The sequence below is a fragment of the Macaca fascicularis genome, chromosome 5 (assembly GCF_037993035.2).
Source record: "Macaca fascicularis isolate 582-1 chromosome 5, T2T-MFA8v1.1".
Classification (NCBI taxonomy): domain Eukaryota; kingdom Metazoa; phylum Chordata; class Mammalia; order Primates; family Cercopithecidae; genus Macaca; species Macaca fascicularis.
Window position 1 is genome coordinate 142,558,904 of NC_088379.1, and position 144,179 is coordinate 142,703,082.

Consider the following 144,179-nt stretch of genomic DNA (forward strand, 5'->3'; position numbering starts at 1 on the left):
TTCATGGTTTTGGTTTTTGTTTTATTTTGTTTGTTTTTTGATTATTTGTTTAATATCTCTCTCATAACCTAGAGCAAAATATCCAGGAATGCATGAAGTGTTACCACTGTATCTTCAGTGCAGAAAACAATTGTTCTCTGAATGTCTTAGAACGCATTAAGAAAACTGTATAATGTTTACTTAATATAATAATTAATTACCTGTAATTAATAAATAGAGGAGGACGAAGTGAAAAGTATTTTAAGATTTATGACTTGGCACTGAGCACATGGTTGAATGTTTATTATGTAGCAAACACAACAGCCTAGGGAAATATGAGGGATATGATTACTTTTGATTTTTGACATGGTATTTTTTACATGCAAGATGAATTAGAATGTTAGTCTGGAGGTTAGAAGAAAAAGTCTGAATTAGCAATAGGTATTTTGAATCTCTCATTGTAGTTAGCGAGATAACCCAAGCAGAATATATCTAATTAAATAGGAAGTTTAAGAATGGCACCCTGAGAAATAACCGTGTAATGGAAAGGCAGTTTAGTAAGCAAGGTCTATGAAATAATTTTTTTTTTTTTTTTTTTTTTTTTTGGCAGAGTCTCATTTTGTCACCCAGGCTGGAGTGCAGTGGTATAATCTTGGTTCACTACAGCCTCCACCTCCCAGGTACAAGAGACTGTCCTGCCTCAGCCTTCCAAGTAGCTGGGACTACAGGCACATGCCACCATGCCTGGCTGGTTTTTGTATTTTTAGTAAAGATGGGGTTTCACCATGTTGGCCAGGCTGGTCTTGAACTCCTGACCTCAAGTGATCCACCTGCCTTGGCCTCCCAAAGTGCTGGGATTACAGGCGTGAGCTACCACACCCAGCCTATAAAACAGACTTGATGGCACAGAGTAGTGGGAAAAAAATCAATAAATAGTTTTAAAAACCAGTAAGGGAACAAGTTTTGAAAAGGAGGAAACTTTACTGATGGACACTGGAGTGCTTCAAATCTAACCAAACTCACCAATGAGTTACATATTTCAAAGAGCATATAGATGGAGAAAAACAAGGTTGCATTCATGAGTAGTACATATTTCTTCCATGTCTTTAAGACTCTAGAACTTTTCCTCCTGGGAAAGTTATTTCAGTGTAGGAATGGGAGTGTCATATAGATTTGAGAGTTGGCTAGGACACAATGAATTTGGACTAGGAAGATCCAAGCTTTATACCTTCTACCTGTGTGACTCAGACTATTTCTACTTCTTCTGGTTCTTCAACTGAATATTGGAGATAATAGTACATATTTTCCAGAGCTACTTGGTTTAAGGAAAATATAAATAAAGAGCTTTCATTTTTTCTCCATATTATATTTTTGTAGAAACAGTCTATTTTAATGCTAGTTTGAAGATTATGAAAGGTAAAAATTCTGGCCTAACTTTTTCCTTACAATAACATCCCAAAAACTATTCAAAGTACTTTTTTACAGAAAATGCAATAGTAATGCATTCCACAAAAATTGCAGAATCTTAGCAAAATCTATGTGACAAGGTAAGAGAACTCAGAAAATTGTTTTATAAATCTCTCCACCTGCAACAATGTAAACAAATATTATAAACAGAATCCATGTTCAAATTAAATTCTGGATATATAATTACCCATAGACATCCTAAAATGGGTGAACAATTTTCATCATGTAGCCCTATGTAAATAACTGTTAATATTGTTCATAAATAGGTTGGCAATATAAAGTAAAATAAAACTCAAATTCAAGGGTGGATGAGAATTCTATTAGCATTAAAGTATTTCTATGGTAAAGTGTTTTATACACTTCAGAATCATCCAAAACACAACGTGCTCTTAATGAATAAATAATTTCTAAAAAGTTTAAAAGTCTCTCTTTTGCTGAGGCCCCTGGCACTGGCAGGATGGGCAAGTGCCATGCACTTCGTACTGCTAAGAAGCTCTGTAGTCACCGAAGAGACCAGAAGTGGCATGATAAACACCAAGAAAGTCCATTTAAGCACAGCCCTGAAGGCCAACTCTTTTGGAGGTGCTTCTCCCGCAGAAGGAATTGTGCTGGAAAAAGTGGGAGTTGAAGCCAAACAGCCAAATTCTGCCATTAGGAAGTGTATCAGGGTCCAGCACATCAAGAATGGCAAGAAAGTCAGAGCCTTTGTACCCAATGATGGTTGCTTGAACTTCATTGAGGAAAACGGTGAAGTTCTGGTTGCTGGATTTGGTATAAAAAGTCATGCTCTTGGTGATATTGCTGGAGTCTGCTTTAAGGTTGTCAAAGTAGCCAATATTCTCTTTTGGCCCTACACAAAGGGAAGAAGGAAAGACCAAGATCATAAATTTTAATGGTGAAAACACCATAGTAATAAGTTTTCATATGCAAAAAAAAAAAGTAAAAATAACAATAAAAATGGTTCTGCTCCAAATAAGTTTTTTTTTTTTGTCAACACAGCATTTAGGGAGTCAGTTCTTACTTAATTTGTATGATGTGCTATCCAAGGACTAATTTAAAGAACTTAATCAAATGATCATTGTCGCTATGCTATGGATTATGAGATAAATATGTTGTCAGAAGATCTATCTTGTCTTTTCTTTAAAACTAAATTTTCCATTAGAATGCTATATGCTCCCATATTTTATTTTATTCTAGTATTTACTTATTTGATTGCATACATAACATTATCTGAAATCCTTTCTTAATATATGGTATATAATAATTATTTACAAACACATGTTAAACTGGTTAAGGTAAGGTATAAAAATATGTCAAAAGCTTGAAATTGTTCTTTTCACACTGTATTTCTATCACAATAAGTGAAATGATAAAGGTTTTTTAAATAAAATATTAAATTGTCTAGAAAAATGGTGTATCAAAAAATATTTAAACTGTCTTAAATTTTAGTTCCAAGCTTTGATAAAACTCAAGTAGTTCCTAAATACCTTTTTGCTATTATAATTCAAGGCCCAATGTTATACCTACTAATAAAAATATAAATTTGAGTTTATAGTAATTTTAATAGGTATTTATATATCAAATAAAGATACAAGTTTTATTTTACTCGAGATATATTTTTATTCAAATTATATCTTTAATCTCTGTAAATTCTATAGGAGAAAATATTCTTCACCAATATCAGAAATAGTCTATAAAAGAGAATTTACTTTTTGAAGGTAGCAAACCTGGGGTGTCTTCTCATGAAATAATAGAGTGACAATTTCTCTATGTAATCTGATTAATATTATTAGTCAAAATAGATGAGTCAGAACTTTATCCTATTGTCACTGTTTTATTGTTCAGACTAACTAGAATATTAATTTCTACCTTATCAGTAGATCATTTGCAAAAAAGTGAAAGTACCTTAAAGAGATCTGTATAATTTAATATATTCACTTTATATCTTTTACCTATTAAACATGTGAAAAAGGAAATATACTAAGACCATAAAATTAAGCAAAGATAAGAATGGAATTATTAAAAATGCATATAGTCATTTTGATTTGAGAGCATGTGGCTAAAATAATCTAAATTTCAGGGTTTTCAGAAATCATACATTGATTGAGCTTTTGGAAGATTTACCTTAGGGGAGTTTAATGGAAAGACATAATGGGGAAATAGTCATGTTTAAAATCAAACATTCCTTTGATTAGAGGGTGAATATTGCCAAAAGTAATGAAAGCTGACCAGTTTTTATGTATGAAGCACTTTTCACCCACACAGAAACCAAAAAGAAGAGGCAAGTACATGTGTGAGATACTCAAAATTACTTTATTCGGATTTCAAATTAAGGTCATTTTAGTGTTCCATGCTACAAGTGCTAAATAACTGCAGAGCAACAGAATAGTCTTTGGAATTTTTCATTATTTCCAATACAGACATTAGCAAAATATCAGATGTCATCACCTTTAAACAAGACATGAAATAAACAAGTTAAGGACCTTCAACATGGTGGCTAATAGCTATATGTGAGATCTATACCGAACAAACAGATTCCTAAGGATCCTAAAGAGACTTATGTCACAGTCTGACAAATTATTCTTATATTGAAAAAGATTAAGAACACATTCTCTCCAAAATAAAATTTCCATTTAGGCACCATCAGCAGGGCTTAATTAGAAAACATGAATAATTGAACATGATGCTGATCTCTTTGAGCAACAAACCTAAGAGTCACGCAGAAGCAAATTCTTGTTAGACAAAAGGGCATGAGGTACTGAATCATTCTCCAGTGTTTTCCTGTCTCTGCTGGCAACATTTTCAGTGATAATTCAAATGAATACCCTCTGAACAAATACTATAAATGTAAGTCTTCAGTTAAAATAGGAAAAATATCAAATAAATAAAACAAACAAAAACTCTTGCAATCTCTACATAAAGCCACGTTTCTGAAAATGTAATAGAGAAAGAGGGAGAGAGAAAAGATATAGATTAGAAATACCTTAGTGTATTGCAGTCTTCATAGAATTAATCATTCTGGCAATGGTATTAAAAGCCAAGTTTACAAATACTCTCTACTGAAAAATGGTTTGAATGTATGTGCCTGTTTCTCATTTTATGTAAGTCCCTCCCTAGTCGTGTGCTAAGAGAGCATATGCTAAATGCTTACCTAAAATCCTCAGTGGCTATTCTAGGTTCAATGTGTTAACTTGAGGTTATTAAAAATATATCTGTTGGTAAGCAGTGTTTAAATTAACTAAAACAGTTTAGGCACATATGTACAAAATCCAAATAGCTAAAACCAAATTAAAACACAGAAGCAAAAGTGTTGAAATAAAAAAGACAACTCTGTAAAATATTTAAAAAGGTGTATTCTGAGCCAAATATTAGTACTCATGGCCTGGGGTACAGTCTCAAGAAGTCCTGAGAACATGTGCCCAAGGTGGCCAGGCTAAAACTTTTAGGGAGACAGAAGCTGTAGGTAAAGGCATAAAACATATAAGGTATTCATTGGTTTGACTTGGAAAGGTGGGACATCTTGAAGAAGAGAGGTGGTAGAGGGAGTACTTACAGGTGTTAGGTGGATTCAAAGATGTTCTGATTGTCTTGAAAGAGTTAAGTTTTGCCTAAATTTGAAGACACCAGAAAGAAATGCTTGAGTTAAGGGGAGTTGTGGAAGCCAAGGTTCTTGTTATGTAGATGAAGCCTCTAAGTAGCAGGCTTCAGAGAGAGTAGACGGGAAATGTCTCTTTTCAAACCTTAAAAGGTGTCAGATTTTTAAGGTCTGAATCCAGAAAAGACTTAAAAAGGGAAGGAGATTCTCCACAGAATGCAGATTTCCCCAACAAGAGACATCCTGTCAGGCCCATTTTAAAATATCTCAATTAAATACATTTTGGGGTAAAATGCCTTGATTTCCTTTAGAGTCATGTGATAACATACCAGAGTCAGGTTGGAATTTGGTATTTTATTGCTATAGAGTCTGTTTTGTCAGTTTTATGTTCTCTATTTTAATGTTAATCCTCAGTTGTGCCAAAACCCCAAAGGGAGGGGGTTTAATGAGGCTTGTCCAACTCCCATTTCCTGCTACAGCCTGAACTAGTTTTTCAGTTTTTGGGGGGATCCCCTTTGGCAAGAGAAAGGAGTCCCTTCAGTCTGTTGGGGGATTATAATTTTATTTTTGGCTTACAGTGTTTATCTAGTTTACTGATTCTCCTGGAGCCATGCCCAACACTACTATTTCTATGTCTTCGTTTTTGTTATCTTTCTCTATTATGGGCCATGTATCATTTTCTTGGATTCCCTGTTTGTTCAGGATAACTAACCAAAGGGGTCCCCCCTCTTTCTGTTTTATTATTTTATCTACCATAAAGAGGAATTGGAACATTGTCTGTAAAAGCTACAGCTCCTGCTCCTGCTCTTGCTGACTTTGCAAAGTCTTCTTTGCCCTCTACATAACCTTCCATTATATTGCTCTCTGCTTTTCTCAATTTGCTTCTCTGTCCATATATTGTGCTATGCCTCAGGACTTCCAGACCTGAAGAAGACATCAGAGTATACCTTAAAAACCCTGAACTTAGTGAGACTGTGACCACCCAATGGGTTCACCTTGCCCACTGCCTAGACAAAGCTGATTTATGAAGGCAGGGGAATTGCAATAGAGAAAGAGTAAATCACTCAGAGCCAGCTGTGCAGGAGACTAGAGTTTTATTATTACTCAAATCAGTCTCCCTGAGCATTAGGTGATCAGAGTTTTTAGGGACAACTTGGTGGGTAGGGGGATGCCAGTGAGCCAACAGTGCTGTTTGGTTAGGTAGGAGATGAAATCACGGGAAGTTGAAGCTGTCCTCTTGTGTTGAGTCAGTTCCTGAGTGGGGCTGCAAGATCAGATGAGCTAGTTTATCCATCTGGGTAGTGTCAGCTGATCCATCAAGTGCAGGGTCTGCAAAATATCTCAAGTACTGATCTTAGGAGCAGTTTAGAGAGGGCCAGATTCTTGTAGCCTCCAGGTGCATGACTCCTAAACCATCATTTCTAACCTTGTGGCTAATTTGTTAGTCCTACAAAGGCAGTCTGCCCTCCAGGCAAGAAGGAAGTGTGTTTTGGGAAAGGGCTGTTATCAGCTTTGTTTTAAACTATAAACTAAGTTCCTCCCAAAGTTAGTTTAGCCTATGCTCAGGAAGGAACAAGGACAGCTTAAAGGTTAGAAAGAAGATGGAGTCAGTAAGGTTAGATCTCTTTCACTGTCTCAGTCTTAATTTTGCAAAGGCAGTTTCAAGATCACTGAGCAGTTTTTTTCTGCTCAGTGCAATAGTTCAAAATTCAGATTCTGTGACCAGACTGCCCGAGATTCCAGTCTTAAGGCCACTGCCTCCCTACCAAAAAGACCTTCAGTGTTTCATTTTATCTCTCTGTGCCTCCATTTTTTCACCTGTAAATGGGACAATATTTATCTTGAGCTTTTCAGAAATAATAAATGTGCTAATTATGTAAAGTGCTCAGAAAAATGTTGCCTTTAAAACTGCCTTTGCGAATATTGTAACTGAGGCAATTATGACAGTGAAAGAGATCTGACCTAACTGACTCCATCTTGTTTCTAACCTCCAAGCTGCTCTTGTTCATTCCTGGGAGTAGGCTGTAGTAATTTTGGGAGGAACTTAGTTTGTGGTTTAACTTTTAAAACAAAGATGTGAACACCCCTTTCCCAAAACAAACCCCATTCCTGCCTAGGGTCTAGATTGCCTTTGCAGGACTAACAAATTAGTCACAAGATTAGAAATTATGGTTTAGGAGTCATGCAGCTGGAAGCTGCAAGATTCTATACCTTCTCAAATTGCTCCTGGGGATACCATCACTGTTTTAAAACCTAAGATGAGTTCCTGAGATATTTTGCAGACCCTGCCCTTGATGCATAAGCTGGTACCACCCAGACTGTTAAACTGGCTCATCTGACTTTGTGGACCCCACCAAGTTTTTAGTGCAAGAGGACCACTTTGACTCCCTGTAATTTCATCTCTGACCTGACCAATCAAAACTCCCAATTCACTGGCCTTCCCCCTATCAACCAAATTATCCTTAAAAACTCTGATCCTCAAATGCTCGGAGATACTGATTTGAGTAGTAATAAAACTCCAGTCTCCCACACAGCCTGTTCTGCATGAATGATTCCTTCTTAATTGCAATTCCCCCATCTTGATAAATCAGTAATAAGCATCATATCAATTGTTAACTATCAATGTTGTTGTTATTATTATTATTACTATTATTACTAGTATTGTAACTAAACATAGGCTCAACTGCTTGCTGCTTGCAAAGCCAATAACAGGGATGCGATTTAGTGAAAGGAAATTGACTTTATTCCAGAGCTAGCAGTGAGGAAACGGTCAAGGCTAGTACCTTAAAGAAACCATTTCAAACTTTAGACTGGGACCAGGGGCTTACAAAGGGAACTTGGAATGGGAGGCATGTGGAAATAGTCCTGAATACAAGGTCTGTGTTTTCTGTTCTGGTGGCTTTCTTGAGTTGTGCTCCACCTGGAGTGCAGGCTGGCATTATCTCAACCATGGCCAGGTTGTAGGTTGTAGACTAACCACTTTGAGGTAATCTCTGGAATTTTGCAGCTGGGTCTCCCCGCCTGGTCTGTCTCACAATTAGCCCCTGGAACTTCTAAGTAAGCACATAGTTAAGTGTGCATGGTGTAAGTTTAACAAGCATACAGTTACATAAATGTGCATGGTGTAAGGGGGTAGTATGATGGAAAAAGGAGGAAATAAAGGGTTTTCGGGTACTTTTCAAGGCTACGTTCTCAGATTAAGAGGGGAAAAAAAGCTCTAAAATGCATTTCTAGGTGGTATACCCAGTTACGGTATTAGTGAGAGAAAGACAGATGTTAATCTTTTATTTTCTACTAATTCAATGAACAATTTTACAAAATTGGAAACTTTTTGTAGTTTTTTTTTTTTACTTTTAAGGAAAGAATTGCCAGTTAATATACAAGACCTTTCCTAACACTAAAAATAAGAATTTCAAACTGAAGCAAAGCTGTCCTTAAAATATTTAAAATGAAGAGTATTTAAGGCTGCTTTATTTTTACATTACATATTATTATAAGACAACCTCTTAGATGCCATAAAATAATATATTAAAATTTTTATTACCTGTATATTTTATAATGTGATTTCATTTTAAAATGAAACTCATTTACGTTAATGGGTTTTTCCCACATAAATTTTTTTCTGACATTATTATTGATATATGCATTTTTTTTTTACCTTGAATCACTATTTACAATCATTTCTAGGAAGAAAAAACTGTCAAAATGTGTTGTGTCTTTATAATGAATTCTGTGTGAATAGATGCATCTGAGATTTTTTTCTCATTTCAATTCATTCCTCATGTAATATTACATAGCCTGGAGTATAAACAAAAGCTAAAAATAAAAACACATATTTCTTAGCTTGTAACAGCTATGATATGCTTCCTGTAAAGAAGAAATAACTTAACCAAAATAGCAGTTTCAGAAAACACCTCTTCAAAGAGAAATCGTTTAGAAAAAGTATGATCTTAAATTTGGAGAAGAGCTGAGATGTCAAATAGTTAAGTTTTTACCTAAAGAATCAAATGCCTATGAAACATCAATTTTTCGAATCATCATTAATCTTTGACTAACAAGTACCTGGGGTGGAAGCTTGTTACTTAACAAGGCATCCCATTCCTCTGCATTTCTGAAACACTCAAATTGAGTCACAAGTAGCCTCCATGTCATTTCCCTTCAGAAGTCCTGCCTCTACCCTCTATTTTGTAAGAAATAAGTGCACTATCTTGAGATATTCCTTATGACGTAATTCGTAGCTTCTAACTGTCCTAATTGTTCTTCCCTAGTCATTCTTCTTTGCCAGTTTTCCTCTGAAAATCTCAGGCAATTTCACAGTCTTTTCTTGTTTCCTTTCTAACATAAAATACACAAATGTAAATTTAATTAAGCACATAGTTGAAAATCAGAGGACTGCATTTTTCTTTCCTTTTATATAATAACTTTTATTCTGCTTCTTCAAAAAATATCTTAGAACATAGTAGCAACAAAAACATACATTTAGTCCAAAAATGAGAATGACCTGATTCAGGTCAATTAAATTCAAATGCCTGCCATCAATCCCTTTGCTTTCCATTTTATCATCAAGCATTATGTTACTGATTTTAATGTCCGGTTAGCTACTTATCTATTTTTATTTGTTGCCAAAATTAATTTTTTGGGTTTCTATTATGGGGTAAATCTATTCTATAAAGAGCTGAGAAAGTGTTTGCCTTAATTGTAAAATTAGGAGATAAAAAATCAACCTGTTTAAACATATTCCAAACTCACCAATGAGTATAAAACATGAAATAAAGTTCTCTCTTCCAATTTGTGAGAAATCACACATATATTCTCAAAGATAATTAGAAACAAAGCTAGTCTCCACAGTTTACCTCTGAATGAATAGGCACATACCTGGTGCTTTTATTCATTCCTAGAGAAATCCCACCTGTAGATTGTATAACTACAGGAATCGATATTTGGAAGAAGTTGTCACAAAGAATGCCTCACTCAGGATTGCAGGTGACTCCTTTACAGCTGGGGGAGCATGGTAGAAATTTCATCTATATGTGGGGGTTGGAGGTAGAAGTTGAAGAATGATGATAAATAAGAATAAAAGAGAAATGGAAACATACTTTCGTGGAATTTAAAATAACTCATGCTCTAGTCAAGTTTGTTTTTACAAATATTGAATGAAATTCCAAAAATCTATAATGAAATTGCTGTTAGCAATAGAGCCGGTAGGGAGGTGGGGAAACAGGGCATGCTCTGTTTGAATAAAGTTAATATAAGTGAATAATAAATTATGGGAAGAGAAATAGGCACTCTAGTAATTTTGCATCTTGAAGAACATGTTTTATACATTTATGAAAATTCTCCCATAAATTAAGTAATGTATTAAAGAATGCAAGGAAAGGCAAACATTTTATTCAAACCAGTTGTGTTTTATTTCCCAGTTTTATTATATACCATGGAAAATTGATTTAAAATTGCTAACTAAACCCTGACTTGCATCAGAAAATAATCTTCAATTCCACTTTTAAATTTACTTTTAAAGAGGAAAATGTGTATTTTACTGAAATCTTGCATTAATAAGATAACTTTGCTTTTTATATAACACTATGGCCAGAAATCCTGAGTTTTATTCTATGTACTTGCTTACATTTATGTGATGCACCTTAGCAATAAATCTGCGACAATTTAGGCAATGCTGGTAAAGAAGATCTTTAGTTAAACCAAACCAAAGACCTGCGAAGGATTGTAACATCAGGTGCTGGCAGTTCCAAGTGAATTAGGCAAACTCTAATTTTACTAACTCGAAGATTATCAGGTATGTACTTGAGATAACTGTCACGTGCAACTTAAAGATAATCCCAAGATTTAGTCTGGGGCTTTTGTTACTGGAAAGGTGTCCCCATCCAGACCCTAAAAGAAGGTTCTTGGATCTTTCCCAAGAAAGAATTCAAGGCAGGTCCATAGAATAAAGTGAAGGCAAGTTTATTAGAAACGTAAAGCAATAAAAGAATGGCAGGCCGGGCGCGGTGGCTCAAGCCTGTAATCCCAGCACTTTGGGAGGCCAGAGACAGGTGGATCACGAGGTCAGGAGATCGAGACCATCCTGGCTAACACGGTGAAACCCCGTCTCTACTAAAAAATACATAAAACTAGCCGGGCGAGGTGGCGGGTGCCTGTAGTCCCAGCTGCTTGGGAGGCTGAGGCAGGAGAATGGTGTGAACCCAGGAGGTGGAGCTTGCAGTGAGCTGAGATCCGGTCACTGCACTCCAGCCTTGGTGACAGAGCGAGACTCCGTCTCAAAAAAAAAAAAGAATGGCTACTCCATCAACAGAGCAGCCCCATGGGCTTCTGGTTGCCCATTTTTATGGTTATTTCTTGATTACACACTAAACAAGGGGTGGATTATTCATGCCTCCATTGTAGATCATATAGGGTAACTTCCTAACATTGCCATGGCATTTGTAAACTGTCATGGTGCTGGTGAGAGTGTAGCAGTGAGGATGACCAGAGGTCATTCTCGTCACCATCTTTGTTTTGATGGGTTTTGGCCAGCTTCTTCTTCTGCAACCTGTTTTATCAGCAAGGTCTTTATGACCTGTACCTCGTGCTGACCTCCTATCTCATCCTGTAACTTAGAATGTATTAACCTCCTGGGAATGCAGCCCACCAGGTCTCAGCCTCATTTTACCCAGCCCCTACTCAAGATGGAGTTGCTCTGGTTCAAACAGATCTGACACTTTCATGAGACCTGGGAGAGAAATTGATTCTAGTTAATGTCTGAGCACTTAGAAAGGGATACATAATTTAATTGCACAGCTTAGAATTAGAGTCTAAAGCTCTTATTCTTACTCTAGGAAGGCACAAATGACTCGACAAATAAATGAGTATTTTAAAACTTACACTGAATTTGGTATTGAACTGATAATCTTTACTAGTTATTGGCCATATAGTATCAATCTAGCTGACTGAGTTAGATGACACTGAATTTGGTAATTTCAAAAGGAGTGCAATATGACTTTTGCTATTGTTATTTATTTATTTTTTGAGACAGGGTTTCGCTCTTGCCGCCCAGGCTGGAGTGTAGTGGTACCATCTCGGCTCCCTGCAACCTCCGCCTCCTGAGTTCAAGCGATTCTCCTGCCTCAGCCTCCTGAGAAGCTGGGATTACAGGCATGTGCCACTATGCCTGGATAAATGATGTATACAAAAGAAGTTAAGATACATGAATGATGACACTCTACTCAAAACTGAGTCAGAAGTGCTTGGGTAAGGTAATATTGACTGCTATTATTGAGCCTGCATCTGTCCTTCACCGTGCCTTATATTTGTTATTCACTTAATTGCCACAATTATGTTATGTGATTGCTATTATTATGAACTCTATATTATCGATGAGGAAACAGATTTGTAAAGAAATTGACTTGCCTGCATTGCAGAGCAAGTAAATGTCCTAACCGTATTAAAGCCAGTTCTGTTTAGCCCCAGACCCTTTGACTTTAGCCACTATACAGTAGTGGTTATAGCATGAGCTTTGATTTCAGGTTCAAGTTCATCTTGGTGAGCATAGGCATGCTTTTTCATTTCTGCCAGCTTCAGATTTCTCTTGGTAAAACGATATAATTGGAATATCTTTTTCCAAACAAGTGTTCTAAGGCTTACTAATATAAAACTTGTCATTTCATCCATTCATTCAGTCAATATTCATCAAACAGCAACTTTGTACCAAGCCTTCAACTGTAGCTAGGAGATACTATGATGACTCAAAGAAGAGATACTTAATCAAAATACTTATGCAAATTAGTACATAATTGCCATGTGTGTGAAGTATTATGAAAGCAAAATAAGTGGGGGGGGATGTCTTGAATACTTCAGGGGTTGGGTAAGTCTTCCCTGAGGAAGTGCAACATCATCTGAGATCTGAAAGATAAGTAGAACATTCTTTTTTTTATTTTTTTGTTTTTATTTTTTTGAGACAGAGTTTTGCTCTTATTGCCCAGACAGGAGTGCAACGGCGTGATCTTGGCTTACTGCAACCTCTGCCTCCTGGGTTCAAGCGATTCTCCTGCGTCAGCCTCCCAAGTAGCTGAAATTACAGGTGTGTGCCACCATGCCCAACTAATTTTTGTATTTTTAGTAGAGACGGGGTTTCACCATATTGGTCAGGCTGGTCTCGAACTCCCGACCTCAGGTGATCTGCCCGCCTCAGCCTCCCAAAGCTGGAATTAGAGGCATGAGACACTGTGACTGGCAGATAAGTAGAATTTTTTTTTTTTTTTTTTTTTGAGACGGAGTTTTACTTTATCACCCAGACTGGAATGCAGTGGTGCAATCTCAGCCCACTGCAACCCCCGCCTCCTGGGTTCAAGTGATTCTCCTGCCTCAGCCACCAGAGTAGCTGGGATTGGAGGTGCTCGCCACCATCCCCGACTAATTTTTGCATTTTTTCAAATACAGGCGGTTTTACCATGTTGGCCAGGCTGGTCTCAAACTGCTGACCTTGTGATCCTCCTGCCTCAGCCTCCCAAAGTGCTAGGAGTACAGGTGTGAGCCACCACTCCCAGCTGAAAATTCTTAGCATGGGAGCTTCTCTGGCACAGCGAGGCATGCGTAAAGACCCTGAAGCAGGAGGATGTGTGTTTGTCACATCAAAATAAGGCAAGTAAATTACCTTTTGTTCCTAAAGCAAAAGAATGGCATAAAATGATGCTAGAGAGTGGAGCATGGACCACATAATGAAGAGCCCTTTCAACCATTTAAATGATGTTGATTTTTTTTTTTTTCCCCTAAGAGGAATGTAAGTCATTTAAGGTTTTTGACTAAAGCAAGAACCTAATCAGATTTGAGTTTAAAAAGAATGGAGAAACAGTGGGGGATGATAGAAGTGGGGAGATAAATTAGCAAATGCCGTGTCAGGGTGGGGCGGTGGATACAGGTAGACTAGACTAAAGCCAGACTCTGAGGATTTCCAATATTTAATCATTGAAGCCAGCTGAGCAACTTGACAATGAAACCACCTTTGCGAAAGTTGTATCTGCGAGAAAATTTTAACAATCAGCTAACCTAACACAACCCCCATCTTGCCTTTCCCTAAATTATTCCTGGGCTATTGGACCAAGCTAACTTTAAAAGACATTTAGGCTACAGTTTAAATGATAAGAGCCTTTCCCAAATCTCAGCAGCTTTTGTAAAGCTAACAGGAGGCCTCCAGGCTGAGGGGAGAAGAGTGTGAGTCCTGCTAAGATTTGGACATTATTTCAGAGGTTGTAAGACATGCAACTTCCCCAATTCCTCCTACAAAATAACACCAATATTGGAGACTGGCCTCTTAAGATAGCTTTTCAGGTTTCTTTGCATGTCTGACATACATGGCTCCACCTGGACCTGATGACTCCACCTGAACCGACAACCCCACTCCTGTGGCCCCACCCAGAAGCAATTCGGCCAGCAAGAGGATAGTTTCAACCCCCCTGTGATTTCATCTCCGCCCCAAACAATCAGCAGCAGGCACCTGTTAACTGGCCACCCCTACCCCTTCCACAAAACTGTCTTTGAAAAGCCCCTAACCTAAGAGCTTTGAAGGAGATGATTTGAGTACGAACTTCATCTCCCACATGGCATGGCTGGCCTCCTATCTATTAAACTCTTTCTCTACTACAATGCCATGGTCTTTCTTTATGCAGTGGGCAGGAAGGACCTCTTGGGCAATTACAACAAAGAGCAGCTAGAGAGACAAGGGAAAACCAAGGCTGGACAGTGTAAGAGAAACCAAGGGCTTCAGTGAAGGTATAATGAATTATATTGGAAAATAACTTTGTTTTTATTTTTCCCAGGGATTTACGTTCTGGTTCTGCTTCTGATCTGATTTTGTCTGTTCCACTTTTATGTTTTCCTTTTCAAATAACATTATCACCATTAAACTTTGTAGTAATTTCCAAGGACATATTTTTTATAATTTTAATTAATTAATTTTTTTTTTTTTTTTGAGACAGGATCTCACTTGATCAACCAGGCTGGAGTGCAGTGGAGCAATCATAGCTCACTGGAGCCTTGAATTCCTGGGATCAAGTGATCCTTCTGCCTTAGCCTCTCAAATAGCTGGGACTGCAGGGATGTGCCACCACACTTGGTTAATTATTTTATTTTTAGTGAAGATGAGGTATTGCTATGTTGCCCAGGCTTGTCTTGAACTCCTGGCCTCAAACAATCCTCTTCCCTCAACCCCCCAAAGCACTGGGATTACAGGCATGAGCCACCACATCTGGCTTCCTTTTTTATAATGTACAACCCTTACTAGAAATGATGAAAACAGAAGACATTTAGTATAAAAATGGAAAACAAAATCAAACCCATTTCTACTGAGTTTAGATTTTTCCTGTGTTTTGACAGTTAGAAAAACTCTAAGGTTATTATTTTAAAGGATGACCAGATGTTTACTTCTTTTAAATGTGACTTTAAAACTCAGTATGTAAAATTTAAAAATTGACAGGTAACTCTGGAGTTTTAGGTGAAGTTTAGTAAACTGAACAAAGTTGAATTAGCTCACTCATTTTTTAAATTGCCTCCCAGATAATTGTATAGCTTATGAATTAAAAAGTGTAGTCCTATTTTCAGATGCACTCAAACCAGAGCGACTTCATCTTGACTGAGGGCTAGGAAAAATGTGTCAGAGACTTGCTGGGCTGGATTCTCAGAAAGATAGGTATTCCTAGTGAGAGAGGAGAGAAGAAGGAACCAGTTAGGCAGATAGTTAGGACAAGGTCCCTGGTAGAAGTCTTTCTAACAAAAGAGCAGCCTGGAAGCAATCAAGCTACAAGCGCAGATAAGGAAGCAAGGTCCAATGCCTTTGCCTCTTGTGGAACCAGTGAAATCCATCTATACGTGGTGGGCTTCAGTGAGCATGTTCCGTTCCTTTTTGGGCATACTCGGATAAGCGAACTTGTACAGAGGGGCTTGCCTAAGACGGATCTGCAACCATATAGATAAGAAAAATTACACAGAACCAAACACACCTGCAGTGGAAAATTCCATCTCCTGACACATACACAGTAAGGGAAATAAAACAACATGGAATAACTCAGGCTAAGGACCCACATGCGCACTAGAGGGATGGAATGGAGCTAACAATAATTCATCCTTATGCAAATAAGACATTCAGCCCTAACTGGCTTTTTGTGCCTCATCTAAATGAAACCCTCTGCCCTTATAGCTTGTTTATAAAAGCCTTTGCCTTCAACTGTGAAATGGCAACTCTTTCAGGCCCCTTCTCCACTGTGGAGAGCTTTCCTCTTTAGCTTATTGAACTTGGCTCCAACCTCACTCTTGGTGTCTATGCTCCTTAATTTTCTTAGTTGTGAGACAAAGAACTCCAGGTAATACCTCAAACAACGAAACTCCTCCAGTGACCTTAGACTGCTTTACTGTCCTCTAGATGTTTACAATTAAGGGAACAGATGGATAACATTTACTAAATATACTCAGACTTAGGAGTGTCCTGATATCCCTATATCTTCAGAACAAAAGCATTCCTAATTTTGCTTTAAAGATAATAATATTGAGGCTGGGCACGGTGGCTCATGCCTGTAATCCCAGAACTTTGGGAGGACGAGATGGGTGAATCACAAGGTCAGGAGATGGAGACCATCCTCGCTAACACAGTGAAACCCCGTCTCTACTAAGAAATACAAAAAATTAGCCAGCCATAGTGGTAGGCACCTGTAGTCCCAGTTACTTGGGAGGCTAAGGCAGGAGAATGGTGTGAACCCAGGAGGCAGAGCTTGCATTGAGCCGAGATCGTGCCACTGCACTCCAGCCTGGGTGACAAAGCAAGACTCCATCTCAAAAAAAAATAATTAAATAAAAAAGTAAAAATAAATAAAAAATAAAGATAATATTGATCCCTGCAAAATACAGTAATTAAGAAAATTAATCCTTTACCACAAACCCTTATAGCAGAGCATATTTCCCCATGATCTTTTTTTTAATTTTTATCCTATATGTAAACAAGCATTGTACTTAGGGTAGACATGTTCCTGCTCTTACTTTTGGGAATGACCTACTCTGTCTATGGAATAGCTGTTCTTTCACCACTTTACTGTCTTAATAAATTTGCTTTTGCTTTGCACTGTCAACTTGCCCTGAATTCTTTCTTGCATGAGTTCCAAGAACCCACTCTTGCAGTCTGGATCAGGACTCCTTTCCTGTAACATCTTTCTGGTGACCACAAAAGGATGATACTAGAAAAAAAAAAGACTGAATACATTGGCAGACTTTGGGTAAATATTGAGATACCCAAATAAAAGTTGGATTGGGTTAGAGGCCCAATTTAGGGGACTTAGAGTCTCCCCTAAGACAGAGAAGGTTAAATACCTCTCTTAATAAAAGGCAAGGATGTTTAACCAAACTTGAGTTCAAACTTTGACCCAACTTAGGAAGGTTAGAGTACTTCCTAAGATTTAGGGGGTTAGGGGCCCCTCTCAGTAAAGTCCTTCTTGTCTAAGAATGGATTTGGCACTATGGGATGCTAACTGCTATTCTCTTTGGGTTATTCTGCCTTGCAGTCTTTGCTGATGGGTGTAGGTGACAGAATTAGGCATGTACAGGATTGTGAGACATGGGGAGCGCTTTCCTTCCCAAAAATGAAAATTCAAGAGCTAATGGAACTGCTGCAAAAGTTCCCTTTGCTACTGACAAGTAGCCGCCTGAATTTTTTAGTTTTGCTGCAATAGGTGGGTCTTTCTCTGGCCTCCCTGAGCACTTTGCCCTCCTGACCCTGCCACACGCAATGTTTTTTTCTCTCTCTCTTTCTCTTTTCTATCTTTTCTGTTACTGAGGGTGACCATCTTGCCCAGAGACCGCATGCTGAAACTCATGGTCAGAGGTTGCATTAACAATGATTGGGTCCAACTGGGGGCAAGATTGAGCCTTGCCTATTTGATATTGGGTGCTAAACAGAGTGGTTAATGTCTATGTTTTGTCACATGTAGTTTGCTCTGGACAGAATGGAAACAGATAATTTTCCTTTGTGTTGTGGCTTGGCCGCAACACAAAGGAGCCTTGGCACCAGGGCTCTGGTGCAGTGAGCCAGGTCACTAGGGCTGCTCAGGGAAAGGGAATCCAGAAGCTTGTCATGCTGGCAAAAGGGTAAGAATTTCTTACCAGTCAAACTTCTGGCCTCTCTCTCTCTCTCTCTCTCTGAATGAATGCTAAAAATCATTGTTTATAACTGTGAAGTTTTGATTTATGGGAAAAAGGATTCATGAAGCTAATCTTAACCTGTGGTGAATCTGGTGCACTTTGTCTTTCTGTATTTTTCTGTCATAATGAAGGGTACCTTAGGATAGAATTCAGGCCTACGACTCCTATAAGCCTGCTGTTCAAGATGGCCTAGCAAACTGGTCAGTCATGTCCTTGGGAGCTTGACCTTGTAACCATGTGGCCATGCTTTTTCTTTTCACAATGGTGGCCTGGGGTCAGAGTTCAATTCCTGGCTTAGGAAATGGTCCTTTATCGTCTACCTGTCTTTCAATTTATATGTATTATGTGTGTGATGTTTATATATGAAAGAGCTTTAATTAATTACTTTTAAAATAATAAGAGCTTAAATCAAATATTTTAAAAGAAAAATAAAAATTGCAATGTCTTTTAGTTCACATAAGTTTAATAATCTTTGGAAAATAAAAACAGCTTTAAAGATTATTGAAAATAAAGACATTTGATCTAAATTAGGCAGGTCAGATGTTAAGATTATTAAATACCTTAAGGTCATAAAATGTTTTTTGATTAAAAAAGAAGTTGTTCAACTTATTTTGGAGCATTAGATTCTAGATAAGGCCTGGGGACATGTGGTGTTAGCTATACCCCCTAGGTATGCTGTAAAATGTCAAACCTTATCTGGTGTACTAAGCTCCACACCTAGTACATAATTAAAATTGATTACTTACCAAGGTTTTCACCAAACATAAAAGTCACTAAGCGTTAATAGTGTAACTGTATTTGAGACTACTGAAGAAACAGTTTTACATGCAAGGTGTGTAAGGAAAGTGAAATGTGTTTGTGATAAAAGATTATAAAACATTGTGAGAATGTAGATTTCTTGCCTAAATTAAAGGGTTAACAGATTGTGTTGAGTTAGATAGAATAAAGCTGAAGATTTGAAAAAATTGTGGAAGGTTTGTGAAAAATTAATCTCGTAAAAGAAATTCTGTGTGTGAACATATTGGCTAATGTTAAAGAGGTATTCAGTTTTTCCATAAATTAAGCATTGGAATAAAAGCACAACAGGTTTTTCTTAGAGTACTGATTTGCTCTTTAACAAAAATTTGTAAAGAGTTATAAAAGGTTTATTATACTATTACCTTATGGTCATACTGATTAAAGCTGAATAGATTTATCTATGAGGTTGTATTAAGAATTGGGTTTAACATCAACAGTACACTAATGTAAAGGTGAAATTTGGCTTATTTAGTATAAAAGTAATACAGGAAACATTGTCAAATATAAAATTGGCTTTCTTTGGGCTGTGTTTGTATAAATATGTTATTGGTATTTGTTTCAAAATTATAAAGACTTTTGTAATTCTAATATGGCTTAGCATATGTTATTAATAATTATAAGTGTTAGGTAAAAATTTTGTATGACACGAAGTAGCCAAATTTCTTTATCAATTGTGGCTTTAATTGTGGCTGTCTTACAACTTTTTGCCATCCACAGATAATTATCTTATGTTGGTCCTCTTCGAAAGGTGGTTTACAATAAGCTACAGGGCTTTGACAGATGTTCATAAATGCAAATTTCTGGTAACTTTGGAGATTGTGACATTAGAATACAGAAAAAAATCTTTCAGGACTCTCACAAAGACCTGAAATGTTCATGACTATCAAGGAGAACAGGAGTTAATTACGTGGACTGAACTAATAGAAGACTGAAGTAATCTTGTTGACTTTTTTCTTAAAACACTGCTGATCCTTTGTTTTGTTTTTCTGAATTAAGGAAACTTTTTAGTTATTTACAGCTTGTAACAATTGAGTAAAGTATACTCCTGTGAACAAAATTTGGAGCATATTTGTTTCTCTCTACCTGATTTCTCCAGAATTTGGCAACTATTTGTGAGTATTCTCAATTTATGGCATAGTTACTTGCATAAGAGCAATAAAAAATCTGTTTTCTTTTGCACAAGACACAGTTGGAGAAATTGCTTATTTTGCCAAAGCTTTGAGGGGAATGGTATGCTTTCTTTTAAGGAATCAAACTTAACAAAGCCAATTAAAACCTCTTGGGAAAACTAGCCTCATACCTTGTCTACCCAGTCCCTGTACAGAATTCCTGTACAGGGTTCCTGACCTGTGGTAAATAAAGAATGTCACTTTATGACAGGTCCAGGAGCACCAAGTTATCTTGGGACCTCAAGAGGAGATGAGTTTACTCAACTCATATGTATTTGAAGGTACAAACTTATGGCAGGGCTTGGCTTTAAAAAAGTCTTATTTGAGATTCCTTCTATGGAACAGAGTTTCATCAAAGCCAATTTTTAAAAAAGCTTATGTGAAAAATTATTATTGCTGCACTCACTGGTTGGTTCACCAGAATAAGCAATTTAATAACCTTGTTTGTTCCAGTGAACCAACCAGTGATCTCTGACTGCAGCTCAGAAGAAACAAGATAAATGAGTAATGTAAAAATCTAGATCAGTATTCTAATTCTGAACACATATTGGAATCAGCTAGCAACCCTGTGTCAGCTTGTTTCCAACAACTGCCCAGTTCTTAGAAAGCCTTCCTGTTTAGTTTACTTGGAATGATTTTACTCACTTTACTTTCACTGTGATTGTACTCTTTGTATAGGAATTCAAGATAAGCTTACTCAATGCTTTCTTAAATTGGACACTCATTAATCTTCCAGATATCACCTTTTGTTGGAACTAGAAGTTATGAACAACCCTCACCATACCGACATTTTCTGACTGTAATCCTCTCTACCTTGAACGTAAGAGACCCAATTGTTAGGAATATCATTGCCCCCATTCAGCCTTAAGAAGCTATAGAAGACAGATCTTCATCCCTCTGCAATGCTTAGGATTAACGGCCCTCTTGTATAGGGAGGGGAGAAATACGTCAGAGGTGTTTGAACCAGATAAACTCCATTCTTGAGTGAGGGCTAGGAAAATGAGACTGGGACTTGCTGGGTTGCATTCCCAGAAAGTTAGGTATTCCTAGCCTGTAGATGTTTATGGTTAAGGAAACAGATTGATAATGTTTGCTAAACAGACCCAACTTAGGAGTGTTCTAATATCCCAACATCTTGAGAACAGAATATTCCTAATTTTGCTTTAAAGATAATAATATTGATCCTTGCAAAATAGAGTAATTATAAAAATTAATACCTTACTACAAGCCCTGTGGCAGAACATATCACCCCATGATCTTTTTTTATCCTATGTATAAACAAGTATTGGACCTAGGGTGGATGCCTTCCTTCTCTTACTTTCAGTAATGTCCTACTCCGTCTATGGAGTAGCTGTTCTTTCCCTACTTTACTTTCTTAATAAACTTGCTTTTGCTTTGCACTGAGGACTCATCCTGAATTTTTTCTTGTGTGAGATTCAAGAACCTGCTCTTGGGGTCTGGATCAGGACCCCTTTCTGCTAACACTATGATGAAATGGATAAAGTTGAAATAAAACTGATATTTATGTTTTTTTCTTTTCTGAGAAATTCTATCCATAAAAGGTTTTATGTCACTTTCACTTTGTTCTATTGTTTGGTTTCTGAATGTCTTACTTTCTGAAAAGAAATCCCTAATCTCTTATCAATAGTGAATATAACTCATTCTTTTACCTTATGGGTTAATATTTAATTAAATTTAAAATTCTTTATGAGTTTGAATATTAATTTCCTTGTTGGTAGAATTTCTTCACAAAATCAGTATTCTCCTGTTTTAATGCTCCAAAGGAAATTATCCTACAAATCATAAGTGAATTCAACCATTCTTTCAAAAATATCTTAATATCTGCACTCTATTTCTTCCATTTTGAATATATTCTCATAGCTAGTAGTCTTGCTGTGGACAAGGAATAGGTTTTAGAATTTGTGAGCAAATAAAGATATGCAAAACCATGGGCTCCTACTTTAAACTATCTTGAGCTTGTAGAATCTGTATATCTCGTGTGATAAAGAATAAACTGTTAACATAGAAAGGAAACAAGAAAAACCGAGGGAATTAACCTAATCAGTTAGACATTTTAGTGCCTTGAGGAACTAAACTGTTCCATTCTTCATGAACCAGATGATATCTGTAAAAGTGTTGTTCTTTCTTTGTTCCCTTTTGGTCTTACGATATTTCTCCTCATTGGCTTTTCAAGTCTTGCCAAAATTGGTGCTGTTGTTGTTGTTCCAAAATAGTTGCTGGCACATGCTATGTGGCAGACATTAAACTCCAACTAACACATCCTTACTGATTAGTTTCTAGTTTATGGTTGCTGAGGACTGAGCAGAGCTCTTCCAAAGCTTAATTTATAAAGCACTGAAAAGTATAAGCAAGCACATACTAAAATCTGTTCATATAAATGTAAGCTAATATTTGTGCCACATATTACAGGTATAGAACCTGTATGATTAGAAATAGAACATCCAAACATCAATTGAATTATCCATTATTAATAAATAGTAAAATTGTGAGTAGAATATTAAAAATTCATATGTGTACAAATAGGAAAGCAACAAAGAACAAAGCATTCTACTTTATTATTTAGAAAAAGATAATGAAAGGAGATCAATACCTGTATCAGTAGTTAAAATAATATTTAAGATAAACGTCTCAATTTTCTCTTTCTCCTCCTTCTTTTCCCCACATCTTTTAATTATGAATTTCTTAATTAAGAATTTGTTTTAGGAGGTAAGAGTTGTTATTTCATTTATTCATTTTTTTCAACAACTATTGCCTGAACACGTTCAATTTGTCAGATCCTCTACTAGGCTCTGGGAATGCAACAGTGAACAAAAACAAACATCCCTTATATGTTCATGGTACTTTCAGTAAGGTTGTAAAGAAATAACCAAATCAAGTTATCTCTGAAATAAAGTCCACATTGTCCTTTTGCAAACGCTGTAGGGGAAAGGTACATGTGGAGTGATAATGTTACCAAAGGGGTCAGGAAATGCTAACTAAACCACACTAAGGTGACTGACTATAGGAAAGAATGGACTCTACTGAGAGGGGAGTTGAAAGCATATCCAGCAGATGGAGTCGGGTCTGCAAAGAAGTGGGGTGGGCACAGGAAATCTAGATAATTTTACTCTGTATAGAGTAAAGGAGAAAATGGGGACCAAAATCAAGCTATAGAGGTTGTTAAACACAGACCATGGAGAGCTTCTCAGGCTAGGTTAAGAGTATTGTTTTCATGCCAAGAGTCATTGCAGGGCATTGAAATATTACGAGCACTTGATAGATGAGGTTTTTTTTGTTTGTTTGTTTTTGTTTTTTGAGACAGAGTCTCATTCTGTGGCCCAGGCTGGAGTGCAGTGCTGCAATCTCAGCTTCCTGTAACCTCTGCCTCAGGGGTTCAAGCGATTCTCCTGCATCAGCCTCCAGAGTGGCTGAGTTTATAGGCACACACCACCACACCTGGCTAATTATTTGTATTTTTAGTAGAGACTGAGTTTCACCCTGTCTTGAATGGGGTCAAGCTGGTCTTGAACTCCTGACCTCAAATGATTCACCTCCCAAACTGCTGGGATTACAGGCGTGATCCACTATGCCAGCCAACTGATAGAGTTTTGAAAAGAACACTGTGACTGTACACTGCAGAGTGGATGGTAAAGAGGACAATTTAGTTATGAATAAGCCAATTGGAGGTTAGTTTCACATGTTTTGCAGGTGAAATTTAATATTAACCAGAGTAATTGGAAAGCTCTTCAAAAGATGTATTAGAAAGTGTTCATATATTCCATACAAAAGCTTTTGAGAAATATCAGTGATTTTAGGGTTGGACAATATTTTTTGTCTCTAAGTCAGTATGACAAATAAGGCAGGAGTTCTTGAGGCTACACGTGAATACCTTACTTGGATTTTGTACATGTTAAGTTTATTTACCATCAGAGAAAAATATTTATATTCTGAAGAGTGGGGTCAGAAAGCTACAGCCAAATCCATCTTCCCCGCTGAGTAATTTTGTAAATATAGTTTATTGAATCACAGTCACACCCATTCATTAGTGCATCATCTTTTAATGTTTTTGCACAGTGGTGGAGTTGAATAGTTCCAACAGAGATTATATGGCCTGCAAAGCAGATAACATATATTATCTGCTCCTTTACATAAAAAGTTTATTGACTCCTGTCCTAGAAAATGGAGATAATTTTATTTTTATTTTCTTTGTTACTCTCTTCATTGATGTTTGTCACCAAAAAGGTAATCACCAAAAAGGTAATCACTCCTAAGTAGCCACATTACTTAATGTATGTGTTCAAAAAATAAATTATTACATTTATACAACTTGTAGGCATGGGTAATATTTAGGATGATACTTCAAGGTGACTCACATGTGTGAACAATTGAATCCAGTCAGTATGAAAGTGCTATGTGATATAGCCAATCCCCTTGCAAACCATCTTTAAAGAATATTCCCCAAACACAAAACAAATAAACACACAGAGTCCATGTTTATAGCTTATACTATTTTAGAAAATTACTGAAACATAACATAATTTTATTTCTTTGCATTAGTAGCTTTCATGTTTCCACAATATCTCTCTACCTTATAAAATAAACTCAGGCATAACTGCCCAATGTCACAGATTGACAGAGCCAGAATTCTAACCCATCTTGTAATTAAGACACTGGGTCCCCCTGAACCCAATAATTGATTTAATGTACACCAATTTGTGAATGATATTGTTCACTAATGAAAGACTGTTCTACTAGGATTTACTACTAGAATAAAGGTTTAACTGTGTATGTAGCCTTGTGAGCTCATTGCCTCATTTAGTTCAACCAATAATAATTAGAAAAATTATTTAAATATCTAATGCATATAATAGAGCAATAGATATTTCCCCCCCCCCAAAAAAAAAGATATTTTGAAGGCATAAACCATTAAAACTGTTTTTGTGTCCTCCATAGCAAAGACTGCTCTTCTAATAGAAGGAATCTAAATGATTATGGAATGAAAAGAAGTGCTGTCATTCAATATGAAAACTACTCCAGTAAGCCTCCTAAATAGTCAAAAGGGTGAACCAAATTACTACTTATGTAGTTCCTTTCAGTTAAATCTTTATGAGCACCATGCTGCTTCCTTGAAGTGTAAACATTTATCAAACACAAGGGAAAACATATGTGTGAATAATATTGTTTGGAATAATGTCAGCATCACCCTCCTTGTATAAATAAAATACCTAATTGAACATGATCACATAAAGAAACAATCACTTATTTCTAGAAATAAGTAGAAGGAAATACACCAAAATATTAATTTATTTTATTTTGTGGAATTAGTGCATTTTTGTTCTCATTTAATCTCTGTTTTCCAAATATACTTTAATACAAATGTATTGCCTTGTTAATAGAAATATATTTTATGGAAAAAAGTAAAATATTAATAGATTTTTAAAAAGATTTGTGCACATTAAATTTAATCTCTAATGAATATCCAAGATAAATTGATATTGTTGATTTATGAACTATGCTGAAAAAATACTTTCAAGGCTAGTAGGTGCAAAGAATGCACCAAAGGATGCAAAGAAATAACTGTTAACAAAACCCAAATCTTTTGCGTTTCAATGCATTAAAAGGCATCCAGTGATAATAGCTCCTCTGTATAAAATAGCATAGTTGTCTTAGCCCATTTTTGTGCTGCTATAAAAGAATATCTGAGTCTGGGTAGCTTAAAATGGAAGAAAATTATTGGCTTAGAATTCTGGAGGCTGGACGTCCAAAACTGAGGGGCCGGCATTGGGAAGGGGCTTCTTGTTCATCAGTCCGTATTGAAGGGCAAAGAGAGGGTAAGAGAGAGCAGCAGTGGGCTAAACTCACCCTTTGATAAGGAACCAACTCCTGCGGTAATGAATCCACTCCTGCAATAACTACATTAATCCACTCGTAAGGGCAGTGCCGCCATGACTCAAACACTTCTACTTAGGTCCCACCTCCCAACACTGCCATATTGGGAATCAGTCTTCCAAAACGTGTGCTTTGGGGGACACATTCAAACTATAGCAATAGCACTGAATACTTAATTTAATTTAATTTAATTTTAAATAAGTGATGATTAAGTTTTGCTCACCAGCCTGTTGGTGACAAATGGTATTGTGAAGTATATTCGTGACTATAGAAACGTGTTCATGAAAAAGCAGTAAGCCTACCCTCATTTATGTCTTAACTGAGGTATTAAGGGATCTTAGAAAGAGCAGAGGTTTAGAGTCAGCTAAATCTTTTTAAATTTCTCTCTTGTTTTTCCCAAAGTTGGAGTCTTAGCTTTTTCATCCTTAAGAATGGGGTTAACATCTCTTCTACTATCCTCTAAGCATTAGTTCTTATTTGTAACAGTAATAGGTAACCTTTGCTGAGCGTTTCGTATGTAAGAGGAACTTTGCATCTATGAAATCTATGAAAGTTATCTAATTAAAATGGTCCTATTAGAATCCTTGTGTGCAGAATATAACATTCAGGATTAGAATGCTTTAATAACTGGGTTAAGGTCTTACAAATAGTAGGGTAATAACTGGAATCACATCCAGACAGTCTGGTATTTGAGTTCAAGCTCGTAATAACTATGCATTCAGCCTCCTGTTCTCATAGAAACTTGATTTAGTTTTTTCATCTCAACTGATATGCTAATACTAATACTTTGATTACATGAGCGCCACCAGACTTCGAGTAACTCCAGTTTCTTTCCTGTCAAAAAATTTCTTTAGGCTTTCAGATGTAAAGAGACTCATAAATTCAGCAAATCTTCACTTTTAGTTACAAGTGTTTCTCCTTCACTTAGATACAAAGAAACCCCACAAATGATTTTATAGCAGACCTCTGTTATTTGTCTGCTGATAATTCATTAAACAAAGCCAAAAAAGGAAGAAAAGCTTTTCTGTTTTTTATTTTTTTGACTTGTTAATCCTTGCAAAGTTCATCCTGCTAGGAAGCTGCAGGGTACTTTAAACCAGGTCATTTTAACTAAACATAAATACAGCACAAATTGGATGTCCCCTCAGGCCTTTGAACTGACTTAAAGCTAAGACTTTACGCAGGCCTTTGGTTTTATCTATGCATGTCCTTGGAGGAGAGCCAAATTCTCAGCAGAAACACACATTTGCAGGAATAGGACCAGCTGCAGAAGGTTTTGAAGCTATAAGCACTAGCACTTTCTAAAAGCTGAAAAATATAAACGATCTCTGAACTTTAATTACTTGCCTTCTCCAAAGGCACATGTAGAAACCCCATGTCTATGCCTAAACTATTCACTGCTGTAGGGTATGATGGAAAGACAATTAGCTTTGGAGCTTGCCCAGTTTTGCAATACTGGCCTGCTATTCAGTTTTATAATAATTTAATGTTTTGGGGTTTTTTTTTTGTATGTTCCTGGAATATAGCAGAATATCAACAAATAGTTTTATATTGAAGCTGACCACTTTGCATTACCAGTATTCAGAAGTATGTCATTCAAGATATTCAATTTTTTAGTAAAGATTTCAAATATTCATCTTGTTCTAAAGCTATCTTGCCTTTTAGTGAATTCCCTTTTCCTTTTCCTTTCACAGCCTTCCACTGCAACTGTCTTTCTAATGACTGTATCATTTTGCACCATCATTATACAGAAGGCTCATCCTTTAGAGCAAGTAAAACACTAATTTATAGAGCATTCATGAAATACTCCTTCAAACTTATTTAAGCTGAAATGATACAGTCTCAAGTACCAAATTTCTAAAAAAGGCTTGAAAGCCTTTGGAATTAAATGGGAGAAAATATTTTTCCACGTCTCGTTAAAAGGAATGTATTTAAAGAGTTCAATTAGGAAAGACAAAATAAATTTGTTCTTTTAAGTATAACAATGGAAAGAGGCATCTTACCAAGTAATGTCTTCTGAACTCAGGCATATTGGTTTAATTTTCAAGATTAACTAATCTTACAATTACATATATTATAATCTGCAGTTATATCCTGCAATATAATATGAGTATTCTACCCAAGTTTAATGGCATTGTAGATCCATTTCCTTTCCTAAGAGATAAAGAGACTAAAGGAGATTGTCAATCCCCTGTGTCCAGAAATAGAAAGAGTACTGTGTTCTGCTTCAATGACATGAACACCACTCTCAAGCTTGCCTGTTTATAACACACAAAAAATAAGACAAGTGTCAACTTTAGAAGACTACAAAGAGAATAAATTTGAAGTAAACTACGGGATGCCCATTTTCTTTTTCTGGATTCTTGGAGTTAAATGAAGCCCTGAGAAATGCCTATCTATATATTCTGGAGTCCTTTCAAATGACGCCAATAATTTACAGTCCCTTAATAACTGAAGATACCTGAATCAATATTGATTCAAAACTCTGGCTTCCAGCTTTACTGAGTGTTCTGGGAGTTAATAGAGGTCTCCAGCATATGCAAAAGACACCCAAAAGAAACCCTGGGAAACAGAAAAGAAGACTTTCAAAGTCTCATGAATTATATGCCACCTCAAGGCCCTTGTAGCAGCAGGCTAGCTGATACTTACAGGGATAAATCAAAGCATTAATCGGTCTTGTCGGGAAAGCAGGTGTTTTGACTGCCTTTATGGTTCATTTTCATGCAAAAGTGTGGGACACAGGAATCACAAGGGATTGCAAATAAATGGCACTGACAGGATTGATCCCACCAGGTGAGGGGGCTAAAATCAGCCTGTCTTTTCATATTATGAAATACACCTAATAGCAGAGCCTCTTTAAGCTCTAGCTCCACAATAGCCTATTTGTGAGCTCAGGATTTTTCTTCTTTTTTGTTTCTTGTCTTTTCGTTTTATGATAAACTATTCCAGCAACCATAGCAGGTTTAGAATGTTAAAGAACCATGGCGCACAAGATTTGACCAAAGGACTTTTGTTTTAGAAGGACTTTAAGGACAGGATATACAAACTCTAATCTGGTTCCAAGATGGAAGGGGAGGAAGAGGACGAGGAGAAGCATATCCTTCATTTCACAGTCATCTCGAGATTCAGGGACAGCCAAAATATAATCGAAAATTTCCAGGAACATAAACAACTACCAAGTGTTGGTTTATGTGAGGCTTTCTACTTTAAAAGGTGACTAAATTTGGAGAAAAAAAATGAAACTTAAAAAAAAATCTCAAATAAATTTATGGTCAATTTGACCTTTTATAGAATGGCACTTTTGACTTATTATGTCATGATCTGCTAGGTTTCTTTATTTTACTTTTTAATTTAATTTAATTTTATTTTTATTATACTTTAAGTTCTAGGATACATGTGCACAATGTGCAGGTTGGTTACATATGTATACATGTGTCATGTTGGTGTGCTGCACCTGTTAACTCGTCATTTACATTAGGTATATCTCCTAATGCTATCCCTCCCCCCTCCCTCCTACTCCCACCCCATGACAGGCCCCAGTGTGTGATGTTCCCCACCCTGTGTCCATGTGTTCTCATTGTTCAATTCCCACCTATGACTGAGAACGTGCAGTGTTTGATTTTCCATCCTTGTGAAAGTTTGCTCAGAATGGTGGTTTCCAGCTTCATCCATGTCCCTACAAAGGACATGAACTCATCCTTTTTTATGGGTGCATAGTATTCCATGGTGAATATGTGCCACATTTTCTTAATCCAGTGTATTATTGATGGACATTTGGGTTGGTTCCAAGTCTTTGCTATTATGAATAGTGCCACAATAAACATACATGTGTGCATATGTCTTTATAGCAACATGATTTATAATCCTTTGGGTATATGTCCAGTAATGGGATGGCTGGGTCAAATGGTATTTCTAGTTTTAGATCTTTGAGAAATCGCCACACTGTCTTCCACAATGGTTGAACTAGGTTACGGTCCCACCAACAGTGTCAAAGCGTTCCTATTTCTCCACATCCTCTCCAGCACCTGTTGTTTCCTGACTTTTTAATGATCCCAATCTAACTGGTGTGAGATGGTATCTCATTGTGGTTTTGATTTGCATTTCTCTGATGGCCAGGGATGATGAGCATTTTTTCATGTGTCTGTTGGCTGCATAAATGTCTTCTTTGAGAAGTGTCTGTTCATATCCTTTGCCCATTTTTTGATGGGGTTGTTATATTTTTTCTTGTAAATTTGTTTAAGTTCTTTGTAGATATTAGCCCTTTGTCAGATGGGTAGATTGTAAAAATGTTCTCTCATTCTGTAGGTTGTCTGTTCACTTTGATGGTAGTGTCTTTTGCTGTGCAGAAGCTCTTTAGTTTAATCAGATCCATTTGTCCATTTTGACTTTTGTTGCCATTGCTTTTGGTGTTTTAGTCCTGAAGTCCTTGCCCATGCCTATGGCCTGAATGGTATTGCCTAGGTTTTCTTCTAGGGTTTTTATGGTTTTAGGTCTAACATTTAAGTCTTTAATCCATCTTGAATTAATTTTAGTGTAAGGTGTAAGGAAGGGATCCAGTTTCATCTTTCTGCATATGGCTAGCCCGTTTTCCCAGCACCTTTTATTAAATAGGGAATCCTTTCCCCATTTCTTGTTTTTGTCAGATTTGTCAAAGATCAGATGGTTGTAGATGTGTGGTATGATTTCTGAGGGCTCTATTCTGTTCCATTGGTCTATATCTCTGTTTTGGTACCAGTACCATGCTGATTTGGTTACTGTAGCCTTGTAGTATAGTTTGAAGTCAGGTAGCATGATGACTCCAGCTTTGTTCTTTTGGCTTAGGATTGTCTTGGCAATGCGGACTCTGTTTTGGTTCCATATGAACTTTAAAGTAGTTTTTTCCAGTTCTGTGAAGAAAGTCATTGGTAGCTTGATGGGGATGGCGTTGAATTTGTAAATTACCTTGAGCAGTATGACCATTTTCACGATATTGATTCTTTCTATCCATGAGTATGGAAAGTTCTTCCATTTCTTTGTGTCCTCTTTTATTTTGTTGAGCAGTGGTTTGTAGTTCTCCTTGAAGAGGTCCTTCACATTCCTTGTAAGTAGGATTTCTAGGTATTTTATTCTCTTTGTAGCAATTATGAATAGGAGTTCATTCATGACTTGGCTCTCTGTTTGTCTGTTATTGGTATATAGGAATGCTTGTGATTTTTGCACATTGATTTTGTATCCTGAGACTTTGCTGAAGTTGTTTATCAGCTTAAGGAGATTTTGGGCTGAGACGATGGAGTTTTCTGAATATACAATTACGTCATCTGCAAACAGGGACAATTTGACATCCTCTTTTCCTAATTGAATACCCTTTATTTATTTCTCTTTCCTGATTGCCCTGGCCAGAATTTCCAACACTATGTTGAATAGGAGTGGTGAGAGAAGGCATCCCTGTCTTGTGCCAGTTTTGAAAGGGAATGCTTCTAGTTTTTGCCCATTCAGTACGATATTGGCTGTAGGTTTGTCATAAATAGCTTTTATTATTTTGAGATACATCCCATCAATACCTAGTTTATTGAGAGTTTTTAGCATGAAGGGCAGTAGAATTTTGTCGAAGGCCTTTTCTCCATCGATTGAGATAATCATGTGGTCTTTGTTTTTGGTTCTGTTTATATGATGGACTACATTTATTGATTTGCATATGTTGAACCAGCCTTGTATCCCAGGGATGAACCCCACTTGATCATGGTGGATAAGCTTTTTAATGTGCTGCTGGATTCAGTTTGCCAGTATTTAATTGAGGATTTTTGCATTGATATTCATCAGGGATATTGGTCTAAAATTCTCTTTTTTTGTTGTGTCTCTGCCAGGCTTTGGTATCAGGATGATGTTGGCATCATAAAATGAATTAGGAAGGATTCCCTCTTTTTCTATTGATTGGAATAATTTCAGAAGAAATGGTACCATCTCCTCTTTGTACCTTTGGTAGAATTCGGCTGTGAATCTGTCTGGTCCTGGACTTTTTTTGGTTGGTAGGCTCTTAATTATTGCCTCAATTTCAGAGACTGTTATTGGTCTATTCAGGGATTCAACTTCTTCCTGGTTTAGTCTTGGGAGGGTGTATGTGTCCAGAAATTTATCCATTTCTTCTAGATTTTCTAGTTTATTTGTGTAGAGGTGTTTATAGTATTCTCTGATGGTAGTTTGTGTTTCTGTGGGATTGGTGGTGATATCCCCCTTTATCATTTTTATTGCATCTATTTGATTCTTCTCTCTTTTCTTCTTTATTAGTCTTGCTAGCAGTCTATCAATTTTGTTGATCTTTTCAAAAAACCAGCTACTGGATTCATTGATTTTTTGAACTTTTTTTTTGTGTCTCTATCTCTTTCAGTTCTGCTCTGATCTTTGTTATTTCTTGCCTTCTGCTAGCTTTTGAATGTGTTTGCTTTTGCTTCTCTAGTTCTTTTAATTGTGATGTTAGAGTGTCAATTTTAGATCTTTCCTGCTTTCTCTTGTGGGCATTTAGTGCTATAAATTTCCCTGTACACACTGCTTTAAATGTGTCCCAGAGATTCTGATATATTGTGTCTTTGTTCTGATTGGTTTCAAAGAACATCTTTATTTCTGCCTTTATTTCGTTACGTACCCAGTAGTCATTCAGGAGCAGGTTGTTCAGTTTCCGTGTAGTTGAGCAGTTTTGAGTGAGTTCCGTAATCCTGAATTTTGTTTGATTGCACTGTGGTGTGAGAGACAGTTTGCTATAATTTCTGTTCTTTACATTTACTGAGGAATACTTTACTTCCAACCATGTGGTCAGTTTTGGAATATGTGTGATGTCATGCTGAGAAGAATGTATATTCTGTTGATTTGGGGTGGAGAGTTCTGTAGATATCTATTAGGTCCACTTGGTGCAGAGCTAAGTTCAATTCCTGGGTATCCTTGTTAACTTTCTGTCTCGTTGATCTGTCTAATGTCGACAATGGGGTGTTAAAGTCTTCCATTATTTTTGTGTGGGAATCTAAGTCTCTTTGTATGTCTTTAAGGTCTTGCTTTATGAACCTGGGTGCTCCTGTATTGGGTGCATATATATTTAGGATAGTTAGCTCTTCTTGTTGAATTGATTGCTTTACCATTATGTAATGGCCCTCTTTGTCTCTTTTGATTTTTGTTGGTTTAAAGTCTGTTTTATCAGAGACTAGGATTGCAACCTCTGCTTTTTTCTGTTTTCCATTTGTTTGGTAGGTCTTCCTCCATCCATTTATTTTGAGTCTATGTGTGTCTCTGCACATGAGATGGGTCTCCTGAATACAACACATTGGTAAGTCTTGACTCTTTATCCAATTTGCCAGTCTGTATCTTTTAATTGGAGCATTTAGCCCATTTACATTTAAGGTTAATATTGTTATGTGTGAATTTGATCCTGTCATTATGATGTTAGCTGGTTATTTTTCTCATTAGTTGATGCAGTGTCTTCCTAGCATTGATAGTCTTTACAATTTGGCATGTTTTTTCAGTAGCTGATACCAGTTGTTCCTTTCTATGTTTAGTACTTCCTTCAGGAGCTCTTGTAAGGCAGGCCTGGTTGTGACAAAATCTCTCAGCATTTGTTTGTCTATTAAGGATTTTATTTCTCCTTAGCTTATGAAGCTTAGTTTGGCTGGATATGAAATTCTGGGTTGAAAATTCTTTTCTTTAAGAATGTTGAATATCGGCCCCCACTCTCCTCTGGCTTGTAGAGTTTCTGCCGAGAGATCTGCTGTTAGTCTTTTGGGTTTCCCTTTGTGAGTAACCTAACCTTTCTCTCTGGCTGCCATTAACATTTTTTCCTTAATTTCAACTTTGGTGAATCTGACAATGATGTGTCTTGGGGTTGCTCTTCTCACGGAGTATCTTTGTGGCATTCTCTGTGTTTCCTGAATTTGAATGTTGGCCTGCCTCACTAGGTTGGGGAAGTTCTTCTGGATAATATCCTGCAGAGTGTTTTCCAACTTGGTTCCATTCTCCTCGTCACTTTCAGGTACACCTATCAGACGTAAATTTGCTCTTTTCACATAGTTCCATATTTCTTAGAGGCTTTGTTTGTTTCTTTTTAGTCTTTTTTCTCTAAACTTCTCTTCTTGCTTCATTTCATTCATTTGATCTTCAATCACCGATACCCTTTCTTCCACTTGATCAAATCGGCTACTGAATCTTGTGCATGCGTCACGTAGTTCTCGTGCCATGGTTCTCAGCTCCATCAGCTCACTTAAGGACTTCGCTACACTGTTTATTCTAGTTAGCCATTCATCTAATCTTTTTTCAAGGTTCTTAGCTTCTTTGCGATGTGTTCAAACATCCTCCTTTAGCTCGGAGAAGTTTGTTATTACCGATCTTCTGAAGCCTTCTTCTCTCAACTTGTCAAAGTCATTCCCTGTCCAGCTTTGTTTTGTTGCTGGCAAGGAGCTGTGTTCCTTTGGCGGAGAAGAGGTGCTCCGATTTTTAGAATTTTCAGCTTTTGTGCTCTGGTTTCTCTGATGGTGACATACAGATGGGATTTTGGTGTGAATGTCCTTTCTGTTTGTTAGTTTTACTTCTAACAGTCAGGGCCCTCAGTTGCAGGTGTGTTGGAGTTTGCTGGAGGTCCACTCCAGACCCTGTTTGCCTGGGTATCACCAGCGGAGGCTACAGAACAGCAAATATTGCAGAACGGAAAATGTTGTTACCTGATCCTTCCTCTAGAAGCCTTGTCTCACAGGGGCCCCCTACTGTATGAGGTGTCAGTAGGCCCCTACTGGGAGGTATCTCCCAGTTAGGCTACTCTTGGATCCAGGACCCACTTGAGGAGGCAGTCTCTCTGTTCTTAATTCTCAAACTCTGTGCTGGAAGAACTACTACTCTCTTCAAAGCTATCAGACAGGGATGTTTAAGTCTGCAGAGGTTTCTGCTGCCTTTTGTTCAGCTATGCCCTGTTCCTAGAGGTGGAGTCTATGGCAGCAGGCAGGCCTCCTTGAGCTGCGGTGGGCTCCACCCAGTTCGAGCTTCCCGACCACTTTGTTTACCTACTCAAGCCTCAGCAATGGTGTTCGCCCCTCCCCCAGCCTCACTGCCGCCTTACAGTTTAATCTCAGACTGCTGTGCTAGCAGTGAGCGAGGCTCTGTGGGCATGGAACCCTCTGAGTCAGGCACAGGCTATAACCTCCTGGTGTGCCATTTGCTAAGGCCATTGGAAAAGCACAGTAATAGGGTGGGAGTGACCTGATTTTCCAGGTACCATCTGTCACAGCTTCCCTTTGCTAGGAAAGGGAATTCCCCAACCCCTTACACTTCCTGGGTGAGACAATGCCATGCCCTGCTCTGTGGGCTGTACCCGCTGTCTGAAAAGCCCCAGTGAGATGAACCTGGTACCTCAGATGGAAATGCAGAAATCACCCGACTTCTGTGTCACTCACACTGGGAGCTGCAGACTGGAGCTGTTCCTTCAGCCATCTTGGTACCTCCTTCTGATCTGCTAGGTGTCTTCAGTGAACGGTCATTGATGTAGTAGAATAAAACTTGAAAAAATAACTAAAATGACCATTGTAAATTCTCTAGATTTTGTGATTATTCTTCCGTATAGTAGTACACATTTAGATAAATTCCAAAATTACATTCCAACTAGTTAATAGCTAATTATTGAGCATTTACTATATTCTAAAAATTATTCTAAGAACTTTATATGTGTAGTACTCATAACTTCATGTGGCAAATAATATCATTTCCCTATAAGGAAACATAAGCACAGAGAGGATAAGTAATTTGCTCTATGTTATATAACAATTAGGCTGAAATTCAAGCACAGACTAACTTCAGAGTTCTTATGCTCAGCCCTAACATTCTTCTGCCTCTTCAGAACAACTTATTAGCTTCTTTGTTCTCAATATTAATGTTAATAGGCCAGGCACAGTGGCTCATGCCTGTAATCCCAGCACTTTGGGAGGCCAAGTCGAGCAGATCATCTGAGGTCAGGAGTTTGTGATCAGCCTGGCAACCATGGTGAAACCCTGTCTCTATTAAAAATACAAAAATTAGCCAGGTGTGGTGGTGGGCGCCTGTAATCCCAGGTACTTGGGAGGCCGAGGCAAGAGAATAAATTGATCCTGCGAGGCAGTGGTTGCCATGAGGTGAGATCATACCCCTGCACTCCAGCCTGGGTGACACAGAGAAACTGTCTTAAAAAAAAAAAAAAAATTAATGTCAATAGTTTGAATTGTTACACTAAATATATATTTAATACATATTTTTACAATACAGATCTTTTTCTTTTTTTTAAAGAAAGCAAGCTAAGTAAGAAGTACATTTCTTAAGTCAAATTAGGTTTAACCTCCCAGTTCCTAATACATAAGAAGATCTTGCTGGAGAGTTTGTCTTATCTTTTCTAATATCTATTTTATGAAAACCGAATAATTTCCTTATTTACCTGAATGTCTAGAAGCTATGGCTCAGAAGCAAGAAGTGGCCGTGGATGACAAAAAAGCTTAAAGGTGGTTTGAAGAAAACATTAACTCAACTTGCAACCTCATCTCTGTTTTAAGGAACTGGCAAGAATTGTCAGGATAAGATTTATATGTGGACATTTAGAACTATAAACTTCCAAGGGAATAAAATTGGCCATATCATCTGGCTAGTACATTAGTGCCACACAGACAATCTGTGTGAGGAATTTTCTCTAAGTCCAAAATTTGCTTGTTGAATATAGATCCCCAAGCAAAAGTAAATGTATTAATTGCTTACGTTAATGCAGTTTTGTAGCATCAGATTAGGAATACCCCATATATCCATCACCACAAGACATAGTGGAGTTCTTGAGTTAGAGAAATTTCTCTTGGTGTTGTTGTTTTTCTAGATGATTCAACTTTCTTTACAATCTAACATTGATTAACCCCCTTTAACTGACATAATAGTGTTTAGGGTTGTAAATACAGCCTATGCAATCATATAGTCATCATGCTTTACTGGCCTAGACATATTTTGTCTATTTTGGAAAGCCTTCTTAACTCAAACATTCATGGATAAATATTAAAGACCCTCTATTGAAATTGTATACTAATTGAAATTGAATGCTGAATTTGAATATTAAGAGTTTATGAACATGTGCATTTTTTTGAGAACGTGATCCATAAATTACATCGTTTTCAGAAAGTATATGTTTCAAAAATTAAAAAAAAAAAGCTAATTGAAGTAATTTTGTAAGACTCTGCTCTTAATTCACTCATTGTGTGTTAATACATTGTAACACACATGAGGACAGTCTAATAGTGGTACAGTGAGAAGAGACCACATCTATTATTAATAGTGATAAAGCAGACAGGGACATAATCTTTTTTAACTATGATAATATATACATAACGATTACTATTTTAACCATTTTTAAGTGTACAATTTGTTGGCATTAAGTACACTCACATTGTTCTACAACTGTCCCCACCATCCATCTCCAAAATTTTTCATTATCCCAAGAGGTTATGCTCTCTTAAAAAACACTTTATAGTATTTGCAAGTTTAACACATTTAACATATGAACATTACTTTGGTTAGGATTATGAATTCTTAGCTGATTTTAGTGTCCATGTTCTCCAAATAATTATATCTCCAAGAATCATCTATTCTTATGTATGAATTATTTCTGAGATTGTGTTACAAAAATACAAAATTACCCAATATGAAGTTCTACCATTTTAAGTTTTGTTTTGTTTTGTTTTTGTTTTCTGAGACAGAATCTCATTCTGTTGCCCAGGCATGAGTGCAGTGGCACAATCTCGGCTCACTGCTACCTCCGCCTCCCAGGTTCAAGCAATTCTCCTGCCTCAGCCTCCCCACTAGCTGGGATTACAGGTGCCCACCACCACACCCAGCAAATTTTTGTACTTTTAGTAGAGATGGGGTTTCACCATGTTAGTCAGACTCATCTTGAACTCCTGACCTCAGATGATCCACCCACCTCGGCCTCTCAAAGTGCTGGGATTACAGGCGTAAGCCACCGTGCCTGGCCTCACTTTAAAACTTTTAACCTAAGCTCTGTTTAAAAAAAATCTAATGCTAAAAAAATGAATATTCTTTTTCTTTTTTTCCATTTATTTATTTATTTATTTATTTATTTATTTATTTATTTATCATCTTTTTAAGAGACAGGGTCTTCCTCTGTCACGCAGGCTGGAGTGCAGTGGCATGATCATAGCTCACTGCAGTCCCTAATTTCTGGTTGCAAGCAACCCTTCCACCTTAGCCTCCCAAAGTACTGGGATTACAGGGATGAGCAATCACACCCAGGTCCTAAAAATAGATATTTTTCTAATAATGTTCCTAAGTCAGAACTATGACTATGGTTTTAAAGAAAATTAATCCTTTGATTAAAGACAAAATGAGAGTATATTAATTTGAAAAGCCTAAGAGATTAACATAAATCTTCAGTTATTATTATTGAAAAAAGGTTTATTCTACATTTTTCTTTATTTTTTAGTTTTACATTGTTTTAATATCCAATCCAACTGAATTGCAGAATTAATCCCTATTAAAAATTCATTAATAAAAGTAATTATAGAACATGTAAAATATGGACACAAATGGAAAGACTGAAAAAAACTGCAAAAACCTATCCATACCATCTAAAAAAGTACTTACTTTTAGGTGACATTGTTACAATTTTAAAACATAACATTCTGTATAAAAAAAAAAATGTATCTTAACATTCCTGGTTAACTCTTACTATAAACCAAAAATTAAAATTCTTATTCATATATTTATGTTCAATTAGTTTGAAGTTCCCTATGGATATAACTATGTGAATTATTTTTTCTCATTTATTTAACAAATATTTATTGAACACATAAAATGTTTTTTACTGTAATTATTACAGAAAACATTTCTACTCTCTCTTTTGTTTATTAGCACACAAAATAAAAAGTGAAGAGGTCAAGCATTAGTTCACAATTTATAATAATAAATTTAAGAAACTCTAAGGAATTTAAGACAGCACATTTACTTTTAAATATGATTTAGAATGATTTTAATGGTTTACGTATAGACACTTTCATAATTAAGGTTGGTAAGAAATTAGATTTGAAAATTTGCTCTTCCAGAGCCTCTTCCAGAGAGTTGTTTTAAGATCTAATGAAGGTAACATAAGGAAACTACTGTCATGTTTCAGCATTCATTTTTGCAGACAGGCTTTCTGCAGTCAGTTTGGCTTTCTAACTGGATTTTTATGTAAAGGTAAATTGATCAGAAATGTAGGAAACAAAGTCCCTAATTCTACAAATAACCTCTGTAAATAATGCATCCAGGTAAATTCAACTACAAGTTGTGTGTGTATGGAAGAGATATACATCAATGTTTTCTTCTATATTTGAACACTCAGATAGTAATATTCATGTATTAAAAATATCAATATAAATGATGAGTTAAAAAAATCTCATCTATAGCATCCATTCAACTCAGTTTCTGCAGCACAGTTTCTAGTAATATTAATAACTAATTTCAAATTAAAATGTCATATTACCTTTCAGGAAGGAAAGAATGATCAAGAACAGTTTAGAGACATATTCACAAATGTTTGATTCTCTTAAGGGCAAATAAAAATATTTTAACAAAAGCAGCATTTCTTTTAGGGATATTAAAATGCCTTAGGTAGATCATATTCAAAGCAACCTGCACCCTCACTGCCATATGCCATGTCACTACCCATTATTGTTGAATTACTGAACCAAGAACAATTTAGAACCTGTGTTGTAGGCAAAACAAATATCCCAAGTTCTAGTTTTTAAATTGGGTCCAAAGATAGCCACACATAGCAGTTTAATCAAAAACGCTTTGCAGATTCAGCTACCAGTCTATGAAATTGAATGCTAGCTGTCGCCTGTCATCAGTTTTACTGACGGCAAGAAAACAGAGGACAAAGTGACATATGCCCGTGTGTACTGAAGGGTAGAATTACCCGATCTTCCACTGTATTAGCTGCTTAGGGCTGCTGTAACAATTGCTACAAACTTGGTGTCTTAAACCAACAGAAATTTATTCTATTACCCTTTTTAAGACCAGAAGTGCAGAATCACGGTGTCAGCAAAGCTGTGCTCTCTACAAAGCCTATGGGGAGAATCTTTTCCTTGCCTCTTCCGGGTTCTGGTAGCTCTAGGCATTCTTTAGTTTGTAGCTGCCTAACTCCAGTCTCTGCCTTTGTTTTCACATGACCTTCTCATCTTTTTTTCTCTCCCTCTTCTCTTTGTCTTGTCTTCCATCTCCTACAAAGATACTTCTCATCAGATTTAGAACCCACACAAATCCTCCAGGGTGATCTCATGCCAAAATCCTTACTGCATTAAATCTGCAAAATGAGGTCACATTCACAGGTTCTAGGGGTTAGGACATGGGTATATGTTTTGGGGAAAACAGCCAAAATCAACCCAATTCAACTATTATCACTACTTAGACTCTTATACTGTGCTATTTATTAATTTAATGGGCATGCTACATTTTCCTTTTTAATGGCCACCTGCCTATCTCTTCTAATACAGTGGTGTACACTCAAGTGAAATATTTAAAAACAATACTTATGATAGCTAATATATATTAAATTTCATTATATGTGCCAGTCACGCTTTTTTAACTCATTTGCTTCTCACAGAAACTCCACAAATTCAGTATTATTGTGCCAGTATTATAGATGAGAAAACAAAGACACAGAAATGCAACATTTCCAATATAAACAGATAATAAATGAAGGAGCAGGGGTTTCAATGCAGGCAAGGTGACTTCAGAACCCTACTGATAAATTACCATCTATATTTTGTAGCCTTCCTTGTGATTTAACCCAGATTATATAAGAAAAATATCTTTTTCCTCTTTAAGAAAATGTTTTACTCACATTTACAAAATCCATAGAAAGTATGAGACTACAATATCTTTATTAAATTTTATACTGAAAATTGGCTGCTACATTTCAACTAAAGATAATATTGAAATATATTAGGAACCAGAGCTAGAGGGATCATTTCATCTTACATAGAGAAAGAAACTTTTATAAAAACAAAGCTCTGAATTAATAGAATTTACAGAGTAAATTAGGAATACTAAAGAAGAAAGCCAATCTCTTGCCTAATTTCCCAGCCAGTAATCTTTCTCCCTGCATTTACTAAATAAATAAATAAATAATTTACTTTTTATTGTTAGAGACAATGTGGCAGATTTTTCTTCCCAAAATGGCTGTACCAATATGTATCTTATTTCATACCCTTAAAAGTACAATGTGACATGAACATGTCCCATCAAGGGATGACATCTCTGTTACCTCCCCTAAGCCTGGGTGGACCTTGTAGCTGTCTCAATCAATATGGCAGAAGTGAAGCCGTATAAGTTTTGAGGACAAATTCCAAAAGCCTATATGGCTTCTACCTGCAGTCTCTCTGTGTGTGTGTGTTTCTGTTTCTCTGTTTCTTGACATGTTTGTACTTGGGATGCAGGTACCATATTTTGATGAAGTCCTAACTACATATAGAGTCCATGTGTGATGGTTTCAGTTGACAGGCCACATAAGCTCTCTAACAAGTGATTGGGCCTTTAGACAATTCCAGCTCCCATCTTTGAGTTTTCTCTCTGAAGTTCCAGACTGGCAAGCGATCCCTACTGTGTCCTGTCTAAGTTCCTTTGCTACAGAGTCATAAGAAGCAATAACAATCATTGTTTTTTAATCTACTAAATTTTGGGGTAATTTCTATTAAATAATTAACATATGCACATATATCACCATACATTAGATAATTAACATAAGAACATATTTCAGCATTCCCTTTTTTCATATCAAATATTACTTTGTCTTTTAATCATATCAGTTCACTTTTTTGACTAGTAAAGTTTTCATTAGGCATAGACTTTCATTCAAAAAGTATTCATTTAGCATCTCCTATGAATCAGGTCTTGTTGTAGCCTCCTATAATATAGTGACAAAGGACCCGCTTTTTTGGAATGTACATTCTAATTTGGTAGAAATACAGTTTCTTTCTTTCTATTTTTAATCTTACAACTGTACAAACATAAATCTAGAGACATGGGACAAGCTCTTTCAAAGTACAGTGTTGTAGTCATGATTTGTGTCTTAGGTCAAGATTTCCAGACGCACAGCCTGAGAGAGGTATCTACATGCAAGTAATATATTGAAGAAATAGTCCCAGGAAAAACCACAAAGGGAGAGTAAGAAGCAGAAATGGAAGCAGCCGAAGCCTAGCAGTGATACAAGGCAAAGTTTTAGGCAAAGTCTCACTCTCAGCTTGATACTGGTAGGTTGTTCCATGAATACATTGCATCTCAAATTTATCATTGTGAGAAGCAACAGAGCTGGGGGTTTGTACTACTGTTATCAGTCAATCCTCTTCACCAGTGCAACCTCACAGGCCCTTCTTGTTCTCTCTAAATTTGAGCAACACAATTCCAACAATGGAAGGAAAGTAAAACCAGGAAACAGACACACAGAAATGGTACAAGTAATCTTAAGGGACCTGGTGTGAGCATAAATATGGTCCCCTCAGTCGAGCCTTAATAATTTTGGGAACAAAAAAATAAAATATTCAAAGCATCAAACTTTTAGGAAAAAAATCAAGAACCAAAGTTTAAATATTGAATGAGACTTCCAGAAAACAAAGTATTTTGCACCACCAGAACAGACACATAGTTTGTGACCAGATAGATAGATAGATACATAGATAGATAGACAGATAGATCTGTTCTTTTATTCTTTATTCAAAATTATTTAATTAGCAATAATTATGCCTTAGATAAACCCTCATTGGCTATGACACTGCCACTGCACAAAGCTAAAGTTATGTAGTTATGTGATGTATCTTTAATTTCAAGTAGTGGTAAGAATAATATAGATAGATGAATGGGTAAGGAAAAGAAGAAACTCATGTTTCTGTAAACTAGATGCAAACAACATTGTTTATTCTTCTTCCAGTTTGAACTATGTATATATAGTTTCACTGACTATCATTACTTCAACTTTTGCTTTTTTTTTTTCTTTTCTTTGAGACAGAGTCTTGCTCTATTGCCCAGGCTGGAGTGCAATGGCACGATCTCGGCTCACTGCAACCTGCACCTCCTGGGTTCAAGCAATTCTCCTGCTTCAGTCTCCAAAACAGCTAGGATTATAGGCATCCCCACATGTGCTTTATGCACTTACTTATTTTAATGGGGATAATATTTTTAAGTGCTAAGGCAAGTTCAAATTGAGAGAGTGATTAATTATAGAATATTAAGAAGGAAGACATAGTTATCTTCATTATTTCTGATTGTTCCTATAGAATAATAGGAAGAACTAGGCTCAGTACTAATACTGGAAATTTCATGGTTGATATTCCAACAAAGGGCTGTTCTTTGCTCTTTGCTAGGTTTAAATGAATGGAACACTCTCCATGCAGGACCTTGTTAAATAACAAATATTCTCATTGGACTACTGATTTGCATCCAATAAGTTAAAAAGTTGGTATGAATATAATGCAGTCAATTTATCAAACAAAACACAATTAGTGGAGCTAAGTATGACTAAATATGTACAGATGCATTAGTTATCTATTGCTGCATAATAAAGTATTCCATTATTTGTGGGTCTGGGATCCAGGCTTAGTTTGCCTGGGTCCTCTGCTTCAGCTTCTCTCACAAAGCTGAAATCAGTGCCAACAAAGCTGTGGGCCTCAGTTGAGGCTCAAATGAGGAAGGGCCCATTTCCAGGCTTAAATGGTTTTGGTGGGATTCAGTAAGTGTGTCTTATCCAACTGAGGATATCAGCTCCTTTCTGGCTGCCACCTGTAGGTTCCCTCAATTCCTCATCACTTATGTTTTTCTATATGGTGGCTTACTTCATCAAAGACAGAAAAAGTCAATATTAAGTGTCTACTAGCAAGACAGAAGTTGCAATCTTTGGTAACATAATCACAAAAGTAACAAGCCCCATCATCTTTATCCTACTCTGTGAGTCAGGAACTGATGTGGTTTGGCTGTGTCCCCAACCAAATCTCATCCTGAATTGTAGCTCCTTTATTCCTCACGTCATGGGAGGTACCTGGTGGAAGGTAATTGCATCACGGAGGTGGGTTTTTCCCATGCCGTTTCCATGATAGTGAATAAATCTCATGAAATCTGACAGCTTCATAAAAGGGCAGTTCCCCTGCACACGCTCTCTTGCCTGCTGTCATGTAAGATGTGCTTTTGCACCTCCTTTGCCTTCCACCATGATTGTGAGGCCTCCTCAGCCATGTGAAACTGTGATTCCATTAACTCTCTTTTTCTTTATAAATTACCCAGTCTCGGGTATGTCTTTATTAGTAGTGTGAGAAGAGACTAATACAGGAATAAATCCCAGATCTCATCCACACTCAAGGAAAAGCATGATTACATAAAAGCATGAACAGAAAGCAGGGATAATCGAGAGCCACCTTGGAGTCTATCACAATAATTTTTGTAGTGGCATAATGTGAAAATAAATAAATAACTTTGTTCAATGAATAAGGCTTTTTTGTTGTTGTTGTTCTAGGAGTTTAAAATCTAGTAATGAAAAGATGACGGTAACCAGTAACTGCTTCAACATCTTAACATGTTAACATGTTCTCATTTCATTTACGAGACATGCATCATAGGTAAAATTTCTGAGTCACTGAACACCAAAAGCATATCCCCATTCTTTCCGAAAGTGACTGGTAAGCAAAGAAGACTGACTGACCAGCAAATAGGAACACTGAACCTGAAACAGTATTATTGGGGAAAATAAAGGGACAGGGACAGCAATTACGTGATTTTCTTTCTGCTCATCACATTCTAAGGCTTCCCATAATCCAAGAGTAGGAAAAGATTTTAGATTCTGGGAGAGGGAGCCAGTCCCTCTGGGCAGTGGACTTATTCATACAGTTTCATATTAGAGGGAACATAAGCACCTTCACCACCTTGATCAGGAGCTGGAGTGCACACCTGCAAACACAGTTTGTTGCAATGTGATGTGCTGTACCAGTGACTTCAGCCCTGATTCATCACCTCAGCATTTTGCTAGCATGAATTCTTAGTTCTTATTTCTATAGCTGATATCCATGAAATAGGTCTTAATTTTCTGTTTTCTGTAAGAGGACAACTCCCACTTAGACAAGTCAATCCTTAACTCTAAGTCAACACCCCAGATTCCTAATGGTAGTCAGTATGTCTCCTACCTTATCAGCAACTCTTATCATTTCAACCCACTTGCTAACACTGTTGTAGCAATGCTGTGGCATTCACACTCATATATGTAAGTCTGAGTTCAGTTTAAAAGTAGGCTATTTATTTAGTTTTGAAGGCTTTGTGTGACGCGTTTTTTCTGTATAATTTTTATAGAATATTTTTGAGAAGTTTTTATGTTTTTCCTATGAAACTGTTACTTCATCATCTATATATTTATACTTTCTCTACAGTCTATTCCTTTCATTAAATTCCATAAATTTTTCTAGAAGAAATATTCTGATTTAACTTCAAAAATACACAGCTTTAATTTTTCATGCTATTTTATTTCATAACTCTAGATAATGCTCTTTAATGTATTGAATAGAGTTACCTTAAAGTAAGAGTGTTTTATTATGAAGTTTTATGTTTCTCATAAATAGTAGTGGTTTAAGTTGGTCCAAGAAATATGCCTCTTATTCCAAATTCTGTCTGAAGCCAATAATATTAAGGCAAATATCCAATATATATTTTTTGTCTTTTCTAAAGATTAATGGTCTAGTTTCTGAAATAATCATTTAGGAAATGTTAACTTTATGCTAATTCAAAATATTTTCCAAAAATCTGCCCTGAAATAACCTCTTGCCATTTTTATACATTATCTGAGAAAAAAAAATAATTAATGCTAAGATTCCCATGGTAGATCTTGCAAATGGTAAGAAAATACATTAAACATTTATTACCTAACCAGCTAAAGGAAAGTTTGGTGAATTTTTCTTTGTTTGTTTTGTTTTGCTACTTTGTCATACACTTAACTATCTCTTTCAAGTACGGAAAGTTAAAAATAACCATCAATGTACAGAGTCAACATTTTTGCTTTGGTATTTATGCCGGAGGAAAATAAGATCACTCAGAAAACAGAAACTCTCAGATAGGTAATGTGGAGCCTATTATTTGAGTGGTGAACATAGCAATGCAGAAGTGTAAAACTGAGAGAACTGGTGACCCAGGGCTGGGTAGAGTACGAATTAGAGATTTGTGTTCTTTGAAAATTCAATTTAAAAAGATGAGTGGGTAGTGATCTTTTCACGATGTTTCAGAGATTCATAATATCAAGACAAAATTTCACTTTGGGGAAAAGTTTAAATTGTTAAGACATGTTAGCTTTAAAATATGGGAGCAAAGAGACAAAGGTTTTAACAATAACAGCTAACTACCTTTTTCTCTACTGCAGACAATTCGTAGTCTTCAGACATTTTTTGTCCCATTACAACAGCTACATTTATTAAGCTCTATCCATCTTCTCAACACAAAAAAAATAGGAATATACATATTTTGTCATCTTTTTTCTCAAAATAGTAATGCTTATGTAATGTGTAGTGTTCTCAAAAAGAAATTACCCTGACAAGCAATATTTGTTAAGTCAGTGCTTTTCAAATTGTTCTAGTCCATGTCTCATTTTGAAAAACAGACAGCAAAAATTAAAAATAATAAAAGCTAGTCATCTCTTATAAAGTTCTTTGGAATTTCTAATTATAATAACTATTTGGACTACAAACGAATAAAAGGAAATGAACGGTAGAATGTATCTTTTATAAGTGGCCATGTAAACATGGCTAGTGAGTATAAAAAATGTATTTTAAAAATTTGGTTTTGGAGTGTAGGAGGAAGAGAGGATCATAACTGAAGTAGTTCAAGATAAACAGAGGGTTATTTAAGAGGAAATAGACAAGATAATGTGTTAATAGTATAGGATTTGACAGATAGAGAATCTGAAAATACAAGGGAAGAAAAATCAAAAAGTCAAAACACCCAGGAGGAAAGGTTACAGAAAAGTGGTGGTGAGCTCTGTCTTCATTCTTGCTAAAAGGGAATAGAAATTACAGATGCAGTTGCAGATGAATCTGCATGCAAAAAGTTAATGTCACTTTGATTGCTTATATTACTTCTATAAAGTTGAATTACATGTTAAAGAAAACTGAAACTGGACATTTAAAAATAGTGACATAGACAGAAGTTTTCCCCCATTTTGGATATCACCAAAAATTAACAAAAAGTTATAAAAAACAAAAATAAAAGTCAATTTTTGACTATTCATGGAGATATTTATAAACCCAAGCCATACAAGAAGAATTATGATTTTAGCCAAAGTAAAATGGTAAATAGGAAGACATTAAGTTCCTATAGTGGATTGAGTAGTGGATGGCAAAACAATGTGTCTACCCAGGACCTTTAAATAGGATCTTATTTGGAAAAAAATGGTCCTTGTAGTAATTAAGTTGAAGATCCTGGTTTGGGGCTGAGTGTTTAATCCAAATGACAGTTATCGTTTTAAGAGAAGAAAAGGGCAGAAAGCCATGTGGAGATCCATGTAAAGATGAAAGCTGAGAATGGAGTTATGATGCCACAAGCCAGGAGCCACCAGATGCTTGAAGAGCCAAGGAAGAATTTTCCCTAAGAGTTTCTAAAGGAAGGATGGCCCTGACAATATCTTGACGTCAAACTTCTGGCCTGCAAAACTGACTTCTGTTGTTTTCAGCTACCAGTTTGTAGTAGTTTGTTATGACAATCCTCTAGAAAACTAATACAGATCTATTTGGCTTAAACATTGAGGAAATTATCCAGATCACATTCTTCAAAGGCCCACTCTGTGAACAATTCAACAATCAGGCAATAATTTGGAAACCTGTGTGGACAGTAAGACCTTAGAGGAACAGCTTTGGAATAAAGCCTCAGGACTCATAAAATACGGGAATGAAAAAGGAGTCACAAACACAAGTCATTATTTGCAGGAAACATTCTCAAACTTTGTGAAGTGAGCACCTTAATAAAAACAGAAAGTGCAAAGTATAGTTAAAAAATCTCAGGGGAGTCATGGTGAGAATTGAAGAACAGTGAAATATGACAAGTGTATTAGTCTGCTTTCATACTGCTATAAAGAACTGATCAACACTGGGTAATTTATAAAGAAAAGAGATTTAATTGACTCACAGATATGCATAGCTGGGGAGGCCTCAGGAAACTTAAAATTGTGGTGGAAGGCAAAGGGGAACCAAGGTACCTTCTTCCCAAGGCAGCAGGAAGAAGTGCTGAGCAAAGCAGGGAAGAGCCCCTTATAAAACCATAATTTCTTGTGAATATTCACTCACTATCACGTGAACAGCATGGGGTAAACCACTCTCATGATTGAACGACCTCCACCTGGTCTCTCCTTTGAAACTAGGGGGTTATGGGGATTACAATTCAAAATGAAATTTGGCTGGGAACACAAAACCTAACCATATCAACAGGCAAAGCACAGGAAGAAAGCCCATAAAAATGCAAATATACATACAAACATGGAGAAAACCATCAGGAAGTCTCATTGGATTTAGCAACTAATGAATTAAACACTGCTGAAGACACAGAATCTGACATAGATGATAGGGTTTGGAGGTAAATGTGATGAATGATAAAGTGTAGATGAAAAGAAGTCAAAAAGAGAACAATGAAAGATGGGAAAGGCAAATGATACATTTTACAAAATTGGGGTTCCAAAAGAACATAAATTGATTACTAGAAAAGAAAACAATAAAACTGTCTTAGGATATAATGAAGTTAAACTTTCCAAAATAAAATAATATAATATATATAAAGTTTTCTCCAAAAAATAAAACTTTCCAAAAATATACATGAATGTATAGATTAAGAAAAGATACCTATCCAGGAAACCCTGACACAGTACAATAAATATATAAATGCTGAAATATATTAGGATTCTCAAGAGAAACAGAACCAGTAGGAGACAGATATATATATACACAAATATATGCAGAGATTTTTTAAATGAAGAATTGGTTTATATGATTATGGAGACCAAGAAATCTCATGATCTGCTATCTGTAACCTGAAGACTCAAGAAAGCCAGTGGTATAATTTCAGTCCAAGTCTCAAAGGCCTGAGAACCGTAGGAGTTGATTTCCCAGTCCAGGGCAGAAGACCAATATCCCAACTCAAGCAGGCAAGCAGGAAACAAAAAGGGCAAATTTGTCTTTCTTCCGCTTTTTGTTTTATTCAAATCCTAAAGATATTGAGTGATGCCCATACCATTGGGGAGGGCAGTCTGCTCTACTGAGTCCATGGAATCATACGTATTTCATCCAGAAACACCTACACAAGCACACCAAGAAATAATGTCTTATTTAGGCACTTCATGGCAGAGTCAAGTTGACACATAAAATTAACCATTGCACTGAAATATATCCTGGTAGATTTTACTATACCGTGAATAAATTACAAGGAAATAATCTTTAAGGAATGAAAGCAAAAGAAAATCAAATTATCTGTAAAGGAAATAAAGTTATTCTGGGCTCCCAGTTTGTCACAGCATCATTTAACACTGAAATAAGAAAAGACTGAGAATTAGAAAATAAAAATAAAAATATTGAATTATATTTAATGTCATTGTTTATAATAGACATTGCCTAAAGAAAGAGAATTGAATTTATTATACAGTTAGAATTATAAATGTGTAAACAAACATTTTATAATATAAGAAAAATAAAACTAAATGATATTAAAAATCATAAAAAGAAATCATAAATAGGGTAACCTAAACACTGAGTTTGATGAACTGGTATACATCAAAAAATATATCATACCACTCAATGTAAATAGACTATACTTGTTTATTTGAAAAGTAAAATTATCAGGTTGGACAACAGATCAAAACATCCTATAATTGGTGAACATTATTACCACAAAGATATTTATATTGGCTAAAAATTTAAAAATGGGCAAATGCATGCCAGACATTTATTGATGCACCAAAAACATAGTCTAACATTAACAGAGCAAAATTCACAAGGAAAAAAAATAAAAGAAATAGATAGAAACACAATATTATTAGCCAATTTTAAGAGCTATTCATTCTGCAACGTATAACAGAAACAAAAGATCAAAAATTAGCATAAAACTAAATAATTTTAAATATAATATTATGAACATTATTACGTATTTCTTACTAAATGTTTGTGTATGTGTGTATGTATATATGTGTGTGTGTCTATTTATAGACACACTCACAAATATGGGGGCATATTTCCAAAAGCTAAGAGAACAAGTTCTTTTCAAATTCCTAAATCATATTAACAAATTGACCACATACTGGGCCTCCAAAAACAGCTTAATAAATTCCAAAGAGTTAATATAATCCAAATACAATTAAATAGAAATTAATAACAAGAAAGAGTAATAATCTTTCCAGTAGAAAATGTAAAATTTCTCTCTTACACATTTCTTTTAGAGAAAAGAGGGACTCAAACCAAAATTAGAAATGATTTAGAAAATTATGCCAATTGAAACATACATTTCTGAAAGTATAACAGCTTAAATAAAGCATAGACAAAACATAATATATAATATCAAAACACTATGCATCCAATTTTAAATATTTGAAAAAGAGCAAATGTAATTAAAGGACTAGAAATAAACATGAAACAAAAATTGCTTAAGCATAAACTGTTAAATGTTAGAATCAAGAAATAAATTCTATTGCTCTTTCATTTTCTTTTGGGACCCTAATTTTGCAAAATGTTATATCATTTGCCTTTCCCATCATTCACTGTGCTTATTTTATTCATAAGTAACATGAATAAAGAGGACAAACAATAATATAACCTTTTCAATGACAATAAAGGAATAACTATAGACATTGGTAGAATTGGGAAAAATTGATAGAGTTCTTAAAAAAAAAAAAGTGTCCAAATATTTGCATGTCTGAGAAATATCTCAGAACAGGTGTAAAACTGCATTTCTTTCTTTATTTTTTTGGAAAATATAAACTACCAAACTGACTCCAGAAAGTGGGTTTGGAATACTACACAGATCATTTACCATTCAGGAGATAAAGTCTAACAGCTATTGCCCAGATGGTTTCACAAGGGAATTCTTCCAAAACATTAAGTAACAGATAACTGCAATTAAATTTCAATTGTTCGGAGTATAGAAAAAAAGAAAAATTTTCCTAACTCTTTTAGAATATATATATCACACGATCCCCAAATCCCATTAAAGGTAAATGCGCACACATGTATATATGCACACACAAAACAAACATAGAACCGCTTGTTCAAGCACATTAAGATAAAAACATTTTTTAATAATGAGGTAAAAATTAGCTGTTTATTTAATAAATAGTAAAGCAATTGGAGTTTATTCCTGGAAAAATGTTAGTGTGGTTAAATATTAGGATAGCTATAAAAATAAATCAATATATTTAGCAAGTCAAATGAGATTGTCATATAAATCTCACTAGATGTAAGAAAATTTAATAATATTCAACATCTATTATTGATTTTTAAATCATAATAAAATAAAATAGTTTTGATATGACTATATTTATATACATGAAAAATAACATATAGATGCTGAGAAATCATTAGAACATTCTCTTTAAGATCAATAATAACACAACAAAATTTGCTATTAATATTATGTTTATAAATTATTCTAGATTAACCAAGGAAACTGTTGGATAGATTGAGGAATAAATTTAGAAACAAAAATCAGAAAGGAGAATTTTAAATGACTAACTTTTGAAAATAATAAATTTTTCTCCTTAGGAAATCTAGAAGGATCAGTTTTATTTTTATTTTATTTTATTTTTTTTTTTTTTTTGAGACAGAGCCTTGCTCTGTCACCCAGGCTGGGGTGCAGTGGCACAATCTCAGCTTACTGCAACCTCTGCCTCCCAGGTTCAAGCAATTCTCCTGCCTCAGCCTCCAAAGTAGCTGGGACTAAAAGTGCGTGCCACGACACCTGACTAATTCTTTTTAATAGAGATGGGTTCCACCATGTTGGTCAGGCTGATCTCAAACTCCTGACCTCAAATGATTCACCCACCTCAGCCTCCCAAAGTGCTGGGATTACAGGCATGAGCCCAGCATCCGGCCTAGAAGGATCAATTTGAGGACCATTGTAAATAATAATAAAAATCAGTTATAGGGCAGAGTACTAAATTAATTTATAGCAATATAGGAGATTCTCATATGAACAGTAACTAGGTACAAGACTAAAACATCAAAAGATAAAATACAAAATTTAACCAGACACCTACAATCTTCTGTGACAAAACTGTAGATGCCACTGAGGAACACAAAAGAAGGATTTAACACAAGGAAAAACACACTCTTGAATAGTAAATGCAACACCATAAGAATCTCAGTTCTTCCTCAAATTAATCTGTAAATTTAATGTAATCCAAGTTTAAAATACCAACAGTATTTTTTTTGAAAAGTAGACAAACTGATTCCAAAAGATATAATAAGAATAAAATAGTAGAAATGTCCTAAAAATAGATATAGAAGAGAAAGGGAGAGAATTATGTTTCTCTCATTGTTTTATTTTTGAACTTCAAATAATTAAAACAGCATGGTACTGAATAGAAAGGCAGTTTATCTACTGTTAGGCACTACAGCATTTATCCTTTACTTTAATATTAGTTGCTTTATTTTTTAAAATCTGAAATTGTTACAAGAAAGGGGTCCAGAGACAGACCATCAAGAGAGGGTTCTTGGATATCGTGCAGGAAAGACTTGGAGGTGAGTCCATAGAACAAAGTGAAAACAAGTTCATTAAGAAAGTAAAAGAATAAAGAATGGCTACTCCGTAGACCCACTTTTATGGTTATTTCTTGATTATGTGCTAAACAAGGGGTGGATTATTCATGCCTCCCCTTTTAAGAACATATAGGGTAACTTCCTGCCGTTGCTATGGCATTTGTTTTTTTGTCGTCATCGTTGTTTCTTTCTTTTTTTTTCTTGTTTTTGAGACAGAGTCTTGCTCTGTCACCTAGACTGGAGTGCAGTGGTGTGATCTCCAGCCACTGCAACCTCCACCTCCCAGGTTCAAGTCATACTCTCGCCTCAGCCTCCCAAGTAGCTGAGACTACAGGTGTGCAAAAATTACCACATGTGGCTAATTTTTGTATTTTTAGTAGAGACAGGGTTTCACCATGTTAGCCAGCCTTATCTCGAACTCCTGACCTCAAGTGATCCACCTGCCTTGGCCTCCCAAAGTGCTGGGATTACAGGTGTGAGCAACCGTGCCGGCCCAGCATTTATAAACTGTCATAGCGCTGGTGAGAATGTAGCAGTGAGGGTGACCAGAAGTCACTCTTGCCGTTATCTTGGTTTTGGTGGGTTTTGGCCAGCTTCTTTATTGCAACCTGTTTTATTATCAAGGTTTTTATGACCTGTATCTAGTGCTGACCTCCTATCTCATCCTGTGACTTAGAATGCCTTAACCTCCTGGGAATGCAGTCCAGCAGGTCTTAGCCTTATTTTGCCAAGCCTCTATTCAAGGAGTTGCTCTGGTTTAAATACCTCTGACAAAACCACCCAATTGCATAAGATAACATACATTTTGTTTTAATAAAATGTTAGTAAAAAAATTAAATAATAAGCATAGTTGAATACCGCATAGAAAAAATATTTTAAAAATTGAAAGAACAATTTATTCACAGTAGCTTTTTGTCTGAATGAGAAACAAACGAGAAAAGTGCAACCAGTCAAGATGTGATTAAATCATTTTCTTTCTCCCAGAAGAGGGTAATATTCAGGATATGATATTCTGAAGAGTGATTACTTTTTGAAGGCATGCTAGCAGAAAAAACAAAATTGAAAGACTCTCAGAATAAAACATTTCTTTCAGAAAAATTGCATATTGTTGAATAAAATGAATTATTCTGAGTCACAGTGTAAACCACCATCAAAACTATGAGCAATTAGTGAGTAGTTTTGAGTAGACTATTTTCACTGAAATTCAGTGGGTTACATATCAATGGAGACTTTTCATGTTAAATGAGCAAAAGGCATGCCTTCTCTTTGAAAGAAATTATGGAGTTGACAGATTTCTACTGTAAAAGGCTAGGTATTCCCAAATCATTCACATTATATGGTCCTTAATCTGGGACAGAAATTTTATATACAGCATGTCTTTGCTTTTGTAAGATTGGATGCATTGTAATAAAGTTTGAGAGACATAGAGAGGAAGATTGTGCTCTTTTTCTTTTGTTTTGCTTTTGCTTCTTTCTCATTTATTTAGCTATGAGTCATAGGCTTTCATTAATGACTCACGGAAATGGAGAACAAGGTTTCTGCAAACATTTCTGAGCTCTCCTCATTCCAGATACATTCCCTAACAGTCTCTAGGGAGGCTTGCAACCTAACAAATGGCATAAGGTCTTCACTTACTGGCTGGGGGTTGCTGCACATTCTGATAGCTTTGGTAGCTGTTTCATTTTTAAAATTTTGGAGCAACAATCTTGTTGCTGTTCAAAAACTTCATATGATAGTTCTGGGTAAGTCTCAGATTTCTCTTCCATTGTAACTGACAATGAAATACTTCAGCAGCAGTTTTGGAAAAATCCTATAAGAATTATCTCTGCTGTTGCCGGATGCAGTGGCTCATGCCTGTAATCTCAGCACTTTGGGAGGCCAAGATGGATGGATCACTTCAGGCCAGGAGTTCAAGACCAGCCTGGCCAACATGGCGAAACTCTGTCTCTATGAAGAAAAGTACAATAAATTAGCTGGGCGTGGTTGTCCATGCCTGTAATCCCAGCTACTTGGGAGGCTGTGGCAGGAGAATCACTTGAACCTGGAAGGTGGAGGTTGGTCTTCAACGTTCATGATAGTTTCTTCAGCACTGTTCCTCTTGTCACAACTCATGGTGCAGAAGTCACACTAATTAGCTCTAAGCAGACACCCTCTCCCCTAAGAATCCTAATGTTGTAAGAGAAAGAAGACTGGGTTGCAGAATTGAGTTGCTGCCAATGCAACATCATAGAGAATATACTGTTGAAGACTTTCCCTGACGTGACTTATTTTTGAATTAGACACAAATAGATTTGGCTGGGCATGGTGGTTCATGCCTGTAATCCCAACTATTTGGGAGGCTGACAGCAGGAGGATCCCTTCATGCCAGGAGTTTGATACCAGTCTGGGCAGCTTAGTGAGACCTCATCTCTAAAAATAAAACATAAATGAATAAAAATTTTAAAAATTCAAATAGATTTTGAATTCAGTGAGAAGTCTTCATATTTTTCTCTATTTTTGCTAATTCATTATATTTTTTAAGTTGTGAATTATTTTTCAATTTTTTCAATAGAGGCATGATTTGTATGCAATAAAACTTACAAAGAAAATTCACAGTTGTTAAATGTACATTTTAATGAGCTTTGACTAATGTGATGTACCACCCCAATCAAGATAGAGAGCACTTTCTCTACCTTAAACATTTCCCTCCATCTGCTTTGCAGGCTCCATACTCCCTAACCCACCCCCCCCCCCACACACACACACACACACAATCAGGGAGTCACTTTTCCAATACCTATCAGAATTTGAGAATAAGTGGTCACATTTATTTTGAAAATATTTTGATTCTGATAATTACTATATATACTGACCCATCCCTATTATATTCTACTCCCTGTCCTCACTCTCCATTCCCAGCCATTAAAGTTTACTGTGAAGGATCTGTGTAGGATTCAAATGACATTCTTTTTTTCCTTATATGTTTGCTTACTCATGATTGAGTTTCTTTGACAGATCAAAACTCTACTAGTCTCTGTAGAAAAAAAAAAATAGAAAATAAAAATATACTCTTCCTTCTCTCTAGGTATTGAGATTCTAATGTGCAACTTAGAGAAGTAAACTGAAAATTACTGTAGAAGTTATATAAATAACTTGTAATGACATTTTGAAGGTGCTAGAAATCCTAACGATTGCATTATAGGAACTGCGTGGTACAGTGGCCAGCATGAGCCTCCCTATGTGGTCATGTGACTATTTCTAGACAATGAGCTATCAGTAGAAGGAACATATGACACTTTCAGGCTGGTCCCTAATGACTTCCTAGTTGTATTTCTCCATGATCATTTCCCTTGCGCCTGGTTGGAAATGAGATCCCTCCCAAATGATGGGTCAATGATGGCAGAGTCTCTATGGTACAGGTCCCCAAAAGATCTCATGAACAAATGTCACTCTCTCAGAAATTGTACTTTCTCTTAAGACTGGCTGTTATGTGTGCAGAAAGAAACTTCTATGAATATGAAAAAATATTCATTTTGAGTTTACTTTTTGTAACTGTTAGCCTTTCCCAACCAATACCAACATTGACTGTAATTTCTACTTTTTGTAATTTTTTTTCTTTTCATCCATTTACAAATGGGTAGAAAAAATTGTAAATGGTGAAATCTCAGATGGAGAAGAACCTTGTTGTTTAATTTCCTGTAACTACACATGAGCTGATGAGACCTTTTGTAGAAAAATTACACAAGAAAACAAAATGTTTCTGTTATAAATTCTCCATGTCCTTATTCTTACTTAGATTTCATTTTTTGTTTCACTTGACCAATACAACAGTCCTTTGAAGGGAGTAGTGTTATTAGCATTATTTCCGTTGCAGTACAAATGTGGAAATCAAATTATACACTTGTTGTGTGACATGATCAGTCACACTGCCATAAAGGGTGGAGCTGAAACATCAACTTAGAAATTTCTATTACACCACCTAATCTAGGAAAAATGCCCAGAGAAAAGGGTAAATATTCCAAGTATCTGAATTGTCCTTAGAAAAGTGAAAAAGAAGTAGACATATATCCTTTCTGGTCTTAGTTTTTCTTGATTTCCAATTCCTCCTGCTGGCAGAAAACACTGAATGCTGTCAATCAATGTTATTCTAGTTCCCCCTGCTTTAATATTTAAGAGCATTTAAGTAATAACTCAGTTTTTACTGATAGGAATGCAGTCATATTGTTAGTCTTTCTCCCAAGGTAGCATATGGGTTCAACATGAAGCATTCAGTCATTGACATATTCAACATACTTGTTAAGCATCTGTAATGGTCGAGGGATGAACTGGTAAGCAAAGCAGGACTTCGGGTCATGTCTCTGTCCTTCTACTGCTCATTATACCTGATGGAAAGTATCTGCCTGTACTGATATGATGGTGTGGGCCTGGCCTGTCATGACAGTCATGGACTGGTACTGCAGGCTTTGCTCTTCCTCTCTTTTTTGTCTGTTTTGTTCATCAGTATATTACAGCACACCTACAACAGTGTCTCAGGCATAGTAAGTGAACAATAATTACTTATTGAACAAAGGAATGATTATACACTGCCCTTCTACTAAGATGCTACCCAAGGAGAAAATGAGGACAAAGGCATGGGAGAAAAAGCAGTGAGTGGACTGAGTCAGTGGTACAGCTGGTCCTCCGTAGCCATCTCCCACAGAGACACTTTGCTCATTACCATCTCGTGTATTTGCCACCCAAAACGCTCAACAAATACCAAAAGTTTGTAGAGGAAGCTCACAAAATCCACACTGACAGCCTCTAGGCATGAGTTTGCAGAAGAAATACAAATCACAAAGCAGGGACTGGCAAAACATTTTTCTGGTTAGAATGCATAAAACATTATTAGTTGCATATTTGGGATTTATTGCTTCGTATGTAACAAGATTTAGTGGCAGTTTTGCAGATAATTTAGAACCCAAAGCACGGTCTAACACAAAGGCCTACTTCCAGAGGAAAGGTCTATGCTGCTTATGTCTAGAATATTTTGTGGTTAGCTATTTTAAACAGTAGAATGTACCTTTTAATAAAACAGGAATGTACCTGGGGTTTTAGAAAGTCTGACTTCATTTAGATAAAAGCACTTTGAAATATAATAGGGCTTATAGTATCAACCCTTCCCCCATTTCATCAAGGAGTAAAGTCTGAGTCTCTCATAGGCCACACATCCATCCAAAGGCACTGAGGAGGAAGATATTTCCCAGAGGCAAACACCTTGGCACCACTTCCTTCCATGTCTGCTCTCCTGTGCCATGCGGGTCAGGGAAACAAAATTATCACTTTCAAAGTTTTGTTCTGTAATTTCTTCTAGAGATCGTTGGCAGTGGGAATAAAAAATATACTAACATCTAATTTTATCCTTCTCAATTTATTCACCCCTAGGGCTTTATCCTCCCAACAATTAGGTAAGTTATCATTCTGTTCTGTGGCAAGGGGCCTTTCTTATTTGCTATTCTGTTTTCTTCCTGCACTTCACTTTGATTTATAGTAAAATTCCAGCCTCACCATTCCAACCCTTAATACAAAAAGAGAAGTGTTTTACATTTAAAAGAAAATGATTTCCTCCCTCAATAAGCCACGTTTTCTACACTAGTTTCTTTCTAGGCACTCGAAAACATTTAATTTAAAACTTAGAAAAAAAAGAAATGACCCTTTGTTTTGATTGCATGAATTTACCTTCTCATTAAACCAATGAATCATAGGAGCAAGTTTTATTGAGAACAAAATGTATTCTCTTTATATATCAAAATTATGATCCCTATTGTATCAATAACAAAGAAAAGACATAAAAAAATATAAAATCTAGGTGGTTATATGAGGAACTCTACAAATGTGAAAATTTGGAGAAGAATGCTATAAAATGTGGACAGTAGTATGAATTATCAAGGAAGAATACCATTAAATAAAAACATTGAAGAGATAAAATCAGAAAAAGCAAACAAGAATTAGGAGCATCTTGCAGAAGTCATAAAAGGAAATAGAAAACTATTATTTTAAAGTGCCAGAGTAAGATGTGTTATAGCAATTTTAAAAGTCAGAAAGTATGTAAATTTTGGTAGCAATTTTTGTGATGCTGGCTCCTCATAAAATGTGTTCAACAGTGCTACAAGTTATATTTGCAAACATATAATAAAAATATAATAAATTAATAAGGAATATTCACTACCACTTCTACATCTAGACACTACATATAGTGTCTACCTATTTAATTATTTTTTGGTATTAGATCATATTAAGGGTCTCTATTTTTTCTGGTAGTAAGAGTGTATATACTTGACTATGACCTCTAGTTACACAGATAAAGAATGAAACCATAATTTAGGCAATACAGTATTTTCGATTTCCATGTAAATATCATTTAATTATCTCAGAAACAGTGACTAGGTTTATTCTAGGAACTTAACTGAACCAGATGATCCTTCAGTGGCCCAAATAGCCTAATTTATCAAATTAAAACTTCATACAGTATTATTGCTATCATTCACAGAGAAATCCAACTATTATAAATGATTACAATCAGTATGACATCTTACACTGTCACAACCGAAAACAGCTTGTAAATGTAAAGGTGGCTTTATCTTGGGCGTTCAACCTGCAATTAAGAAATTCAAATGTGCTGTTCTTTTGAAATGTCTGTGCTGTTTTTATTCTTTTTTAAACTGGCCCAAATCTTTAAGACCTTCATATGACTGAACTTTTTTTTCTTTTCTTTCTTTTTTTTTTTTTTCTGAGATGGAGTCTTGCTCTGTTGCTCAGGCTGGAGTGCAGTTGCTTGACCTCAGCTCACTGCAACCTCCACCTCTCAGGTTCAAGCGATTCTCCCAGTCTCAGTCTACCGGGTAGCTGGGATTACAGGCGTGCATCACCACGCCCGGCTAATTTTTGTATTTTTTAGTATATACTTGGTTTCGCCATGTTGGCCAGGCTGGTCTTGAACTCCTGACCTCAGATGATCTGCCTGTCTTGGCCTCCCAAAGTGCTGGGATTACAGGCGTGAGCCACCGTGCCCAGCCTTATATGGTTGGATTTTATTTATTTATTTACTTATTTATTTATTTATTTGAGATGGAGTCTTACTCTATAGCCCAGGCTGGAGTGAAGTGCTACAATCTCAGTTCACTGCAACCTCCACCCCCCAGGTTCAAGTGACTCTCCTGCCTCAGCCTCCCAAGTAGCTGGGATTACAGGCACGTGCCACCATGCTGGGCTAAATTTTGTATTTTTGGTGGAGATGGAGTTTCACCATGTTGGCCAGGCTGGTCTCAAACTCCCAACCTCAGGTGATCTGCCTGTGGTTTTTCTTTTTTCTTTTTTTTTTTTTTGAGACAGTCTTGCTCTGTTGCCCAGGCTGGAGTACAGTGGCTTGATCTTGGCTCACTGCAACCTCTACCTCCCAGATTCAAGTGATTCTCCTGCCTCAGCCTCTCAAGTAGCTGGGACTACAGGCAAACACCACCTAACCTGGTTAATTTACTTTTATTTTTATTTTTAGTTATGTATTTTTTTTGAGACCGTCTCGCTCAGTCACCCAGTGGTGCAATCTCGACTCGCTGCAACCTCTGCCTCCTGGGTTCAAGTGATTCTTCTGCCTCAGCCTCTCGAGTAGCTGGGGCTACAGGCATGTACCACCATGCCCAGCTAACTTTTGTACTTTTAGTAGAAACAAGGTTTCACCATATTGGCCAGTCTGGTCTCAAACTCCTGACTACCCGCCTCAGTCTCTCAAAGTACTGGGATTACAGGTGTGAGCCACCACGCCTGGCCCAGATTTTAATTTTTATACAGCAATATGTATTGCTTATTCAGGTTGAGTATATCCTTAAGTTCTGAAGTCACTGAAGAAGTCACATTTATGAAAATCAGCTTAGTTTTATTGTTTCATTCTTGTGATGATACATTTTCCAGATATACTGAAATGGAACAGAAATATCAAAACATGTAAGACAGTCTTGGGACAATTCTATTAGATTCTGCCATACTGAAAGTTGCCATGTCAGACAATGCACTTTTCACTCATACAAGTAATCCAGTATAATATTGCTTATTTTTAAAATAGATCTACAATTCTTTAAATTTTAATGTGTCAATATTTCAAATTCATCTTTGAATATTTTCTGACCATCAGTATCAAAAGAATGAAACAGAGAAACTAAGATGATTTTCATAAATGTGACTTCTTCAGTGACTTCAATAACACAATAACTTAATAACTCACTCATCTTTACCTTAATAGTTATCTATTGGTAAGTGGCAAATTTAAATATTTGGGACAGGAGGAGCAATAATTTAAATGATTAACAATGTTATAAGCCCCATCTACTAAGATCAATAAGTAAATCAATGAGCAATGAATAACAATGTTAATAACTTGTAAGAATTTGAAGAAAGCTAATTCTCATCATTTTATAAACAAGCATTTAAGGAGGATTTGTTAAGCAGTAGATTCAGTTTTGAGTTACATTTTTGGAAGATAATTTCCTTAATATGTGATTATCATTGAAGAACATTTCAAATAATCCAGTGGAGCTAAAGGGATTAAAAATAATAAATGGAGGAAAGAAAGTTTAAGAAAGAATGTTTTTGTTGTTTCAATCTGAGGAAGGGTAGGGTATCAAAAAAGAGGTGATATAAACTTGATGAGAGATTAGGTTGCTATGATAGCATCGGACATCCCAGTTTTCACTAAAAGGATATTACTTGGTGAAAGGAACAGAAGCAAAAAGCTGAAATCTTGCACTTTTTTTCTCTTAATCTGTGGACATGGGAAGCAATAATAAATGGAGATGACTGGAGAAGCAAGGGAATTTGAGACATGAAATTATTGGAATATGGACAATGTACAAAAATTTTGTATTGAATGAAATATTGCATTTTATTTATTTCACATGATTCAAAATAGCGATTTTCAGCATAGCTTACCATATTACTGCTGGTGCTTTAAGTTAAGAACAGTGAGGATATAAAAGTCTTTTTCTTAATGGTAATATATACTGAAAGGAAGTGAAGTTGAAAGGCAGAATGTATTTAAATATGGTTAGCGTTTTGTGTGTAATCTACGAAAAATAAACTGAAATTCCACTTGTAATTACAATCCCTCCTATAAAGGAAAATGTGCCTGTTGAAAGAGGTAATATATTCTGTTTAATGTGGTACTCATTTGAGAATTCAAATATCTGAATTTTAGTCACTTTTCAGTTACTTAACTTTCCCAGTGTTTCAATTTCCGACTAGCAAGCCAGGGAGGATAATATTCTTGCCTCCTGGAAACATTGTAAGGATACCTTTTTATCTTGCACAATTTAATACAAAATGTCCTGAGAAAGTTATTTATTTTTTTTTGTAATTTGAAAAATATTCAAGCAGTTATTGCTTGCTTACTCTTTTTTCTTTATTCCCCAAATGCATTTAACTTATTTAACTGGAATATGGCTTACTACTTTCATTCCCATTACAAGTCTCAAACTCATTCCTTTTGAATTGTGTTTTTCTTGTTTGCCCAGCCAACTGAATGCTGCATGTTTATTATTTGAAACTCAACACTGAATCACCCTCTCAGGAAGGGCATGCTGCACGCCAAGCTTTTGAACAAATATGTAGGAACAGGACTCTGACTTATAGACAGTTCCTTAGCTTTACTTTAATTTTTCTTTTATTTTCACTGACAGTAAAATTTTCTGGAGAGTACAATCAAGATAGTGTATTATTAGAAATAACATTAATAGAAGCTTGTTCAGAAATGATAATAGTCATAATAAGCATCTCTCTTACCAAGGCATTCCACACAGAGAGATTACAGCACAATAAATAAAGGATTTCTCATTTACCACACAACAAATAAAACAATTGCAATAACAAAAATGTGATTTCATAAATGTTCTTATACTAAAAGTAAAAGCAAAAATATGAGATCATGCACTGGAGACAAAAGCTAAAAATGAATAGTTATAACAAAAAAAGACAACATTCCAAAAGATTAAAATGTTCAAGTATTGTGAGAGGAAAGGGGGAAGATTCAAAATAGAATGGGTTCAGAATAAGTCAATTATATTTACTATCCTAGGAGAGACACTGACATAATTGTTTTTATCCAGTAATATTTTATGCCATTAGAATACATACTGTTATCCATTTAAAGGACAGATTCCATTTCCTTGGAGCATGTTTCATACTACAAGGATAGAATAAAATTTATAGTTTATCCTAATTGTAAGTAGATAATAACATTCTGAGAGAAATATTCTCAGGAACAGGCCAGTGTGATGGCCTGGAATAGTAGGAGCCTGGGAGTCAGGAAACATTGACTTTAGTTCTGTTTTCATCGTTGTCTATAAAAAGTTCATTTGAGATAGCCATCTAATAAATAACCTTCAAGATATTTCTCAGTCCTGAAATAAACTTCACTTTATGTTTCGATTTTGCTGTAAGAGTTCAACTATTGGGGCTAGTAGAAAGTAGCAAAAATAACAATAAAATAGCCTAACAATTTTAATGATTCTTAATTTCTAAAAAGTTATTGAAAAAAAGTGGGATCACTTAATGGAATTAAGAATTGTATAATGCTTTAGTGGGGTTGTTCATACAACATAATAATTCTTCCCCAACAAAACTAATCTAAGCAGAGCAGTGCCTTTACACTTTGTGGTTCAATAGTATATCAGATATGAACAATGGCTAGTTTCTACATGATTAGGAAAAACATGTCTGTCATGGGAGTAAAAAAATAAAATTTGTTTGTTAAATTACACATAAATATAAGGTACAAATGTATTTTTAAAATACAGATTAAAATAATCACACTTGCATTGTGTACATACGAAAATACAGTATTTAATATTCAATATACACAGACACATTTATGATAAATGCAACTACTTGGCAATGCCAGTTCTTTCGGGTTTTGTTGTTGTTGTTGTTGTTGTTCCCTATTTCCATAAACATGGAAACAAAAATGCTTCGCTAAAATCTCCTAGCTCTGGCGGACATCTTGAAGCAGTTTGTTAATCTCTGCCACCAGTTCACTGGCATCCATGAGTTCGTGTTTCCCATCATTGAGGTGGTTGAGCACATTGTCAAAATCATCTTCTTCATAATTTTCAGGGATCTCCTCCATGGCTGGCAGCCATTTTGAAGAAGGCTGCACACTGGAGTGAGTTCCAAGTGGCGGCCCACAGTTGTTGGTGGGATTTTGAAAATGTGTACTGGCTGCCCATGCCGCTACCCCCTGTGGGTAACCCACAGTTTTGGCTGGCAAGGGTCCCTTCCTGCGTTCCAGGGAATTGGACCGATCCACCTCACTGCATTCAGAATAGGTGTCCAGGGAAGGGGGTAAGAGACGCTGGAACACGCTGCTCATTTCCGAGAGCAGAGATGATGTGCTGGTATCCCCGGTGTCCTCATCGTTTGGGGAGTCCTTTCCAAAGGTAGAAAAACTCTTCTTCTTTTCACCGGAATCTGCAGGCTGAGCGTCATCCTCAAGACTCTGATGTGGATGCTGCTGCTGTGGTTGTGTTGGGAATTCTTCCCCTGGAATGAACATGTTACTCCTATAATCGGAAGATGGTGAGGGCAGTGGTGGCATCCAGCACTGGTCAGAGTGTCCCAGGACCCTGCACTCCTCCGTGCAGAGCCTCATAGCTGCACTCAATAAAAACAATGGGGTTTCATTATTATACTTAGCACGATTCAAAATAATGCAAAAATATAATTTTATAATAAAAAATAGAATGAGACAGTTTTAAACTATTGCCATGATGCCAACCTATTATTATACACATAAACTGGACTACAATTATGGCTTTAATTTGAACACTAGTTTTATAGACCTCCATAAGTGTTATCTTCTGGTGTGTTTTTTTTTTCCTTATTGGTCAAATAAGAACATTCTGCTACTCGAATAATGAGAAGACGGGTTGATAACGTATACGTGGGAAGAACTAGGTGTCAGTAATGAAATAAGTACTGATCATAAATTCTAAAGAACAGACTTGTAAGGTGAAACCTATAACTTTAGAATGCCACTCATATAATTCTTGTGTAATACATACCTTTGTGTAACTTTCTCAATATTAGTTTCGTTTTAATGGAAGCAATGAGAATATAATAAGCTATAAGGTAATCATACTTATTAATCTCTCTTAAAGATATTACAAATTATTTATGGACTTATTACTTAAAACAGTAGTGAAAAGTATCCTGAGCTACTGGGTGGTCATCTGCAATTACCCTCTTAAGAAGTTTTCTTTTAAAGATTCAAAATATATCGATATTCAAATATAAGAAAATGTCATCAAAAGATGAAGAATATGAAAAATTCAATCTTTAGTTCTTACAGATGTTCTAATGCTCTATTGGAATATGAGTGGCCACACTCATAGGAAAAAGAATAGATGATATGAGAAAAGCAGGAAAATAAAAAGAAAAAAAACCCTCTATATTTGGCAAATACAATAACTAAGATACATGACAAGGAAATGAAAAGATGTAAAATATACTCTACAAACCATTGACTTATTTCAGTGAGAAATAAGTCTCTTCAGCATTATGATTTCATTTTAGAGCAAATAGCAGAATGCAGAAAATGCAAAATAATTCTCTTAGATTTAAAACAACATTAGGTTGTTATTAGCTATACTTATATATTAAAAGCTAATTTTGTAGATCCATTTATTTTAGGAAGATTCCTCTTCCTCCGAAATAATTGCTAAAAGGGTGATTCTTGAAGGAAGCCCGTTCCCTTATTAGAGGAAAGAAGTTGTCTATTGCAGTTACTGTGGTATCACTAGCAACTGGTAAAGTGCCTGCATACAGTAGGTATTCACTACATGTTTTCTAAATAAAACATGAAGAAAATAATGTTGACTTTCTGAAAAAAAAAAAAAAAAAGAAGTAATGGTCTTTGATTGAAGGGGTAGAAATTGCTGCTTTTCTCTGCTTGAATCTTTGAGATAATTCTGTTCTTACACTGCAAGAGTCCCAAGTATGGACCTCAAGTTTTAATGAAAAAGGGGATAATTTGAGGAACAAAATGAGATCAAGTATTGTGAGTGAGAAAAAAGCTGAATCACTAAGAAAGCTAGAAATACAATGAAGCAGAAAAAAAGTGGAGAAAAGTGTGAACATCAATTCCATGTGAATCAAGGTGGGGAAAGAGAAAGAGGGTAAGCATGAAGAAAAATTGTGCTATTTGTTATAAACGGTTACATTTAAATAGACAAGGATGATTTAAGAATAAAAGCTTGTCTAGATTTCCTGACTTCATGCATTATTACTACTTGGAAATATTTACTAACTTTTTTTTTTTTTTTTAATTTGATGTGGACAAAACTAAAGGGGTTGAAAGTCATTGGAATAATTTAATAGCAATGAGGTTTTCTCAGCAGTGAAATAACAATCATAGTGGTAATGATTTTTTTTGCCTTCTTAATTCCCCAGGTCTCTGAAAATGGAACTTAGACCTGTCTCTATTGTCTTACTCATATCCTGTTAGATGGAAGAAGAACAGACCTGCTGACACCACTTCATTTATTTTCTATCCTTTAACTCAGTAGTTTTAGGCTTGGGAAGGGCTTAGTTGTTTGATTCACTTTATTTTAATGCTTAATGATTGGAGGGAAATGATAAATTACATAGGCTTCTAAGAATACTGAAAACGACCTAGTTTTCTAAAGATCTAAATATAATACACATAAAACCAACAATACAGTGCAAAAATACAATCTAGGTAACTAACGCAATCTGAAAGTTCATGCTCAAAAAAAAGTTTGGTCATAGAAATTTTTAAACAGTGAATGTTATTTGCAACTTCATCCCAATAAGTAAGTGGAGCTTTAATTATAAAATAATAAATTAACTTAAAAATGAAAAATAATAAGAAAAATTGATGAGGAAACACTAATGGAGGGAAGGATGACAAAAAAATAAGAGAAAGAGAAGAGTAATGGTGCAGAAGAGGGCATTTCTTGCAACTTCATTGATATTGTCAACCTTGTCCCCAGGGACTTGACTGAAAACATTCTCAATCTGTAAGTAATTTAGTGCCGCAAATGTTCCATACTATATCCCAGTGATCAGGGCTTGTTGACAAGTAGTCCAAGTGGCTAATCTTTCTGTTGCTCCTTGAAAGCTCTGCTAGGTAGTTAAGTGTCCTCTGGGGAGGGGGCACATGGTGAAAGGAGAGCATCTTCTTTACCACTAGAAGACTATGGATTTTGTCACTGCACTGCACCTTATTGGTAGGGCACAAAGCAGATATATAAGAAATATGTATGCCTTGCTTCTATCAAGCCATTAGTAATCAGGTGATCAATCAGTTATCCATTAGGAGTCTGCTACATGTGAAGTGCAACAATAGCACCCTGCCCTCAAAACTTTTAAAAAGATGTAGCTATAAATAAAGTGTAGCAAATGGGGTCATAAGCACAAGTAAAGTGTCAAATTAGATGATGCTAAGGGCATGTCAAGAAAGGAAAAAAAAGTGGAGGTAAGCTGAAATACTTAAAGAAAGACAAACTTTGAAAGATGAATAGGAGTCAGTTACACAAAGTGACGAGAAGGCAGCTTTTCAGGTAGGAAGGACACCATGAGCAAAGCATCAGTGTGTGAAGTGAGGAGATGCTTCTAGCTATAACAAAAGATACAAAGATGGCAACATAGGAGAGTTAATAAGTTAAGAGAGGATCCCATTGCCCTTTGAATGCCAAGATAAATAGTTTATTTAGTTCAGTGTTGCTGGGCAACAAGTATTGATTTTGAGCAAAAAAATGTAGATTAAAATGTTCTCAAAATGTTGTTCAAGCTGTATGAAAGAAAGATTTGACAAAGGGAGGAACTACTAGGGAGTGAATATCAGTTTGCACACTGATACACTAAACTAGTCATGGAAGAAAGGCCAGAACGGATGGGCTTTCATGGATACCTGCCATGAGAAAGGAGAGAACATAGAATTTTAAAAGAATGTTTAAAGTAAGTAATCAGAGATGACATACTGATGAAAAGTGGATTGGACTTAATCAAGAAAAATGAGTATCACAAGAAACAAAATCAAACGGCTGTATGAATCATCATGGTGAAGTGAATGCAATGGAAAATGGGGATTTTTGCAGGCATATGCTTAGTGTTATAGTTCAAAGTTGAATGAGTAAGAAAGTATGTTGGCAAACATGAGCCAACAGACAAAAAATGCATACCGATTTAACTGCTCAAAATGCAGGATATTTGTGTGGGAATTAATAGCATGAATGACCAGAAATGACGCTGTTGGCAGGCAGTGCAACATAACATAATCTGTATTTGTTCAAAGTCTAAGGCAGAAAAACAGTTGGACCAAGACACTTTAGTCCTAGAAATATAAATGCTTTGGAAACTGTGCTGATCTCTTTTAATGGCATTCAGATGTGGACTTACATTTTTCTCTACTTGGGATATTTCCTGGGAATATAAATTTACAAAGCACAGGCTTTACACTCTAATGTGCCTCCAGAAGTTGCCAGGTTAAATAATAAACTGGAATATGTGTCATCAAAATTATATAAATAAGGGGTAGCTATCTTTGTATAGATACTCATTACACGTATTGGAGTCTACAGTAGTCAAACATGAATATACTTTGTGGCCCATTGGTGACCTCCTGGTGCTCTATGCCTCCAGGATAGCTTTGACCACACCTCAGATGGAGGCAGGTACCTAGTAAGGCAGAAATGTATCTACTGTAATATATTTTGTTGTAATACAATGTTATGCATGAGCAAAATAACTCTCCAACCACACCCACAGTTAAATGTGTTGTGCAAATATGAGATTGTTTTTTTAAAAAATTATCTCATAATAAGTGGAATTATTATTGATGATATAAAGGTGAACTCCTAATTTTGAAAAGAAATGTGATACTGATGGAGCTTAATGCCACTCACTAAACACAATTCACTGTTTTCTACAGTTATGTCTACCTATTGTTTCCCCAATGTCATTATTCCTTAACATATATCATTATTATTGCAATTATTATTATTATTTACTCCAAGTGCTAGAAAACTTTCTTGCCACAAACTTATGTGGAGGTGGCAACTTAGAAAATATAAGAAAAAGTAAAATAACTTTGACCTAAAAAAGAAAGAAACTTATAATTAACTATTAGGTTTATACAATTTCAGAATTAAAAGGGACTTTAGGATCATTTAGTCCCGAAAATGCCAAGATTATGTAATTAGAGCAGCTATTCAGTTAACTATGCTGATAAATTTAAATTTCAATGAATAAACATTATACAAATCTAAAAATATACAATACAATATTGATGTCATGCCCACTATGTTACTTTTCTGTTTAATGAAATGAAATTACATTATTTAAAATCAAGGATTAATACTCAAAATTAGGGTTCTGTCAGGATCACAAAATTGTAGTTTAGCCAACTCCTTTATTACACAGGTAAGAATAATGAAACTGATTCTCTTTGAGCAACGTGTCTGATTCTAAATATATTCCACTAAATTTTCAGAGATTTATCTTCAAATTGGCCGAGAAAGTCTATGCATTAAAAACAGAAACAAAAACCGGACACCATGATTGTGCAAGCAGGCTCTCAGGTACACTGCATGCCTTATTGTCTCTAGAAGTTCCCCCTATACATTCATCCTGTGAGATGTATTATAGTATCTATTACTGTAATAACAGAAGTAAATAATCAACATTTAATAGTTACGGGGTATGTCGTCTCTAGAACATAAGAATATTAGGACACTCTATTTAAAAACAATTGCTACAACAGCAAAAACCTGTTACTTCACATACTTGATTGATTACTGTTTAAGAGTGTGGGGGTTGTTCCAAATCTCACTCTCCAATGTACATACTGCCCGATTTGAGATGCATTTTCTAACCTTTATAAGTTTCAGTTTCCAAAGCTTAACAACAACAACAACAACAAAATAGAAGCCTGTTACTACTGTCACTACTACTAATTCCTGGCAAAGCCTTAGAAGAGGCAGTGCAGGTATCAAACTCTGCATGGGCCTGGAGTAAACCTGGGGGCATAGTTGGTAACTACTATTGCTACTACTATTCCTAATATTAACACCGCTCTGGCTACTGCCATCACTACTTCACTTATGAGTGCTCGAGTTTCTATTCACAGTGGTCCTTCGGTATCCAAAGGGGATGGTCCAGGCCCCCTGTGGATACCAAAATTGGGTTGCTTATATAAAGTGGTATAGCTGTTACATAGAGCCTATGCACATCCTCCCAAATACTTTAAATCTTCTCTAGGTTACTAAAAATACCTAATAAATGTAAATGCTACATAAATAGCTGTTATACTGTATTGTTTTTTATTTGTTTTTTTAATTGTTGTATTAATATTTTTTATTGTTTAATCCAAATACTTTCGATTAACAGTTGGTTGAATCTATAGATGTGGAACCTGCAGATATGGAATGTCAGCTATATTGATTTTCTTGAATTCCTGTAGCTGTCTGAGGCTCCCTCGTGTTTATTTCCTAAACTCTCTTACTTATCTGTATTTAAAAACAGAGGTGCAGTGGAATTAAGATGGGTGATATTGTGTTGTTCTGTCTTTCATACATCAAATGGCAGTCATTGATCCACATTCAGTGAAACTTGGAAATATAGGTAGCCAAAGGAACACACGTATGTATTCCTAAGGTTGATTTCACATTGAAGTCTTTAGTAGTGGTGCTGCTAGGATAATATAATCAGTATTTACTCAGTTCAGAGAGTTTCTATTGCAGAATTAGAGGGAAGAAACTCCAAGGAAAACGTGGTTCGAAACTTAATAGCATCTTTTCTATCTAGCTGTGTACTTAAAAATTCCACTCTTGGGTCCTTGTTCCTCTTCTACTATAGCAAAATGAAATGTTGGCAAAAATATTCTGTGCTTACCACCTACAAAGATGCATTCCTTCTCCTATTTTTAATGCTTGAAGTGTACAATTTCTAGCGTATTTTAGTCTCTGCTTTTGTGAGTTGGTGCCCATCACAGGAAATGCATCCTCCAAATTACAGTCCAGTTCACCACTGTGCGCCAAAACAGTTTAACTGAATAAAAACCACCACCCCATAATTTTGCAAAGAGTTGCACAACCATGTTCTATGGCTGTATCAGATGAGGTGGAAAGAGGAGGGAAGTGGGGTTTTTTTAATTTTTTTTTTATTTTTCCCCACCCCTTTCTTCTTGTCCTATGAAGCTGTCATGCTTACTCTTTCTCTTCCGACAGCTTAATGAAATTTAAGAAAATGGTGTTAAAATGTTTCAGTTTCTGTTCATTACTAAACAGTGACGGATATACTATAAAACATATTATAAATACTTCAGTGCAAGGGACAAATAAAGAAGAAATATAAGCATGAGAGAAATTTTTCATTTTACTGTTATCACGGGAGACCTGAAAATAAAGATTTATCTATCACTACCCTCTTACCTGCTGGAATTCTTCCATCTGTGAGAAACAGGTCGCTGAATCCTTCACCCAGCAGCCTATCTATTGGAGAATCTCGCCCCAAATCATAATCACTGTCTCCTGCCTCACTGTCACCACGGCCACTGTCTTTCAAGCTAAATTTGTCCATGTCTTGAAGGGCATATCTGGAAAGATAAATCAGAAAAAAAAATTACAGTTTTTACTCTTCAGCATTTATGCTGAAACTTAATAGGTAACACAAGAATAATTCATACCTATAGCTCCTGGAATATTTGTTTCCTCGAAAACTTGGTCTTGGTTGATATTGCCCCTGGTGAAGCATTGAAAGAAGCTGAGAGACCTGCTGGAAACCAAATAGACAGAACTGATTCCTGGAAACAAGCCTCCAAATACTCACAATCTTTAAGCATGAAAAACAGTTACTTGCTATTTCAAGTAAGTAATTGAACATATTATCTCTATTTAAGATTCGCAAATGCTGGACTGTGGTGGACCATGCAGCTAGCTGCCAACTATAACTAAAATATATCTCAGAGAGATTTGGATGATCTAATACAACTGACTTTTACTTTGTGAAAGAAGACTCCCTTTCAAATAACTGATTTATTTTCTTTAAAATTCAGATACAGTGATCACCTGTAAAAATACATGGAAAATACTGTAAAATACAACACTATAACGCATGTAGTTTCAAAATGTCAGGAAATCTTCCGAACTTGGACAAACATAACATGCATTGAAATAGAAGTCTGAAGGCCTCAATTTTTTAATCTGTTCAGTAAAAACTATAACCTTGAAAAGTAAGCAAGTCTCTACTTTTTGGCTTCCCATTATTTTAATCTGGGAAGTAAGGGGACCCTAACTACATACTCCTTTGTGAGCTTCATATTTATTTTTCAATATTATACATATTACATGCAAGTTAATTACTTAAGGGAAACTAAAAACAGTATGCTAAAGTGTGCATCTTTGCTACATATTCACAATGTAACTTGTATCCTACTAATTTGCACGGTATTAGTATTGTTACTTATTATTGAAAACATTTAAGAATCAGTAAACACAATTCCTGAACACTAACACCTAACATTGCAATGAATTGATGCGGTTTATGATCTTACCTCAACAGCAGGAGTGGCGTGGGTGAGTTCTAATGAGAAATTCTCTGGCACGTGGTTTGATGAGATTGTCACCAGACTGTTGAGTGACTGGTGACTGTTGTGACTCTGCCGGCTGCCCATCTGCCCTCTTTCTAAGGTAGGCGATGAAGATGGAGACGATCTGTGATGAGATCTGATGGGCAGAGTGCCATTTATGGTAGGCACCAATGTGATGTCCCCTTTGTGAATCTGCCGGGATGGCCTTTTTGGGTGGTGCTGGTAAGTTGATTCGGCCACCCTGCAGTTATAAGATCTAGTGTCTTTCTTCTCACGGTTGCACCTAGTTGCAAATAGCACCATAATAACCAACAACACTGCACAAATTGCTCCTAAGGAAATAATTATTATCATGGAGACATCCAAGGATGCCTGGCTTACTGAAGTCATTGCTGTACTTGTCACTGACTCTGCATATTCAAAGATCATGCACTTCAGAAGGACTTTGGTATGTAGCTGAGGATTGCCTTTGTCCTGAATGATAACTGACAGCTCCCATTCTGTGTAGGGAACAGAATCCATGCTCACGTTGGTATGGATGTCACATGATCGTGGATCAATTATGAAGATATTCTCCTCATTACCTGCTACTATGGCGCAGCTGAGTTCAGCATTCACACCAGAGTCTCTGTCAATTGCCCTTATTCTTGTGACATGAAAGCCACTTTCAGCCCCTTTGGGAATGGTGATTTCTGCCGTATTATTGCGCAATGCAGGCCCTATAACCACAGGAATGTTGTCATTTTCATCAATGATGGTGAGCACAACTGTGGTATTGCTTACCAGTTGCTTTGGGCTTCCTCCATCTCTCGCTTCTACCACAAAAGTGATCTGGCTCACTTCTTCGTGATCAAAGATTCTGAGGGCATAGATGGCTCCATTAGATGGGTCAATAGTTACATACGTAGTTATGGAACTTCCTAGAATAAAACTCTCCAAGATGGTGTATGTCACTTGCCCATTTTCTCCAAGATCAGGATCTGTGGCTGTAACAGTGGTGATATATGCCCCCGGCGAGTTATTTTCTGAAATTACAAATTCATATCGGCTTCTCTGGAAGTGGGGTGGATTGTCATTGATATCATTGATTTGAACTGTAAAATGTTTCACTGTAGAGAGACTGGGTGTCCCCTTGTCCTCAGCGATTACAGTCAAACTATATTCAGATCTCTTTTCTCTATCCAGTGTGGCATTAGTTAAGATTAAGTAATTGTTTTCATACGTCTTCTGAAGTTTAAAGTGACCATGTCCATGAAGCTTACAAACTATTTCTCCATTCAGCCCAGAATCCTTGTCCTGAACTCTGACCAAAGCAACAAATGTATCAATAGGATCCCCTTCAAAAATATAAGATATTTCTTCTTTTCCAGGGGACATGAGGTTGATGTTAATTTCAGGTTTATTGTCATTAACATCCACAACCTTAATGATAATTTTGCAATGGGCTGGGATTGAATTTGGACCCAAATCTTGAGCCTGAACATCAATCTCATAGGATTTGGTGATTTCATAATCCACTTGCTTGAAAAGAGTCAAATGTCCTCTTTCGGAATCAATTTTAAAAGTCTCCATAATTTTGGGAGACGCATGACTGCTGAAGGAATATACAATTTTCCCATTAGCGCCCTCATCTGGATCCGTGGCATTCAGATCTAAGAGCAAAGTGCCGACCGGGGAGTTTTCTAAGAGTTGTATTATATAAGATTGCTGCTCAAAAGCAGGGCTGTTGTCATTGGAGTCTGAAATGCTTATTTTTAGTATGGATGAGCCAGACCTCTGAGGTACTCCCATGTCTGAGGCAGTGAGCTGAAGCTCGTAGCTTGACTTCAGCTCCCGATCTAACTCTCTGACCACTATGAGTTCTGCATACTTGGCTCCATCAGTCCTGGTCCGAACCTCAATATTAAAAAAATCATTGGCAGAGAGCGAGTATGTGTGGAGGGAATTTTCCCCAACATCTGGATCAAATGCACTGTCCAGGGGAATGCGAGTCCCAACTGCCGCACTCTCAGATATCTCAATAGGTATGAGAGATCTTGAAAACTGAGGAGAATTGTCATTAATATCCAGCACTTCAACTTCAATATGGAAAAGCTGCAGATGCTCTGTGGGTAGAGTGATCACATCAAACTCTATGGAACAGTTCAAGTTTTTCTGGCATAGTTGTTCACGGTCAATTGTAGCCCCAATGCTGATTTCCCCATTATCCTCATTTACTACAAGTAGAGGAGAATTTCCCCTCTGCATGGCTCGAAATCGAACAGTAGAAGGATTAGGTAGCTTCAATAAAACATCAGCCACATCCTCCGATAGTCTTGCAATTACTGATCCAACCCTCTGTTCCTCATAAATCCTGTATTTCAAATTCTTGCCCAGTACATCGCGGTTGAAAGATACTATCAGGAGTGCAAAAACAAACCTAAAGTGCATTTTAGCATTCATTTGGTGCATTGGTCAGTTCATGAGATTTCCCTCACAGAGCAAGTTAAAACAGCAAAGCAATCCCCTCAACTTCCTTTGGCAACTTAAAGCTACATTTGGTACTTGAAACTTGAAAGCGTCTCTTAATAACACAGCACAGCAATTAACAGCTCGCAAACTTTTGTTTTATACACACCGTGTCGCGACTTCCAGATACCTTCGGCATGGAGTCCAGTCCTTGCGTTTGTTTGGTCGTTCGTCCTCTTTCCAGGCAGAAGAGTGTCACCTCCGCGTTTTCGCCGTTGTGTAGTCGGAATCCATCTATTGCGGGGTGCCGGCGGAGTCTGCAGTGTGTCTTTCCTGAGAGATTCTTTCTCCCTTTCGCTGCTCGGCTGCAGACTAAACACCCGTGATTGCTGACTCCAGTCTAAAATCTGTACAACTTCACTTCAACTCAGACAAAGCTCTTGCCCAGCGTGTGTTGAATCGCTTCCAGCCAATCAGCGTGCTTCCAAATCAAAAACTGATGGAGTCACCCAAGGAGGGAGGAGGAGAGCGGAGGGTGGGAGAGAGAAAGAGACTGAGAAGGAAGAAGGAGGGGGCGGGGGCGCAAAGGAGAGAAGGGGAGACGGGCTGGTGGGGGCTGGGGGAGGAGATGGGAGCCAGTCCTTCCCTGCTCCTTCCTTCTTCCTCCCCACTCCCCCTCTGCCTTTCAATCTACTGCATTCACTTTCTCTGAGCGTGCCATGACAAAGGGGAGACAAATTACAGAAGAAAAACTTTAAGTCAACTTCTGGTCGCCTTTATTTATATGGCACGTTAAATTGTTCTTGTTTTCTTAATTGCTCTTTCTTCTGCCACAGACGTGTAATCATCTTGCTTTTCATAGTCCTTAAGTGCTAGTTTAACTTAAAATACCTCTAAGTGCGTTTTGTTGGTGGAGGAATTTAATACAATTTGAAAACTTGCTTCTAATTATGCTTCTCAGACCGCCTCCTTCCCCACTCCTTCTGTAAATACTTGGGCCTTGCTCCTTCTAGGAGCACAAGCAGATTGTCTTGGGGCTCTGTTTTTAAAGAACAGAACGAGTAAAGAGGTTTCATTTTCTGTTTTCTTTCATCTTTATTCTTTGAAGATAAGAAAAGGGCTATCTTGCACTCTTGATTTCTCTTAATTGGCAAGACTTAAAGGAGCACCTCAGAATTTGGAACTAATTAACAATATAGCTCTACCTTGAATGACTTCTTTCCTTGAGTTTGGACAAAACTGTTTGTAATATTTCTTTGTCCTGTACTTCAAAAAAAAAAAAAAATCCTATTTATCTTGGGTAAAAGACACTGCAAGCTTTAGCATGCCAATTTCTACCAAAAGGTACTGCCTATACATGGCTAGTCTTCGCAGTGAATACTGGGGGGACATGGACTCAATAGTTTACAAGTCAAATTTTTATAATATATGCATTATTTATGAAAACACTTCAGATACGTATTTTAAAAACCCCAAAGCTTGTTTACACTGACAAATCAAATGCCTGAGTTGAAAATTGCATTTTGTGTGCATCAAAATGCTAGGAAGTATCATGGGAGGCTTGTGCTCTATCCAGGTCACAGAAACTCATATGATATTCTTATTTGAAAATAAGATTATTTATGATGTTCTTTCTGCTTCTGCAATTCCTTTTAAGTGTATCATCGTGGCTTCATTCTTGCTGTTTTTTTTTTTCATACCTTTTGCATTATTCCTCAGCTGTCTTCATCCGCTCGCATAGTTGCTGTTTCACATAATCTCATTGTCACTTTTTACCATTTTTCCCCACTCTATTTTGCCCCCCAGAAACATATAAAAAAAGTAATTTTCTGATTTTTCCACTTTGCTTACTCTCACCAGAGCTCAGCTAAAGTCACTAAGAAGGCTCTTTCCAAAAAAGAAAGCAGAGGAGTCTCAGCGTGAATTCTCCTCCTTTTTAGGCATTCGAAAGCATTTTATAAGCCATTGTCTTTTTTTCTCCCTCCTGAAACCAGTGCTGTGTGGCAAATTGTGCAGAATAGAAATGCCTATAATGAATGTATTTAGTACTGGGTCACGCTGATGAACATTCTGCCCCCATGAATAATACTGTTTTACAAGTTTGTAGCCCTTTCAAATTGCTGATCCCCAAACCCTATAGGCAAACTAGGAAAACTACCACAAGCAAGGGGGACTTTAGAAACCCATAGCCATCTGGCCTAGATCTCTAACAATCTAGCCAATAATTATATCAATTCAGGCTTTTGCGAACCCCTTTGCAAACACCAAAAGAGCAAAGAAAGGAATTAGTCACTATTCAAAGTTGGGGTGAGAATTCAAAGGTAACCTAATTCCATTAGTTCTAGGAAAATTTTCTTTGAGAATTTGATAAGTCTACCCCCCAAAAAACTCCAAGAGCAATGGATTTGATTACCTTGATACAGATTTTTTTCCCTGTGCTTAAAAAGTAAAAATAATAATAATAAAAAAGTCCTTCTTTTATTTCTGACAGTGGGCTTGAACAGAAATAATAATTGTGAAAAAGAGCTTCAGTGTAACGTACTGAAATATTAAATAAGTTGTAAATTAATATATCCTCCAAAATGATATGTTTTTACGAGTAAGTATTTAAAGAACTTGGCATTCTTTCACCAACAATGGCTTTTTTCACTTGTAATATCATCCTTACCACGTATTATTTCATTTTCAGCTTGCCAGTCTCTTCCTGAGAAGTCACATGTATCTACTTGAAAGTTATATGCTTTTGATTTATCCTTGCTATGCACTGATCTGTTCTTTACACTTTTTTTCCCAAAAGTACAGAATTACAAATAAATCTTTTCTTTGTCATATTGTATCTCTAGTTGTAACAATTTAAATTTTCCTCATTTAGTATCCCTGAAAAGATAACAAAAAACTATCTCTCAAATTATTTACTATCCATAAAAGGGTTTATATCAGGGGAGAAAAACTGATAAACTTCTATTAGTTGTTATATAATGATGACCTGATTGAACTTCATCCTTCTGGAATTTCATGAAGTCATGAAAAAGTGGTAGACCCTCTAAAATAACTTCTCAGAGAACCAGTAAGGGAGAGTTGATTGAATGTTTCTTAGAGTCCATCCTCTTTTGATATGGCAGTCTTTGTTGACAAAGAAAGGAAGTGGTTCCTCTTGAAGACTGTGCCCTCTTGAGTGATGTTAAGCACAACAGCAAAGTGTTTCTAAGCTCCTACAGGCAAATCGCAGATACATTCACCCTGTTGTGCATATTTTATCTATGAAGCTCCTTTTACCACTTCAGTTTAATTGGGCTGAAAACTGCTAAACCTAGATAAAGGATATCAACCAGCATTTACAATACATCCTTTCACTTCTAATAACACTTTCACCATGCCATTTACTTTTATTACTTTTGTTCTAAGGAAAATTAAGCTTTATAATTCTAAATTTTGAATGATTTTCTTCCTATTCAAGAGGAAGGAAAACCTAGAACTCAATTGTAAGACTCAAATTTATCTGCATTACATAAAGAAAAATGTCTCTTTTGGTACTGGAATACAAGATGAAAGTCACTAAAATTTCTTGCTTACAAGCAGATATGTATTTTGTTTTTTGATTTTTTGCTCTTAATTTATATTTTCTTAGAGTACATGAGATAAAAGATAGGGTAATAAATATTCACTTTTATCTCACTATATGTCTTTCCCACCATCAAAACAATGACATGAGACTTACAATCTTCTGGTTGATTGATATAGTTTACAATCTTTCCTCATAGTGTTTGTTGTGAAACATCTTATAGAAGAAAATTATGGTCCTGCTTGACACCATATGGCTGTAACAAGCCTAAATAATTACTCTGCATCCTGGGAAATTAGGGACAAAGGTTTTACCAGACAAAGGTTAGTACAGTTATGGAATTCCAAGACTTCAGACCTGCTTAAGATAAAGAGCTTGCTTGGCTTTTTGTATGAGCCCAACAACTGTGGGTACCACCTGTTAGCCATTATATAATCCTGGAAAAATTATTTAACATCTCTATAAATGTATAATCCTCTGTGAGATGGGAGTAGTAATTTACTCTAAAAAATTCTTTTAAGAATTTCAGTGACTGAGGCTTTCCACAAAGGCTGGCCCAGTAAACATACAACAAAGGTTAGTTTCCTTTTCTTAACCTGTGTGTGTCTGTTTTCCTCCTAACACTCATTGAAGAAAAAAACAAAATGTGGATTATAGCCACAGAACTTGGTGCATCTCAGACTTTTGGTTTAGATGCATACAAAATTTTATGTTGAAAAGATAAAGCTCTCTTCATCTTGACTTATAAAGGTCACCTGTGAAACATAATTGACAAAACTAATAGTATTGAACTGTGATGGTCTTGAAAACTTGCTGCTTTCCTGAAGAAAATTCCAAGACCTACCAACTATACTCAACTATACCTCCAGGCCCTAAACCATAGAAACATATCTAAAAATACAATTAGATGTCTACCAGGTGCTTATTTATATTTTATATTTGATAGTATACACATCTACTGTTTGCCTGTTCTCAAGGCTTTTGCACTAAACAGTTGTTTCTTTAAATATCATGTGAAACTATAGCAGGAAGACAAAAGGATATGATTTGAGGTATTTTGGCAGGGACAAGGAAATATAAAATTTTTCAAATAAGATTTGTATTTAAAAATCAACGTTAGTCCTTTTATCAATCACATTACATCTCTCTATGTTGTTCTTCCTTTATTCCATTTACTAATAGATTTAAGAATGTAATAATGAAAAGTCACCGAACAATATGAAATCTTTATGAGACCAAATTTATCAACATAAGATCAAAGGTTGGGAAATGAAAATAGATCCCAAACTATCTTTAGATGTGTGTAACAGAAATAGACTTTAGTCGAATTCTGATCAAAACTGAATGTGCTAAGCACCCATAGGAGGCCCACACACCTGGAGGCATAGCTGTGCTAGGGCCCGGAGGCAACACAAACCAGGGCCCAAGAAGTGTTGGAGTCCATGAAATACAGTGACAGCTGCTAGGTCAATTTTGTCTGAGTGGGCAATCAGTATTTAGGGTGTTCTGCCAAAGGTAATATGCCAAGTTCCAACAGGTGACTTAGGGTCTGGCAAAAGGCAATATATTGAGTATATTGAGTCCAAATAAAAGGCATGTAGGTGAGCTTCTATTCCAAACAATAGGACTTCCTTCAGGACTTCCAAACAAGGCAGGTTATGAAATTCAGGATTAAAATGGGGAGAACAAACAGGCACCTAGAGGTTCGGTGTTTTGCAAATAGGCACATACCAAAAGCCTCCTCAAAGTTGGAGACCAGATTGCAAAGTTAAACTAGATGTCAGCAAAATTGACTTTTAGGATTATTCATCTGAATTCCTTAAATTCCTTCTTTTCAGGATAGTACCTGGAGGCAAAAAACTAAGCCTACAAATCGTCTTCCTATAGTTGCATCTGAGAAGATTTGTGGAAATGGGTGGTGGGAAGACCTAAACCCTTAAGCAAGTTGAGTCTCAATTTTTAGTTTAAGCTTTGCCATTCAATGTATGGGCACTAAAGCAGCAGCATGGGCATTAGCTGGAAGCTTGTTAGAAATGTAGAATCTCAGACCGCACCCCAGACCTACTTAAACAAATTCTGCAATTTTCTTTTTAATTTTTATTTTTTATTATACTTTAAGTTCTAGGGTACATGTGTACAACCTGTAGATTTGTTACATGTGTATACATGGGCTCTGTTGGTGTGCTGCACGCATTAACTAGTCATTTACATTAGGTATATCTCCTAATGCTACCCCTCCCCCCTCCCCCTACCGCACAACAGGCCCTGGTGTGTGATGTTCCCCACCCTGTGTCCAAGTGTTCTCATTGTTCAGTTCCCACCTATGAGTGAGAACATGCAGTGTTTTGTTTTCTGTCCTTGCGACAATTTGCTCAGAATGATGGTTTCCAGCTTCATCCATGTCCCTACAAAGGACATAAACTCATCCTTTTTTATGGCTGCATAGTATTCCATGGTGTATATGTGCCACATTTTCTTAATCCATAAGATTTAAGTAGCATCATGTCAGAAGTTTCACCACTCAGTAGATTACTCTTCTTAGCAATGTCTCAAAATTTAGCAATATCTCAAAATTTAATGTGCATAGAAATCACCAGAGGGCCTTATTAAAATGCAGAATTTTAATACTAATAATGCAGAACCATCCCAAATGTCCATCAACAAATTCTGCATTTTAATAAGGTCCTGTGGTGATTCCTATGCATGTTAAATTTTGAGATATTGCTAAGAAGAGTAATCTACTGAGTGAAGTGGTGGAACTTCTGACATGATGCTACTTAAATCTTCTGTGCTGTGATATTTTTCTACTCCAGGGAGTTTAGAGACAATTGGCACATGGAGAAGATTACCAGAAAAAGGACCAAAGCTTAGACCTCATTAATTCAAGAATATAAGTAGAAGTGATATAAGAAAACTTATCTGTTTAGTTAAATTCACAGAAAGAGAAGGAAAATTAAGCTTCCCTCTGGATCTAGGGTTTTATAGCAGCTATCACCCAGTTTATCCATTAGGTAGTACAGTTTCTATCAGCAAGGAAAATGCTTTTTAGAAAAAGAGATCTAATAATACCTTCAGAAGAGCTATTTCTGAAGGTGAAAATATCTCCAATGTTATAATATTTATTTGTATACTTGTACATATGTATATGTTTAGGAATCTCTGGTTGAGTGTTTTGTATCTGTCAAGTACATATAAATCACAAGTTTGCTTTATGTTTTCTTCATGGCAACATTCCTTCGTTTATCATTCTTTTACCATGCGGCAAAGCAAATCTTGAGAATACTGTTTATTTTATCCTTAAATACTTCCATCTCTGAATTAAGAATACAAATCGAAGTGTGACAAAAAGTTTACTGCCAATGTCTGACTCATTGTGTTCATGTTAAAATACACTTCCTGTATGATGCTTCTGGATGCTCTTAATAAATAGCTAATTTATCCAACCATTTTTTGTTGTTCCAATTAGGAGTTTCACACTATTCATAGACTGGCATCTACTCTCAAGAACAAAGTTTTCATAATATAAAGGAGAACTGTTATCACTTAGAAATATGAGCGTCCACTTAAATAAATAAATAAATAAATAAATAAGTCAATGATATTTTAGGATACATTAGGTTAGATGAAAACTTTTCAAAACGTTTTGAAACTTTTTGAAAGGTTTTAATACAGTATGTTAAGCTTGAATGAATGATAAATACTGGTATCAAATATATATAAAAATTATTAGTAAATATAATGCAACTTCATGGTCCAATTTCTTATTAACTTAGAATTTGTAAGAAGTTATTCACTTTAGGTGAATCTTACGTGGATATCATCCATCAATTGAAACACTTTTAACAAGGAGCAATCAAGGATATTTGTAGTGTAGTTAAAGGCAGTGTTATAAAATTGAGGGATGCTTAATTTTACAAGAAAAAGAAAAAAGTTCAAGGTATTCTCTCCAAAAGCAACTTTCATCAAGAAATAACCAAAATTTTATAAAATAAAGGAAATAAATGATAAATAGAGATTTAGAACATCTAATAGATACTTAGCTATAAAGTTGATTTCTGAAAATGCATGTGCTTGCCATTTCTTTACTAACTTACAAAGAAAATAAACAGTTCACATATAGGTTTTATATAATAAATACCAGAATGTATATACATTAAAAAGAAAATATTTCAAAGGGAATAAAACTGAGGAGAGTTGTTAGACCTTCACTGAAAATAATGCCTATTTCCTTCGAGACTCATAGCAGGCCACCATATATAACAATATAGTGCCTCTTTTATTATCATCTAGTATTTATTTTTAATTCGGGCAAGTTATTTTAATTGCAATAAACTAATCAATTATAGCTGATATTCCTTATTCAAAAGAATTTAAGCTTCAAAGTAGATTCCTATTTAGGCAGTGAAGCATTTTAGAATATGCCTATTCTAAAATGTAGTTAAGAGGGCAAATTTACAGTTTATATGCAGACTGTGTTACTAATATAGAAAATACCATCTATAATAGTTACATCTCACCTAGCATTTGAATGTAAGGGTCTTGGAACATAATAAAAATAAAGATAATAGTTATTGAACCATACTGAGTGCCGAGTGAGCTACACATATATTTCCTTTAATTCTTACTATAATGTTAATAATGAAATGTTTATGATTGTTAGAAACATGTGGGATATAAGTAATAGAACCCAGCTAAAATTGTCAAAAAAAGGAAGTTTATTATTTCAAAACAGGAGGTACACAGAGATAGGACATTTTCTTTTTTTTTTTTTTTTTTTTTGAGACAGAGTCTCGCTCTGTGGCCCAGGCTGGAGTGCAGTGGCCGGATCTCAGCTCACTGCAAGCTCCACCTCCCGGGTTCATGCCATTCTCCTGCCTCAGCCTCCCGAGTAGCTGGGACTACAAGATAGGACATTTTCAACACTGAATATTGAGCAGCTCAATAATGCCATCACAAACCAGGTTTCTCCCATCTTTCTGCTATTTGATATTCATTCAGTGTGCTGGTTTGTTCTGTTTTCTTGGGTTCATTCATGATCCCAAGACAGCTGCTACAGTTCTAGAAAATATATCTCCACTTAGCTGAATATAGAGTTACAAAAAAGATAGCATCTCCTAATCGTCTTTCATCAAGAAATAAAATGTTTTCTAGGAGTCTCCTACTGATATGCTCTTAAAGCTCATTGGTCGAAATTGTGTCACATGACCTTTATTAACCAATCTCTAACAAAGAGAATAAAGCTGTTGTAATTGGCCTAGACTAGAAAGTTTCAGTCCTGGAGGAGAGGAATAGCTCCTTTACTTCCTGAAGGGCAAAGTGCTAAACTATAGTGTTCATTTAACAAAGTGGATTAGAGAGTGGATATTGAGTGGAGAACAAGTTCTGTCAGCCACATTAATCCTAGAATCATTTTATGTTTAAGGAAACTAAGACTCACAAAGTTTTGCCTAAAACATGGCTAATATATAGTAGATATTGAAATTTTATACTTATGTTTGTCTCCAAAATCTACTTCTATACAGTAATAACAACTTGTTTCTTAAACATTAAATGAAAAATGCTATCATATTTTTTAATTCTTTTATTTTCCAAAATTGTTAAGCTATGGGATAAAGACAATCAATATATATTAAGGTGATTTGTCTTGTGAAATAATATTTCAGTCTATGAAAGAAAAAAATCTACTTTTTTCTTTGAATGACACCATTGAAAATAATCAGTGCTACAGGCTTAATTGAAGTGATTTTTAGGCAGAGATGGGAGAAAATTGAGGAGGTAAGAATTGGTCGTTTTACTGACTCTAAATATACCCCACAGACCTTAGGTATGATATCTTCACATACCATGTACTGCTTCCTTGTGACTAGGCTCATACAAAAGGAAATACAATTGAATCATCTTTAGATTAAAAGGTATGAACAAAAAGTGAGAAGTTGGAAAAATGAGAGTAGGCGTTCAGATTCTTATTTATGTTACAATCAGAAACACTCCAAACTTTGAGCAAAAGCCAATCAGGAGACTGACACAAGGGAGGAGCATAATGAAGTGCAGGAGATACTGAGCTGAGATCAAAGAAACCCACTTCCCACTCAACAGCTCTTTGATGTTTTATCATTGTACCATCATGTCTTTGCAGTGATAAGTCACTCTCCATGTATATTTTCTTGAAAAATGAATTGGATCCTAAATTTTAGAGGAAGACATAAAAAGTACACCTGGATACCCAGTTTTACTTTGAGTATTCAAGGCTATATTAATTATTTTGACAGACTTTTCTAGAAACTCTGCTTCTGGCTGTGAATGAAAGACTCTAATATGTTTGGTAAAGAAGGCAATATAATTAAAGGCAAGCAAATGTGCTTTACCTTGCTAAGCCAAAAGTATTGGATTTAACTTTCCAAATAAAAACAAATCTCAAAATGTCCCCCTTTTTCTAGAGCAGTTCACCAAATCACAATAAAATATTTAAAATGATCTTACTGGAGAATGATAAACTTATACAGAAAGTCCCAATTTAAAAAGAAAAATCAAAAGTAAATATATTTTAGCTTTCTCACAAATAATCAGCAAATACAACACTTGCTGTGGTTCTTTCTGTTTTGTTGTAGCTCGACAATGTTTTAATTTCAAAAGGTTTCTGCTAGGATTGGATTATGATTATTATGCAGGAACATATCCCAGTATAAACAGCTTGCTTGGCATTTACATATTGCTCCCACATGCTTCCATTTCTGACTTCTCAGTAAGTCAGAAGCACATATTTTATTGTTATGAAAAGAACACAGTTTTCTATTTACTATAGAATCTTGGGTCTTTACAAACAGAATAATCCAGCATCACAGCGCTTATGCAGACAAAACCTGAATTGATGATAATGATATAAACTTGCAAAGCATATAAATATTTCAATCTAAAATCTGTACTATTAACACCAGGTCATCAAAGGTTTTCTATAATGAATTCAGAAATTCCAACCTAACTAATTGCTTTTATAATAATGAGGGTCAACTAACTGAACAAAAAGTGAGGACGTAAGCAGCTTTTGTTTAACCTAGGCAGAGACAGGGAGCCTCTTTCTTGGGGTGGTGTAAACAGGACAAATCTGCCCTATCTGTAGCATTGCCATTTAAATGAACCCTGTTTTCTAATACTGGAAATAGGTCCATTCTTTCATACAATGAATATATACCAAGATTTCTAAAAATCAGGTATATACATCCTCAAAAGTGAAAGTAACTAATCAATCATAGACTTTCTTACAATTTTACACCATTTAACTGTCCTCATGGAGAGTCCTAAATTGCCATATGGAAAACACTGCCACACATACCTCCAGGGCCAGTGTGTGAGAAACACTTTTAATTTTTCTTGCCTTCATTCTGATTATTCGTTTTGTTAAACAGGGCATTCTGGCCTTCCTAGTCTTAGATATTTAGCAAATTATTACTACTAAATGATAGTGGGCAACAACTCAAGCTCAATAAAAATGGGCCATTCACAGAGTATTTTTCCAAAGTTGTTTTTATTTAAAAATATGTACTTATAACAACTCTAAGCCCTATTTTTTTTTTAATTTTTCTGTAGGAGCAAAAATGTCCCCTTTTCTGAAGGTCATCAAAAACTATATAGTTTTGCAAATCTGCTGTGGAATAGACAGCCTCGGGGGAAGATATAAGAGAAAATGGCAGGCATGGCTTATCAGAAGAATATGTGTGATATACTGAACATCAGTCTTTCCATGTTAAGTCATTAACTGTTTAGGGTGCAGATAGCTCTTCATAAAGAATCAGATGTTCCATTCCTCTAGTATGGTAAAATCGGTGCCATAAAGTCATTGCAAAAGACAACAAACAACTTTGTTATTGTAATGTGTTTTTTTTTCTTTTAACAATAGGTCTAGCAGGTGGCATGTGGCTATGGCTGGGTCTATGTCCATCTCCAGGGTGCCAAGATGTCCCTCAAAGTTTCTGTGGGAGGAATTTGTTGGTGGGATTTGGATTGTAAAGGCACGCGAGCATCTGCTGCCTCCCTGGTCTCATTACCATTCACACAATTAACTCCTGCAGCTCTCAGCTCAACAGCCAGAACCAAGGACTCAATTTTACTGCTTCTTTGACAATGCTCATTATCATTCATCTAAACTTAAGAGTTCCCAAGCTTTCAACTCAGTGGAAGGTTTTCTTGGGGGAAAGAGATCACACAGAGGAAAGCCTTTGGAATGAAGAGAGAAGGAGAAAAAAAAAAAAAATATATATATATATATATATATATATGTGTGTGTGTGTGTGTGTGTGTGTGTGTGTGTATGATTAAGGACCTAAAATCAATAGCTTAAAGTAACTGAGTTTCTGGAATGTGGAATTTTATTTCATTTTATAAGTAACAAGCCACATCTTTAAAGACTACCTCATATTTCAAAGGCCTAGGTTTGGTCTTCTAACATTTTCACTTAAGGAGCTATGATCAGTTAACAACAATAGTTCTTTCTACTCTCCTCATTGATACCAGGTCCAATTTTGCATCTCATGGAAGCTTTGGCCAAAACTACAGCTGTCTGAAAAAAAGAGTTTTGAGTAATTTTCCATAGAGAGTAAACAGAGTGTTTTGCTATGCAAGGAGAGAAAGATTCACAAAAGATGACAAATTCAGGAAAGCCTGTATCTTTAAAGCCTCAGCAGTCCAATTATGTTAAATTGCATAAATACCAGCATGCTACCTGAAAATTAAAATTGTATAATACTTTAACCATTTTGTCTCATGATAAATGTTTACAAACTGCAGTTTTTAACAAGTTTATGTTGGACGAGATTGAGGTGATAATACATGATTTTTTTTAGGTTAAATAGCAGAAGCCTATTATTTATTGACATGTAGGCTACAAAGAGGTTAAAAGAAAACCTCCTTCCTTGATGTTAAATAAGCGATATAAAAACTGCACCTTCTCTTAAAGATATAACTTAATTTTTAAAAAGAAGCATTTGAAACAGTCTGCTCAAATGAAATAAAAGCCTCTTTGTTTGGAACAACAGAAGAATGATTAGGCTGCTAAAAGCTGTGAAAGCAGAGCTACATAGTGAAAGCTGTGAAGATTAATTTGTACTTTTACAAAAAAATTATGTAGTGACAAATAGGTAAACTTTTACTGCAATGACTACAATTAAAAATATATATTTATGATAGCACTATTGAAAATTTTGTATATATTTAGCTTTATATTTTCATAGAAACAGGAAACGATCTTATTGATACTGATTATCTTGCTTTTCCTTTGAATGCCATATATCAAAACCTAAAATTTCATTACTATGTATACATTTTTAATATAGCATTAGGAAAAAAGAAATTTTGGTTAAGATTACATAGGTTGTTTTAAATTATCTAATTTTACAAACCATTCTTTGCTTCTCTCCAAAATACAAATCTTCTCAAATAAAACCCAGGAAAAAATAAACTTAATATTTGGGATGTGATATAATTCAAACTCATCAACATGTAGATGGAGAAAAAAAGTCTTCATTTTAAAATATTTTAATGGTTATAGTTATAATTCTTGTGTGAAGGATAGGTAATGTATATTTGAATCTATAGAAAATGCATTGCCTCCTGGCTTCCTAGACAAAATAAAAGTGGGTATCTGAGTTCCTTACGTATTTATCTTAATATAAGTGATAACATGCCATTGAAGAAATTGTGCATACCCACATTTCTTAACAGAATAAAACACTCAGTCATTTTCTATTATGCTAGAAGTCTAGTATAAACATCTCTGGTTATCTACAATATTCACAGACACTTGGACAGTAAGATGGTAAAACGCCAATTCTGACTTCTCCGTACAGTGCAGAAGTGTTATTGCAGATTTTTCTAAAAGTTGCATCCACACAAATACAATTTATGTTGTTATTTGTTTCTTGAGTTCTGCTACCCACATGAAATGCTGTCTCTTTCACAGCCTTTGTATTTCTCTTTTTTCCTGTCTCAAACCACTTGAACCCTTTCCTTTCCATCCCCAGAGTTCTGAACTTTGCCCCAGTATATGGGAAACCAATTTTGGCTGAGTCAGGAAGGAGGTATGAATGTTGGTGCTCAGCAATGATTGATGCTTATGTTGACACTGACACTAGGCCTGCTGTGTGACTCCAGTTAGACTTGTGTACATCTGATGCATCATCCTTGCCTACTGTCCCAGTTCAATAATTGACGTTTAGACACTGTTTGGTTTTGCTAGTTTTATTCTCCCACCATTCCAACTCCAAGTTACTCAATCCTCCTCCAAACTTTTATGACTGTTGTCTTTACATCAGCTGGTGAAATTCCATGATGCTGACTCTATCTTTGGAATCTCCTCTGGAATCCCCACTGTTTGCACCACCAACCGTGAGAGTACCAGTAATCTCATCTTATGCTGCGAAGTTGCTCATTGAGTGATGTTTGTAGCGTCCTGTCAGATCCTCCAATGTTCTACTCACCACATTGGATTTTCTTTCAATGCTTTTGGATAAGTCCCCTAGAATTTACTGTGCTCCTGCAACACTTTTGTTTATAGGGTGTCTCTCCTCATGGCTTTGCACAATCATGTTGTTAACTAAACCTTGCTTGTCATACTTGCCTATGTCCATAACATAAATGAGCTTTTAGTAATAGTTCTTCTTAATGCATTACGAAAAATGTGAACTTCATAGAAACTGAAACACATGCCAACTGCTTAAATTCCATCTCAGTTATTGCAGAAGTCTATAGCATGGAATGTTGTTGAAAATAATAGAATGCAAGCTTATATATTATTAATACAAATAGATCTCCAACAGCAACAGATTGTAGTTTATCTTTGTTTATCATGTTAGCAATGTTGTCTCAGATAATATTTTTAAAATTGTACCGAAAACAAAGCAAATCTACATTAATGAGCCAAGATATTTGGACCAAGTCAAGCTCAGTACTTGACTTACTCCCTATTACGCTATAACAAATAGAATCGGGCATAACCTTTACAGCAAAGATATTTGCTATATTTTCTCTAAGGATTCTAATATGCATCAGTTTTAATATAGATAGATATGTGTGAATTCATACGTACTTTCATTATTTATTTAATATGTCAATTTAACTTTTCAGGAAATATAATGCCATACAGCCACATGCTAAAATATAATTAAAATAATAGAGTGTACTTTCTCTCTAGAGTTATAAGTATGATAACATCCAAATGTTTACTAAAATGTTTTCTAAAAAGCATATGCTCCCAGGCACATGAAGTAAATCCCTGAGCAAATACAATGCATAATGAAACAGCTGGTATCACTTCTTATAAATTAAACAATATACAAATTGTAATATTTTCATGATGAGAGTTAGAAGTAACCTGAATTTTCAAACTCTATCACACATACAAATGTAAACACATATTACCTTATTCTTCATGTATTAGAAAAATTACTTGTCTGATAAAGAGTAAAATCTTACCATTACCTAATAAGGAAAAAAAAATCTATGTATATTACTAACAAAATTGATGTGCTGGATTCAATCTTTAGACGGACTATCTGCATTGTACTCATGTTACTAATCAGTGTTAAAATATTATATTCACATTTTGCCTTGAGTGTCCTTTTAAAATCATCATGTTATTAAGTTATTGTTTGACTGTTTTGCCCTTATAAAGTCTCTGTAAATCATGGAATAAAGAATAAGGCTGTTAAGCAAATGTAAAGTAAGTCAACCATGTATTCTATGACATATAGGCAATTTCCATTAAAGAAGTTTGTATGTAGATAAAAGTAAAAATTCTATAAAATGAAATATCAGAGTCTAAATTGATTTGGAAGATAGCTGTAATGAATGCCACACTATTCGAATTCCTTGGGTAGGGTGAATATCATTCCTAGTGATTTTCATTCTGCAACTTGAATCAGTAGTTTAAATATTAGCACTTAACTTTTTTTTTTTTGTTAATCACAATATAGAGTCAATACGGAGTTCTATTTTATTCTTCCAAGTATTATTTTACCTTAACTATTTCGTAATTATAAATGATAGTTTATTGAACTGATGGCATTGATTCCCAAAACTTTTTGTACTCAGGGTCGTGACTGCCTCTCAAATTAACAGTGGCTCACCCTTAATCAGTAGTGATACTGAACAGCAGATGTATGATCTTAGAGAAATGCATTTGTTTTTTTTCATGGTCTTCCCTATGGTTTCACATTGGAATCATCTGAGGAGCTTTAGAAAACACTGATGCCGGCCGGGCGCGGTGGCTCACGCCTGTAATCCCAGCACTTTGGGAGGCCGAGGCGGGCGGATCACAAGGTCAGGAGATCGAGACCACGGTGAAACCCCGTCTCTACTAAAAAAATACAAAAAATTAGCCGGGCGCGGTTGTGGGCGCCTGTAGTCCCAGCTACTCGGGAGGCTGAGGCAGGAGAATGGCGTGAACCCGGGAGGCGGAGCTTGCAGTGAGCCGAGATCGCGCCACTGCACTCCAGCCTGGGCGACAGAGCGAGACTCCGTCTCAAAAAAAAAAAAAAAAAAAAAAGAAAACACTGATGCCTGGGTCCCACCCCCAGAGAGTCTGACTTCATTGGTCTGTTTTGCTTCCTGAGTATCTTGAAAAATTTCCCAGGTGATTGTAATCTACAGTCAAGGCTGAGAATTATTTCACTAGAATCTTTTTTTTTTTTTTTTTTTTTTTTTTGGACAGAGTCTTGCTGGAGTGCAGTGGCGCAATCTCTGCTCACTGTAACCTCTGTTTCCCGGGTTCAAGTGATTCTCCTGCCTCAGCCTCCTGAGTAACTGGGATTACAGGCACAAGCTACCACGCTTGGCTAAATTTTTGTATTGTTAGTAGAGACGGGGTTTCACCATGTTGGCCAGGCTGGTCTCGAACTCCTGACCTTAGGTGATCTGCCCGCCTGAGCCTCCCACAGTGCTGGGGTTACAGGTGTAAGTCACCATGCCAGGCCTTCACTAGAATCTTTCTAAAAACAAGCAATTTGGCTATGAAAAATTATGTCTGTCTTATGCATAAAGTATTAAAACACATAAACTAGTTTCTGGGTTGGTAGGAAATTGTATTTACATCTCTTTCTAGATGGGAGTATAGCAGTAGAAGACGCACATAAAGGAAAGGGGTGGTGGTGAGAAAAATGGAAGGAGAAGAAACATGAGCACCTTCTGGAGGGCAGCAAAGGAGAGTAGACAATGTGTGTCTGAGGGAAATAGGGACAGGGTGCAAAAAACATCCCTGTCAATCCCTTTCTACCTTACATTCCTTTATATTAGTGTTATTCACACAAATGTAAAGATTATACATAAATGATAGCATATTGGGAGAACAAATACAACAAAATATCAATATTATATTAGAGCTATTAACTACTACAGCATTAAAAAAAAAGACTAATTGTAAACAAATCCTGCCTTTGGTGATTCTCTAGAAATAATGAGTTGCTTCTTGACCAAGGAGAAGTATGGACTCACAGATGCATATATTAATATGAACATTTGTGTTTCCATTCAACTATTTTAACAGCATAAAAATCACATCTTTGATTTCAATTTAAAGGTCACCTTCACTCAAACTGGAAAACGAACTAACAATTCAGAAACAATCGTGAAGAAAAATGGTGATAAATGAACCACAATACAAATGTTACACTTTAAATAAACGAGGACTCTCTGAGGCAAATTGGGATGGCCCTATCAAACATGCATTAAAGCTGAGGTTCTCTGAAGGAAACAGATTTGGCTATCTTCTCAGGGAGATGAGTTATCTAGGCGAGACCAGGTGAACAGGGATGGCAGAAAGTAGAGTTTTAAAGAGTTAAGATTTCTCTTTTCCCATCACTATGGGGGAATGCCTGGAAGACTCTTTAGTATCTTAAATGTGTGCCAAGTTACTTGAGTAATGTGAAATTGATATCTCACTCTATAGCTCAAGTACTGAAATTATTAAACTTTAATTTTTCTCTTAAATGGTATATTATAGATGACAATTGACATAAAAAGGCAAGGGGCAAGTGGTAAACACAGAAAAAATAAATGAGCTCAATAAAAGCAGAGGCATGGTATCAGAGAATTCGAGACAAGAGTCTAGTTAGGGGAAACTTCTGCTGGATACCATGCTGAGAGGTTGCTCTCATCTGTTGCAGGCTCTGCTGCTGATTCGAGATTTGATTTCCAGACAAAATTAAATGTGAAAAGGTGCTGCTTTCCTCCTGTTCTAAGTTTCTTCACCAGTATGCATTATGGTTATTTGGCTAGATTAATCAATCAGTTGTCCAATCAATTAAAATCTTCATAGCACTTTATTTTCTGACAAATAGTCTTTCTTTGTGTAATGAGATGACTACCTACCTTAAAATAGTTATGATAAAAATCAAGTCATTGAATAGTAATAATACAGAATAAATTATATGGATTATGCTATTTATAGTTATAAAAAGTAAAGTAAATTTCAAATGAAACAATGGACATACTCATCAATAGTAAACTTTGTATAAACTATGTTTAAAAATCTCTCTTGTATAAGATTATGTTTCTGGAATGAGTAGCCATTCACCTAGTGCCTGTTGAGATGGAGAAAATTATATGGAATATATTGCAAACTATCTAAGAAATATTAAATTTCAGAATGTATGTGAGGGTAGTTGTTTATATTAAGAAATATCAGAAATGTATTCACAAAAATTTTAAGTATATCAAAATTTGAAGGGAAAGGAAATATCAGAAATATATTCACAAAAATGTTGTTTATCAAAATTTGAAGGGAGAGGAAAGGGCATGGTGGTGCATGTCTGTAATCCCAGCACTTTGAAAGGCCCAGGTGGAAGGAACACTTGAGCCCAGGAGTTCAAGACCAGCCTCGGCAACCTAGGGGGATTCCATTTCTGTAAAAATTCAACTAATTAGCCAGGCATCCTAGCTACTCAGGAGGCTGAGAAAACAGAACCACTTGTGCCTGGGAGGTTGAGGCTGCAGTGAGCCGTGATCGTGCCACTGTACTCCAGCCTCGGTGATAGAGTGACCCTGTATGGAACAAATGAACACAAATGTATTCATATTATTTTTGGAAAATAGATCCACTGGGCTGGGCACAATCGTTTGTGCCTGTAATCCCAGCACTTTGGGAAGCCCAGGCAAGTGGATCACTTGAGGTCAGGAGTTTGAGGCCAGCCTGGCCAGCATGGTGAAACCCTGTCTCTATTAAAAAAAAAAAAAAAAAAAAAAAAAATTAACCAGGTACGGTGGCACATGCTTGTAATTCTAGCTACTTGGGAGGTCAAGGCAGGAGATTCACTTGAACCAGGGAGGCAGAGGTTGCAGTGAGGTGAGATCGCACCACTGCACACCTGCCTGGGAGACAGAGGGAGACTCTGTCCCTCCCCTCTGCCAAAGAAAAGTAAATAAAATAAAAAAGAAAATAGACACACAGATTTATACTTATATTTCCTATTTCTTACCACTGAAAAGATCTAGAATCAAAGACCAACTCAAGAGAAATGAGTTCTTTTAGTGCCCTAATTGTTGTCTCTCAATACCATTTTCCATTGAAAGGATCTAAGGTTCTTGGGGAAATAGTTGCTTCAAAGTCTGAGACAGGAAATGTGTAAGATGAATCTGTATCATTTTGTCATAACAAAAAGCAAAAATGTCAGCAAAACCTATAAGAAAAATGTTTTAAGGACCCAGGATCAAGCTTGAATAAACTCTCACTGGCCAAAGATGAAATCATTTGAGCATTAAAATACATAAAACATGTTTGCATGAATTCATAATTATAATAAAAACCAAAAATTTTACTAGTCAACTTTTAAAGATGCCAAGAAACAACATATCTTGCACATAAAAGAAAGAAATTAAGAATTACCCTGCCTTTTCTGAATAACTTGTACTTCTAGTTAACCAAAGAGTTGATATGGGAACATTCCTCCTTTTAGAATTATTCTACTCAACAAAAGAAAAGGAATGTTAAAAATTGAATGCCATCATTTTTCAATCTGTAATGAAATAAAAGATCTAGGCTATAATCATCAATGACTGATAATATCACAAGAAGACAACCAGAGACATTATTTGCCTCTTGATGAAAATACACACTTAAAAAGTACACTTGCCCAAAACACCTAAAACAAATCTAATCAACCTTCTGGATCTAATTACCAAATTACAGGGAATACGGGGGAAGAAAATCATGCTAAAGACGCTGCTGGGATGCAATCAGCAAAACTCAAAATGTGGGATAGAAAATTCTGTTAAAAAAAAATCAAAACAGATCTTCAACAAGAAATTCCAGAAAGGTTCCAGAGAGCACATGGTAAATTCTACATTAAAAGACATTTCAGTTAATCTTAAAATATGGCTCTTCTTTTCATTCACATTTTAAGCAAAGACATTCTTAATAAAAGATAAACAATTAGGAAATGTTTATTTCAAGGAATTTTAAAGATGTGATAATGATATTGTAGCTAATTTGATTAAAGAATCCTCATTCAAAAAATCGATTCAGTGAAAAAGCATCACTTTAAATCTTAGGATTTTTCAGAGAAGTACCCTAAAAGATGATTTTTATAAAAATAAGTTAAGTGAATGGTAATAATTTTATATTTAAAAAATATACAGACCCAATGAATACCAAGAATAATCACTCACTTGTTTCATTTGCCACTTAAGCCTATAGATTATTGTTGTTGTTTTAATCAATAAATCAATATGGCAATATCTAGTGCCAGTAATTCAGAAATTGTTCCAAGCAATGTGGCTTTCTGGCAACTGTCCTTCCTGAATCTGATATACAACCTGAAGGTACTAGGAATTTAAAATCTCTTATTGATTTATATACTAACTAGTAATGTTCAGGCTGCTGGTGTCCATGTTTGTGTTTTGTTCAGGTAGAAATACAACATTTGATACTGTGTAATTAATAGGTAGGCAGTAGATCCCAGAGTAAATGGAATACAAAGGAGTGAATAGTAAAGGATAGCTGAAGCATATTCATGATCAATCAAGCTCCATCTTTAAGATTTTCATTTAATCATCCAAGGTCATGAATTTTCAAGAAATTAGTCTATGTTATTTCCAGATATTTATATTTTATAAATGCCTAGGTGAATATATTTATACATGTTTATATATGCGTGTGCACATGAGTGTATGGAAATGAGTGTGTGTGCTAGAGAAAGAGAAACAAAGAAAGGAGAGAAATCTTACAATGATTAACAGCAGACATTTTGGAATTAGATTTTCTTGGGTTTAATTCCCAGTTCTAGCATTGGCACTTACCAGTCTTGCACTGTTGGCCAAATTACTGATATTTACTAATTCTTAATGATTTTATTTTTTACATTGGGCTAATAAGATCTTAACATTACAGTTTGTTGCACTGGGTGACATAATAAGTTTGTAGAATTTAGCACATTTCCTGGCACCTAGTCAGCTGCTCTGCAAGTGATACCACAAGCATGAATAATCTAAATTCTGGTTTTTAAAAATACACTTTAAGAGAATACAATATGGAGGGTTAAATTTTGAGAAGAATTTTCTCAATATTTTAATTTTCTTTACCTAGATTATCTTTAATGAACCTGAAAAATTTTATGCCAAACCAATATTGCTGTAAAACGTCTAGATTCTGTGCACTTTCAGCCCTTAGAAGTAGCATACTTAATGGTCAAACTTATGCTTTAGTTTTGCCACAGGACTCTCAGTCTAGAACCCATTCAAATATTTCCACAGGAATATACATGTTATGTCACAGAGTGTCTGTAACAACATAAAGGGACCAACATTTGGTCCAATACCTCATATAAGAAAAAATTGGTTCCTGAAAATACAGAATTTCTATTTACAAATAATCACAACATATTTAAAAATGGTGTCGGCATTACTGTTATCATCATATTTTCCTTCAACAAATTTGATGTATGACAACACCAAACAATAATAAGCAATCTCTGAAAAGTCTCAATTCTTCAAAAAATTCATATATTAGACTAAAGCAGTGTTTCACACACTTTAGTCATTCTTGTAATAACTATATGGGTTTTTGTATATCTGAGCATCACCCATATCATTATTTACTAAATTATTTTTTCTTCAAACTGACTTAGTATTTTCACTTAAAAATTTCAAAAGGAGAAGATTTGGCCAAGTGTGGTAGCTAACACCTACAATCCCAATACCTTGGAAGGAGGAGGCAGGCGGATCTCTTGAGCTTGGGAGTTTGAGGCCAGCCTGGTCAATATGGTGAGACATCCATCTCTGCAAAAATTAAAAAAAAAAAATTAACCAGGCTTGGTGGCACATGCCTGAAATATCAGCTACTTTAGGTGGGAAGATCACTTGAGCCTGGGACATTGAGCCTGCAGCAAACCATTTTCACGCCATTACACTCCAGCCTGGGCAATAAAGTGAGACCCTGTCTCAAAAAAAAAAAAAAAAAAATTACATCACTATTGTAAATTGTAGTAGAGGAAAACGAATGGAAAACCAAATCAGTTGCCATATTAATAAATATATATATATATATACACACACATGCTCAATAAAAACAATACGTACTTTTAAAATAAAAAATAAGATAATGATTATATCAATTTCCCTCTGTGTGGAATTTTATTAGACCTTTCATGATCCATACGTTGGTTAACTCCTAGTTCTCTTATTTCGCTTTCCTTCCATCTCTCTTTTGTAAGAACACTAAATGTCATTCAATCCTGTGTATTATCTAAGATCTCCTACCACAGGGTCTTTGTATTTACTAGCTCTACTTGGTACATTTTTCTCCTCTCTATATCTAGTCAATGATTATCCTTCTACACCTTAGTTGGAGCATACTTTCTCAAAGAAATCTTCTCGGATCTCCCTAAGCAAGTCAAATTATACTATCATAGGTTCTTCTATTTAACTGTTGTCAAAATTGTGGGTTTTCACATGTTTTATGATTCATTGATTTTTTTCTTTGTTGTTAGATTCGAAGTTCCTAAAGGGCTGTAATAATTAATGGTTATTCATATGATTTTATCTCTAGCAACTAGTACATGCCCATCCCACAAGGAATGGTGAATATATTTTGTTAAATAAATGAATAAAATAATAAATATATTTGTACCATGTTTTTGAAAACATGAGAAAGAATATTTCTATAGTTAAAGAAAATAACCACATCCTTTATTCCTCTAATTGCTTTTTTTCCCACTTCTAACCATGTTATATTTGGATTTTATAACCAGCCAAGTGAAAATTAGGTGTGACTTTTGTGATATTGACCATTTTTCCTGTGAAAGGTTGTGTCTCCTTTCTCAGGTAAAAGAAAGACTCTCAACGTGATTTTGTGGTTTAGAATTTTGAGCTTCAGAGTTCTCTGAGTTTGCCAACTTTTCTCAGACACTGTCATTTCAATACTGGAACATCTTTATTTTCATATTAGATCTTTAATTTTTACATTAAAGAAATGTATAGCTTGTAAATTCAACAAGAAAATTTCACAACCATTGAAATAAAAATCAAAGTCCCTTCATAGAATACCTAAAATCTTATACTTCCATAATGATGAACACTGGACTAAAGGCTTTTGAAGTTTTCAAAATCACATTGCTTTAGATTCACGAAGATTTGATGATGCCTATGGCATTTTTACATATATTATGTGTTTTGACCCTTCCACAAATACTAAAATTTGAGCAGAGCAAGTATGCTTATTCCCAGTTAAATAAATGCGATGACTTAGTACAATGGCCATGATCTTAATAGTAGTTTATGGTAGGCGTTCTGACTATAGAAGCTTAGTGTTGGAAAGGACTGGGTTATTAAAGTGGACTAGAGATTAATGAAAGTCAAGGAATTTTCCAGTCATTGTCTTGAGGACCTCCATGTAGACAAAATCAAGTATGGTAATGGAAGAAGTTTGGTTAGAAAAGAATCAAAGGTTCGGTTTACAAAACATTTCATGAATCATGGGGAGTATTGCAATATTTGTAGAGAGAAATAATGAAAAGAGAAAACATAATAATTTTTAATATAATAAAATACAATAAATATCAAAGAAGAAATGATCTGTCTCAAATGGAAGATTAATGATGTAAAAGTGTCAGTGCAATGTAGGAGAATACCAATGTTACCTCTTAATGAAAATATTCCTGACACACATAGGGTTAGGGTACTAGACTCAAGTGATCCGTAATATATCATCAATTTTAAGAGAGAGGCAAGTATTAGTTATGCCAAGGAAGTTTATCATTCTATGAAATGTCTGAGGCTACTTTCCTATGAGATAGAGGGAGCAGGCTACAATGAAGAGGATGGTAGAGAAAACAACTTCGAGTTGTCAGAAACGAGATCGGGGGCGGAAGAAGGTGTGGAGAAGGAGGAAGTCCTCCCTGAGGGCTTGAGAAGGAGCTGGTTCTGAGAGACTTGCGTTGGTGGGGATAGGTGAACAATTACCAACTTAGGAGTCTGTACCTTTTGCAGAATAGCCTTGAAATCTGGAGAGAAAGAAAAGCCCAATAATATAGAGATAATACATTTAAAATACATAGTTCAAAGGAAGAGTTTTTTTGTTACCTTTGTGGCCATGAAAATGACAAGGAAAGCCACGAATGGGTGAGAACCTCTCTCTCTTTCTGTGTGTGTGTGCGTGTGTGTATACACACACACATATATATATACACACACACACACACGTATATGTACTCATATATGTAAATATACACATATGTATATAAATACATATATACATATAGAGAGAGAGAGGCATTTTTACAACTGGTGAAATTTTGAAAGTAAATTTATGAAACCAAATTACAACATGTCCAATCTTATAGTTATATTTTGAATTCAAGGAATGAAAAAATTTTGCCATTAAGTTCCATGAAATAAGTTATTGTGTTGTTCCATACAGGGTAGCAAAGGATAGGAAAAAGTAATGAAATTCAACAAAGCCTATACCCCACTACCATTGCCCAAGGAAAAAAGGAGTAGAGGAAAGAAAAAATATTGCTAGATGAAAACAGAAAAAATAGAGAAAGCTTGAAAAATAAAAGCTGCTAAGATTAGATGGTCATTATTTTGCTTCTTTTCTCCTCACCTTATATCATCATGGACTGCATGGAGAATAGATGGCTTGGAATAAATTGAGAACCTAATTTGATTTGAATCAATAACTGTGACATCCTGTCCAATGCTCTGAATTAGGTATTTTTGAAGATACAAAATAAATAAGACTTCATAGAACATTCAGGATAATGAGTAACACAAAACACCAGTGTCTATTAGTGCCACGGTTGGGAAAGGGGCCTATGGGAGCAAAAAAGTTTAATTCTTCTTAAGGGTATCACAGACTTCTAAAACGGGATCATATGTAATTAGGACTCTGATGATTGTGTAGAATTTGTATAGGTGGAACTGGAGCAGAAGGGAATCAAGAGAATCCCGGAAATACTAAAATGGAAGGCAGGTCTTAGGGCAGGTGCTTTTTGTGGGCGATAAAACTTGGTAATTCAGATCAAAAGGAAATATGGACATTCAGAAGGTCTTTGGAAGGTCTTGTTGAAAGATATTGTATTATATTGGTTACAAACTCTTGCGGAGATCCGATTGAAGTTGTTGCTTCTCACGCACATATGCACGTTCAGTAATGTTTTGCACACTGTTTATAGTTTTCACAGAAGGCCTTGAGCTATCAATAATCCTTACTCATAGGCAATGGGAAATCAATGAAAATACGAAAGTAAGTTTCTAAGAGCACACATTTTCTGATAAACTGCAAGCATTTTTTTTGTTTTATGTGAAACTCATCATCACCATCTACAACTCTGGATACAACATGGATTTAAAATTGCAATGGTCTTCCCAGGTGTGAAAAGATTAAAACATTTCTCTGGAGAGGTTTACACAATGCCAAGGGTAAATGCTTTTAAGAAGTAAATATCATCTATGTGAGCATATATCTCCGATTCTGTGTTTGTAGAAAGAGTCCCCCTGATAAGTGTGCTAGTTTAAAGGAACATAATATACATATTTTGAAAGCTGAGAAAAATGACTGAGTTTTGTTCCTCCCACGTTATTTGCATAAAGGGATTTTTATCACTCAGACATTTCTAGAATTAGAAAAGAGCTTTCACAGATTTTACCCTTTGAAAATGACAATATCTAATCTCTTTGCTTTCATGAGCCTAGCCTGCATTGCCAAATATCTCAGGAGGGAAATAGTAAACTATTTTTCACAGATCCTCAATAATAGATGAGATATGAAATGAATTTCATGGAAGTTGAGCACCCTGGAGGTTATTAGTTTGCCATAATATATAGCATTATTCTGACATCACATCATTATCATTATTATTTTTTTGTGCAACCAACCTAAAACATTTGAAGCATTTATCAATTTTATCATTTATGGATCTTAATAAAGAATGTGTGTCTTTTTCTTGAAACTGTTAAGCTATGAAAGTCATTTATATTTTAAGTTATACATGCATGCACTGAATATTTAGTATGGCAACTTGAAGTATATTAGAGAAATAATTAACCAATATTTAGTTAATACAATATACATTTTTAAGAGCAAGAAACATGTACACAATTAATACATCAAATTATTGACATAAAAATAAGTAATAATTTACACAGGCATTATCAAAGGTTTAATTTTAAAGCCAAAATGTATAATAAATAGTGATCATTTTCTAAGTGTTATGCTTGGGTGCTAACATATTTTTAATATTAGTATGTATATATATGTGTGTATTTTTTTTCTTTACGTTAGGCTAGGGAGAGAACTAAATATGCATATTTAATCTCTAAAAGGTTCAACTTGGAAACTCTCTTCAATATTTTCAAGCAATCTTCAGAGTCAACTTTTAAAAGTTGGGAATTGAGGATCTTATATTTTATTGGCAATTTTTTCCTCAAAGAATCTAGAAACCAGTATTAAAATGTTAACTAAACACAACAATATATATTTGTTAAAACTAATAAAACCTTGCACTTAAAAGGGTAAAAAAAAAATGTAAACCAAACATCAATAAAGCTGACTCTAAAAAAGCATAAAAAAGTGAATCATGTGAAACTTTTAACATACTTTAAAATAGATACAAATATTGTTTACAAATATCAGTAAGTTTGAGCATCTCAAATCTGAAAATCTGAAACTAAAATCCAAAATGCTCCCAAATTTGAAACTTTCTGAGAGCTGAAGTGATGCTCAAAGGAAATTCTCATTGCAACATTTCAGATTTCAGATTTTCAGACTAGGAATGCTCAACAGGTATAATGCAAATATTCCAAAAGTTCCCCAAAATCCCAAATCTGAAACACTTCTGGTCTCAAGCTTTTTGGATAAGTGATAGTCAATCTGCACAGTCATGAGCTAAAGAATTTTTTTGTCCACCCTGAAGCCCCTGTCCTAAAGAGTAGTACAATTAGAACAAATTTAAAATTCTGTGTTTATCAATATTTTTTCTTTCTTAAAAAATGTCAACAGCATTAATTTCACTACCAAGAATCAGTCCATTAAAAATTAAACAAAAATTTCCTCTTTGGTGTTTGGTAGGAGATGTAAAAAGAGTTTTCTTGATATATTTACTATATTTTCTTGTTTTCATCATTTGAAAGATTTATGGTTATTTGTCTATTTAGCTAACAGATGGGAAGTGATTTTCTCATGTTCTGTATTCATCACAGAATGACAGATCATTCCTATTTTCCCTCTATTTCTGAGAAAAACAAACGAAAAATAACTTCCATTATAGTTGTGTTACTTTCATTACAGTGTGATTGTCACTTTACACTAATTGTGGATATGAGTCAAGGCACTGAGTATCCAGTAAAATAAAATAGCCTTCTTGTGCTGTCTCCAGTAGCCTAGTTTTGATTCGAAGCTCTTGCTTCTGCTCACCAGCTGCACACAACTCTTCTTGCATTGTCTGACCCACTCTTCTCTTTCAGAATTTAATCGTCTGCCTTTTCAGCTGACCTCTTATTGATTCTGTGCCGAGACACTTTGCCTGTCTTTGAGTTTCAGATAAACCCTTATTCTTCTATCATAAGTGGCAAAACTAAGACCAAAAAGCCAATTCACTATAAATGGTCTAAGGTGTGTTAGGATCCTAGGCACCTAAATCTGGTGTGAGATGTTTACAAGCTTTCCATGTTCTTCTTCAAACATGGATAAAGTAAGAAAGTGCTGACCACTGGCATTTGAATCACTTCATATCCAGTTCTCCCAATCCAACTATTAGGAATCTCATCCAGCATGAGATACCTCCCCAGTTCAGGAACAAATGAGCTCACAAGCCTCCCAAACCCATGTATTTTTTGGCTTCACTCCCAGGAGACAGCTCCTTCACAGCTCCTTCATGCTTTCTTCTTCCCAAAGCATAACCTATCTCACCTATTAGGAAAAGTGGGATAATAGTAAGGAAGTCCTAGTCCTTTCCTCAAAGCATCCCAATGGGACATTATTACTTAGGCAAATCCATGTCCTCCATTCAAAGGAAGAAGGAGATCCCTTCCTATCATACATAGAATAGTTTACAAAGGAAGACCCTATTTTAGACTTTGCCATTGTTCATCTTTACCAATAGTATCATTCCTTTCAAGGACTCTAGATTTTAAGCCAGTTAAAACCACATTACTTTTGATCCTTTATATTAAACTCAAAATAAATATTACTTAATGATATTCTGTTTGGTTCAATACATTGGTAACGGTTCTTTATTCTGATTGCTACTAAATATGTTGTTGAATTCCAGAAGATCCTGGTTAGCCATTCTTGAAATAACATACTCAATAGCATTAATTTGGATTCATCCATATATAGAAACATATTTTGAGTATGTAGTCTTTTATTGGGATACATCTGGAATACATTGGTTGTTCCATTAACTGACTGCCCACTTGTATATATGGAAATGTATTAAACCCTCTTTTAGTAACCTTTATATATTATATAATCTGCTTCTTACAAAAACTTTATGAGGCAGGTACTATTATTCATGCCCGTTTTAGTGTTCAAGAAACTAAGGTGGAGCTCTACTGAGTAACTTTCTCCAGGACATGCAGCTAATAAAAAGTTATGTTTGTATTTGAATCAAGAAAGTCTGGATCTAGAGCCCATGATTTTAACTGTGACTCAACTTAACTTTAGCAGATGTTCATTGTAACTGAGACTCTTCCTATTTCTTGTCAGAACTTGACGAGATTGTATGACTTAGTTTTAATGGAGTCAATCCACTTTCACTACCCATTTCACTAGCCCACAGTATCTGAAATAGATAGATCCCACCAAAAGATGTTCTGCCAGAATGTAAGGACATAGAAGAAATTTTAAATACTCAAGGGCTAAAATTTGACAAAGAGCCACTGCAGGGTGGAAACAAGATTTTGAAGTATTAAAATGTCAACCTCTTATTCTGACGCATGTATATCAGTAAGATTTAATATAGACCTTCTGACTTTTTAGACCTCATCCCTGGAAGAGAGAGCTCATTGATCTTTCATCTACTTGTCATCAAATACTGGAAAAATTATTCATAAGAACAGTGAGTTTGCAAAATATCTAGGCTGTAAAACGTATTTCCTCTTTCCATATTACAACTTCTGAAAAGCAATATCATATCTTCAAGAATGAGTTATATCAAAAAGCGATTATTCACAGAGGCCATCCCTCATGCCATTCTTAAAGATTACACCCCTAGGGAAAGTAAAAACTCATCCATTGTGGTTTAGGAAATGTCTTTCTGTATGTTCCTCAGTCATTTTATCTTGTCCTCTTCAGCCTGCTTGTAGTTAGTTGTTGTTTTTGTTTTGTACACTACCTTCTCTACCATTAGTAGAATATTTACCTCTTTATTGTCTTAACCCACAGTTTCCCAATCTCAGCACTAGTGACATATTGAGCTGGATAATTATTTGTTGTGAGGGGGCTGTCTTGAGTATTGCAGGATGTTTAGAAGCATCCCTGGCCTCTACATTAGGTGCTAGCGATACTACTGTGTCCCCATCCCCAAGTTATGACAAGTAAAAATGCCTCCACTCATTGCCAAATGTCTGTTGGTGAAGAGGGTGGCAAAAATTACCCTCTGTTTGAAAACTACTGACATAAAGCATGGAGAAAGTTGTTTCCTAAGAAGATACATAAGATCACTTACATAGCTTTCCGCTTTAAATTTTCCTTAAAGGAGAACTTAATAAAAGATAGTGTTAAAGTACATGGGCAGCAAGAGGCAGTTATATACCTGAAAACTGACCATAGATTTTGGATTCAGACTGCCTGCCTGGGCCTGAACTCCAATTCTAGTACTTAGTAATTACATGAAAGTTCACCACAGTTTCCTCATCTATAAAGCTGAAATAATGTTCTTGTGCTGATTATTCTCTTTTGCTCCTCCAGATTATCTCCACCCTTGTCTTCCCTGACTGGGACGCCAATCCACAGGACTAATCTTATGTTTCAGAAAAGAAACCTGAGATTCTATGACCTTAATAAGGAGTTCTTCTGAAACAAAACTTGTATATGAGAGACTTGGGCTTCATAGCTAGGAGCACTGTCTAAAATTAAACAAGTGCTCACACCACCAATGACTAACTTCCTGTTTTAATAATTCTACTAATTAGGAAAGTTTTAATACCCATTTATTTCATTTTGAAGATACTTCTGTAACTGTAGTTACTCCTGCATATGCTTTCTATTAACTCTCAAATATTTGTGTAAAGATTATTATCATTCTCTTTTAACAGATGAGGAAACTCAAGCCACAAGCCTGTTTTTTTATGCTCTCTTATCCCATGAACATTCCCTTCAGCCTCTGCTTGATTTGTTTCCTCCAAACATTGGGCTTTAATTCTAGCTGTCACTTCATCAAAGAGCACTTTTGTGGTTATCAGGTCATCTAGAGTCAGTTTCCCTTATTCCTTATTTATTCCCTGTATAGCACTTATCTATAATCTCGAATTATTTTATCTACATAGGTTTTTCTACTTGCCATTTGCCTGTCTCTCCAGTAGAAGAGACAGAGAATATAGCTGTCTCGTTCACGTTTGTCTCCTCTGTGCCTAGTATGACAACAGAGAGCAATATGTGATTAACAAGTATTGAATGAGTGAACGAAGAGTCATACATCTAAGAAATGGTAGTCAGAAACTGAACTCAGATCTTAATGAATAAAAAGCAAAGCTTGAAATCACTATGACTATTTCCTTTTATAATCTGAAGGAATCTCTAATCCTAAGAATATAGGGCAGCCAAGGAATACAAGCTTCTCCACCAGTCTTCCCACATCAGTTTCACATTTGATTTTTCTCTCACTGTTGACCATCCTCTCTTCCAGCACCCTGAACTACTGGTCAATTTTATTGTGCCATTTCCAAATTACATAATTAGCCCAATCACTTACTTTCATATTCATTGCTACCTTAGCCCAAGATAATGTCTTTATTTTTTATGCTATAACAGATAATGTCTTTATTTTTTATGCTATAACACAGTCTTCTTATTGATTTTTTTTTGGTTTGTTTCACTCTTTCTCTCTTGATATATTCTCCACAGAACAGCTGGTAGAAATTAAAAAGAAAAGAATCATAACATTGCCTTAAGGAAAAATTTTCAATCATTTTCCTTTTGCAATTAGAATAAATATAAAAATCATTAGAATAACCAACAAAATCGTATTCTCTGATATTGCTTTCTGCACTCCCCCTCATTTACTGCTTCTCAGTGTTCCAGCCTTTTTAAAGTTTTGTTTGTTTGTTTGTTTGTTTGTTTTTTGAGATGGAGTCTCACGCTGCCGCTCAGGCTGGACTGCAGTGGCACGATCTCAGCTCACTGCAACCTCTGTCCCCCGGATTCAAGTGATTCTTGTGCCAGTAGCTGGGACTACAGATGCGCACCACCACGCCCGGCAAATTTTTTTTTGTATTTTTAGTAGAAATGGGTTTTTGCCATGCTAGCTGGTCTTGAAACCTTGACCTTAAGTGATCTGCCCGCCTGGGCCTCCCAAAGGGCTGGGATTACATGTGTAAGCCACGGCGCCTGGCCCCTTTTTTAAGTTTCTTGAGCAAGACAAGCTCATTCCTTTCTTTAGAATCCTGATCATTGTGTTAGGCTGCCTCATCATTCAAGGAAAGTTCTGCTTTCCCCAACTACCATCCCTAAGAGGTAATAGTCTTTTTTTTTTTTTTTTTTTTTTTTTGTGGCATTTATTTGCTACTGAAATTATTTATATGTTCCATGTGTACCACTCCACACCAGAGGTTTTAGAATTTTTCCTAGATCATAACTGTATTTGCAGTTCCTGGAACAATACCTGGTGTGAAGTAGACCCTAAATTTAAAAAATATATATATGAGTAAATGAATAAATATATTTATTCTGGACTTTCACAGAACTTTTAGAATAATGGCTCAGTATCATTACCTTTTATTCTTAACTAAAAAATGTTTCTAAGAAAAACTCAAATTTAATATGCTGGAAATAGGCAGGAGCCTTTCCACTGCAAATGACACAAACTCAACTCAAACTACCTTACACTAAAATGTAATTTGTCAGCTCTAGTGTCTGAGATACTCAAAAAGTGATGTGACATTCAACCTGGACTTGAAGTTAAAACACTGTTGGCTGCTTCTCTTTCTCTCTCTCTCTCTCAGTCTCTCTTCCCCTGCCTCTTTCTCCCTCTCCTTTTAACTCTGTTAACTTTATTTTTAGATCGTGTCTCTATAATTAGCATTAATATGACCGCTAGCTACCCCAGGCTTACAGTTAGTGATCTCAGGGTAAAGAAAGAAGTCTCCTCTCACACAGTGTACATAGAGGTGCTCCCAAATTATTGTTTTGCTCCACCCCAAAATATGAGCCCATCTCAATAATGGAGGAAGTAGGTATGTCCTCGTGTGACAATCCCAGCAGAACCACATAGAGAGGAAGAGGAGGAATGGCTCAAAAATTAAAGCTCAGGAAAGAAGAAAGTGCACTTAAAGGCCACCAAGCCATAATGTGCCCTTTTCAGTGGCTCATTGTGGGAAACATGCCAGCCATTCAAAACCACTTACAATAAGTGAATCTAAAGTTAAACTAACGTTGGAAAGATAGATCCAGGTGTATTTCACCTTCCTTCTGATCCTGGATGGTGACATAACTGGTTCAGCCTTCAGGATAACTGTTCAACTTGGGTTGAACTTAGCCATGAGGCAAGGAAGTATGGAAAGTTTAAATTTTCTAACTAGTTTATGCTCCATTTCACACTCAGTGATATTAAATGAGACATGAGAGATGAACAATGCAGTTGGTTCTTCATTAAACTGTTATAGCCATTTCTATTTTAAACTTACACAGGCTTATTTCCATTTGTAGATGTGCATGTGAATACTTGCACATTTTCTCTGGCATACATGTAGAAGAAACAAATACCCGTGATGGTAAAGATACATTTCTTCATTCTAAAGATCTCAATTATCAATATGTAGATTCTGGATTGTATAAAACATTAATCCCTAGTTTGCCAACATTGGCTAGAACATTTTCTAAAGAAGCCTAACAGTTTAGGGGAATGTAAACAGTATTTCCCTATTGTTTATGGTTTTGTTTTCTGTGGTTTCAGTTACCCAGAGTCAACGGACGTCTGAAAATATTAAATAAAAAATTCCAGAAGTAAACAATTCTTTCTTTAAATTGAGTACCAGTCTTGAGTAGCATGATGAAATCCCATGCTGTCCTGCTCCATCCTGCCTGAGACATGAATTATTTCTTTGCCTAGAATATCCACCCTGTATGCACTAACCTGTCCATTAGCCACTTAGTAGTTGTTCCTGTTATCAGATTGACTTAGTGGTATCACAGTACTTGTGTTCAAGTAGCCCTTAATTTACTTAGTAATAACTTGAAAGTGCAAGAGTCGTGATGCTGGAATATTGTTTTATTTGTTCTAATTTGTTATTATTGTTGTTACTCTCTCACTATGCCTAATTATGAATGAAGCTTTACTATAGGTATGTATGTATAGGAGCAAACATTAGTATACACAGGGTTTGGTACTATCCAGCATTTTTCGTATTCACTGCAGGAGATGGTCTTGGAAGGTATCCACTGAAGACAAGAAGAGAATGCAATTGTATCTTAACAATACAAATTCTCACATAAACCAAAGGAGTCTAGGGAAAATAATCCATATTTAAAAAAAAAATACTTAGCTAAGATCTATTCCTCTAAGCTGCTTATCTGCATAACACAGGGGCACCAAATTAGAGATAGTAATTTTCTGAAAGAAAGTATGTTTGGGGGACCCTTGGAAAATAAAAAACACATGTTTTGGGAAGAAAAATCCTGCCAAACAGCCAAAACAATATAGTAGAATGAGACAATTTTATTATTAATCAAGTTTACATAAAGTTTGATTCTTTACAACCACCACCACCATAGAAAGAAAAGCTTACATTGGACACTACATTTAATTATGAAATATAGAAAAGATTCAAGTAGAGATTGTTTTATTTTTTGTTTTGTTTTGTTTTGTTTTGAGACGGAGTTTTGCTCTTGTTGCCCAGGCTGGAGTGCAATGGCCCAATCTCGGCTCATCACAGCCTCCTCTGACTGGGTTCAAGTGATTCTCCTGCCTCAGCCTCCCAAGTAGCTGGGATTATAGACATGTGCCACCACGCTTGGCCAATTTTGTATTTTTAGTAGAGACAGGGTTTCTCCATGTTGGTCAGGCTGGTCTCGAACTCCCAATCTCAGTTGATCCACCAGCTTTGGCCTCCCAAAGTGCTGGGATTACAGGCATGAGTCACTACGCCCGGCCGAGATTATTTTAATGATGACTAACACTGTAATTTTAATGAAGAGAGTTTCTCCTGACTTAGAGCTTTCCTACTACTCTTTATTCTAGTGTGTCTTGAGCTATCACATTGGAAAACAAATTATAATAAAATAGGATTTGATGTAGCTTGATTGCATGACACGGCCCAAATCTCATGTTGAAATATAATCCCCAATGTTGGACGTGGGAGCTGGTTGGATCATGGGGGCAAATTTCTCATGAATGGCTTAGCACCATCCCTTTGGTGCTGTCCTTGCCATAGTGAGTGAATTCTCTCAAGATCTGGTTATTTGAAAGCATGTGGGACCCTCTGTCTCGCTCTTGTTGCTGCTTTCACCATGTGACATACCTGCTCTCCCTTTGCCTTCCTGCCTGATTATAGTTTTCTGAGGCCTCCTCAGCAGCAGATGTCGCTATGCTTCCTGTACAGCCTGCAGCACCTTAAGCCAATTAAAAACCTCTTTGCTTTATAAATTATCCAGTCTTGGGTATTTCTAGCAATGGAGGAATAGACTAATACAGATTTAATCTATAACAAATCAATATAAAAATCTCAGTGAATTCACACTGCCGAAAACTTACTTATTCTACATATGTGGAATACCCTTTCCTTAGAGTTTTCTAAAATTAGATTAATGAAGGTAAGTAGAATCTGCTCTAATGATCACACTCTAGTTAGGAAATGTGGAGGAAAAAAAACATAAGAGGGTTATTCACTCTTTGTTATTTGCAAACATCATTAAATCTCCATCATATTGATAGGAGTAATAATTTCATAATAAATGCTATGAAGTAAGCAGTAAAAACTCATTACTGTGTAACGAACAAAAGTATATTTGCCAAATTCAGTTGTCCCTTTTTAGTTTTACTCTTAAAATTTTTAGTCGTTAATTAACTCTGATAACAATCTTATCTTTTCTACCATTCTTTTTCTTCTTTTCCTCTTTATTACTCCTTCTCTTATTTCCTTGCTTGCTTCTCTTGCTCTTATCTGCATTAGTAACACAGTGGCACCAAATTAGAGATAGTAACTTCCTGAAATAAAGTATGTTTTGGGGACCCTTGGAAAATAAAAAACATACATGTTTTGGGAAGAAAAATCCTGACAATTTAAAGTAATTATTTTCTGTAAGTACAAATACTCCTCCAGTTTAGGTTCTATCTTTGGCTTTTAAAATTTATCTGTCTAGGCCAGGCACAGTGGCTCACTCCTGTAATCCCAGCACTTTGGGAGGCTGAGGCAGGTGGATCACTTGAGGTCAGGAGTTCAAGACCAGCCTGGTCAACATGGTGAAACCCCATCTCTACAAAAAAACAAAACAAACAACAGCAACAACAACAACAACAAAAATTAGCCAGATGTGGTGATGCAGGCCTGAAATCCTAACTACTTGGGAGACTGAGACACGACAGTCGTTTGAACATGGGAGATGGAGGTGGCAGTATGCCGAGATCACGCCACTACACTTCAGCCTGGGTGGCAGAGTGAGACTCTGTCTCAAAAAAAAAAAACAAAAAAACAAAAAAAATTATCTATCTATCTATCTATCTATCTATCTATCTATCTATCTATCTATCTTTTCCCATTGAAATTCTATTTCGCCACTTAACCAGGTTTTTTTTCTTCTTTCCGAACATTTTTTTTCTTTTTTTTCACTTTAAATTCCAGAATACAAGTTCAGAACATGCAGGTTTGTTACATAGATATATGTGTGCCACGGTGGTTTGCTGCACCTATTGACCCACCCTCTAAGAAGTTCCCTCCCTCATCCCCCACCACACAACAGGCCTGCTGTGTGTTGTTTCCTTCCCTGTGTCCAAGTGTTCTTACTGTTCAGCTCCCACTTATGAGTGAGAACATGCCGTGTTTGGTTTTCAGTTCCTGAGTTAGTTTGCTGAGAATGATGGCTTCCAGCTTCATTGATGTCCCTGCAAACACATGATCTAATTCCTTTTAATGGCTGCATAGTATTCCATGGTGTATATGTACCATATTTTCTTTATCCAGTCTATCGTTGATGGGCATTTGGGTTCGTTAGATGTCTTTAGTATTGTAAATAGTGATGCAATAAACATACATGTGTCTGTGTCTTTATAGTAGAATGATTTATATGCCTTTGGGTATATACCCAGTAATGTGATTGCTGGGTCAAATGATATTTCTGATTCTAGATCCTTGAGGAATCACCACACTGTCTTCCGCAATGGTTGAACTAATTTACATTTACACCAACAGTGTAAAAGTGTTTCTATTTCTCCACAGCCTCATCAGCATCTATTTTCTTGAATTTTTAATAATTGCCATTCTGACTGGCGTGAGATGGCATCTCATTGTGGTTTTCATTTGCATTTCTCTAATGATCAGTGATGTTGTGTTTATTTTCATATTTTTTCTTGGCCGTGTAAATGTCTTCTTTTGAGAAGTGTCTGTTCATATTCTTTGCCCACTTTTTTAAGCGGTTGTTTTTTTCTTGTACATTTGTTTCAGTTCCTTGTAAATTCTGGATATTAGACCTTTGTCAGATGGGTAGATTGCAAAAATTTTCTCCCATTCTGTAGGTTGCCTGTTCACTCTGATGGTAGTTTCTTTTGCTGTACAGAAGCTCTTTAGTTTAATTAGATCCCATATGTCAATTTTGGTTTTCGTTGCAATAGATTTTTGCATTTTTGTCATGAAGTCTTTGCCTATGCCTATGTCCTGAATGGTGTTGGCTAGGTTTTCTTCTAGCTATCTTGGCTTAATTTTTGTATAAGGTGTAAGGAAGGAGTCCAGTTTCAGTTTTCTTCATACAGCTAGCCAGTTATACCAGCACCATTTATTGAATAGGAGATCCTTTCCCCATTGCTGGTTTTTGTTAGGTTTGTCAAAGATCAGATGGTTGTAGATATGTGATGTTATTTCTGTGGTCTCTATTCTGTTCCAATGGTCTATATGTCTGTTTTGGTACCAGTACCAAGCTCTTTTGATTACTATAGCCTTGTAGTATAGTTTGAAGTCAGGTAGCATGATGCCTCCAACTTTGTTCTTATTGTTTACAGTTGTCTTCGCTATACAGGGTCTTCTTTGATTCTATATGAAATTTAAAGTAGTTTTTTCGAGTTCTACAAAAAATGTCAGTGGTATTGTGGTGGGACTAGCACTGAATCTGTAAATTACTTTGGGCAGTATGACCATTTTCACAATATTGATTCTTCCTATCCATGAGGGTGGAATATTTTTCCATTTGTTTGTGTCCTCTCTTATTTACTGAGCAGCAGTTTGTAGCTCTCCCTGAAGAGGTTCTTCAAATCCCTTGTTAACTGTATTCCTAAGTATTTTATTCTCTTTTTAACAATCGTGAATGGGAGTTCATTTATGATTTGGCTCTCTGCTTGTCTACTGTTGGTGTATAGGAATGCTTGTGGTTTTTGCACATTGATTTTGTATCCTGAGACGTTGCTGAAGTTGCTTATCAGCTTTAGGAGATTTTGGGCTGAGATGATGGGGTTTTCTAAATATGGAATCATGTCATCTGCAAGCAGAGATAATTTGACTTTCTGTTTTCCTATTTTAATACCCTTTGTTTCTTTCTCTTGCCTGATTGTTCTGGCCAGAATTTCCAATACTATGTTGAATAGGAGTGGTGAAAGAGGGCATCCTTGTCTTGTGCTGGTTTTCAAAAGGAACGCTTCCTACTTTTGCTCATTTAATATGATACTGGCTGTGGGTTTTTCATAAATATCTCTTATTATTTTGAGATATGTTCCATTAATTCCTAGTTTATTGAGACTTGTTAACATAAAGGGATGTTGAATTTTATCAAAGGCTCTTTCTGCATCTATTGAGATAATCATGTGGTTTTTTGTCTTTGGTTCTGTTTAGGTGATGGATTACATTTATTGATTTGCATATGTTGAACCAAACTTGCATCCCAGGGTTGAAGCTGACTTGATCATGGTGATTAAGTTTTTTAATGTGTTGCTGAATTTGGTTTGCCAGGATTTAACTGAATATTTTCATATTGATGTTCATCGGGGATATTGACCTGAAGTTTTCTTTTTTTGTTGTGTCTCTGCCAGGTTTTGGTATCAGGATGATGCTTGCTTCATAAAATGGGTTATCCCTCCTTTTCAATTGTTTGGAATAGTTTCAGAAGGAATAGTACCAGCTCCTCTTTGTACCTCTGGTAGAATTTGCCTGTGAATCCATCTGATCCTGGGCTTTTTTTGGTGAGTAGGCTATTAATTACTGCTTCAATTTCAGAACTTATTGGTCTATTCAGGGATTCAACTTCTTCTAGGTTTAGTCTTGGGAGGGTGTATGTGTCCAGGAATTTATCAATTTCTTTTCAATTTTCTAGTTTATTTGGTAGAGGTGTTCATAGTATTCTCTGATACTAGTTTATATTTCTTTGAGGTCAGTGGTGATATCTCCTTTACCTTGTTTTGTGTCTACTTGATTCCTCTCTCTTTTCTTCTTTATTAGTCTAGCTAGTGTTTTACCTATTTTTGTTAATTTTTCTAAAATCTAGATCCCAGATCGATTGATTTTTGGCAGCTTTTTCATGTCTCTATCTCCTTCAATCTTGCTCAATCTTAGTTATTTCTTGTCTTCTGCTAGCTTTTGGATTAGTCTGCTCTTGATTCTCTAGCTCTTTTAATTGTGATGATAGGGTGTCAATTTCAGATCTTTCTAGCTTTCTGATGTGGGCATTTAGTGCCATAAATTTTCCTCTTAACACTGCTTTAGCTGTGTCCCAGAAATTCTTGTATGTTGTCTCTTTGTTCTCATTGGTTTCAAAAAAATTCTTGATTTCTGCCTTAAATTTCATTATTTACCCAAGAGTCATTCAGGATCAGGTTGTTCAATTTTAGTGTAAATATGTGATTTTGAGTGAGTTTCTTAATCCTGACTTCTAATTTGATTGCACGGTGGTCTGAGAGACTGTTATGTCTTCACTTCTTTTGCATTTGCTCTGGAGTGTTTTCCTTCCAATTATGTGGTTGATTTTAGAAGAAGTGCCATGTGGCACTGAGAAGAATGTATACTATGTTGCTTTGGGGTGGATAGTTCTGTAGATGTCTATTGAGTCCACTTGATCCAGAGCTGAATTCAAGTCCTGATATCCTTGTTAAGTTTATGTCTTGATCTGCCTAATATTGACAGTGGGATGTTAAAGTCTCCCATTATTATAGTGTGGGAGTCTAAGTCTCTTTGTAGGTCTCTAAGAACTTATTTTATGAATCTGGGTGCACATATATTTAGGATAGTTAGCTCTTCTTGTTGAATTGATCCCTTTATCATTATGTAAAGCTCTTCTTTGTCTTTTTTGATCTTTATTGGTTTGAAGTTTTGTCAGAGGTTGGATTGTAACCCCTGCCTTTTTTTTTTTTTTTTTTTTTTTTTTTTTTTTTGCTTTCCATTTGCTTGGTGAATTTTCCTCCATCTCCCTATTTTGAGACTCTGTGTGTCTCTGTATGTGAGATGGGTGTCCTGAATACAGCACCCCTAAGAGTGCTCTTTCCAATTTGTCAGTCTCTGTCTTTTAACTGGGGCAGTTAGCACATTTACATTTAAAGTTAGTATTGTTATGTGTGAATTTGATCCTATCGTCGTGATGCTATCTGGTTATTTTGCACACCAGTTGATGCAGTTTCTTCATAGTGTCATTGGTCTTTATATTTTGAGGTGTTTTCTGCAGTGATTAGTACCAGTTTTTCCTCTCCATATTTAGTGCCTCCTTCAAGAGCTCTTGCAAGGCAGGCCTGGAGGTGATGAAATCGCTTAGCATTTGCTTGTCTGGAAAGGATTTTATTTCTCCTTTGCTTATGAAGCTTAGTTTGGCTGGCTATGAAATTCTAGGCTGAAAATCCTTTTCTTTGAGAATGTTGAATATAGGCCCCCAATCTCTTATGCCTTTTAGGGTTTCTGCTAAAAGGTCTGCTGTTAGTCTGATGGGCTCCCCTTGGGCTTCCCTTTGTAGGTGACCTGGCCTTTCTTTCTGGCTGCCCTTAACATTTTTTCCTTCATTTCAAGCTTGGAGAAGCTGATGATTATGTGTCTTTGGGTGAATCTTCTCATGGAATATCTTAGTGGTGTTCTCTGTATTTCCTGAATTTGCATGTTGGCCTATCTTGCTAGGTTGGGGAAGTTCTCCTTGGTAATATCCTGAAGTGTGTGTTTCAGCTTGTTTCCATTCTGTGCATCTTCTTCAGGTACTCCAATCAATCATAGGTTTGGTCTTTTTATGTAGTCCTGTATTTCTTGGAGCCTTTGCTCATTCCTTTTTGTTCTTTTTTCTCTAATCTTGTCTGCATGCCTTATTTCAACAAGGTGGTCCTCTGACTCTGATATCCATTCTTCTACTCGGTCAATTTGACTATTGACACTTGTGTATGCTTCACAAAGTTCTTGTTCTATGTTTTTCAACTCCATCGGGTCATTTGTGTTCATCTCTAAACTGGTTATTCTAGTTAGCAGCTCCTCCAACCTTTTACCAAGGTTTTTAGCTTCTTTGTGTTGGGTTGCAATATGCTCCTTTGGCTAGGTAATGTATTTTTTATTACCCATCTTCTGAAGCCTACTTCTGTCAATTTGTCCATCTCATCCTCATCCTAGCTGGAGAGGCCTTGCAATCGTTTGGAGGAGAAGAGACACTCTGGCCTTTGGGATTTTGAGCTTTTTTTCATTGATTCTTTCTCGTATTCATGACTTTTTCTTACTTCGATCTTTGAGGTTGCTGACACTTGGTTGGGGTTTGTGTGGGGATTTTTTGTTGTTGTTGTCGATGCTGTTGTTTTTGCTTTCTGTCTGTCTTTCTTTCAGTGGTCAGGCCCTTCTTCTGTAGGACTCCTACGGTTTGCTGCGGGTTCCCTATTCATCAGCTTTACTCCTGCACCTGGAGGTGTCACTCAAGGAGGCTGGAGAACAGCAAAGTTGGGTGCCTGCGCCTTCTTCTGGAATCTCTGACCTTGATGGGCACTAACCTGATATCAGTGGGATAGCTCCTGTATAGGAGGGTCTCACCCAGTTGGGTGGCACAGGGAACAGGACCCATTAACAAAGCACTTTGACTGTCCCTTGGTAGAGGGGGTGTGCTTTGCTAGGGGGAAACCCAATTGTCTGGGGTGCCCAGATTCCTCAGAACTACCAGGGGGAAAGGCTAAATCTGCTGGTCCGCAGACTGTGGCCACCCTTCCTACTAGGGGCTCAGGCCCAGGGAGATCAGGGATCTGTCCCTGACCCTCTGGCTGAAGTTGTTGGAGTTCCACACCCAATGAAAAAGGATGAGTCAGGGTCAGGCCTGAAGAGGCACTCTGGCTGCAGTCTGCCATAGCTGGTGTGTTGGGCTGTGGGCGGCACCTCTTGGGACCAAGCCATCCAGCCTACCTGGCTCCAGCCGGGGAAAAGCATGACCTAGAGCTATAGAGATGGATGCTGCCTTTCCCCAACCCAGGGAGCTTGGTGTGTGAGGCAGTTATGAGTCCCAGTGCTGGCTGCTGCCCCTCCCCGCAGTAGTTCAAACTGTTTAGCTAGCAGGCAGCGGCAGCTGTGAAGCTGGTCGCCCCTTCCCCCTGAGAACTTGGCAGGCCTAAGCAGATTCTAGCTGAGAGGCTATTGAGAATCTGCATGGCTTGGGGATTGGGACCCTAGGTCTCAATGGCATGAGTTCGCGAGTGGGATCTTCCGATCGGTGGGTTGCACAGTTCTGTGGAAAAAGCATGGTTTCCCTGACTGGGTAGCACCCTCCCTCACTGCCTTCCTTCGTTGTGGGGTGGGGGCTCCCCTGTCCCGTGTAGCTCTCCAGTGGGCCACCGCACCACACTGCTCTTCTTTCCTCCTCGTGGATCATGTCAGCTGCGTGGTCGGTTCTGATGAGGGAATATATTTACCTTGGTTGCTAGTGCATTATTCACATGCTATTATGGTTCTTTTCAGTGGCAGCCTCTGATTGCCACTGCTTCTCAGAAGCAGCCATGGTTTGTCAGCCATGTTGGCCCCACCCTCTAACCACTTTTCAGGTGGCATTAAAATTCTCATTTCTAGATCAAACTCCAGATGAAATTATTTTACAACTTACATCACTTGTCCTATTGACAGTCCATTTTGTAATGAACTAAACTCAATATCGTCCCAAAACCTTTCATCTTCTTAGTTCCTTCTTTCAATTAATGATGCCAGCCCTCCTATTGTGAAGTGTAAAACCCTAGTCATATTTATGTCCTTACTGTCTTGAGCTAAGCACAGTAATTTAATATTTAAATCACATGATTCTAAATTCCAAAATATCTTTCTTATCCTCTCTTTATTATTTATTTTCAATATTGCCCTACTTATTACAAATTCTTTACCACACTATAGGTACATCTCATAGTATTATGCTTGCAGTACTTTGTATAACACCTTATATCAGTTAGGTGTAACACATGTAGTTGTTGAAGTAAGTTGTATACACAGGTGCAAAAATTTATAATATGGTCCTTATTTTTCAAAGAAACATAAGCTATAGTTTGGAGCTTCCCTTCAACAAAAATTACATGACACTAGAAGTAAAATAATATTAAAGTCATATTTTAGATAGTATAAAATCCAACTCTACATGATATGTTTTCTACCACCAAAAGTTTAGAATTCGTAATAGTAATTGTATAGGTTGGAAATACCCAACTTGCAGCTTTTCTAACATGTAAAATGACAAAATATTAACAATTCATGAAAAGTAATACATTCAATTTGAAAATTGAGCAAGGGAAATGATACTAACATTGAGCGTTCAATATTGGCAGGTACTATGATAGAGAACGTACATAGGCAGTTCAGCTTAAACCTTACAATAAGCTTGTGGAGAGAGATTATTTTATGGCATTTTACACATGGGAAAAACTTTCATATTTTTATTTCTCCATGATCACAATTCTAGCAAATGGCTCCCCTGAAACTAAAATCTAACTTTTAACTTTTTAAATCACATTTGCAGGAGACACCTAATAATATGTGCCAGGCTTCTGTCTTACTGTGCAATGCAGATAAAATTTAAAAAGAAAAAAAATGTGTTATACTACATTTGGGAATTTTTAAATAAGAAGCAAAAGTTTATGTTAGGCTTAAGCACTTTCAAATCTCTAAAAGCATCAATCATGTATTATCTAGCCTCCAAGCATTTATACAAACTGCTTTCTCTGCCTAGTAAAATAAAGACAACATTACAATAAGTGAATGACAGTTAAATAATTCATACATTCTTTAATTTAACAATCAAAAATTGAGTGCACACTCTGTGAAGTGACCAGAATTCCTGGAGTTTACAGTTGTTCCCGGATAAATATATTCATCAGTTGGATATTCTACTTATTAGTTGTGTAACACTGGGTGATCTGCTCATTTCCCTGAGGTTTAGTTTTTTTATATGTAAATAGGATTTTAAATTTCTTAATATATTAGACTGTTGTAAAGAATAAATGCAGAAATATTGTGATTTATTTAGCACAGTTACTAACAGTCATTTTGGATTTGACTTTCAGCCACAATTTTGGCTAGTTTTGTTTTTTTTTGCTTCATTTTTTAAATTCTTCCTATAATTTAGCAATCTGATTATACATCCTTCTTCCCAAGAAACCTTCTCTGCAGCCTCAGTAAAAAATGAAGCATCATTTCCACACATACTCACATAGCTATCTGTATACATCACCATATTACAAATCACATTTTTTTGTAATTACATATATTTTACATCCCAAATCAGACTATAAGGTTCTTTTTTTTTTTTTTTTTTTTTTTTGGAGATGGAGTCTCGCTCTTTTCACCCATGCTGAAGTGCAATGGCACGGCTCACTGCAACCTCCACATCCTGGGTTCAAGCAGTTCTCCTGCCTCAGTCTAACAAGTAGCTGGGATTACAGGTGCCCGCCACCACACCGGACTAATTTTTGTATTTTTGGTAGAGACGAGGTTTCACCATATTGACCAGGCTGGTCTCAAACTCCTGACCTCAGGTGAACCACCTGCCTCGGCCTCCCAGAGTGCTGGGATTACAGGTGTAAGCCACCACCCCCAGCCAACTAGAAGATTCTTAAGGGTAAGATGAGATTTGGGCTGCTCACCCATGAGTTCACAGCAGGTGCCACATTTCTAGACCACAATGGATTTCTAATAAGTGGTTCTGAATGAATGTGCTTGGAGTACAAAGAAATAATGGGGATGTAGGAGTGGTAAACTTCTTGGCAGTTGTTTCAGTATTGCAACCCAAATTGGATCTACAATGGATGGAAGGCCATTATTAACCTAACAGCCATGTGAGTGTTTTAACTCTCTCTACTGCCTTTCAGTTTAATAGCGTTCCCCAGTAGGAAAGGCAAAACAGACTGCATGCACTGTCTGTCTGGAATATTGTTGAAAAGGTTCATATATTAGAAGAAATATTGGACTCAAGAACATTCCCAGGTACCAAATAGAAATTTATTACCTAGTGTGATTTTGCTCAGAAAAATGTAATATCTGGGTAAATAAAATCTGAAAATAGAGCATTTATTGTCTCATTATATATAAGAATTGAATAACCTTGATATTTAAACAGAACTTGTGAATGCAGGTAATATTCATTACAAAATGTCATCAGTCAAATTCTCAGTCTTTCATTATGGTGGCTATAAAGATTGAAAATTTTAAATAAAGCTGGACTGTACTGAACTTTTCACTTCCTCCAAGTGAGCGAGTAAGTTGTCCTCAAAGCAATTTTATTCCAGCAGTGGTTCTTTATGATAAACTGGGATAACTTCTTCCTTCACTGATGGATGTGGGCTCCTCTGCTGACATGACAGATTTGCTTTTTTGTAAGGTTTTCCTCAAGAAATATAGCAATTAAGCTTCGAATGTAAGAGGATAAACTATAATTTATAACCTTCTCCCTAACACAGCAATTTAGAAATGGTGCTTCTAATTCAGAGGAAATACAAACAAAACAAAACAAAACAAGGGAAAGTCAAAAGAACAACAGCAACAAAAACAACAATGGAAAGGGGTTGGTAAGGCTTTCAAAACTTGTAAACTTTTTATACACTGTACTTGACATATCTCAGTGTAATGTGCATCAGAGGGGAAAAAAAGCATGTCATTGCTCTGAAACTGTCTTTTCTAATTCAGTGCATCCATGTATTGTTATAAATCTCTTTCCCAATGATGCTTCCTCACTGAAAGATGCAGACACAAGGGAACAAGCTTCACTGCTATCTATCAGCTCAGATAAAGGAAAAGTTTCTTTTAACCTGACACTGACAGCTTAATGAAATGAAGGCCAAGATGCATGCATGCAAATAAGAGAAAGAGTGCTAAGGTAGTGACCATACGTGGTATTTAAAATAGGCAAGTAGGGCGACTTGTACCTATGTTTTTCTTCCCTTAGGCTAGGGCAGTGAGACTAAGACTGCTTTCTGTGGATAGTCTATGGACAGTGCTTTCACAACTTTGTAGATACAACTTTTCTTTGGCCTAATGAAATAATTAAAGTCATTGCACTTATTTAAAGGATTAAAAAAAGGCTATAGTTTTGTTTTTTTTTCTATTTTGATAAATGAAGAAAATGATAAGATACCAAATCTCATTATGTAAACTTGTATTATGTACTGTGATTTCCTGTCATTGCTTTGAACCTTGCAGCTGGGTTATTTTAAAATCTCTAAGGACCAGTGGGATTTTTATAGAATGAACTGAAAAATGGACCCAATCCTTTACTTGAAACATAGCAAATATTTATTACCCTTTGTTTCCCCATTAGTTTTTACTTTCACACGCCTACACCTTTCCTTAGCATTTGTAGGGGAAAAGAATAGCGGGAAGAATTGGGAAGAACTTCCTGTCACACATTCCAGATTATTAACAGTAAACACAAAGTACTCAAAATCTCATAAGAAAATCTGAATGGTAAGAGAATTACAGCATCAAGTTTGGTGAAAGAGGTGATGATTATAATGCAAGCTTTTTTTTCTTTTTCTTTTTCTTTTCAATCTTCATTTGGTTAAAGGTGAAAATGTTTTGAAAAAAGATATAAAATTTACTAATCACTGACATTTCACCCAATCACTAATCCTTAAAAGGCTTACCTGTCAGTGTTTTCGTTCCTGATTTGAATGCATTTACACTGAATATGTCGGAACTACGTTTCTGCATGTGCTTCAAGTGGCCAGTGTCCTCCAAAACACACAAGTCACCTTGTAAAGCTATTGCAGACAAAAGTGACATGAAGATACTGCTGTTTCTAAGATTTCCCCCCCATTATTTAAGTGTCTATAATACCATTAGGATTACAATAGAAGAGAAATCTGATTTTCGCCAATCACTAGCTAGATTTATATCTAATGTCACTCCATATCTTCAGAGCATTTTAGAGCTTACACCAAGAACACAGTTGAGGCCGAGAGTGGTAGCACATGCTTGTAATCCCAGATACTCAGGTGGCTGAGGCACAAGAATTGCTTGAACCTGGGAATGGGCCACTGCACTCTAGCCTGGGCAACAGAGTGAGATTCTGTCTAAAAAAAAATACAGTTGAAATGAGAATTAACAGAAAGATTAATGCTACAGTTTTAAAGTAGAGAGAACCATTTCTAAAATTCTGGATGTTTGTTTGTTTTTTTATTTGTTTGAGACAAAGTCTTGCTCTATGGCCCAGGCTGGAGTGCAGTGGCGCAATCTCTGCTCACTGCAAGCTCCTCCTCCCGGGTTCATGCCACTTTCTTGCCTCAGCCTCCTGAGTAGCTGGGACTACAGGCGCCCCTCCACCACGCCCAGCTAATTTTTTGTAGTTTTAGTAGAGACGGGGTTTCATTGTGTTAGCCAGGATGGTCTTGATCTCCCGACCTCATGATCCATCCGCCTCAGCCTCCAAAAGTGCTGGGATTACAGGCGTGAGCCGCCTTGCCCGGCCTAAAATTCTGCTCTTAAATCAGTGTAAAGCAGGTCTTCTATCTTCATATGTGAAAGATTTTTGACCTCTATTTTATCCTCCATCATTTTTTTTCTTTACTCTTGTACCAATAGCCACACACACACACACACACACCCCTTAAAGGTAGAGGTATTAAATTAATTCACTATTTTATTTAAACTTCAAGGGCAACTACTGATTCACAGTCAAACAATATTTGTCAAAAGGCAAGAGTTATTGTAAAAACAAAAATTTTAAGAAACTCACTGAAGTATCTACTGTGGTTAGCTATTATAGGCCAATTGCTGTAAAATTAAAAACAAAAGCAAATAATGTTTCAGTTGTTTAATACGGTGGAACTTTATATTTATGTCTTCTATCTCAGTCTACTTGCACAACCTTCTGTGTGGTGATTGAGAGACTCAAGGTCATTCTGTCTAGTGGCTCTCCCACTATAAGCGCCTCAGAGCTCTCCACCAGACCCTGTGCATCAGGACTAGAGAGAAAGGAGAGCAAGCATGTGAAGGCTCATGGAAGGTATTTTAGAGGCTGTGCCTAAACTGGATGAAATTATTTCTTTCCATATTTATTATTTAAACAAGCCTCAATCAAATGGCTCCATCAAACTAGTGTGTAATGTAGATTTTTTTTTTTTTTTTTTTTTTGAGACAGTCTGACTGTGTCACCCAGACTGGAGTGCAGTGGCATGCTCTTGGCTCACTGCAACTTCTGCCTCCTGGGTTCAAGTGATTTTCCTGCCTTGGCCTCCCAAGTAACTGGAATTACAGGTACCCGCCACCACAGTCAGCTAATTTTTGTATTTTTAGTAGAGCTGCAGTTTCACCAAGTTGGCCAGGCTGGTCTCAAATTCCTGACCTCAAGTGATGCCCCAACATCGACCTCTTAAAGTGCTAGATTACAGGCATGAGCCACTGTGCCCGGCCCAGAATAGCTGACACTCTGTAAAAACATGGCACAGTTTAGTAACAATCTTATTGCAGATGATGTTCTTTATTAATTTCATCATTTCGGAGCTCTAGGAGAGTTCTCACTGAGAAATCTGATTATATTCATTTTCTTTCAAACATTGTTTCTCAAGAACAGGCTATTTTGGAAAGGACAAATTTCATTTGTCATAATGTAGGTGTGTAAGTCATTATGGAAGGCACCATTAGATTTAGAACTGGATATACCTTATCTTCAGTAAAGTTGTTTCACTTTCTTTGTTCATTCCACTTTACATAGATGATAAATTTATTATGTACTTGATATAGTCATATGAAGTAATTGATCTTACTGTAACACATCTATGAACAGATAAACAATTATATAAATAAATAGACACATAGATAACTACATAAGTAAATGTATATATAAATAACTTTGTTGATTGATAAAGAGACAAATATGCAGTTTTTATTGTAAACAATAGGATAGGATTTTGTCTTTTCCATCAAATCACATTTAATAGGAAAAAAAAAGACTCTAAAGTGATAAGTATAATGATAACTATAAGAATAGGATGTATAAAGGCCCTTGAACCCACATAAAGGTGAAAAAAGAGAGATGGGAGTTGATGGTCAATAGAAATTTCCTGAAGCTGCGGAATCTTGCAAAATTAAGTAAATAAAGGTGGGAATATTCCAGGTTGCTGGAGTGCCATACAAAGGCAGTAAAATATGTCAGAATGTTCTATGTTTGGGGAACTTCAAGAAAATTTTGGTATGGTGCAATATCATGTTCAAGAGGAGTAGTGGCCAGATAATAATGAACCTCATATTTAATGCAAAGCAAAGGAGAATCAAATCTTTAATGCAATATTACATAATAATTGCCTAAAGATCCTGATTCAGTAGGTAAGGCTTTGACATATTCATTTTTAGCAAACAACTCAGGTGATTTTTGAGGCTATTTGCCTTAAATTTATTAGATATTATTTATTAGATAAAACTTTTGAAACATTGCTTGGTAATGAGAGTCCTGAAAGTATTCACCAAGGAAAAACAAGGAAACATTTCTTTTGAAAATAATAAATTCTCTGACATTTCGGTGAAGAAATGGATAAGAACAAGTTGTTAATAGGAACTAATACAAATTAGGAAGTTGTTAAATAATCTAGGTGAGAAATGATAAAAGTCTCACCTATGGCACTGCTGGAAGTAGACAAAATATATGGAAATTGTTAAGGAAGAATTGTCTAGTCAATACCAAACCACCATTCACATATACTAAAATCCTTACTAGATTTAAATTATTTCATCCTCACATACTATGATGAACATGTGTTATCTCCTTTTATAGATATGGAAAGTTTCAAAGACAATTAAATAACTTGCCCAGTGTTATTTGGCAAGGAATTGGTTGAACAGGATTCCAGCCCACACTGATTTCAAAGCCCATTTTTTTTTTAACATGGTATACCCTCTCTTTTGTGAATCAGATAATATAAACCCCACTTTAGAGAATTTTGCCTGAGAAAGTAGAGAAAGAGACAGGCCTATTATAAGAGTAAAATTTAGGGAGGTAAATTTCTGTAGTTTAAATTTGAAGAGGGAGTAGATTTGAGACTGCTTGTTTCCTCGGGGCAATATGTTGGTGGAGCTGAAGACAAGGAAGAGTAGGAAAATTCATAGAATATGATGATGAAGAAGCTGGAAGAAATGGAATCTAAAGCATAGTTAGAGAAACAGGCTGTAAAGATGGATGCATTCTCTTGTGGGTCAGAAGAGCATGGCAAAAAGATGGGTGTAAAGAAGCAAAATGTTGAAGTTGAAGGAAGTGACAGAATCATGGAAAAGGAACCAGCCATCCTGATCGTCTTTATTCTCTGTGGCAATCTCATGTCTAAATTGAAAGATCTAAAATGAGAGCATCTAAGCTATATGGGAAGAAGTATGGCTATCAGAGAGGGCTGATAGAATGGTATGAAACATGGCAATCAAGATGTGTAGCCTTCATGAAGACAAAGAATAACCTTAGATGTAACTGAGCTAGAGAATGGGTAGGATTACATTTTTTGAAGGCAGAGGAGTTACAGCCAATGAAAATTTCCAGGATGGGTTATGGGTGTAGGTGAATAAATGTTTCCCTTGAATGCTGAATCAACAAATACTTGAAGACACAGAGAAAAGCACCAGTTAAAGGAAGACATTGAAAATATTGTGGCAAATATGGACATCTTTTGAATAGAAACTGATCATATATAGTTTACTTTCAATGTAATAAATCATTCTGAACTTAACTTTATATCAGGAATGACAAATAAGAAGCAGAAGTGCTGTTACTTCCCTCCCATAGCAGGTATTGGTTATCAATCTTTGAGCTCATTCCTAAAAAAAAAAAAAAAAAAAAAAAAAAGAGACAGCTTCACATCCCTTTTTAACTTAGCTCTCAACCATATTATTTGTTACATTACCTTAAATGTATTTACCACACCTGATATATCATAAATAACTTACAATACTTTGACAACTTTATAATAATAGCATTGATCATTTTGACTGCATTGGCTTATTTCCTAAACAGGATTATTAATATAAAGCTCTTACTACTAAAATTATTTTAAGGCTATTTGAACATTATCCTAATCACAAAGATAATTTAAAGCATACAAAAAGATACCTAATAGTTTAAATATTCCATAGTCTGTCAGTTTTTTTTAAGTTGACATATCTCAATATATGTTTGATTTTTCTATTGCAGTATTTAGGAATATGTAAAATACAATGAAATAAGTAGGGGAAGTGACAAAAATCTTGAGATTACTCAATATACAAAAAATCCTGAATTTGTAAAAGTGCCTCCATTTGGTAAGCTTTCTGTCATTTGGAGCCCCCTGAACTCTTATTTCCAGCTGCAGAAATGGAGCACTTTGTTCTGTAGACACTTGTGAAGACATATGGTGCTCTCTGATCTCTATTAAGTTTTCATTTGCTCAACTTGAGTCAACTAAGGCAGAAGAAATATATTTTGAGAGCAAGCAAGAAAAAAGCAGTTTTAATTTTTTTTCCATTTTCAACAGATTCTTGGGCTCTCAACTTTATCTTTTCTGTACAGAAAACTTAATTAATTCTAGAGAATGATAAATCCTAAGACTACGAGAGAAAGAACAGCTTTCAATTTCTAATAAATCACTAAAATGCTCTTTTATGGCATGTGTTAGTAGAATCTTCCCCATCTTTGTTAGCTTGCTTATTTTCTCCCCTTCTGGAAATCTGTAAGTTAATACATACACTTTGATATGAGAGAAACAGATGATATAATCTTTTAATACTCCATCTATGCATAAGACATGCTTGAAAATATCAAATAAATCTAGGTCAAGAAGAAGAAGGATATCTCAATATAAATATTAAAAGCTCCATGCTTTAGCAATGATTTAATCATTTTAAAAATTGTCAATACTCAACTCTGGAAAAGACAGAACAGATTAAAAAAAAAAAAGAAAAAAACCAGAAATTATTATTGTAAGGAAATGGCGGGTGGGAATTATTAAATCTGAATGAACAAACAATAAGAGTTTGTATTAGTTTGTTTTCTTTTACATAAAATAATCCCATATAAATTAGTTCCTTCAGCCTTTTCCTTTGACCTTAAGCTGTTCAAGCCTAAAGGAATTCACAAAATTCCTCTTTGTCATTGAACTCTATGTGAACATAGATGTTTTGTAGTTCACACAGATCATAGACTTTTGATCTAAATATATAAAAAACAGGGGAGAGAAAGTCAGGAATTTCTAATAGAAATGTAAGATAACATTCTCAGACATAAGAGCTCATTTGGGTATACTTTTAAACAGTGTGATTTTTAAAAAAGGGCTTTAGCTTATAAAACAGTGGTTTAGAGGATTCCTTGTGTGATATTTCTGCCACTTCCCCCGTTAATAATGACCATCATTACTTCACTCCCATTATCATATTAAATCCTGCAAAGTTTTTCTTTTTCTTTTTTTTTCAAAATGGGGTCATACATGTAATAAAGCTGCTTATCAGACTAATTGATCACCGTTCTACCTGTGCAGAGTGACAGTGGCACTCCTGTGATAGAATTATAGTATCTAATCAGTTTATGGTCATTTGTCATCAGAGCTTATTTCTCTGCCATTGGTGAAGAGACCAATGAAAACATGGCCATTGATCTGTGCTTGCCTCCGCACCACTGTGTAGACCAAGTATTCACTGCTCTGTGGTAAAACTGGAAAACTAAGGACAGTATGGAGAATTTTCAGTTAAGTTAAATGTGTTCACTTTTAAAATTTCAATATATATATAAATTCTTAGTTTTGATGCAAAATGTCCTCTCTTATAGATTGAGAGTATGCTGACTACAACTGAGTTTTGCTCTTTTGACAACCCTCATCCTTCCACAAGCATATATGCACATACTCACAGAACCAAGCAACATAGCACAATGATGGCTCACCAGCCAGTCTTGCCAAATGTTAAAGTAATTTTAACACTTTTTTTATTAAGAAGGTCAACCAAGCCCACAATTCACCTGAAACGATTAATCTATGTCTCATTGTGGTTCTCATTAAACAACTTTTATGAGATCATTTAGAAGTAGTTGTGATCAAATAACAGTTTATCAACAGTTCATGAGCACTGAAAAATGTGAAAATTCAGTTTGAAATATCCAATAACTTTGATTATATCCAGGATAGTAACTATACAAGAAAACAAGAATCTTGAGAAGGTCCTTCACGTGATAATATAATAATGATTCACTTTTGCCTCATGAGCATACACATAATTAAGGTATAATCAAAATAAAAAATTCTCAACATACTCATGATTGAAACATCTCATTTATGTTAAGTTCTAGTGTCGTTTAAGTAAAGTTGAGATTTGTGTATTATAATCTTAATTTTTTTACTGTATCTTATTTTATATTGAAGTTTATACATTTCTTAGATGAATTTTGATGGCTTGAGAAGTGTTCTGAGTCATCTATTATCTCTTAACTTTGCTCAGGTCTTTTAGTCTCTCTCAGTAGTAAATAATACACGTTTTAGTTGAATTCTGTCTGTAGCCTCTACTGTAATTTGCAGGAGTAGGGAATCTCATTAAGCATCTTACTGAGAAAACAAATATTCATCACAGTTCTTTACATTGTTCCCATGGGAAATCATACATAAGCAGATATATGTTACAAAGTGGTGCAGTCACTCACACTGCCTTACTTTCTCTGCGTAACAACTTGATACCATATTGTCAAAGTGTTATTTATTGAAGAGCATCAACTATTTAAAAAAATTATATGAGATCAACTTGAATTATACAGGCTATCAAATGTAGATAAAATACGATTAGCGGTGGTTTGAATACGTACATACATAAATATAGGAGTTTGGGAGCTCATGATGTGATTGGAAATGAGCTGGGTGGCAGAAAAATCTCTTATTCATCATCTATGTGAGGTGGCTGAGGATAGGAATGTGGACAATAGAGAATAGCTGGTTTCTTGTAAACTTGTGTTTTTCTATTCTTACTCAAATTGAAGGCTTCTTTGTGTATTTGAGGGAAACTAAAGGAAGTTACAGGGGGCTGACACACTTGAAGTTATTAATAATATATTCTCATAAAATACAGTATCACTGAACGTTTTTGTTCTCATAAAATGACTGTGTTGTTAGCTTATTTATCTCTTGTAATGTCTGTTTCATACAGAAGGAGAAACAAGTTTACTTTAAATGATAATCTTTACTCCATCAAAGCACAATGATTTACTTGGACACATTCACATCACACTATACTTAAAAGCTTTATCCTTTAGTTAAATGAGACTTTGAAGCCTAACTTTGCTTTTTTAAATGATATGTTTGAATTTCCAATCATGTATTTTCTTCCCATATACTCTTCAGATAAAGGAAAAGCTTCCATTTTCACTATCTTAAAAGAAACACTTTTTCTTGGATAACAGCTGTAATTCATGCATTCATGTCTAAACACCAGCTCATTAATTCAGAATCGGTATCATATGTAATACTGAAATTAGAGTCTGAGCTAAAATTAACTTTTGCATGGTTAACTCTTTCTTCATAAAAATTTTTGCAGAAATCCAGGCCCAGAAAAACCTGGGATTTTCAAGTAATTCTCACATACACACAAAAATACTTTAAAGAGAGATGTGTTCAGGATTGGCAGGCCAGATAAGTTGATCATATCGTTCATGCAAATTCCTCAGTCAAAGGCAAAAATACAGTCCCTTACTATCAAATTCTGTCTCCAAAACTCCCTTACCCATCGTGATCTGTGTTCCCCGGGAAGCTCTGTTTCCTAGAGTACAAACTCAATCAGTTTCAGTCTTTGCCCCAGTAGAAACCTGTCCATATTCCTGAAGGATAGTGGGTTCCTGTCAGCTACTTATTATTCTGTACCCTCATATTTTCAGGCTACAAGACAGCATTTATAGTCACCTCCTTTAGTCCAAGTCTTTTCCTAGACTTTTAATTTTTCTCTCTCATTCAAAACTCACAAAACAGCAATATAAACAACAAAACTCCTTTGACATAAAACTCTATAGAACCTAATCTGTCATCACTTTAAAAACATAAAACGTGTTCATGGGTTTAAAAAAATCACTTGCTACTAAAAGGCTATAATGAAAGAAAATATACTAATCCCACCCATCAGCTCATTCCCCGTAGCCTAACACCGTTTAGTTTTCATGTCTCTTCATTGACCACCCTTTTGCAGTATATACATACTACTTACTCTCTGTTGATTTGCTATTTTTGACATTGCATCCAATAAATATAAAACTGTTCCAAAATTTAGTGATTTCGTGGTATAAAATCTTTTTAATAAGTTGTTCCAGTTCTTCTCCAGGCTATGGGTTGGCTGAGCTGACTGCTGGTTGGGATGGACTTGACTGATCTTGGCTGGGCTCACTCATGTATTTAAGTTTAACTGGTAGGTCAGCTTGGGGCATGCTGGTCTGGTGTGGTCTCTGCAGGGTGACTCAGCTACCCTTTACACATCTCTTACATATTCAAATCTCTCATAGCAGTCAAGCCCTATTCTCCTGATATGCTCTGATGGCATTTTACAGAAGCAAGAGGATGGGAAAATGTGCAAGCAGTCTTTCAAAGCCCTGCTTGTATCACAGTTACTGGTATCCCACTGTTCAAAGAAAGTCACATAGTCAAGTGCAAACAAGGTTTGGGAGCATAGTACCGAAGGGTATGGATACAAGAACAGCAATGATTTGGCCCATAGATAAAATCAAGCTGGCTTCCGGTATTAGAATATGAAAAACATTTTCTCCATTAGATTCCTAATCAGAGATTAAATTTTCTGAGCCACTGCATATATGAAAATCTATTCCACTCCCACATAGTTGGAAAGTTGTGCTGACTATGTTGGAATTCTAGGTTCCTAGATTGGAAGTTGTATAATATTTAGTCAGGATAATGTAAAGATACTCTTTCATTGTCCTTCAGGGTCCAGTATTATTATTGAAAAGCCCAATGCCATGCCATCTTGTTTTCCTAATGCTTGTATTTGTACCCTGTTTTAATCTCTTCAGATTTTAAAGTATTTATTTATCAGTTATATACTTATCAATCTTTTCTCTTTTTCCCTTTATCTTAGAAAATGTGTAATGCTATGCCCTCATGTTAATAATTTCATACTTGTCTGATACCCCATGGAATATTTTTATTATGGAAACTCGTATTCTTCAATTCTGAAAGATTTTCCTATATTGTGTCAGATAAATTGTCTCCTATTTACTCTTGTCTCCCTTCCTGGAAGTTCCAGGTACTTAAATTTAGACCTCTGAATTAATTATTTAACTCTTTTATTTTATTTTGGCCATCTGTAACCTGTCTGACAATTCCTATGAATTTGTACATTTCTGGACTTCCAAGACATCTCTTTTTAATCAGGCCTGCTTCTCAACATTACTTTCTTGCACACCCCAATGTTTCTAAATTCTAAGTCTTCCTATTTTAGTGTTTTCAGGAATTAAATTTCAATATCCTTGCTTTATGCTAGATATTAGGTGGCATATATTCTGTGCATGATTTATGAAAGAAATTTTCTCTGTCTTATGTCAGTCATGTGCTGCAGAATGATGGTGGTCAATGACGTACCACATGTAAGTCAGTGGTCCTATACGATTATAATACCATATTTTTAATGTACTTTTTCTATCTTTCAATATGTTTAGATACACAAATGCTTATCACTATGTTACAATTGCCTATAGTATTCAGTACAATAACATGTTGTACAGGTTTGTAGCCTAGGAAGAATAAGCCATATAGCCTAAGTGTGTAGCAGGCTTTCATCTAGATTTTTCTAAGTATACACTTTGATGCTTGCACAATGATGAAGTGGCCTAAAGATACATTTCTCAGAGAGTATTCTCACTGGTAAGTGATGCATGACTCTATTGTGCCATTATTTCTTCATTCACATATTTGGGTATAAAGCAGTCTTTCAAAATGTTATCTTCTATTGTCCTTTTTCCCAGTATTTGACCTGATAGATTTATATTTTTCAAAAATTCCTTTATGATCATTTTAGTGGTGTCTAGGAACCACTAAAAGAATGTGGCAAGTATAGCATCTTGAAAAATAAGCCCATTCGTATCTAGTTTATAATAAGCACATTATTGCTCTCTTTCCATAAATCCAACTTCCAGTTGAACATCACTATGTTAATGTTCTGTTTCTGCTTGCAATCAGTATACCCCCAAATTAATTTATCATTTTTCCTATAAAATCTATAGAATCTCAAGGCATATTCTGATATTAGGGAGGAAAAAGATTTTATGTAGCACCTGAAATGACAACCACAAAGACGGGACAGATACTGACAGACACGTAGACTAACTCCAGAGAAATAAACTGTTAGTTTGGTGCAAAAGTAATTGCGGTTCTTGCCATGAAAATTAATCATTGTTGCCATTAAAAGAAATGGCTTTAAAAGTAATAGCTATGCATGTTTGACACTTGTAATTCATTTCTCTTTTAACAAGTCATAAAACATCTATATAGCACTCATCAGACTGGACATTTACTAAAATGGTAGGCAAATCTCAGGGTCTGGGATTAGAAAAAGTTAATTGTATTCAAAATAGAAAAAAAAAATAATTCTGAGAAAAAAAATAAGAGCAAAAAAATAATATAATGGCATTAAGGTCCTGAGGTTGAATTCAGGACTGTAGTATTACATTAAAATTTTGATAATAAGTCAAGATTCTAGAGAGAGTAAGTTAAGGTAAAAAGAAGACCTAGCAGACATAGTAATGACTCTAGTAATTTTTAAAATAAACATTTGAGAGTGATGTTTCATATGCTTGGAGTAACTGGCATCAAAGGAAGTTCAAGCAGCAAAATGGGAGTGTGCCATTTATGCAAAAGACTACAGTTTCTGAGTCTGTGAGTGGGAGTTCATGCTTTTATTGAGTGGAAATGGGACACTGGAGCTACTTGCAAACACGTCCTGGTAAAGATTGAGCCAGGAATACTTTAGTACAATGTTATTGGGAACTCAAAACATTCATAGTTTCAGCATTTGGTGGAAGAAGAGAACGTGATAACCAACAATAGCATCCCAAATTGTTTTTTCTTACGTCCCATGCATCCTCAGTTGCCCATCAGGGTCCTTAAGCTTTGAAATTTTAGAATCACTTTTAAACCTGTTCTTTTGTTCTTCCTTAATTTAAAATCAACTGATAAATCAATTACTCCATTGCTATATTTCTTGCTCCTTTTCTTATTGAAGCTGTCATTATCTCTTATTTAGATCACTATAATTGTCTGTTTAGTACATTCTCTTTTCATAGTGTCTCATTCAATCCACCTATGTGACCCCAGATTTGTATTTTTAAATCATAATTCTGACCACTTACATTCTTATTTTAAAGTCTTTGAATCCACATTACATATAGAAACTCATATTATGATTGAATGTTATTTAAGTTTTTCCTCATAATCTGATCGAAATCTTGTGTTAATCACATACTATTTTCTAGGAACACATGATTTCTCATCATTCTTAAATATGCACTGTACGTTATATCATAAGTTTCATCTCTATGTTCACGCCATTGTCTTTTTTTAAAATTATACTTTAAGTTCTAGGGTACATGTGCACAATGTGCAGGTTTGTTACATATTTATACATGTGGCATGTTGATGTGCTGCACCCATTAACTCGTCATTTACATTAGGTATATCTCCTAATGCTATCCCTCCCCTTCCCCCCTCCCCACAATAGGCCCCAGTGTATGATGCTCCCCTTCCTGTGTCCAAGTGATCTCATTGTTCAATTCCCACATATGAGTGAGAACATGCAGTATTTGGTTTTCTGTTCTTGTGAAAATTTGCTCAGAATGATGGTTTCCAGCTGCATCCATGTCCCTACAAAGGACACAAACTCATCCTTTTTTATGGCTGTATAGTATTCCATTGTGTATATGTGCCACATTTTCTTAATCCAGTCTGTCACTGATGGACATTTGGGTTGATTCCAAGTCTTTGCTATTGTGAATAGTGCCACAGTAAACATACATGTGCATGTGTATTTACAGCAGCATGATTTATAATCCTTTGGGTATATACCCAGTAATGGGATGGCTGGGTCAAATGGTATTTCTACTTCTAGATCCTTGAGGAATTGCCACACTGTCTTCCACAATGGTTGAACTAGGTTACAGTCCCACCAACAGTGTAAAAGTGTTCCTATTTCTCCACATCCTCTCCAGCACCTGTTGTTTCCTGACTTTTTAATAATTGCCATTCTAGCTGGTGTGAGATGGTATCTCATTGTGGTTTTGATTTGCATTTCTCGGATGGCGAGTGATGATGAGCATTTTTTCATGTGTCTGTTGGCTGTATGAATGTCTTCTTTTTAGAAGTGTCTGTTCATAGCCTTTGCCCACTTTTTGATGGGGTTGTTTGTTTTCTTCTTGTAAATTTGTTTGAGTTCTTTGTAGGTTCTGGATAGTAGCCCTTTGTCAGATGAGTAGATTGCAAAAATTTTCTCCTATTCTATAGGTTGCCTGTTCACTCTGATGGTAGTTTCTTTTGCTGTGCAGAAGTCCTTTAGTTTAATTAGATCCCATTTGTCAATTTTGGCTTTTGTTGCCATTGCTTTTGGTGTTTTAGTCATGAAGTCCTTGCCCATGCCTATGTCCTGAATGGTATTATCTAAGTTTTCTTTTAGGGTTTTTATGGTTTTAGGTCTAACATTTAAGTCTCTAATCCATCTTGAATTAATTTTCGTATAAGGAGTAAGGAAAGGATCCAGTTTCAGCTTTCTACTTATGGCTAATCAGTTTTCCCAGCACCATTTATTAAATAGGGAATCCTTTCCCCATTTCTTGTTTTTGTCAGGTTTGTCAATGATCAGATGGCTGTAGATGTGTGGTATTATTTCTGAGGGCTCTGTTCTGTTCCATTGGTCTATATCTCTGTTTTGGTACCAGTACCATGCTGTTTTGGTTACTGTAGCCTTGTAGTATAGTTTGAAGTCAGGTAGCGTGATGCCTCCAGCTTTGTTCTTTGACTTAGGATTTTCTTGGCAATGTGGGGTCTTTTTTGGTTCCATATGAACTTTAGAGTAGTTTTTTCCAATTCTGTGAAGAAACTCATTGGTAGCTTGATGGGGATGGCATTGAATCTATAAATTACCTTGGGCAGTATGGCCATTTTCACGATATTGATTCTTCCTATCCATGAGCATGGAATGTTCTTCCATTTGTTTGTGTCCTCTTTTATTTCACTGAGCAGTGGTTTGTAGTTCTCCTTGAAGAGGTCCTTTACATCCTTTGTAAGTTGGATTCCTAGGTATTTTATTTTCTTTGAAGCTATTGTGAATGGGAGTTCATTCATGATTTGGCTCTCTGTTTGTCTGTTACTGGTGTATAAGAATGCTTGTGATTTTTGCACATTGATTTTGTATCCTGAGACTTTGCTGAAGTTGCTTATCAGCTTAAGGATATTTTGGGTTGAGACAATGGAGTTTTCTAAATATACAATCATGTCATCTGCAAACAGGGACAATTTGACTTCTTCTTTTCCTAACTGAATACCCTTGATTTCTTTCTCTTGCCTGATTGCCCTGGCCAGAACTTCCAACACTGTGTTTAATAGGAGTGGTGAGAGAGGGTATCCCTGTCTTGTGCCAGTTTTGAAAGGGAATGCTTCCAGTTTTTGCCCATTCAGTATGATATTGGCTGTGGGTTTGTCATAAATAGCTGTTATTATTTGAGATACATTCCATCAATACTGAATTTATTGAGAGGTTTTAGCATGAAGGGCTGTTGAACTTTGTCAAAGGCCTTTTCTGCATCTATTGAGATAATCATGTGGTTCTTGTCTTTGGTTCTGTTTATATGCTGGATTACATTTATTGATTTGTGTATGTTGAACCAGCCTTGCATCCCAGGGATGAAGCCCACTTGATCATGGTGGATAAGCTTTTGGATGTGCTGCTGGATTCGGTTTGCCAGTATTTTATTGAAGATGTTCATCAGAGATATTGGTCAAAAATTCTCTTTTTTTGTTGTGTCTCTGCCAGGCTTTGGTGTCAGGATGATGTTGGGCTCATAAAATGAGTTAGGGAGGATTCCCTCTTTTTCCATTGATTGGAATAGTTTCAGAAGGAATGGTACCAGCTCCTCCTTGTACCTCTGGTAGAATTCGGCTGTGAATCCATCTGGTCCTGGACTTTTTTGGTTGGTAGGCTATTAATTATTGCCTCAATTTCAGAGCCTGCTATTGGTCTATTCAGGGATTCAGCTTCTTCCTGGTTTAGTCTTTGGAGAGTGTAAGTGTCCAGGAAATTTTCCATTTCTTCTAGCTTTTCGAGTTTATTTGCATAGAGGTGTTTATAGTATTCTCTGATGGTAGTTTGTATTTCTGTGGGGTCAGTGGTGATATCCCCTTCATCATTTTTTATTGCATCTATTTGATTCTTCTCTCTTTTCTTCTTTATTAGTCTTGCTAGCAGTCTATCAATTTTGTTGATCTTTTCAAAAAACCAGCTCCTGGATTCATTGATTTTTTGGAGGTTTTTTTTGTGTCTCTATCTCCTTCATTTCTGCTCTGATTTCAGTTATTTCTTGCCTTCTGCTAGCTTTTGAATGTGTTTGCTCTTGCTTCTCTAGTTCTTTTCATTGTGATGTTAGGGTGTCAATTTTAGATCTTTCCTGTTTTCTCTTGTGGGCTTTTAGTGCTATAAATTTCCCTCTACACACTGCTTTAAATGTGTCCCAGAGATTCTGATATGTTGTATCTTTGTTCTCATTGGTTTCAAAGAACATCTTTATTTCTGCCTTCATTTCATTATGCACCCAGTAGTCATTCAGGAGCAGGTTGTTCAGTTTCTATGTAGTTGAGCGGTTTTGATTGAGTTTCTTAGTCCTGAGTTCTAGTTTGATTGCACTGTGGTCTGAGAGACAGTTTGTTATAATTTCTGTTCTTTTACATTTGCTGAGGAGTACTTTACTTTCAACTATGTGGTCAATTTTGGAATAAATGTGATGTGATGCTGAGAAGAATGTATATTCTTTTGATTTGGAATGGAGAATTCTGTTGATGTCTATTAGGTCTGCTTGGTGCAGAGTTGAGTTCAATTCCTGGATATCCTTGTTAACTTTCTGTCTCATTGATCTGTCTAATGTTGACAGTAGGGTGTTAAATTCTCCCACTATTATTGTATGGGAGTCTAAGTCTCTTTGTAAGTCTCTAAGGACTTGCTTTATGAATCTGGATGCTCCCGTATTGGGTGCATACATATTTAGGGTAGTTAGCTCTTCCTGATGAATTGATCCCTTTACCATTATGTAATGGCCTTCTTTGTCTCTTTTGATCTTTGATGGTTTAAAGTCTGTTTTATCAGAGACTAGGATTGCAACCCCTGTTTTTTTTTTGTTTTCCATTAGCTTGGTAGATCTTCCTCCATCCCTTTATTTTGAGCCTATGTGTGTCTCTGCACATGAGATGGGTCTCCTGAATACAGCAAATGATGGGTCTTGACTCCTTATCCAATTTGCCAGTCTGTGTCTTTCAGTTGGACCATTTAGTCCATTTACATTTAAGGTTAATATTGTTATGTGTGAACTTGATCCTGTCGTTATGATATTAACTGGTTCTTTTGCTCGTTAGTTGATGCAGTTTCTTCCTAGCATCGATGATCTTTACACTTTGGCATGTTTTTGCAATGGGTGGTACCGGTTGTTCCTTTCCATGTTTAGTGCTTCCTTCAGGAGCTCTTGTAGGGCAGGCCTGGTGGTGACAAAATCTCTCAGCATTTGCTTGTCTGTAAAGGATTTTATTTCTCCTTCACGTATGAAACTTAGTTTGGCTGGATATGAAATTCTGGTTTGAAAATTCCTTTCTTTAAGAATGTTGAATATTGGCCCCCACTCTCTTCTGGTTTGGAGAGTTTCTGCTGAGATATCTACTGTTAGTCTGATGGGCTTCCCTTTGTGGGTAACCCGACCTTTCTCTCTGGCTGCCCTTAACATTTTTTCCTTCATTTCAACTTTGATGAATCTGACAATTATGTATCTTGGAGTTGCTCTTCTCAAGGAGTATATTTGTGGAGTTCTCTGTGTTTCCTGAATTTGAAAGTTGGCCTGCCTTACTAGATTGGGGAAGTTCTCCTGGATGATATCCTGCAGAGTGTTTTCGAACTTGGTTCCATTTTCCCCGTCACTTTCAGGCACATCAATCAGACGTAGATTTGGTCTTTTCACATAATCCCATATTTCTTGGAGCTTTTGTTCATTTATTTTTACTCTTTTTTCTCTACACTTGTCTTCTCACTTCATTTCATTCATTTGACCTTCAATCACTGGTACTCTTTCTTCCAGTTGATTGAATCGGTTACTGAAGTTTGTGCATTTGTCACATAATTCTTGAATCATGGTTTTCATCTCTATCAGTTCGTTTATGGTCTTCTCTGCATTGATTATTCTAGTTATCCATTATTCCATTCTTTTTTCAAGGTTTTTAGTTTATTTGCGCTGATTACGTAGTTCCTCCTTTAGCTCTGAGAAGTTTGATCGACTGAAGCCTTCTTCTCTCAACTCGTCAAAGTCATTCTCCGTCCAGCTTTTTTCCATTGCTGGCGATGAGCTGCATTCCTTTGGAGGGGGAGATGCACTCTGATTTTTGAATTTCCAGCTTTTCTGCACTGGTTTTTCCCCATCTTTCTGGTTTTATCTGCCTTTGGTCTTTGATGATGGTGACCTACTGATGGAGTTTTGGGCACACCATTGTCTTTGAATGGAACATCTCTTCCATCTTGCTATTGAGAGTCTTATCCATTCACACATCTCTAGTCTTTTCTGATGTCCCAGGTCATAATTAATTTTTCCCTTCTCCCTGTTTATAAAGCACTTGTCTTGTTCCTCTACATTAGATTTCATTACCGTACAACATGCAATGCAATGTATTGAGCCACCTCTGTATCTTCTTATGAGCTTCTTAGGAACAAAGGCAGTATCTTCCTTATCTTTACATCCACTTTATTTTCTCGTTGGGTCTTGCTCGTGATAGATGTCAGTTCAATGGAATCCAATAATCTTCCTCTTCTTCATGCTGTTCTACAACGCTTAACTACTTTCATATTCCAGGTGCAATCCACTTCCTATAAGAATTATTTCCTCTACCTGAAAGTTTATGATGTACGTTGGACACCTTAATATGTATGAAATTAGCTAGTTTCTTTACGTGTTTTTATTGTATTCTGTTCTCCTGTACATTTGTAATTTGTTATAAATTTGAAAAAATAAACTGGATTTAGGCATGTACATAAACACTTAGACTACATATGTAACTGGAAAATTACATCAGCTTCATGCAAGAAGGGCATCACAATTCTAAGAATAGTCAAATGTGAGTTAGTGCTATTGATAGAAATATATAGCTCTCTCTTATGAAGATAATAAATTGTGAATTAAACTAATTTATTTATGTTCTAGACTCAGTTCAATGTCAGTGTGCAGAGCTTTACTTCCAAAGAATCGCTGCACAGAAACAATTCTAGGATCCAATACTTTTTGAGCATTATAATAGTATTATTAGATAATATTAGAGTGCCAGTTATAGTCTTATAAGTACAATCTGTGAAACTGGAACATTCTCAAGGAAATAAGTTTGAAGATGGTGATCTTTAAGAGCATGGATCATAAATTAAAATAATCAAATGAAACCCATTGTTGTAGAAAGAAACAAAATAAAGACTATAAAGGGAAGTTTATAGAAACAACAGTCTTAAAAATAAAGACATCTGAAATGTTATTATCAAAAGCAATCCATGTGAAATGCTTAATTTCTGAAAACAAATAAAAATCCGAAAAAGAGGAATTCAAGCTTTCATGTAAAACTTCAAATGAATGGCAAAACAGGATTATTTAAAACACAGTTAAACACTCCCTGGAATAGAGAATGAAGAAGAACTAACATTAGCAAGGTAGAAAAGAAACTGACATTTTAGTCTGCAAGATGACCCTTAATCCACAGAAATTATCCTTCAGTATTTTCAAAAGTTGTTCTAAAACTTTGGTGATACTCTAATTCATGACATGGGTAGGAAAAGGTGAAATTTATGTGCCTTTTACTGAACCACTTTTACTCATGCTCAGTCTTAACATTACTCTTTTCTTTCAACTACATGATTATACCTTGGGAGGAATAAATAATTTGAAAATATATGAGTCCACAAAGAAAGAAATGCAGAGTTGCAGACTGATAATGGAAATTACAGGGGTTATAAAATATCATATATTGTGTTGCCAATAAGATGAAAGGAATACGGGAAGTTATAAATAATCCACATCGTTTTTTAAAAGACCGCTTTTTAAATATTCTTTGTGGAAGCATAACTGATAAAAGTCTAGTCATTTTTCATGTTAAATCATTCTTCTCAATAAGCAACTTGCTAAAGTGAAAAAACAGGATTAGACAATGGTTGCATTATTTCATTCAGTACTTCTGAATGAAATGTCATATCCGGCGTACAGTCTCATACATGAGTGAAATGTCGAATGGCTTTGTAATATATGGGTGTTATGCAACAGAAATGTGAAAGTCTATAAAAATAATGCTTTTATCATGGAATAATAAAGAAATAACAAAGAAAAGAACCATTTATGGTATTACCAACTTACTGAATTCTTTACAGTTTATAAAGTGTTTTCAGGTACATAATTCAATTAAGTTTTCCTAAGAACCTTGTAATCTAGCCATTTAATACTATTTTTCTTACAGGGACACTGAATATCATTAAATGACTCTCTTAAAGTCTCTTAGGTAGATCTTTTGACTTTTAAGTCAAAGTGGTTGAGAAGTGATAAGTCTAGGAAAAGGTGAAAAAAGATATGGGAGAGAACAGCATCTGCTATTGTCAAGAATAGCTCAGGTCTTAACACTTATTAAATTACTTTACTTCCTATACTTACTATGAGATAGAAAGAACCAAGATGTCAGGGAACAGAAAAGAATGACTGTATTGAAACAGCCTCATATTATCCCTCAGGTTTGCACAAACAGTTTGATAACATTCTGAATTATATAACATTCTGCAAAGGAAAAGGGAACAATTTACCCATATTTCATGTTGAGCCAGTAAGAAAGCCCAGACCGCTTGGATCTTCTAACTTCCTTTGAAAACTGCAGGTAAGGTAGAGCATGGTTGCCTGAGATGATTTGGAAAAGAAAGGGCACAGGTAAGAGGAATTTACTTATTGGATCCAAACTAATTAAATCATGCAACAAATGCCTTATGTATGTCACCTTGGTGAGAGAAAGGGAAAGTCACAGAGAATATATATAGTCTACTGTAATGAAAAATATTTGATTCTGGCAGGATCTTAAAATACTAGATCTCAACATCAACGTCGATGTATATAATTTTTACACTATATTAATAGTGGCTTTCAAAGAGGCTAGAAATTAATAAAATTGGATTTAAACTAAAAGAGTTGGCCAGGTGCGGTGGCTCACGCCTGTAATCCCAGCACTTTGGGAGGCCGAGGTGGGCGGATCAGGAGGTCAGGAGATTGAGACCATCCTGGCTAACACGGGGTAACCCCGTCTCTACTGAAAATGCAAAAAATTAGCTGGGCATGGCGGCGGGCGCCTGTAGTCCCAGCTACTTGGGAGGCTGAGGCAGGAGAATGCCGTGAACCCGGGAGGCGGAGCTTGCAGTGAGCCAAGATCACACCACTGCTCTCCAGCCTGGGCGACAGAACGAGACTCCGTCTCAAAAAAAAAAAAAAAAAAAAAACTAGTACACTGTAAAATTGTTTGCTTATATTAGCACACAGAAATGTTCTGTGATCCACTAATTATCTCATGTATTTTCTTATTTCTGGAAAATACCTGTCAAAATGCTTTCTCTGATGATAAGGATGACCACAGATGTTTATTTTCTAAATATATAAATGAACTAAACATCTCAAAAAATTGGTACCCTTCAGAATTGATTATCTCTATTCATTTCTCAAACTTAATTTTCTATAGTTAGTTGCTACTTACAACTTTTACTTTGAAAATAAAATTCACTAAATACTTTCTGAGTGTCTGTTTTTCATTAAAATAATTTTATTTACATTAAGTCAGTTTTTAAAAATGTTTTTGTGGCATTGGTTCTGGTTGTTCTGTCTGGGAAAAACTGATTTTTCAAATCAATTTTAAAAGTTGGTCTAGCAATATATAGTCACTTAAGCAAGCCTGTGTGTATGTGGACAAGTAGACATTAACAATTACTCTCATTTTTATTATCAATGTGTCTAAAACTATAAATTTTTTAAAGAAGATCACCCACTCATTAATTTTTTTCTAAACCATAATAAATATCGATTTATATATTTTTACATAGTAACTATTTTATTACATTAATATATATATTTTCAGAATATTTAATCAATCCTCTATTGAAGTATTCTTGTTTTGTTTCCATGTTTTTAAAACTATAAACATTGTAAATAATATTGTAAAGCTGGTCATTTTTAATGGTAAATTTTAATAATAGAATGCATGGGTAAATCAGTATGGAGATGTTTGGATTACTCATCAATTAGCCAATTGCCCTTTGGAAAGCTTATTTTAATTGTATATTTCTACCAAAAAAATATGAGAGTGCCTTATATCTTCTTCTCTATTCATTCTTAGTCTCTTAAATGAATGGCAAAACAGGATTATTTAAAATTATTTAAAATTTTTGTCGTTTGTAGTGATCAATAATGCTCTCTTATAGTGTTTTAATGTTTAATTTTAGACCATACAGTGGAAAATGTATTCATATCTCTTTGCCCATTTATATGTCAAATTTTATGAAGCATCTGTCCATTTCTTGAAATTATTTTCATTTTAACTGACTTATCAAGTGTTTTATATACTAAAAGTGTTCAAATTTCTTTTTCTTATTTGCTACAAATTCACGTTTCCAATGTTTCACTTGTTTTTCAATCTTGATTGTAGTATTTTTTAGCCATTCATATTTATTTCTATATCTCAGAATCATTTTTCTCATTTTAATTTTTAAGATTGGAATACTTTTGGAAATGCATTCAGTGCAATCTAATTGTTGGTTTTCATATTATTTTGCAAGCTAGTGGGGAATACTGCGGAAGCATCAGGGATATCAGCTGTTGACAGCTGCTCTATTAATTTGACTATCCCCAGAGTGCTACATAGCCTGAAGTTATTTCTATAGATGGAGCCAAGTACTCAATCCATTTGTTTTCACTCTATTAACACATTTATTTTCTACAACAATTCCATGATATAGGTTACTATTATCATTCCTGTCTTACATATGAGGAATCTAGAGCACAAGAGGTTAAGATGTTGTTTTAAGTTTATGCCAACTTAGAAATAAGTTTATGCAAACTTAGGTAGAAATTGGGAGAGCTGAGCTTTAAACCCAATCTGTCTTATTTCAGAGTTCACACACTTAACCCTTCACTATTACTGCCTCTAGAGCAAGTTTTGGCAGTCTTTTTAATGAGCTTCCTGGTAGGTCCCTTGAGTGATTGTGTGGCCAACATGCATTTCTTTTAGAAGCTCGAACTGTTTATTTTAAGCTTCACTTACATGAACCTCATTTATGACCTTTTCCTGAAGAGAATGATCACATTTTAAAGCTGCACTAATTTCCATGTCTAACTTCTGTTATAGGCTCACTTTAAGCTTTTTGTCTTTCTTTGGACCAGTAGGAATTATCAGAAGGAAATTTTCTTTTAACTTCTTTGTGTGGGTACTCTTAAATGCTGACTCTAAATAGAATGACATTATTTGATACATTCGAATTATGTATATAGAAATGTAGATTTCTCTCTAAAGCTTTAAGTTTATTGTACATTTTATTATGCCATTCCATTAAATATGATTAATTAATAATTGTGAACAAGTCCTGGGTATACTTATCAGTACTTTACTTCTTTCAAATATGGCATTTTTACAGGCTTCAAAGACTTCGCTGTATCACAAAGCTAGAGATCACGTCACACAGTGTTACGGCTGATATTCATTGATCTTCAGTGTTATGGCTGATATTCACTGATTCATTGCCTTCATCACTGGTGACTTCAGAATATTCTTATTCAACAGCTCAATTTCTAAGAAACATTATTTAGAAAATTTATTTAATTAAACTGTATACATGGATGAGGTAATATGATGAGAAAAGAGCTCTGAATATAAAGTCAGAAGACTTAGGTAACATTTTATTTTTTACTTCATAATGTTGTGATTTCAAATATTAGGCTTTCAAGTCTTGGTTTCCTCAACTTTAAATTGTAAATAATAGAATATGTCATTTATGTATGGCATAGATACTGAAATAATTAGAATAGACATCAAGTAATGGTGGGTGAAAGAATTTTATTATAAAGCACCCTATATAAATACGAGATCCTATTTGTTATTCAATATAAAATCATCAATGAAAATTATAGCAATACCAGAAAATGTATATTGACAATGACAAAACACTTAGCCACTATAAATGTAATGAATTATTTTTATTTAAATAAAAATAATCCAATATTGCTGTTGTTATAATT

The 144,179-nt window shown here is 35.8% G+C and overlaps 1 protein-coding gene, 1 non-coding gene and 1 pseudogene across 5 annotated transcripts; 1 reads left to right on the forward strand and 2 right to left on the reverse strand.

Annotated features, from left to right (window-relative positions):
- Positions 1 to 1,903: 1,903 nt before the first annotated feature.
- On the forward strand, positions 1,904 to 2,332 carry LOC102130110 (small ribosomal subunit protein uS12-like; annotated as a pseudogene).
- A 40,393-nt stretch (positions 2,333 to 42,725) lies between these two features.
- LOC123573854 (U4 spliceosomal RNA) lies at positions 42,726 to 42,859 on the reverse strand. The gene has a single exon (XR_006698567.1). It is a non-coding gene; the product is annotated as a U4 spliceosomal RNA (small nuclear RNA).
- A 19,605-nt stretch (positions 42,860 to 62,464) lies between these two features.
- Positions 62,465 to 75,290, reverse strand: PCDH18 (protocadherin 18). Of its 4 annotated transcripts, none has more exons than XM_005555929.5 (4): positions 72,394 to 75,290; positions 71,527 to 71,612; positions 71,273 to 71,436; positions 62,465 to 64,472 (listed from the first exon to the last, which is right to left on the reverse strand). In XM_005555929.5, exons 1-4 carry the CDS (start codon positions 74,878 to 74,880, stop codon positions 63,805 to 63,807), a joined length of 3,405 nt encoding a protein of 1,134 aa, XP_005555986.2. In that variant the 5' UTR covers positions 74,881 to 75,290; the 3' UTR covers positions 62,465 to 63,804. The 4 variants fall into 4 exon arrangements, with proteins under 4 accessions (XP_005555986.2, XP_073897090.1, XP_005555985.2 ...); XM_074040989.1 differs by having other exon boundaries at positions 62,465 to 64,477; XM_005555928.5 differs by having other exon boundaries at positions 71,527 to 71,615.
- Positions 75,291 to 144,179: the final 68,889 nt, after the last annotated feature.

Excerpts from the sequence above, each read along its gene's own strand:
- PCDH18 (XM_005555928.5), bottom strand. The coding sequence starts at position 74,880 with ATGCACCAAATGAATGCTAAAATGCACTTTAGGTTTGTTTTTGCACTC. Across the intron at positions 71,616-72,393 it reads ACGCCACTCCTGCTGTTGAG|CAGGTCTCTCAGCTTCTTTC; the intron begins GTAAGATCATAA and ends TTTGGTTTCCAG. Across the intron at positions 71,437-71,526 it reads AAATATTCCAGGAGCTATAG|ATATGCCCTTCAAGACATGG; the intron begins GTATGAATTATT and ends TTATCTTTCCAG.